The following is a 144,179-nucleotide window of genomic DNA, read 5'->3' as shown; positions in this document are numbered from 1 at the left end:
AGAAAAAAAACTTCATTTTTATATGCTGCAATGCTATGTAGCTTTTCTTAGTACAATATTTTATACTCTTACTAGCTTCTGCCCATGACTTCGTCTACGTGGACTTCAGAATTGGGTCAAGAGAGAAATGAAAATCGTGTGAATAATAAAGAAATGTCACCCGTCATATTGCTTGTGCTGTAATAGAAATAGCTGCAGTTTTGCATTTAAGTCATTAAGTGTTTGATATGGTAATCACAAAATTTATATTGTTTTGGTTTTTTTTTGGACACACGTATGTTAAGTTAATATACTTCTATAGATGACATTGTATGAACAAACTGCTCCAATTGTCTCGGGTTTGAAGGGTCCCTTTTCCAGACGGCATGTTTCAGCTCCTTCCAAAGATGCTCAATAGGATTTAGGTCAGGGCTCAAAGAAGGCCACTTCAGAATAGTCCAATGTTTTCCTCTTAGCCACTCTTGGGTGTTTTTAGCTGTGTGTTTTGGGTCATTATCCTGTTGCAAGACCCATTACCTGCAACTGAGACCAAGCTTTCTGACACTGGGCCGTACATTTCGCTCTAAAATCCCTTGATAGTCTTGAGATTTCATTGTACCCTGCACAGATTCAAGAAACCCTGTGCCAGATGCAGCAAAGCAGCCCCAGAACATAACAGAGCCTCCTCCATGTTTCACAGTAGGGACAGTGTTCTTTTCAAGATATGCTTCATTTTTCCATCTGTGAACATAGAGCTGATGTGCCTTGCCAAAAAGTTCGATTTTTGTCTCATCTGTCCATAAGACATTCTCCAAGAAGCTTTGTGGCTTGTCAACATGTACTTTGGTTATTATTACTTTTGTCAGAATCAAGTTATTTCTGTGACCATTGTGGGTTTTTCTTTCATTAATCAAGGGTACAACCCAGCAGCACTCATCTCTGCTATTCTCTCCTATGTGTGTGTGCAAACAGGAAGCAGGAAGTCATCAGCGGCAACCTGTGCTGTGCACATACATAGGAAGGAATAGCAGAGGGTGCACGATGAGACTTCTGGGGTGCACCTAGAGGCGAATTAGCATATGAATAAAAATGGGCTCATTCAAAATCCACTGAGGCGATTTACATACAAAAGGTAGGTGTGGAATAGCCTTTCTAAAGGCTATGCATGTATGTGCTTATCTAAAAATGACTTTTCCCAATGATAGAGCCCCTTTAACTTTTCATTGAATCAAATCCTAATTTTCCATCTAAGTCATTATTCATGCTTGGCGGTGCAGGGAACACTCGCCACCTCTATGCTCAAACTGTATTATTTGATATAGCTCAAAATGGTGACATTTGTCTTGCAATTATTTAAATGGCAAGAACCTGTGATAATTAGGTACAGTTCTATCATTTCTCTCTTCTTACAGAAAGGACAAGGTTAGTGCAGAAAAGATTAAGGTCAACAATGTTTCTGTTTTTAGAAAGTTTTGTTCAGTCGTTTTGGCTACGCACAAAGGGCGCTGGAGATCCAGAAGATAGGCGGCTCAGTTTCACAGTATATGCAATAAAGATTAATTAGCTGTCTCTAAAAAGAATGGCAATAATAAAAGAGTATTAGAGACGCCTAAATTCTGGGTTTTAGTCTTTTGAGCATTGTCAATTATAATGTCTTCCAATTGCATTTTAAGGCAAATAAAATAGAGACAAGGCACAAATACTAGACACAACAATTAGAATAAAGCTTTGCAATAAATTCAGGTTATGGCTCAGACAATTAGTTGCTGCACTCGAAGTATAGAGAATTTATAAAAATGAAATAAATAAAAAATTATTTCAATAATCTAAGGGTTTAGGTCATGAGATTCTAGTTTATCTTTCATATATTATATATATTTGTTCATCCCTTGTTAGAAGCCGGAACAGAATAAAGATTAGCCTGAAGGTAAAATATATCAAAAGTAGAATGAAGAGACAAAGGAAAGAACCAGAGGTTGGCAGCTGATATCTGGCACATATGGACAACCTTTTTATATCTTGGATAAACAAGCTGAATATACGATATAAGTATATATTCAGAGAGAAAGAAAGTAAGGGACCCAGAGACAGACTCAGTAAACAACTCGGAACAAATCTGTAGCAACAAAATAAGAGGCAAAAGTTTTGTCTGAAAAGTTAGAGACAGGCCGTGAAGATTTTGACAGTGTTCTGTATCAGTAAAGGAATAGCTCTTTACTCTTTAATGTGAGGAAACATCATTTCTTAAGTTCTTTCGTTTCCCCAGATACAGCCAGGAGCTTAGATGTCAAGTTGCTATTTAAGATCTTTCTCCCAAAGTCTTAGATATACAGTAGATCCCCAAAGCTTCTTACTACTAGTATTAACCTATTCATTACATATATACATATATAAGGGGAGAGAGAGAGATTTGTTAACAGGCAACAACATATTTCTATAAAGTTTAAAAATTTTGTTTTTCCATCGACTCAAGTTTGTATGTGTTGTATAATGCAGATGTGCGCCCCATGGCCCCGAATCTATTCTAGTCTATATTCAACTAGAATAACTTTCAAATAATGGTTACAATTTTCAGCTTATTTAATATTTTCATGGCCCGAATCCAAAAGCAACATGTTGAGTCAACAATTGGCCTCTCATATGGTCCCAAGGTTTTGTCACCCAGGCCAAATTCCCCACCCATGGCAGTTTCCCTAAAGAGGTGAGTCTTGCAAAGGTCCTAACTAGCAAAGGGTTGGAACTAAATAAATTCTCCCTTTCAAGGGCGCCGTAGAACATACTATATACCTCTAAAGAATGCTATTGGTCAGCAATGAATAACAGTTGTTTAGCAGGTGAAGTCAAAAGCTAGAAACATGATTGTAGGTGATTGAGATCTGTCGGAGAAGAATGGTAGGCAAATATATACGTATATGTTGGCCATGTAGGCTGACAACTACGGATTGATAATTATTGGCTAAATATTCTGAATGTCAGTTATCCTGTGTCAGCTCTTGGCCCCTGCACACAGTATTATGACCCATTGTGGATACCCGTGAACAATAATAATAATCAGAGACCCGGTGGGAGGGGGGGTTATAGACACAAAAAAAAACACTGTTACTTACCTCTCCCTGGCTCCGCTGCACTCCCCACTTATATCGGCCATCTTCAATGACGTATGGGATGTCACATGACCCGGGGCCTGCGTTGCGACGCATAAGGACGCAGGCCCTGGTCATGGAACCGGTCAGGGACGTCACACAAGTAGGCCCAAAGCCTGCTCGGAGCCAGGAGAGGCAAGTAAATAGGGCCCTTTATCGGCTGGAATAATGGCCTACTGAAAAAGAAAAGAATGCAGTGGTAGTGGCTGTCGTTGGGCCCTAATGTCCTGGGCCCTGTGGTAGACACTACCGTTGCTAACCCAGTAGTTATGCCACTGAGTCTGTATGTTCTCCCCATGAGCGTGTAGCAATCATCAAATCCACAATGCTCCATGCACTCCACTTTGAACCCCTTGTTTGAGAAAAACACATTCAATATGAAGCTCACTCATACATGTTACAGCAAAGTTGAATGAGCCCAACACTACATTATAGAACTTTCCCTTTTATGGCTCACAGTCTAAATTCCTTATCAGTATGTTCTGGGAGGAAATGCAGCACAAACACAGGGAGAACATACTACCAATACCATACCAATAAGCCATCATGCTGCCCCATGTATGATGGTCTCCTGACTGCCCTAACAGATGATTTGGGGAGAAAGTCAGATGGGAGATTTCTGGCAGCAATTTACGTTCCTCTCTCCACTAACAACATAGGCACACTGGTCTGAACTGAGTATGCGTGTGTATGAAGGGGCTTCGGAGAAATAGCTGTCAGGTGAATAAGTGTTTTGATCTTGCTTTTGCTTTTTCTTTGTAACTTGCTCTGAAAAACAATGAACACAGCCATCTGTAATTTTCCACACTATTGTGGTTATTAATCTCTTAAAGGCATGGCGCCTTAACATTACAAGTCACAATGGGGAGTAGAAGGACACACATAATGAGTAGTAGAAAGACACATGCAGTAAGATAGAATACATCGGAGAGTGAGTATTAGGTAAAGATTAGAGATGAGCAAACACCGTTCGATTGAATAGGTATTCGATCGAATATCAGGCCGTTCGATGTATTCGTTCCCAATCGAATACCATGCGGCATACGCATTAAAAATTCGTATCCCCTCCCATCTTCCCTGGTGCGTTTTTTGCACCAATAACTGTGCAGAGGAGGTGGGATAGGAACTACGACAATGGAGGCAGTGAAAAAAATTGAGAAAACCCATTGGTTGCCGAAAACATGTTACCTCCCATTCATAAGAACGGCCATATTCATGTCATTTCGCGGTGAGAGATAGAGAGAGAGACATATCTACAGAGGGCTAGAGAGGCATTAGCTTGAGAAAGGCAGGGAAAAACCGAAGAACAACAACAGCTCTTCTCAGAGCTATACACTGCAGGGAGAGGAGTGGAGCTTTCCACGGACGGTGGAAAACAGGGATACAGAACAGTTACTTGTTGCTATATACGTGCACACCAGCTTTTGTTAGGGGTGTCCCCACACAAAATAACAGGAATCCACGGCAGTTACTTCTTGCTATATACATGCAAACCAGCTTTTCTTTGGGGTGTCCCCCCACACAAATTTGCAGGAATACAGAGCAGTTACCTTCTGCTATATACGTGCAAACCAACTTTTATTAGGGGTGTCCCCCACAAAATAGCAGGAATCCACAACAGTTACTTCTTGCTATATACGTTCAAACCAGCTTTTCTTTGGGGTGCCCCCCCCCCCAAATTTGCAGGAATACAGAGCAGTTATCCCCTGCTATATACGTGCAAACCAGCTTTTATTAGGGGTGTCCCCCACAAAATAGCAGGAATCCACAGCAGTTACTTCTTGCTATATGCGTGCAAATCAGCTTTTCTTTGGGGTTCACCACCACCACCACAAATTTGCAGGAATACAGAGCAGTTACTTCTTGCTATATACGTGCAAACCAGCTTTTATTTGGGGTGTCCCTCACAAAATAGCAGGAATCCACAGCAGTTACTTCTTGCTATATACGTTCAAACCAGCTTTTCAAGCAGTGTGTAACCCCAAAACAGGGATACAGATTAGGTCCGGCTATGTACGCTAAATCCAGATATCCAGGGTGTGCACCCCCAAAACCTACCTGGGAGACACAGAAGTTCAGTCAGGCTATGTACGCTGAATCCAATTTTTAAGGGTCTACCCCCAAAGCTAAGTGGGGGACATAGCAATTCAATCAGGCTATATCAGCTCAATCCAATTTTTAAGGGTCTACCCCCCGAAGCTAAGTGGGAGACAGCCGTTCATTCAGTCAGGCCATGTATGGTCAATCCAATTTTTAAGGGTCTACCCCCCAAAGCTAAGTGGGAGACAGCCGTTCATTCAGTCAGGCCGTGTATGGTCAATCCAATTTTTAAGGGTCTACCCCGGAGCTAAGTGGGAGACAGCCATTCATTCAGTCAGGTCATGTATGGTCAATCCAATTTTTAAGAGTCTACCCCCCAAAAGCTAAGTGTGATACACAGCAATTCAGTCATGCTATATCAGCTCAATCCAATTTTTTGTTCAATCCAGTATTGTTTGCTCTTCATGATGGGAACTATGCCTTTGTCTCTTGAAAAGCAACCCAACATGAAGTCAGCCATGTGTGCCAGTGTGTTACTTGGCATGACTTCTCTGCCCCCAACTGTAAGGGTCACTCTCCATTTCCTCCATTTTACACTCCCTTCACACCATCCGTGCTGAAACAATGGTATGCACTGAACTTCACCCTCAAGCCTCGTGTGGGACAGTGACATGAAATGCCACTTCATCCCCCTCGTCTTCCACCGCCAGCCAACTGTGCGAAGATGACAGGAGTGTGCTCTGAATGTTTTCAGCCTAGCAGAGGCTACTTTTCACATACAAAAATGGCCGCAATGGTGTAGGTTTCAAAGAACCTTTGCACAAACAAGTTGAAAACGTGGGCCATGTGTGGACCGTGTTTGAGTCTGGCAAGCTCCAGATCTGCTACCAGGTTCCGGCCATTATCACATACGCCAACCTGCACCTGGGCCCAGGTGCAGCGGGGCAAAAAACATTGCCATCTCATCCAGGATGGCATCCCTGACCTCGGAGGCAGTGTGCTGTCTGTCCCCCAAGCTGATGAGCTTCAGCATGGCCTGCTGACATCTCCCCACGCCAGTGTTGCAGCGTTTCCAGCTCGTAGCTGGAGCTCGGAGGAGGAGGAGGGTGTTTCAGCAAGGCTGGCTGCCATAGTTTGCGACCCGGTCCCAGCCTCAACTACATTCAGCCAGTGTGCCGCAATTGAGATGCAGCGTCCCTGGCCGCATGCACTTATCCACACGTCGGTGGTCAAGTGGAACTTTGTGCAACTTAACGCAGAACTTAAGGCCCGCCTGATGTTACGGGACACGTGCTGGTGCAAAGCTCAACTCACCCTAAGGGCCAAAAACACTGCTGGTGAATTTTGTTCAGTTCCAAAGGACTCTGTGTTTAGATTTGGCTCAGTTGCAGCTCCAGGACATGCCTTGGAAGGCAAGGTTTCCTTTAGCGGCTCCATCTCAGCAGGATGATGGTGAAGCTTGGTTAAATCTGGTGTCAGAAGGGAAAGTGATTTGTGATCTACATCTAAAGTACTGGAGCATGTTGTTTGGACTATTAACACCTGATCAGAACCCTGTAGAGGTAATGTAGAGTCCGATATTAGAAGACCATTACCGGTAGTAGTAGTTGCAGCCAATTCTCCAACTTTGCGGTCCTCTAAATAAAAGTTACCCCCAGGACTTGATGTCAAAATGTTATCAATTTCCCAATCAAAATCAAGGTCAATGTCTGGGTCCTCAGTCCTATCCACTGCATCAATCCCACACAATGAGAGTGATGATTCTGGAACCACCGTTTTAGGGGCTAAGAATTTTAAAGGGGCTAACACTCTGCCGGTGCAAGGCTCAACTCACCCAAAGGGCAAAAAACTCTGTTGGTGCAAGGCTGAACTAAGTTAAAGGGCCTAAAACTCTGCTGGTAAAAGGCTGAAGTCACCTAAAGGGCCTCAATCTCTGCTGGTAGCTCAGCTTAAGGGCCTCTAACTTAATTTAGAAGGGCTCACGTTAAGGGCCATAAAAGTGAATTTTGGAAGGTCTTACCACATCACACACACACACACACACACACACACACATCCACAATGACAGTTAAGGGTGGGGGCTTTTGGATTTCCCATTGCCTATTCCATCTGTGGTTGTCATGGGCAACGTGATTTAAAGGGGTGCTTGTTAATGTTTATTTAGCTTAAATTTGGGTTTCTGTCCATCCACTTGGGGAACAAAGAAGGTTTCTAGGTATTTTCCCAGTTTGTTAGAGGTTTTTTTGAGTGTGGAAAGTGTGTAGTTGATAGGCTGTGATGGTGGGGTAAAACTGTGACTTGGGCTTCTTAGATGCTCCCAGACATGCTTCCCCTGCTGTCCCAGTTGCATTTTAGAGGTGTTGGCATCATTTGCTGAGGTGTCATAGTGGACTTGGTGACCCTCCTGAGTCGAATAGTGGGTTCCCCTAAAACAAAGTATTTTTCCCCATATAATGGGGTTCGATATTCGATCGAATAGTCGAATATTGAGCGGCTATTCGAAACGAGTAACGAATATCGAATATTTTACTGTTCGCTCATCTCTAGTAAAGATTAATATTGAAGAAGTCATTTTAATTATTCATAAAGCAGGCGCTGAATGCTTTTCAAGGTAAGTGTTTAGAATCTAATCCTTCTTTCGGGAGGGAGGGGGAGCCTCGGACGGAGTTACATGAATCACTGCTAATTGCATTTTTATTCATGAGGCTCCTAAAGAACAGGTGACCTGTTGGAGACACAAGAAGGAATCAAGCTGACACCATTACAGATTACTTTGGTAATAAATACCTCATTTGGGAGCCTGTGATCCATATCACAACATGTGAGACGACTACCCTTATAATATATAATATTTGGACTCCTAGTAGCCAATATATTTGCTTATGTGTAAAATATGTGACATTTTCCATAAATACTAGAACCAAAAGCCATGGTCAGAACCTCCTGGAGGTCCAGTACCTGAGGATCCCTGGACAAAAACAGACCAGAGACATTGCCCTCTCTGCTAAACTGGCCCTGGTTGTGATTCCTTACATTAAGGAAGGACCAATTGTGCTTGTTATTACATGTGTTAGAGTCAAATCCTCCATCTTTGTATTTTGTCAGTCATCTTGTAACCTTTCACACATAAACTGTGTAAGTAAGTCGCAGCTGGCTATTTGTATATCTTATCTTCATGGTATATGGAGGTCACTGAGACTCATTTAGCACCAACATGACATCTTATCTCTGTTTACATGATATATGCATATAGACATAGTGTGAGCTGCTAGTTCACACATAAGTGTTTTTGAAGCTTTCTTTGTTTAAGGACAAAGTACAAAGTCCATTAAGCTGTAATGATATGCAAAATACATAAGGCCTCAGCCAATAGTCATGTGCCAGGTTTATCTTATAACCAATTATTTTATGCCAACTATGTTAGAATAGTCCAACCTGCTCTTGTCTGTATTGTATTTAAACCACCTTTGTGCACCATTAAATTAGAACTCACTTGATACACCATCAGTTGTGTGTGTGTGGCTTCTCCAGACCTGATAATGGGCGTAATTACTTCAGGCCTGATATTTAATTTGGAACTCAGCAACATACTCTATCATGGGGACCCCTTAATGTCCCTAACAGAACCTGACGCCCATCGTGGGGCATCGATAATCGTTTAATGTGCAGCCGATAGTGTACTGATCCACTCACCAACCGATTTGGAGACGGGCCCGGAGGACCTCAGATGAATAAAACGGCGCTGTAACGGTAAGTCCTTTTCTTGCCAAATAACTAATCTGAGTTCCTACGTGTCCCGGATCCTGTGTGTCGGTGAGTGAAGATTAGTGCTGCATATGTTATAACAATCGATGCCATATTATATAGTGTGCAAGAACCTGAATAGTATGTTGTCTGTAGTGGGGTGGGAAATGTTATACCTCATTCTTTGTCTACTGTCCATGCTGTCATTTGGTTGTTACATCTGTTATAGAGTGTAAAAAGCGGCGCAGAAGGGAGAGTTATTCTCCATCCTTAATCCCTAGAGTGGAAGTACTGAGTGATTGAAAAGTCCTTGTTTTGGACACTAAGGACTGAGTAGAATCTGAGTAAGTACATGCAATGATTCAGGGGTGTTCGATAGAGGGACACAGACAAAGTGGAGTCTGTGGAAACCAAATGAGGGTTTTGCCCTGAGCACTAAGCCAGAACATGCACATTAGAGATTAGTTCAATGAAAACAGAGTGACTGTTTGGGAGGTCCCACTAGGTGAGTCAAAAGTGACCCTCTATTGTCTTAATTGCCCTAGAGGAGTGGGATGCTCACGGCTGACTGGCCATCAGCTATTATGGGGGAGGGACCCTCTGAGGTAGGGTATACCCCCATATGAACTAATAGGAATGGGAGAGAGAGAAGAAGATGCCGCTCAAGAAAAAAAAAAAAAAAAAAAAAAAAGAGCAGGAGTTACCAATGGAGAATAGGCAGGACAGATACAGGGATAGAGGGTAACCAGGAAGTGTTTTAATTGTGGAAACCAGGGACACTTGGCTAGAGATTGCTGGTGTCCTAAGCGAAGGACAAAGGCTTTGAGTGTAAGGAAATGTATAGTGAGCATCCATTGACAGTCCAGCTAAAGGGTTAATGTGCTCGGCACTTAGCATTGTGTTGTTAGTTTGTTGGTTAGTGGAAAGTGGAAACATGATATGTTTTGTGGTGAGGATACTGCAGGTTAAGTGTAGGTATGTGTATACACATATGTGTGTATATAGGCTTGGGGGTGGACATTAAGTTATTTCTAGAATGTCTATAGTGTCCTTTTATTCAGGAAAGGTTTCCCATTTTGAGAATGCTCCTCTCATGGTAATGTTTTTAAAATTGGATAAATGGCATAAATATGAGATCAACATTATTATGTTTATTTTATAGTAATATGCAAATTGGTAAGAAGATGAAGGCAACTATTTACATGTTTTGGTTTGTTTTCTCCTCAATATTTAGCTGTGCGGGAATTATAACTAACTCTGTGCCTATTTGTAGGAATAAGATTTGGCCGTCCCAAGAGAATAAGTGATATCACGGTACAAAATATATGAAAATTTTTATTTTAGTTCAGACAAGTTCTTTTTGATTTAATTGACATTTGTTTTGTTCTGTCTGGAGCTCCAGTGTGACGTTGCATGTTTGTATGGAAGGTTCAGAAAAGTGAATGGGCCCATATATGTGTGTCAGTTATATGTACATGTTACATGTGTCTGCTATGTGTACATGTTCTGTTTGTCCATGTCTGTATTGTTACATTTTCAGTCTCCACAGCAAGCAGATATTGAATGCTGATAACCACAGAGGGTGGTGACAAGTAGATATGAGAGGGAGGCATAAAAGTTCTTTCCATTGTTGAATACATATATGTGTGTTCTGGTGTAAATGAGATGTACTTGATATACCATGTACATGTATTATGTACTCAGTGTTTATTGGTGCGTATGTGTATCAATTATATCAGATGGGCTTTACACTTGTAACATAAATATTTGTTATGGGTTTATACTATAAATCCATGAATGTTAACAATCGGGATTTATTGTGTGAAAAAGTTATTCAGATGTTCCTTCTGATATGGGATTAGGCCCCATAGGGGTAGGCAATACATGTGAACTATCTTGCCACAAGGGGCACAGAACGCCCCTAACATGTACACGCAGGTAAAGATAAATTGCAGTTCTACAAAATTAAAGTGGTGTTTCTGGGTCATTGTTTGCTACAAGGTGTTAGATAGCTGTGTAAGTAGATCAGAAGTCACTCGCATATCTGCTCTGTAATTTAAGGCTTCCGCCTTCTCTGCTGATATATGTTGAGTATTTACTTACCTTAATGAATTTTTGGAGTGTTTAGAAGTTTTAAAGAACTGAATTTACTTGGGATTGTATAAATAAGTCTGCTGGGATATGTAGTACTACAGCTATGACAAGTGTGGGGAGAGCCAGCGCAGCTGCTTCCATGATAAGACAAAGGGGTAATAAATCTTTCATTGGAAACAAAGATGACAATGGCTGGATATCTCAGGCTGCAGTGTGTCTTATCTATGTCTTCTAAATGTAAGCTTTGCATTCTGTGCTGCACTACAAGTCCCTTCTAACCTGTTAACAATAGTTTCAGGGGAGGAGTAAGGAGAGTCAGATAACTTAAAATTAATTTTACTTTTGCTGATTTGGTTATGTAAATGATGAATCTATTGTTAACTCTGATGAGAATTCTTTTATTTTAGATGATTCTCGATTTGGGAATGATGGTGGATTCTGCACCAGATATGTCATGGTCACTGAATATGAGGTAAACCAAGGGTAAAACCAAGCACAAAGTAGAACCATTATGGAACTGTATGGGTCTCAGCTCATGAAGCTGAACTAGAAGCCATCACTGAGACAGGGTACAATGTCTGAGGGTAGGTGTTTGATATAGTGGGACTATGGTCCAATCTGGAGAGCGAGAGCTTTCTGTAGGGTTAATGTTAAGCCTAAAAGGATTTCCAGGCTGTTCAGGTAGTGATGCTGCCACCTCCACACAGGTGGGTATAGTCAAAAGTCAGGACACACACTAAGGCTGATACGAAGGAAAGTAGAGGTAACTTGTGGGCAGACACTGCCACTAACCCAGCTGCAGAGGCCTAGGGGATATGCCTTACTGATAATTGGTCACTATACTCGACCCAAACCCCCCTTTTAGCTCTCTTTTCAGGTTTTACAACACTGAGGCACCAAAAATGGTCCAGGACTACAGTAAAAGAGGATGTACAAGTCCTGATCTCCGGTGGTAAGAGAATATATTTACTGAGTGCATTGTCCCCACTGATGGCATAAAGCAGTGTTTAGAAGTAGCCATGTGTGACCTGGTGAGCAGAGGATGGGCGGCTGCAGGATTTAACATCACTACAGACACTGCATGGCATGTGTTAAATGCAAAGTAGGCCAAAAAGTGAAAAGTTTCTCAGAGCCAGGCCCAGAGCCCTTGTACCTGTTCCAGAGATTGCAGGTTAACTATATGCAGTTACTAAAGGTGAGACGGTATAAGTACGTGCTTGTGTGTATAGTTATCTATCTTCAGAAAAGTCTGAGGCATATCTGGTGAAGAAAGCCATCACAAACGGGGCTGCAGATAGACGGCTACTGAAGAAATAGTGTGTCACTTGTATTGGTATTTTCTGTAAGGTACCCTCCTAAGAGAAGAATTGGCTTTAGCCCATGTCAAACTTTCTTTGAGGGTTGTATTCTTGGCAACTCCTACAGATGTGGTATGGTGTACTGACTGACTATGTGATGTATTGGCAAAAACATTTGACTAATGTATAGTTTTGAGTTTTCTCTCCTTCTCAGATTTTAAGTTAGTGGGCGGGACCTATTCATTTGAGCCAAGAGATTGATGGTGATGAAGAGACACGTGAGAAAAACCTTGGAGCCAAGATTTGATGGTCCTTCCAAATGCTGCTGATAACCAGTCCTTCTGTGAAATTTGAAGGAGAGCCTAATTGTATCCATGCTTCATATTGCAAGAAAGTATCTAACATAAAGCGATGAAGATTCTCCTGATAATGCTGTTACAGATGGTCCTGACGATAAGCCTGCATAGAACATTTAACAATGAAGTGGGACAATAAGTTTCTTAAACATCATATGATTTTGATCGAAGATCTGAATGTGTCAGATTGTAGGATATGTCCTCATAACCCCATATTAGCCTAAGTCATGTCATATATAGCTGTTTCTTTGACGCAACAGGAAATGTTTGAAGTATATAGTTAAGAAAATACCACCTCATATTTTAGGAACGATACATAGTATAAACAAGTAAATATCAGCAAGTTGTAGTAAAAATCTTATGTTCATTTTGTTTGTTTAATACAAAACATATACAAAAGGATGAGCAGACCAAGATATAAAAGGCCAGAACTATGATTGAGATTAGGTTAGAATACAGGAACATATGAGGGGAATCTGGTAAAGTCCGGCAGTAGACATTAGGTCACTGAAGTACCTAAATATAAATTCCTGTATTCAGCCATCTCAAAATGGGGTAATGTTAGAGTCAAATCCTCCATCTTTGTATTTTGTCAGTCATCTTGTAACCTTTCACACATAAACTGTGTAAGTAAGTCGCAGCTGGCTATTTGTATATCTTATCTTCATGGTATATGGAGGTCACTGAGACTCATTTAGCACCAACATGACATCTTATCTCTGTTTACATGATATATGCATATAGACATAGTGTGAGCTGCTAGTTCACACATAAGTGTTTTTGAAGCTTTCTTTGTTTAAGGACAAAGTACAAAGTCCATTAAGCTGTAATGATATGCAAAATACATAAGGCCTCAGCCAATAGTCATGTGCCAGGTTTATCTTATAACCAATTATTTTATGCCAACTATGTTAGAATAGTCCAACCTGCTCTTGTCTGTATTGTATTTAAACCACCTTTGTGCACCATTAAATTAGAACTCACTTGATACACCATCAGTTGTGTGTGTGTGGCTTCTCCAGACCTGATAATGGGCGTAATTACTTCAGGCCTGATATTTAATTTGGAACTCAGCAACATACTCTATCATGGGGACCCCTTAATGTCCCTAACACATGATAGCAGCAGGGACCTGATTTGGGTATTCTGAGATAACACTGGAGAATGCTTTCAAGAGGAGGTTTCACCCATTCCAACCCTTTGCATCCTTTAAAATGTGCTGCTTAGATATAGGCAAACCTCATGAGTTTCAATGAATATTGATGAGATTTGAGACTTTGTTTTGGGACAAACACAAACCTGAAGTGCTATTATTATATACTGGGGTCTTCTCAAACCCAGTGTATAATAATGCCACAGCCCAGATGGAGGGAACTGGATGATGAGCGTAGTAGTAGCGGTGACAGCGTCACCAGGTATTCGAGTGCCCTCAACCAATCTCCCCACTACACCTTCTTGGCTGGACACCGATGAAGGGGGCCTGCGTGCTACTGGATGGTGGTGGTAGTAGTTCCCCTGGGGTGCTTCCATTTGGAGAGGGGTCCTCTCTTAACCTGAACCATTGTAATTGTATTTGGAAGAGCCCTGATAGCAAAGCAGGAACAAGTCAGGAGACAGTGATACAGTGAAATAGGTTCAACTTTACTGCAACAACTGTAACTGTAAACCTAGCAATGTCCCCACTCTTCAGTAAGCCTAGACTTGGTAGTGAGGGATGTCCAGATCTGAAAAGGCTTTAATTGCCATGTACTCCACTCCAGCAACTCTTTCTTGAAGCCACAGCCAACAAGTAGTTCAGGTTCTGGTTCTCTTCTTGACGTCATGCGCCCTAGGGTCACCACTGAGGCCTGTGATTGGACCTCAGCAATCATGTGAAATTTTCCAATAGCAGGAGACAAGAGGTTGGAAGAGGCGTGAAGAACAACCAATGAATGCCCAGGAGAAGTGAGGAAAGGTAAGTATAACTATATTTTATTGTTACTCAGCTCAGAGTATATCATAGGGTTTCATTGGTGACAAACCCAAAACTTTTAGAAAATCTGGGTCGAACATAGTTCAGTCTTAAATGGTTCATTATCCCTAGCACAGTTTTACATTTTTACTTCCTGCTTCCATCATTCTTGAGTAGTCAGTGCTCTTACTTTCAGCATCCAATATGGCAATAAGGCTTTTACTGTCAGGTGGGCTGCGCCAACTCAGGACTGCCCACTTGACAAATAACAGTACTTTTCAGTGAATACAAAGAGTTGTAACCATTGTGAGGTGGTGAAAGGTCCTCCATAATGGATCATACAGTCATTGGCTACAAAGATTGCCTCTCACTCTATAGGACCAAACATATCCAGACATTACATAGACATGTCATTCATTGTCAAGTACAGCATGTAATATATCATTGCCTTTGTAGGGGTGCTGCAGAGAATGGAGACACTTTACTGGAGTTCCCAGCAACACAATGCATTAAACATATTTTTGGGTGACCTTTCTAGTATAAAAGATTAGATTTAATAGGTTTATGATGACCATGAAACAATATGGGCTACGTCAAAGTAAATTACATCGCTAACAAATAATATACAGGTAGTCCTCGGGTTACGACGGTCTCGGGTTACGACGTTTCGTCGTTACGACAGCTCCCTTGTAACAGAAAACTGCCAGCACTCCCAGCTAGCAAGGACTAGCCTGCGGAAAATCAATGCTGGCAGCTTGCTGTTACAAGTGAGCTTGTAAAATAAAACCCTGAAACAGAATGTGAAACTTACCGTACGGTGCAGGGTGGGCGGGCGGGCATTCAGGCCTCCTCTTTCTCCGATGTTCCGTCCTCCTCCGGCGCTCGCAAGCTGATAATGGCCAGGGCACATGCGCAGTATCATGATGCTTCTATTACGGCTACTGCGCATGCGCCCAGGCCATTATCAGCTTGCGAGCGCCGGAGGAGGACGGAACATCGGAGGAAGAGGAGGCCTGAATGATCCGTTGATCCGTTCCTACGCGGCGTCGGTATGGTAGGTTCCGACTTACGTCGAAATTCGGTTTACGACGACGCGCAAGAACGGATCAACGTCATAAGTCGAGGACTACCTGTATATCAATTCTGTCCAATTATTGGTATAAAGAGAATTATAAATTGTAAGAATCGACAACATTTCCCATCCATGTGAGTGTGGTCTCTTTTCCAGCTCATAAGCCTCCCAGGTTCTTACAACTGACTAAAATACAGGAAAACGGTTATTTTGTTAATTCTTTATTTTTTGGTTCTTATGCAGAGCCTGGATATAAAACTATAATAGTAATCTGTATTACGGGAGGTTACTATATACTGCTTCAGAAAATACACTAGTTATAAGTAACATCCACCTGTACCGGTTTTCTTCTATGAAACCCTGGTGCTCCTTGGAATCTGGATTGGGAGTTATGTCCCCAGAGGACAACAATAGCAAAGCAAATTGGTGTGGTTTGGCTTGTCTGCAGGTGCTCATTTTATGTAAATGTAACTGTGTGAGATTTGGAGCTACATAGTGCTGAATGCCAAGCATGATATTAGTAAAATGTAACTCTAAGCTATGCATATCAATGTGACTTGACTGTATAATGGCTTTTCATGAGTATTATTGCTTCAGCTCACATCTGAATTTGCATGTTTATGTTCTATATAGAAGCAGCATGTTTGTCACATAACCTTTCCCATTGCTAAACATGAGCTATAAACTCCCTGTATAATAACGCCTTCTCTTCATCCATTACTCCTAACAGCCCATTCACTAATTGAATACATGACTGATCAATAGGGACATTGTTACAGGCTTAGGCAGTCAATATGTTTAAAAGGTTGGTTACAATTAGTACATCATAGAAAGGCGTTCCCATGTCACACATTAATGGCAAGTCCACAAGACATGAGACTCCCATAGAAGTGAATGAAGAGAGATGGAGAGGAATCTGTTCTGGAGATAGTTGTGTGTCACAGAGGTGGGACTTGCATTTATCAGACATTTATTAAAGGGGCTCTATCATTGGGAAAACTGATTTTTAACTAATGATATATTTTCATAAGTTTTAGAAAGGCTATTCCAGACATATCTTTTGAATGTTATTCCCCTCAGTTGTTTCTGAATTAGCCCGCTTTTATTGATATGCTAATTAGCCAGCAACCAGCAATGGAAGTTCAATGAGCACTGTGTGATCTGTGTAAACATGGGGAGGTGAGAGCAGGGAGGCTGCTGCTGCTGACTCATCATCCTCCCTGCTCTCACCTCCCCCTGTGTACACACAGCAAAAAGTGCTCATTGAGACTTCTGGTGCTCGTTGCTGGCTAATTAGCATATGAATAAAATTGGGCTAATTCAAAAATAACTCAGGGGATTAACAAACAAAAGGTATGTGTGGAATAGCCTTTCTAAAGTCTATGCAAATATATTCTTAGTTAAAAATTAGTTTTCCCAATGACAGAGTCCCTTTAACAGTATTGCTTAAGACCTTGATAGGTTAAAGGGCAACTAAACCCAGAATCCAAACAAATGAAAAAGAATAAATAATTCCCTATATGGCATGTCCTTATCTTTCTTATTCTTCTTTTGTCCTATATCATAATTATAGACACAGATGAGGTGACAGTGCCAATAGTACCAGCAGCAACTGTGCCAGCATTAATAGCAATAGTACCAGCAGTAATGGTGCCAGCAGTAGCACTAATAGTACCCACAGCAACTGTGCCAGCAGTAGTACCAATAGTACCAGCAGTAACTGTGCCAGCAGAAGTACCAATAGTACCAGCAATAACTGTGGCACCAGTAGTACCAATAGTACCAGCAGCAACTGTGGCACCAGTAGTACCAATAGTACCAGAAGTAAAAGTTGCAGCAGTAGTACCAATAGTACCAGCAACAACTGTGGCAGCAGTAGTACCAATAGTACCAGCAGTAACTGTGCCAGCAGAAGTACCAATAGTACCAGCAATAACTGTGGCACCAGTAGTACCAATAGTACCAGAAGTAAAAGTTGCAGCAGTAGTACCAATACAGTAGTACCAGCAGTAACTGTGGCACCAGTAGTACCAATAGTACCAGAAGTAACAGTCACAGCAGTAGTGCCAATTGTACCAACAGTAACACATTGAAATTAATGATTATATATGGCACCAGCGAAAAACACAGACGGCACACGTACGTGATATGCAGATGTGTGAATAAGGCCTTACATAACTTTTCTGTATATAATGATTAAACTCATTAAAAAAATAAACTTTTGTAATGTAAAAAATTTGGACTTGTGGAAGTCTGGACTAGATTTTTCAGTATCGATAAAATCCAAGGGAGAGAAATGTTACAGCTTTAACGACCATTTCTTTCATTTGTTGAGATGAACAAATTCTAATTATTTTCTATACTTTTCGGACACCTTTTCTTCCTTAGAACAGATCAAGTAACATTTTGTCATGCACCATCTGGAGTAACATAATTTGTTGATGCAATAAGGATTGTCTGAAAGTGTCAGAAACTGCCAAACATCATGTTCTAACAAGCTGCTCGGTGAGTCAAATGTCACTTGGACCAAGGACATGGAAATCTATGATAAAGAAGCAGTGATCCCTCAACCATTTTAGACAGCATTTGTGGACATATTTTTACTCTTGGAAGTAGCTGCTGCTCAGTGGTCAACAGGACTTACCCGCTGTAAAGCTGTAACATAATAAATAGAGATGAGTGAGTACTGTTCGGATCAGCCGATCCGAACAGCACGCTCCATAGAAATGAATGGATGCACCTGGTACTTCCGCTTTGACGGCGGCCGGCCGCTTAACCCCCCGCGTGCCGGCTACGTCCATTCATTTCTATGCGAGCGTGCTGTTCGGATCGGCTGATCCGAACAGTACTCTCTCATCTCTAATAATAAATACTATATACTCACCCAATGGATTCAGTGGAGAGTCTACACCCCGGTCTTGGGTTATATTCTGCTGCATGCAAGCATGTCAGCCAATCAGAGACTGAGAACCAAACAGAATATTTCTGCTCAGCCAATGACTGGTTGACTCGCTCCCATGCTGGCCGAGGGTCAGCAGGAGCAGGGGCCCAAATTGAAACTCTCCGCTGGATTCCTGACTGAATGGACAGGTGAAAACATGATGTTTATTATAAACGTTTGCAAGGGGTAAATAGAGACTTGGAATAAGATAAGATAATCTTAATAATAGTCCCACCATGGGGAAATTCAGTACCCTTTTAAACATGTTGTGGCATCATTCAGAACATAACATACAGTAGGTTGAATGAAGGTAAAGTCCATGAAGTCAGACCAATAATTCTATTCTATTAATCCAAAGAAAGACAGAAACCTCCATGATTCCAAATCCCCCATATTATAGATAGTAATTCTCTTCTGGCTTCAAATAAAGCAATCTGAATAAATCCCTGGATCAATGTCCCATCCTAAAAATCTTCCCCATAGGTTGTGGTATTTTTAGTATTGTGAGTACTTTCAAGACCCTCACAATACCCTTTAGCAGTGCGTTTCTTATTCTCACAGCTCTAGTTGTAATGAATTTCCATCCTTGATGATGGTGAAGTTCACATTCTTCTAGACGTAAAAAGAATGTCCACTTTTCCTAAGTGCAAAGAAATCATTAGTTTCTGCACTGTCCACTTATAATTGTACATTGTAATAAGGTGGGAGACAGAATTTTTACAATGCACCTTGTCTCAAAAATTCAGCTTTATTAATCTGCCCTTAGGTTTGATTCACACAAATATTAAGAACGGTCTTGTGTCTTCCATTTCTGTAATGGCTGTTTTTAAGGCTCATTGATTTCAATGAGACAGACTTATCGTCTGTTTTCACAGATTCTTCCATAGACTCAGGGGCCTTGGACAAACAATAATGCCCCCCAGTGGCTTCAGACAACTAACAATGCTCCCCACATTTGATAAGTCCTGTGTAGTTCAGTTTGACAGGCTAACCATGCCCATATTTCTACTCCGCTGTAAAATGTAAGATATTACAAATGTTTTTACAAACATTGTAAAACCCTATAAGGCTAAGACCCTTTGAGACTTTTTGAATCCAGAATTCTAGACTGCAGGATTTGATAAATTACATTCATGGCTTTGTATATATGCCAGTGATCAGTCTGCTTATTTGTCACCGTGTTGCATCATTAGTGCCAGCATAAAAATCACCAGTTCTTGGCAGCTCTTGGCCTCGGGCAAACTAGAATGTGCTGCTGACAATAATAAAACTGTAAGGACGGCACTAATGATCATTTGATCACATAATTGCTCCATTAAAATGGCGGCTGATCGACTTGCAATATCGACAATATACAGTACAGAGCAAAAGTTTGAACACACCTTCTCATTCAAAGAGTTTTCTGTATTTTCATGACTATGAAAATTGTAGATTCACACGGAAGGCACCAAAACTATGAAGTAACACATGTGGAATTATATAGTTAGCAAAAAAGTGTGAAACAACTGAAAATATGTCTTATATTCTAGGTTCTTCAAAGTAGCCACCTTTTGCTTTGATTACTGCTTTGCACCCTTTTGGCATTCTCTTGATGGTAGTCACCAGGAATGATTTTCACTTCACAGGTGTGCAATGTCAGGTTTAAAGGGATTCTACCACTAAAACACTTTTTTTTCTAGTTACCACGTTGGAATAGCCTTTAAAAAGGCTATTCGTCTCTTACCTGTAGAAGTGCTCTCCGCCGCGCCGTTCGTTCAAAATACCGGTTTGTACCGGTATGCTAATGAGTTCTCTCGCAGCGATGGGGGCGTCCCCATCGCAGGAGCAGCGATGGGGGCGTCCCCATTGCAGCTCGAAAACTCACAGCAGCGCCGCCTCTCCGGTCTTCGGTGTCCTCCCCTTGCCTCTTCAGCGTCTGTCGGACGCCTGCGCAGTATGCTCTCTGTTCGGCGAAGATTGCCGAACGTACTGCCCATGCGCGAAAGTTCGGTGCCCGCACTATGGCTGGGATCGCAATTTCGCGCATGCGCAGTACGTTCGGCAATCTTCGTTGAACAGAGCGTACTGCGCAGGCGTCCGACAGTACGCTGAAGAAGCAAAGGGAGGACACCGAAGACCAGAGAGGCGGCGCTGCGCTCAGTTTTCGAGCTGCAATGGGGACGCCCCCATCGCTGCTCCTGCGATGGGGACGCCCCCATCGCTGCGAGAGAACTCATTAGCATACCGGTACAAACCGGTATTTTGAACGAACGGCGCGGCGGAGAGCACTTCTACAGGTAAGAGACGAATAGCCTTTTTAAAGGCTATTCCGACGTGGTAACTAGAAAAAAAAGTGTTTTAGTGGTAGAATCCCTTTAATAAGTGGGATTTCTTGCCTTATAAATGGGGTTGGGACCATCAATTGTGTTGTGCAGAAGTCAGGTGGATACACAGCTGATAGTCCTACTGAATAGACTGTTAGAATTTGTATTATGGCAAGAAAAAAGCAGCTAAGTAAAGAAAAACGAGTGGCCATCATTACTTTATGGTCAGAGAACTAAAGGAGTGTACTGCACATACTCGCGTAATCGGCCACAAACAAATGGCCGCCTGCATGTGAAATCAGCCAACTTGCGCATGCGTTGAATTTTGACCCACTGCGCGCCGGAAGAAGAAGGTGAAGAGGCTGCTGCTGACGAAGATGGAGGTGGCGCTGGAGAGAGTTCTCTCACAGCACTGGGGACGTCCCCAGTTCAGTTCAGGCGAACGGCGGCGCGGAGAAGACAATGAAATGTAGGAGAAGAATGGCCTTTCTTAAGGATATTCCAACATTTTACTGAGAAAAAAATACGTTTGAATGACAGGATCCCTTTAAGTACCGTATTTTTCGGACTATAACCTAGCACCTAGGTTTTAGAGGAGAAAAATAGGGAAAAAACATTTTCAAGCAAAAAATGGTAATTTAATGTATGGGAGTTGTAGTTTTGCAACGTCTGCAAGGCCACATTGACAGGTGACCCTGCTGCTGTATGGGGAAGTATATGGCGTTTTTTTTTGTGGGGCCAGATGTACTTTTTAGTTATACCATTTTGGGAAATGTCTATTGCTTAGATCACCTTTTATTTAAATCAGAGGCAAAACGATGAGAAAAACCCAGCGGTTTAGCACTTTTGATTTTGACGTTCACTGTACGTACAGGAAAAATAACAGTAGACCAGGCATTTTCGGACACAGGGATATCTCATGTATATATGTTTCACAGTAATATAATACTTTTATATGTATTCTAGGGAAAGAAGGTGAACTTTTATTTTTCATTTTTTATTATATTTTTTTTTAAGTTTTTTCTTTTTTTACTATTTTATTAGCGCCCCTTAGGGGGCTTGAGCCTGCAATCATTTGATTGCAAGTCCCATAGACGGCAATACAAGTGTATTGCCATCTATGGGAGATTCTATACATTACTATTACCAGCCGCAATAGTAATATAGTGATGACAGGCCTGGGAGCCTTCAGTAGGCTCCCGGCTGTCACCGGAACAGGTCGGCTCCTGCAAGCTCGCAGCGCAGGCGTTGGCCTGCAACTTTAAAGGTATGGGGCCGGTGTGGACCGGCCCCAGGGCTAACTTTAAACTTTTTTTGGGGGGGGAAGAGGACATCTCCAGTGGGCATCTCTGCTGTAATTTTTACAGCGGAGTTGTCAGAGCTCGTGCCTGCGATCTCTGATTGCAGGCATAAACTTCGGTATTTGATTGGGGGGGGGACTTTGATGCCTGGGATCAGAGATCGCAGGCACGAGCTCCGGACCCGGCATCCGCTATAATAGAATGGCGGATGCCAGGGAGTGTGTTAGCCACCGGCACAGGGCCTGCAGTATTGCCACGCTCCTGCCACTGCAGAAAACCAGTGGTGGCAATACACATTCGGACTATAAGACGCACCCTCATTTTCCTCTGAAATTTGGAGGAAAAAAAGTGCATCATATAGTCTGAAAAATTCGGAATATAATTCCACATGTGTTAATTCATAGTTTTGATACCTTCAGTGTGAATCTACTCTTTGAATGAGAAGGTGTGTCCAAACTTTTGGTCTGTACTGTACACTCTCTGGTAGCAGAAGTGTTGCCAGTGTTATCGGACCCTGAAACAGGTACTTCCAAGATAAATAGAAAACTTCAAAGTACCCCCAATATAAAGAGATGACTTCAAGGAACCCCCAAGGCTTCGATAATATGCTTAGCCTTAAGCTAGATGGAGGACATGTTATTTTGTCTGTTAAGAATCCTAGAGGACATTTCACTGTCAAAATAGAAAGGTTATCTTTGCTGCAAAAATCCAGGGATATCTATAATTTGCATTGTCAATTACAAGGATTAGTTTCAGTTTAACTCACAGGGTGCGACATGTCTGACGTGTCTATAAAGCAGATGAATGCAATTCCTGTCTCTACCATGCCTTGCATAATAAACATGATTGTAGCTGTGGAAATAGAGCAACATGTCTGTTCTGATAACCATCAATTGGACAGAAAATAAAGGGTGATGAAGTGGTATCTTGCAGCTGAGATAAGTGCTCTGTGACGTGAATTGAGCCTTGGCATCGACCATTAATCCGCATAATGATGATTATACAAGTGTGGACATTCCTCTAAAGAGAGGTCAGAAACTCTTGGATAATATAATACATAGCAGCAGATCTCCTTTAATTGTATGGACGTTTTTTTGAGCCATGTTTTTACTAAAAGAAAAAACACAATGTCCTAAAGGCACAATTGTCTAAGCTCCTAAATTCTGCACCCACTGGGGGCCACTCAGTGAAAATGGAGCAGACAGTATTTGCAAGTGGTGCAGAAAAGTGTGCCATATTAAAATAACATATGGACAACACCTTTTTTCTCCTCTGTGATTAAAGGGTTATTCCCATCTCCGCTTTGAAGCCATGTCTCCACTTCTCTGAGGTGGATGGGAGGTAAAGAGACAGGAGAACACGTCTGTTCCAAGCTGCTTCACTAACTCCTAAGAGGTCAATAGGAGCTACAAAAACAGCATCGCACTGTGATATGTGCGGTTCTCTTAACTTTGGGAGTTACAGAAATAACATGGCTCATTGTAACTCTTATTAAATCTCTATGGGAGTTGCAGAAACAGCATAGGTGTTTGCTGTTTCTATATCTCCCAACCTGATAATGATTCCCCACCTTGTGGTTTGGAGAACAAGCCAAGATTGGACAAGATAGGAATTAATTTTTCTTTTGCAGACAAGGATGAAAGTGATTTACATGTGTAACTCTTGAGAAGAGCTCTGTTTATACCTCACTTTTTGGTTATGACAGGAAATGTTGCTTATATCTACACTGAACATATGTCCTTTATGCACACAACAGTGCAGTACGTCAAAGAGTCATATGTCTCCCAATTAATCCCAAAGTCTGTACCCACCAAATTCACAGAGGTGAAGGACTGCAAGGGTTATTGATCAGCCGATCACTGACGTTCTGACTACCAGCAGTGTCAAGTGCTCATTTCTCTAGAAACAGTCACTAAGGCCTGGTTCACATCTGTGTTCAGTATTCCATTTGAGGAGTCCGCTTGGGCTCCCCCAAACGGAATACCGAACGCATTGACAAGCGGTGAGCTTATGAAAGCACACGGAGCCCATAGACTATAAAAGGGTCCAAGGATAAAGGATTCCAAGTGAAGAACCCCTCTAAAACATACATGTGCCTTAATTGGGTATATGGAATGGGATTGTCAAGATGAAACAACCTGTTCTGTTCAGTTTTATAACTGCATTTTAATATAAATGTGGCCAAATCTATACATGTATTTATTTGTCAGACTGGAAATAGTAGTCCCCGAATTGGCCTAGCCTCAGCAGGATGCAGAGATCAATGATATCCGTTCAATAAAAAATAGATTTCACAAGGTCACTGTGACATATTCACAAGAACTTAAAGGGGTTGTCCCATCTCAAGGATCCTATCTATAATGCTAGCTTATGTGGATTCAAGACTTTTCCTAAATACATTGCTTCAGTAAAACTGCTTTGTTTGGCCATTATCTGAGATTACTCACTTCATTGTTTACACTGTGTTTCCATGACCACGGACCTGGGGATGATCTTATCTCTCCGCCCAGGACAAGAGACGTAGCTCCCTGCTCTCAGGAGGGGGGGAGCTGAGTACTCAGAGTAACTTGTATTTCTGAGCCGTTTATCTCCCAGTTATCAGCTCTGCTAATTGAATTTTGCTGATAAGGGCTGAGACAGGGAGTCTGTCACCTCTGCATGTAAACACAGACCTAAAATTTAGTTTATTGCAAGCTGACTCTTCGTCCTGTAGCATGGAAGTTTGGCATTCTCATCATCTATCAAATCCAGCTCTGCTACATCAGCTTCATATTGTTCATCTTCCAGTGATAATGTTCTAATTTATTTACAAGAATCCATTATTACTGACTGCAAACATGTACTCCTATGAAGAGAGATAACAAATCTGGCTTTGCCACCGCCTAAACACACACTATCAGCAAGAAATTCAGGCTTTGCTTGTGAGACAGCAAATTAAACCCCGCCCCCCAATTTACTGAGAAAACCAGGAAGTGAACAGAGCATACAGCCTGCAAGTTGGTGAACAGGCAAGTTGTGAATACCCCTTTAAGAATAAGGTTTAGAAGACATGACATTTGTCTATCACTCCCAGTGGACTGCTGTGCTCTATCTTGTCCTACTACAAATGGATGTGTTTATAATCCCTGTGACTTGTGTATATATTTTGGCATCATTTTTACTAATATTATATTTACCTGATGATGTAAAAATACAGACGCGATATTACATTGTTGGATATGCCGCTGCTCTTTTTAGCTTAGGAGATCTAAAACAGATGAAATGACATTTCTTACATTATTATTTGTACTTTTGTTGCTGATATTGTTGTCTTCAAGATGTAGCTTTTTGTAGGCTAAGTATTATGCAGAAAGCCAGAAAGTTCAGTTATGAAGAAATAGATTTTAATTTCACAAGGTCATTGTGACATTTTCACAATAGCTAAGAGTCCAATTTATAAGATAAAATAGCTCGAACACTCACAATCTCTCTTTCAGAATTCATGACTTTTCAAGTGCTAACCATAAAGAATATATTTAATATAAAGTTGTTTTCTTCTCCAATCTCTATACTATTGTGTTTTGTGTAGAGTAGCCTAGACTTTTGTCAGATCTAAACACAATGCTATATCCTAGTTCTATGACTCTGTAACCTCAATGACTTCTCTTTGCTACCTTCGCTTCAGGAAGAGCATTGTTAGGTGATGTGAAAGAGAAGAGATGCAGTAGCAATAGATGGCTAGAATATGGAGAGATACTCGTTATTATGAAAGACTTATTCACAATGAATAATAGGTTCATATTTCTTTGCTTTCTTTGTTATTTAACCCTGTAGAAATTCTTCTTGACAAGGGCAGGCATATTCAGCTTAGGCCTGGTTCACATCTACGTTCGGGCCATTCCGTTCTCCTTTCCACATAAAAAATGCACAGAGAAAAGTACCACAAGCAGCACTTTTCTCTCCGCATTTTACATGCGGAAACCACACAGACCCCATTATAGTCTTATGGTAGTGATGGCGAACCTATGACACGCGTGCCACAGGTGGCCCTCTCTGTGGGCACCCGTCTGTGGAACAGATTATACTGTGTGGGGACGACCGTGGAGCAAATTCTACTGTGTGGGAGCCAGGGTTGGGCAGATTGTACTGTATGGGGTCCCTTCACTATTTTTATTTTTTTTTGTAGATTGTGAGCTCCACATAGAGCTCACAATGTACATTTTTTTCCCCTATCAGTATGTCTTTTTTTGAAAATGGGATGGAAATCCATGCAAACACGGGGAGAACATACAAACTCCTTGCAGATGGTTTTATGCCCTTGGCGGGATTTGAACACCAGGACTCCAGCGCTTCAAGGCTGCAGTGCTAACCACTGAGCCACCGTGTGGCCCCCGGGGTCCCTTCACTATTTTTATCACACAGTATCAATGTCCAAAGACAATAATAAAGTGCATATAATGCTCACCTAATCTGTACCAATCCAAAAAAAAAGCAACCAGGAACTAAAACTTAACCTTTAATAATTAAGGTAAAATCACTTAAATATATATATAAGACATAAAAAGTCACACATTTAGGGTATTGACTAGAGATGAGCGAACACCATTCGATCAAATACATATTCGATCAAATATCAGGCCGTTCGAGGTATTCGATTCCAATCGAATACCACGAGGCAAACGCATTAAAAATTCATATCCCCTCCCACCTTCCTTGGCGCGTTTTTTTGCACCAATAACTGCGCAGGGAAGGTGGGACAGGAACTACGACAACAGAGGCATCGAAAAAAAATCAGAAAAAGGAATTGGCAGCCGAAAAAGGTGACTTCCAATTTAGACGAATGGTTGATTTAACATTCGATTAACTTGGGACTGTGAACTATGTGACTGTGAGACAGGAACAGATCTACAGGCAGGGTTAGCTAGGGATTACCTTTACTTAGGGGGGAATGTTACTCACCCAGCTCTTTGGGGCTCTATCTGGTCGGGATCCCTGTCAGCTTGCGATGTGCACGAGCTGACTTTTTCCCATAGAAATGCATTGACCAGAGTACAGCATTCGACCAATCAACGCTGGTTCTGCCGGAGGAGGCAGAGTCTAAGATCTGTCCACAGCAGTTTCCACTGTGGTCTGATCTCAGATGTAGCAGTGCTGAAACAGCACTGCTAAACGGAGAAGCGGCAGAGCTCAGCACGCACAGAGACGCAGCAGAGCTGAGTGTGCAGCATGGTTCAACACAAACTCAGCACTGCTACATCAGATGCAGCAGAGCAGAGTGTGCAGCAGGTTCAGCTGAACCCTGCTGCACACTCAGCTCTACTGCATTGGACTGCTACATCAGACACTGCTACATTGCCCAGCACTGCTACATCGGGCCGTGTGCTCAGCTTGGCTACTCCGGAGTAGCCGAGCTCAGCCAACAGCCAGCTCTGCTTCATCTCTGATGTAGCAGTGCTAGCCGATGTAGCAGTGTTCGATGTAGCAGTCCGATGCAGCAGAGCTGAGTGTGCAGCAGGTTCAGCTGAACCCTGCTAGACACTCAGCTCTGCTATATCGGACACTGCTACATTGGCCAGCACTGCTACATCAGGCCATGCGCTCAGCTTGGCTACCCCGGAGTAGATGAGCGCAGCCAACAGCCAGCTCTGCTTCATCTCCAATGTAGAAGTGCTGGGCATGTGCTCTGCTTGGCTGCATCTCCGGAGTAGCCCAGCTGAGCGCACGGCCCGATGTAGCAGTGCTGGCTGATGTAGCAGTGTCCAATGTAGCAGTCCGATGCAGCAGAGCTGAGTGTGCAGCAGGATCAGCGCACACTCAGCTCTGCTAAATCTCCGGTGTAGCAGTGCCCGTACTGCTACATCTCGGCATAGGAATGTATTGACCAGCGTTGATTGGCCGAATGCTATAGCATTTGACCAATCAACGCTGGTTCTGCCAGTGGAGGTGGAGTCTAAGAGCGGTCCACAGCAGTCTCCATTCTGGTCCGATCTTAGACTCCCCCTCCTCACAGACGAACCTCCGGCAGAACCAGCATTGATTGGCCGAAGCCTTCAGTGGGGAAACGCGCGTCAGGCGCACCAGTATCTTGCAGGTAGGCATACAAATCTCATTAACAATATTGGTAATCTATGTACTGTCTTTTACACTTGGACACTTTGTTACTTTGTTTACTTGAATTGCTTTTCACTTATTTATTTGTGTTTCACCACTGCACAAGCTTCATTGTATCAAGTAATTGATGTAGCACTATTTGGTTATTGCACAATACTAATATTCAGCACACTGGTTGGCATTTATTATTATGTAATATTGTTCAACCATACCTCTGCATACTGGTTAATTATTGTCAGCATTGGTTCTCTTCATTTTATATACTTTTTTAAATCTAGGTAATATTTTATATTATATTTTTGATCAATAAATATCTATTTTATGGTGATCCTGTCGTCTTGACAATTTTTTCTTCTGTATTTCTGGATATTCACCACCCACTAAGCCTTTTTGCAATTGTTGTTGTATATATTTTTCCTGTCTTCACAGTATTATGTAGGCTGTCATTTTGCCCCCTCGTGTTTGATTGTATTAACCCTTTTTTGACATAGTTTAAACACCGTTATATTACATCTTCATACCCAGATGCATCACAATGGTTTTCTGGTATCATTTTGGACTTCATTGTCCTTTGTGTCCCCTGTATTGTATTGTCATTTAAGTCTTATATGTTTTTTATGGAATATTAATAAAATGTATTTATACTTTTTTATGAAGATAGTTTTCTGGATTTTTTTTGTTGTATGTATGATTAACCCTTTCCTCATAAAAATTTTGTTATATGCCTCCAGGATTTATGGAACGGTTTGTTCCCATTCTATTCTGCGTTCATATGCTTCATATTTAAAACAGTTATTATTTATTATTACTATAAATATACTTGTAATATAATTTAAAGGACTCTTGAAGAGACAACTTTTGTTAGTTGTTTAAAATTCCTAAAAATATATGAGATTCGTCCTTGAAAGGATATCCATTTATTAGATTAACAGAAAATATCCACAAGTGATTTATGTCCTGTGAATGTACATATATTTTAACATGTTTGTCAGTACATATATTGTGAGCAGAATCATTAGGTAATTGCAAACTGTTTCATCAGCTCATGACCTTGAGATGTCCTTGGCCGAGGATAGCGTGTTGTACAACCTGATCAATGACAAATACAATGTCATATCTTGTGACACTTTGTACCTTTCTTTTATTCCACAACTTAACATTTTCCAGTTTTAAATGCTACATTAAAATTACTACTAATAAAATTGAAAACACATGTGCCCACCTGAGTAATTTCCTAAGATCGCCCTAAAAATTAGGATAACCACCCTATAAAGTTTAATCCAACATTGTATTAAGATAATATAATATGGAAGACTGATGAGTGGGTCTAACACCCTGGCCCCCCATTGATCAGCTGCTTGAGCTAGTATTTTGACTTCTTCACTGTTTACATTTTATGCCGTCTATCTTATAGTGGCTAAGTGACGTAATTACAATTTAGCTCCGTAGAAGTAAATGGGACAAGGCTGTAATTACATTGCTTGGCCACTATAAAACAGTTGGCATGCAAAGTAAACAGTAATGCAATAACTGATCAGCAGGGATCCAAAATGTTGGACTCCAACTGATCTCTTATTGATGACCTATGAATTGTTGGAACCTATCTATCCAATTTCTATCTTTCTAAAGCAAACACAGCTGAAGCTATGTCAAAGTGAAAGTGACATGTATATCTATGGTATAACAAATAGTAAACGGTGAATGCTAATTGCTTTTACACATTTTACCATTTAAAATGCTCCACAAATTACCCTTTTTTGGGGGGAAAGATATTTACCTTTGGTTTTTTTAGACACACATGGTGGTTATACTTCAAAAAGCAATGGTTTTATAGAAGAATTGGTCTGTTTTGATGACTTCTTTGTGGCTGAGTGCCAAGTTGAAAAGTGAGGAAGAAGTGGCTTATCAAAAGAAAAAGCCACCAAAAGTTATCCCTTTATGGGAGCAGAATGGTGTGGATGCTGCCTGTCTACAAAGATGATCATGGGGAGAAGGAATAGAACAGTCTTGCTCACTTGATCGATTTTAACAAATGAGCATGTGATGCCATTTCATGTGCGTATGAAAAGACCTAGTTCCTACTCGTGTGCCTGCACACCCATGACTAAGATGCTGTCAGGTAATGTCAGGGGATGCTAAGATGTGACAGGCTTGTGTCTCTTCTCTATTTTCACGCCACATTACTTGTGATAGTTTGTCCAAGATGAATCAAAAAGTATTCATCTTCATTACAACCCAAAACAATTTGGGATATTCAATTCAAATCTGGATGGCAGGCTGTGTGCATCTTCTATTCTCCTCCTGTATCCCAATGGGAGAGGTGGCTCTACCACCTCTGATATCATCAGACAGAGGTTACAGTTCCATCTTGTACTTGGCCAGGGAAGTTACGGGAAAGACAAAGCAGATGCCGATGATTATTTTACATGTACTTTCTCATCTGTATGATTTAATTTTCATGAGCAATGGGAAACTCAGGCAACAGCTAGAATGTCATGTATGAAAAAAAAAATGCCATAATTCACACACCTATGATATTTTGACATTTTTTTTAAATTCAATATATAAAAATGGCCATTGACATGCAGGGGATAACCAGAATATATAGTTGGATCATTCACCCAAAAGTGGTCAGAAATCAAATTCAACATAGCTAGGGTTGAGCCGATTTTGAAATTTCAGGATCGTTTTTAAAATCCAATTTCCGATCATCTTCCATTCAATCCCTATCCCAATTCCGATCCCAATGCAAGTCAATGGGATTTTTTAAATAATCGGAGATCGGATTTTTAAAACGATCCTATTCACTACACAGCATGCAGTCCAAAAATTGTTTCAATTTTTGGACCCCATGCTGTGTAGTGATTAACCTCTCCCCCCCACCAGTGTCCGAGTCATTACAAAGAAAGTGAACTTTTTAAAGGTTTATTCATGTTATTGTTAATGAATATGGCTTACAGCCAAGGAAAACCCAAAAGTCATTATCTCAGAAAATTAGAATAATTAACTCAAAACAGTTGCAAAGGCTTCCTAAGCATTTAAAAAGGTCTCTTAGTCTGGTTCAGTAAGCAACACAATCATGGGGAAGACTACTGACTTGACAGATATCCAGAAGGCAGTCATTGACACTCCACAAGGAGGGTAAGCCACAAAAGGTAATTACTAAAGAAGCTGACCGTTCACAGAGTGCTATATCAAAGCATAGTAGGGGAATAGTTGACATTTACATAATGTAACCTTATATTTAGAGTAACCTTATAAATCAGGTGTTAAATGAAACATAGACTTAAATATAATAAATTATGTGTTATCATGTGGATACTAAATGTATGACTTACCAAGTGCAATGCTGATATACTGGAGACTAGAGATGATCGAGTAGTACTCGATCAAGTAGGTATTTGATTGAATACTACGGTATTCAAAATACTCGTACTCGATCAAGTACCACTCGCTATTCGATTGTAAAAGTTCGATGCAGAACCAGCATTGATTGGACGAATGCTATACAGTCGGCCAATCAACGCTGGTTCTTCTCCTACCTTTAGAAGTCTTCTCCTTGCAGCTTCCCCACGGTGTCTTCCGGCTCTTGATTCACTCTGCCAGGCATCAGGCCTGGGCAGAGCCGACTGCGCATGTCCACTTGTAGTACGGGCATGCGCATGGTTCACGAGCCACTATCATACTATGGTCTCTCAACAGTTCTCAGTTTGGCCTAAAATGAATCTTTATTGTATAGATATTCCCACTACTCTATCCAATGCATTAATGTAGAAATTTACTGAAAACAGCATTTATCATCCAGGCAGTAGATATAAATAGTATTCACAATGAGTAATATCACCAAACGTTTGGGTCAGTTTGACATTTATCATGGGCATTTTATTAAATCCGGTGATTCCGATTGTAGACGTTCTCTTTCCTCATCTTCTCTATTCGGTGCAGACTGCCATAACCTCTTTCTCCAGCCCAAGTCAGTTCTGCATCTGTAGTTTAATATACTCCCCCGAACCACTTAAGATGAAACAAATCTTCAGAGATTCTGATATCTACTTTTCTCTGAAAACCTTACCGTATAACAAACTCATTAACCAGTACAAAGAGAACATCCCTATGATCTGGAGTTCCTTCCCTCACAGTTAAAGGGAGTATCCCTGTCTTCAGGAGTTTGTCCCCACAAGTAAAATTGGAAAAACCAAAATTACAAACAACATCCATACGTCAAGCAGTTGTAATAGCCCAAACTTACTTCACAATAGAACTGATCAAAGTTTCAGAGGTCCAGTGGTTGTAGCCATTATACTGTATGACGGCTGACGTATGTACAGTGAATCTGATGGAAACTATTATTTGATATCTTCACCATACAGATCAACATTCTGAAACATCACTTTTATTAGTCATTGAGGAGCACTACTATATACAATATTGAAAAATATATAAAACATCATTTTAGAAGCAGCATTTAATGGGAACCTGTAACAAGAAAATGCAGCTCACAGCACCATAACAAACACAGAAAAGCACAGATCTGTTCTCACTGTTGTGGCTGTGGCAGATGATTCAACCTAATCATAATTTACTAGACCAGATTACATAGTTGTGCTTCTAGCTCTGCCATCTGTGTTGGTGTTAACGTCCTATTGATCTGATATAAAGACTCCATTAATATCTCCATCAATATTTAATCAATACCTTTAGCTAAGAAAACTAAGCAATTGTCTGGAGTGAATGGGGTAGATTTACTAAAACTGTCTATAAGTCACACAGTGCAAACTTAGATTAGACAGTCTAACTTTGTTTCTTACTCTCTTTGAGAAAGCTGTTGTTTTCCTAGATAGTCTGGTCTAACTTTACACCTCCTATTAGTTAGCTTAGTTCATCGTAATAAAATGCACCAAAATGTTTATCACGTTTTTGATGCAACTTAGGCCACACTCATTTGGCATGAACCCGCACTCCTTTCCAGTAACCCAACTCGCTGACATATCCTCACTCCAGGATTCAGATGCCACTGCTGCCTTCTATAATACAACCATTACCTCAGCCCTTGACTCTGTGGCCTTCCTCACAAAAACCAGAGCCCGACCAATCAATAGACAACCCTGACACACTGACCTGACTAAAAAACTGAGACATGCCTCGTGGGTTGCAGAAAGCCTCTGGAAGTAAAGCCACTCCCAGGAAGACTTCCTCAGTTATAAAGAAGTAGTACTCGCATTCAAGAACGCACTTACCTCTGCAAAGCAGATCTACCCATTGCCCAACGAATTGAGTTCAGGCTACTAACGTTAACATACAAAGCCATCCACAACCTGTCCTCTCCATATATCTCTGACCTCATCTCCCACTACCTGCCCACACGTAACCTCAGATCCTCCAAAGACCTCTTACTTCGCTCTGCTCTCATCCACTCCTCACACAACAGTCTCCAAGAATTCTCCCGTGCATCCCCCATACTCTGGAACCCCTTAAAAATACACATAAGACTGACCCCCACAATCACAGGCTTCAAGAAGGCCCTAAAGACTCACCTATTTAGGAGGTCCTATAACCTACAATAACACTACTGTCACCGCACCGCCATCTGAACAGTCTCCCCCCTCACCTTCTGTCTCTATCCCCCTTCTCTCATAGATTGTAAGCCCTCGCGGGCAGGGCCCTCTACCCCACTGTGCCAGTCGGTCACTGTTAGTATTATATATACCTGTATATTCTGTGTATTGTATGTAACCCCAAATGTAAAGCACCATGGAATTAATGGTGCTATATAAATAAACAATTATTATTATTATTATTATTATTATAATAACCCATATCCTGTTACTGTGCAAGTCCTAAAAGTGTCAAAAACACTTGAAAATTATGGAGCAAGACATGTTAGACAGCTTTTTTTTCTGCACATTACGCCAGAATTCTGTCCCATTTTGCTTGATCTCTCAATATTTCCATTCACAGAGAGCAAAAAGAGATCTTGAAAATGGCAAAGAACTGAAACAATTAGAAACTTTTATTTTATACTGATCTGAAGTAACTTAGACAAAAGTGTTACATCTCCTTTACATAGATACAATAGATAATTTAGTTCATCGCATTCAGAACTTTTATAGCCAGAAACCATAGACTGTAATGCATCTTATTTATTTATTTGTTTGATTGTTTCCTTCCTTCCCTTTTGTGTTAAAGTAGCCATGTCCTGACACCTTCAGAATAATAGACTATTAACACATAGGGCATCCATTAAACATTGCAAATAATACTTACACTTTGAAGCTAAGCTAGCTAATACCAGAGAGAATTCAATAACCTTCCACTGAAATAGAACACTATAATGCCTCCGCTAACCTCTTGTTTATGGCTGTTTTTTTCAGTTTTAACCCCTTAGCGACCCTTGACGTAACTGTACGTCATGGGTCGCATGGGGATGTATGGAGCGAGCTCACACGCTGAGCTCGCTCCATACACGGCAGATGCCAGCTGTATCATACAGCCAGGACCTGCCAATAACAGCAGCGGTCGGTGCCCGAGCCGATCGCTGCTGTTAACCCTTTACACACTGCGGTCAAACGCGACCGCAGCGTGTAAACAGCGCAGGCGGCATGGGCGCCGCCATGTTTCCCCAATCGCCGCCCTCCTGAACGTCACATGAGGGCGGTGATCGGTTGCTATGACAGCCGGAAGCCTATTGAAGGCTTCCAGGCTTGTCTCTGCCCGAGATCTATTAGACGATGCCAGAGGCATCGTCTAATAGAAGTGCTGCGATTCTGCTATTCACTGCAATACTGTAGTATTGCAGTGAATAGTATGGGCGATCAGACCCCCTAGGTTTCAAGGTACCTAAGGGGTCTGATCATAAATGTAACAGAAGAAAAAAAAAAGTTTTTAAAAGTGTTAAAAAAATAAAAATAATATAAAAGTTCAAATCACCCCCCTTTCCCTAGATTAGCTATAAAAGTAATTAAAGAACATTAAACATAAACATATTAGGTATCCCCGCGCTCCAAAATGCCCGAACTATTAGAATATTAAAACATTTATCCCGTACTGCGAACAACGTAGCAGCAAAAAAAATAAAAACAGCCAAAAAGCGTTTTTTTCAACACTTTGCCTCTTATAAAAAATTGAATAAAAAGTGATCAAACCATCAGATCTTTCCCCAAATGGTATCAATAGAAACATCATCTTGTCCCGCATAAAAAGACACCACAACCAGCTCCATACATGGAAATATGAAAAAGTTACAGGTGTTAGAACATGATGACACAAATTTTTTTTTCTATTTTGCAAAGTTTATCATTTTTTTAAAAGTATCAAAACATTTCAAATACTATATAAATTTGGTATCACCGCGTTCATACTGACACGTAGAACACAGGTAACATGTCATTTGTACCAAACAGTGAACGCTGTAAAAATTAAACCCATAAGAAAATGGCGCAAATGCATTTTTTCTCCAATTGCACCTCATTCTGAATTTTTTTCCAGCTTCCCAGTACATTGCACAGCATATTGAATGGTGCCATTACAAAGTAAAATTTGTCCCGCAAACAATAAGCCATCATGTGACTCTGTGAACTGAAAAATTAAAAAGTTATGGCTCTTGAAATGTGAGGAGGGAAAAACGAAAATGCGAAACCAAAAAATGGCCTGGTCCTTAAGGGGTTAAATCACAGCTCAAAATAAAAATATATTAATATTCTTTGCACATTGTAATGTATTCTAAAGAATGTCTATATACTGGAACCAAGGTTATAGTCATTTCATTTTTAGAACTTATTAAAGGGAGAATATCAGGTCCAAAATGCCTCTCAATCCATTAACAGTATTGTGCAGGGCCCTTTAACAGGAGCAGAAATATACCTTTATGGCAACAAATTAATGAAGCAATGCAGAGATAAGCATCTTTTTATGAATATACAGATCAGCCTGCAAGTGCACTGGGGGCGGGGCCAGTTTGCCTATAGACAGCTGTGACACAGGCAGAAACAGAAAATGTGATGTACAACTAAAGGAACAGCATTGTAAAACAGGAGAAGCGGAGCACTTATTCACCACCTTCTGGTCCTTAGCTGTGCCATGTCTCCAGCAAAAATACTCTTCATCCAACACATCTTATGTAATATCTTAAGAAACAGCAAAACCACATGGGCAGTAATTAAGTCCAGCTGAAAGGTTGGTGCTTTCACTTAGAGACATGTGGGGCCCGGGGCCCGCAGGCAGCTATATCCACATCCGGGTACCTCAATGATCTACAATATGTTTGTTACAGGCCCCGTCAACAAAAGGGGCAACATCACTTTTATAGCTCTCCTGTCTACATCCATATATGAGAGATACAATAAACAAGAAGTCCTAAGACGAGAACTGAGCTAACGATAAAAGGATAATGACTATAAATAAGGTTTTGTTTCCCAATAAACATATATATCCATTGGAAGACTATTTTTATATTTCGCCTTTTATCTTTTGCTAAAAAAAAAAGATAAACTAAAGTATTACTGAGATAGCAAGGCAGGTTCTTGCATCTTCAGTACACGGAGTGCTGTTAAGTATCATTATATAACTTGTTGGGTCAAGATGACTGGATTTGAAACACTTGGGAGAAGAGGTTATCTTGTCACATCTGGAAAAAGCTAGTCCTATTCTGTCATATTTCTGAGTACATGAGCACTATCATTAACACTTCTTGTACTGTATATCCAAATAATCATAAGATGTGTAATTACAAAAAAACATAAAAATGAACTAGCTATAGACTGGGCGTTCCCAAATTACCCCCATTTATAGGACTTAAAGGGCCTCATTAAATTTTCGGGTTTTGAGATATTCAGGTGCTGCTAATCGTTTTTAAAAAGACCCCCCCCCCCCCGTTTTTGTTAATTACTGTTGAAATTGATATGCAAATCAGTCTCTCCATGCACGGTGGGCGTTCCTTGCATCCCCCAGCATCATACCACCATACCTTATGGACACCCACCGCTCTTGCTTATGCTGCAAAAATCCTCCTCCTCCTTATTCACCACTTCCAGCGTTGTCCTTCTGGTGGTTTCAATTGAAATTTCACGACACCCTCCGGAGCGCTACTGCGCATGCTCCAGCGCCATTTTCCTGTAGAGAACATTGTGAGCTGGCGCTGGAGCGTGCCCAGTAGCGCTTGACCTTCCTGGCGGTTTCTATTGAAATTTTGCGGGTGCGCAGTATCGCTCCCTCTGGAGAGCTACTGCGCACGCTCCAGCACCATTTTCCTGTAGAGAACATTGCGAGTTGGTGCTGGAGTGTGTGCAAATTCCTTGTAGACAACCATATTTGATTTCCCACCTTGTATTCAGGACTAGAGATGAGCAAGTAGTATTCGATCAAGTAGGTATTCGATAGAATACTACGGTATTCGAAATACTCGTACTCGTTCAAATACTACTCCTATTCACAGTAAAGATGCGATTCAGAACCAGCATTGATTGGCCGAATGCTATACAGTGTACAGTATTCGGGCAAATCAACGCTGGTTCTGCAGCAGGCTCTTCTTTTCTAGTCGGGAGAGCTAGCAGCTTTCGGTTATGTGGGAGCTGACTTTTTCTCATAGGAATACATTGACCAGCGTTGATTGGCCGAATGCTATACAGTGTACAGCATTCGGGCCAATCAACGCTGGTTCTTCCAGAAGCTCGTCTGTGAGGAGGCGGAGTCCAAGATCAGACCACAGCAGTCTCCATTGTGGTCCGTGACTTGGTGACTCTCCTTTAGTCGAATAGTGGTTTCCCCTGAAACGAGCATTTTTTCCCATAGAATGTAATGGGATTCGTAATTTGATCGAGTAGTCGAATATTGAGACTTTACTCAAAACGAATATTGAATATTTCACTAGTCGCTCATCTCTATTCAGGACCAGTTAAGCGTCTTTTCTTTTCTGGCGTTTTTGATACTCCTGGGCTTTTACCAGGCTCAACAGACCCTTGGAGTCTAATTGGTCTGATTGGTACCTTTCTTTGTGAGATCCTTCAATGGCTTATCTATGGTAGAGAGATTTTAAATATATTTTTGATAATAATTGGAAAAACCTAAGAAACATTGTAGGGCCTCAAGATTGGAGGGGCGTTCTGAAACCTTGATTGTATCCATGCAAAGAGAGTCGGGAGTAATGACATAACTGAGGAAGGTGACTCTTTGGACTCCAAACAGGCACTTAGACAGTTTTGCAAAGAGACAGTTTTGACGCAAACATAGCAAAACACTCCTAACATATTCAATATGCATGGCTCAATTTGGAGAGAAAACCAGGATGTCATTCACATAGACAACAACATAATGGCCAAGCAGGTCTCTAAAAATATCATTAACAAAATGGTGAAAAACTGTGGGTGCATTTCACAACTCGAAAGGCATTATCAAATATTCAAAGTGGCCCTGCAGGGTGTTAAACGCAGTCTTCTATTCGTCTCCTTCTCTAATCTGGATCACATTGTAGGCCCTGTGAGGTCAATTTAAGAAAACTAAAGGACACCCACTCTCTGATTAAAAAGGTCAGGGACCAGAGGAGGAGGGGGTATTGATTTTTTACTGTAATTTTATTTAATTCCCGATAGTCAATACATGGATGCAAATCGCCATCTTTTTTTAGCAAGAAAAAAAACAGCCCCCACGGGGGATTTAGATGGATGAATATGGCCCCTGAGAAGACAATCCTGAACGTATTCCTGCATAGCCTCACATTCTAGAACAGAAACATTGAAGATCCTTCCCTTAGGGTACTTAGAATTAGGAAGGAGTTCAAGCTCACAATCGTAAGGTTTATGCGGAAGCAAACCCTCCGCAGATTTTTGATCAAATGCATGGTGAAAATTAGACAGAAAATCAGGTAAGATAGTTTCCTCAATACATTGAGAAGAGCACTGATTCCCCCATTTCACCAACTCTCTTTTGGGCCAATGAAAAATAGTGTTATAGAGGTCTAATCAGGGAAGTCCTAAAATAATATCATTATACAGATCCTCCATAACAAAAAAAAAAAAACCTATGACCTCAGAATGTATGGAGCCCACTTGCAAAGAGATTAATGGGGGTCAGATTTCACCTCTGACCAGAAGAGTAAAATCTGCTCAAGTAACCAACTGAGTAGAATCTATTGGCACAAGTTCAATGCATGAAAAATTATCTGGGAGTAACAATTTAACCCAGGGAAGGGAAAAAAAAATAGCAGGGGGTGACGCAGCAGCCTCAGCTTGGTTTTGGGTAATGGTATGAATGTAGTTGTCCAGCTCAGTCAAACCTTCCATCCGAGTTGCAAAGTCCTGAAGAGAAGCCAAGCTAATTCGGAAGAAAGAAATGAAAGAAGGTAATTTGGCTTGCTATTCTGTTAGGGAATTGTCTGTTAAGCAATACCCTAATAGATACTGCTAACCTTGAAGGAAAAGGAAAGATGGAGACAGTGAGCCCTGATGCTACCCCCCCCCCCCCAAGTCACTACCTACTTGCCTCAACTACCTTAAGCGGTAGAAAATAACTGGGCGACGGTCCCTTCCTATAATAAGTGAACACTTAACGCAGACAAGACAAACAACAAATGGCGCAGAAGTCCAAACGGACAAAGCTGTTACAGATCATAGGCTTTACGGATACAAAAAAAATGATGCTAGAAATGGATGGAAACTGATGAACATTGTTAAATAAAAAATGGATCACTTTCTGTAGGACGGTAAAGTAGAAGATACCACAGTCTTGTGTCTCACTAAAAAAAGACATGGTAATGAATTCAAAACACTACAAAGGAGAAGTTTCAATTTTCTTTTAATTGTAACCAATGATTAGACATAGATCCATGCAGAGCAAATGTTTTTGGCTCAATAGCTTTCATTAGACTCTGCTGAACAAGTCATTTACAACGTCAGTAAGTGCGTCACACATTCATATACCTATATTAATATATAAACAGAGGTATTTACAGAATCTAGTATTACAGTATGTATACATTGAGCGTACAAAAAGTATCTATATTCATCCGTACAGGTAGTATACAGAACATAGTAAGTATTCATTAGACTTCATTAAGATTCAACATTAATTTCACATAAACAAATGGTAATCTGTATCCATTTTCATCTGGTAAATCCAATTAACATCAGTTTCATTTCATTTTTAGCATCTTTTTTTTGTATCTATAAATTATACTGATGCTCAAAATGTAATGTGAATGGCCCTTACAGATCAATATACAAAAATGGTGCGTGTGAGCTGACACACACCATTTTTGTATATTTTCAAGTTACAGTGAGAGCGACCCTTCATAATTTTCTTGAGTTTTGTATTACCCTTACAGATCAAGCCTGATCTGTGAACTGAATTAATAACATGTCTAGGGGCCCAAGCAGTTGAGGCCCCTTGACATACTACTATATGAAGTTGATTGAGTAAGGACTGACTGAAGCCCAACTGCCTGGATCGGAGAAAAATCTGTTCCTGGAACTTGAGTGATTCAGCACCGCTATCTAGAAGATATGGCAGAGAATTGGACTAGGAGAGAGCATAGCACTGTAACATGCAGGAACTGATTGATAGACACAGACAAGGACAACCAGATATGCTTCATGGTGTACTTTACTGTCAATGGATAATAAAATACAGGGAATAAAGAAACAGAATAAGTTGAAGGGATTCTGTCATTAGAATTCCCTTTTTAAACTAAATACATGTAGAAATAGCCTTAATAAAGGTTATTCTTCTCTTACCTTTATTATTCTAACGCTGGGTTCACACTAGTGCCCGGAGTCCATTCTGAGCATGTAGAAGACGGAAAGCTGTCAGACCTGGTCCGGCTGTGAGCGCCGGTGAGCGTTTTATGCTCTCCGCCGCGAAACCGTTTTTTTTAAACCGGACACAGAGTACTGCATGTCCGACTCTGTGTCCGGTTTTAAAAAAAACGGTTTTGCAGCGGAGAGCATAAAACGTTCACCAGTGCTCACGGCCGGACAAATGAATGGGTTTGAAAGAGTCCTGCAGCTTTCCGTCTCCTGCTCTGTTTTGTGCAGGAAATGGAAACCTGTATGAACGGAGACCGGGCGCAGATGTGAATGAGCCCTAATCCGCACCGCCGTTCCTGAGAAATATCTTCTTTCTTCCTTATGCAAATGAGTTTTCAGACAGCACTGGGAGCGTTTCCCTGCGCTGTCTAAAAACTCTCCAGCCTGTTTTCTTCTCCAGACTTGCGCTTCCATTGTGTCTTCGTCCAAAAGCGCCAACTGGGTGTGTCCGTCGGCCATTTTCCTGTGGCCTCTCCCGTTTGGCCACAAAAAAATGGCTGACTGCGCATGTCCTTTGGCCATTTTCTTGTGGCCTCTCCCATTAATCAGTCTGGAGAAGAAGATAGAGACGTCGCTGGAGAGTTTTCAGACAGCACAGGGGACGCCCCCAGTGCTGTTTGAGTGCAAGGGATCTCCCCCAGTGCTGTGAGAAAACTCATTTACATAAGGAAGAAAGAAGATATTTCTCAGGAACGGCGGCGAGAATCAGAATAATAAAGGTAAGAGAAGAACAGCCTTTCTTAAGCCTATTCCTACGTGTATTTAGCTTAAAAATGGTATTCTAATGATAGACTCCCTTTAACAAGCAATTTGCAATGCTTTATGCAGTCTCTAGAAGCAAGTACATCGCCTGCGGTTCTCCTTCTCCTGCAGGTCTCTCCCTCCTGCCCTGCCTCTTTGGAAACTCTCCTGCTGTCTTCCTAGCTTTGTGCCCACTCCCATGCATGATATCTGGTGGATCTGATATAACATCTGCTGACTCATCAGCATTGATATGGCTAGCACCACTTGGTGGGCTAGAAGTCAGCTATAATAAGAAATAAAATCAAATCTACATTAAAATATACATATGTATGGTATTAAAAATGGTTCAAGTAAAACCTAAAAATTGTCTTGCAAAAACAAGAGATTGCTATCATGGTACAGAAGTAAAAAATGCATTTAGAAAATTGTCTGTGGTCATAAAGACCAAGGGTTTGATCTTAAGACATTAACTACAGTATATGCCAAGTGAATACAAAGATGTGTGTAAGAATCATTATGTACTCATACCAGTCTAAACAAATTACTTTATTTAACAGCTCAGAAAGCAGTTCTTCACATATAATTACTGTTAGATTATGGGTCACTTAGGATAGCAGTTGTAATTTGTAGACTGTCATTACAATTGGCAGTTACTTGAGGTCTGTACTTTCTTGTAGATAAGCACAGTTACTGGTGTCGCTGACATCATTCCTTAGCTACCTTTCAAACAAGAAATAGTGAATTCTTGGATTTTATGGTGTAACACCAAGCAATCCTACCACTGCAAATGAAAACAATCTCAAAGGTGTTGAGGGTCAGTATATCTATCACAGACATTATTGTAACGGAAAATACATTATACTTCGTGTATATTGACTATTTATGTAGCCTAGTAGCATAAATAGCCCTGTTTTATGGGACAAACATCATTAGCCATCATCTACTGAATATATAGATATAGCAGGAGAAGTGAGTAAGAGCCCACAGAGAAAGGGGGAGAAACAAATACAGAGACTGCAGCGCACGTACAAGTCAGTACTTCTCTGTAATGGGTTCTGTGCCCCTTCTGGTGTTTTATCTCACTCAAAAGCAGATTCTCCTCTACTTTCTCTGTGCTGTTAGTAGCTAGTCTCCATCCACCAACTCAAGGAGAACGGAAAATGAAGCTGGTATCTACAAATAGGAAAGATGAAAAAAACACAGAATACAAGTCATATAATGCTGTCAATGGCAGACATCATAAAAGCTAGTCTCCATCCACCAGCTCAAGGAGAACTGAAAATGAAGAATAGAGCATACAAAGAATATATAATAAAAAAAAAACAACAGAGAATACAAGTCCTATAATGACCAGAGAAAGTGTTATTCCTCAGTATATTCACTATTAGTGTTGAGTGAGTAGTATTTGATGGAATACCTCGCCGGCATAGGAATGCGTGTAATCGGCCGAACACCAAGGGGTTAAACGCGTTGAGTATTCCACTGTGGGGTCTTTTAGAATACTCTAAAAAACTGAAAAAGGTGATCTCCGGCCTATCTGATGGAGCCAAAGGCCTAAGCAGCCTCATACCAGCAAGCCCAAGGACAGGGACTTTTTATATGCTTCCAAAACTGCACAAACCTGGGAACCCAGGGAGACCGATCATCTCATGTGTTGGGACTCTCACTGAACAGATCTCTGGATGGGTGGAGGGTACTCTTAAACCCTTAGTGAAGGATACAGCCAGCTACCTTCAGGACACCACAGACCTATTAAACTATCCACTATAGGTCCCCTTCCAGATGGAACTATCCTGGCCACTATGGATGTAGAATCCCTGTACTCCAACATCCCACACCAGGACGGTATAAATGCCTGCCAGTTTTTCATGGAAAAGCGAGGTATGAACGCTGAATCAGTGGTGAAACTCACAAAATTCATCCTCACTCACAATTACTTCTCCTTTGGTGACTGCATCTATTTACAACAGACCGGCACCGCAATGGGGAGCAAAATGGCGCCACAGTACGCTAATCTCTTCATGGCCAAGCTGGAGAGTGACTTCCTCTCCACCTGCACCATCAGACCTCTGGCCTACTATCGTTTCATTGATGATATCCTAATCATTTGGACCGGATCCGAGGAACAGCTGAAAACCTTCCATGAACAATTCAACCAGTTCCACCCCACCATCAACCTGACGCTCAATCACTCCTTCTCCGAAATAAACTTCCTGGACGCAGTCATCAAGATACAGGACAACAAAATTGAGACATCGCTGTATCGGAAACCAATTGACCGCCCTACCTACCTAAGATGGGATAGCTTTCATCCTAAACACATAAAGAACTCTATTGTATACAGCCAGGCCATCAGATACCATCGCATATGCTCAGATCCGGTTGACAGAGACAAGCACCTTGGGGGCCTCAAAAACACATTCTTAAGGCAGGGTTACCATCCAAGATCAGTTGATAACCAAATCACCAGGGCCACCAGAATACCAAGATCGGAGTTATTAAAATACAATATCAAACAGGAGAACACTCGGGTACCCCTGGTTGTCACATATAACCCCCACCTGGAGACGCTGAGAGGAATCACACAGAGGAAACTACATCCACTACTACAAAAAGACAACCGTCTAAAATCCATATTTCCGGACCCCCCTCTCCTGTGCTACAGACAGCCACCAAACCTCAGGAATATGATCATTAGCAGCTCTCTGTCACCTCCAAATAACAAAGGAACATTCCCATGTGGACAGAAGAGGTGCAAGACCTGCCTGCACATACTGACCACTGACAGGATAGAGATACCAAACTCTAACAGGGAATATAAAATCCCAGGTACCTTCATCTGTAACACACCTAATGTGGTGTATTTGATCATTTGCACCAAATGTTCCACTGAAAATCTGTATGTTGGAGAGACTGGACAGAAACTCAGAATGAGAATTAATTCACATCGCCATACAATCAAACAACAGAGAACTGATCTTCCCGTGCCAAAACACTTCTGCCAGGAAGACCACAGCATCATCAATGACATGAAAATCTTGATCTTAAAAGGGAACTTTAAATCAAGGAAACAGCGACTGATTTATGAGTACAAGGCCATGACCCTATTCCAGACGCTGGACAATGGAATTAACATCTCACGTGGGTTTATGTCTTTTTATCATTAAGACAGCCATTAAGATAACCTGGGATCTGGCAATTGATTGTTTGTTGTTATAAGTATATAGTAATAAGCCTCTTCCCCCCTCCCTCCTGTAATCCTATCCCTATGTGTCCTGTTGTACATAAATATGCAGCCTCTAGAAAGTGTTTTTTAGTTATATCTGAAGAAGAAGCTCAGAGGAAGCTTCGAAACGTCATATTCTGTCATCATTATGAGTTAGCCATTAAAAAAGTTATCACCTACTGAAGACTTAAAAAGTTTTTTTGTTTTTTTTCATATTTCATAACCACTGGCTAACACGGTACCAAAACAAACATTTTCCTTTTACCATTCTGCACTGAACATTTCTACTGAATAGGACACTGCAAGATTGTCCCAGATGATAATATGAACAACCCCAGGTGTGTTATAAATTAATTAGTCTCAAATAATTAGATTTTTTGGATTGCCAGATCGGTGTGCCTATATAGATGTATTTTTGGATCTTTTCCACTGCTCAGCTGAAATTGAAGCCTGCCAAGGAAGCAAAGCACAATGAATGTCATAAAATATAAACATCCTCTATTCTAATCAAAGGGGGTCTGACTGGTAAGACCCCACCGATCCCGAGAAAGAGGGTTTTCACCCCTGCAAGAAGTGACCAGGTAGATGGCGACACACCCTACTTCCAATCATTTTTATGGGATAAATAGGAGATTTCCAGGATTATAATTAGTCTATCAAGGGGAGCAGCACATCCGTGAAATACGATCCGTGTGTCAGCCATATTTACCGGCTTGAACTTCGTGCTGAGAGCCGGACTCCTTGCAGTATAATGATACCAAAACGCGTCAGTCTGAACGCTCCTCCACACCATGTGAGTTAATTGTTTGTTCATAGCATATTTCTTTGGAATCTGAAAATGTGCATTTATGTATACTTTTTAAAGAAGCATTTTTGTAAATAAAGTAGAAGTGATTTTTTCATACAATGGAGATTGCTGGTCCTCTTCTTGGAAGAATTGTATAATGATATGATGTCCCTATCAGTGGTGTAACTAGGAATGGCAGGGCCCCGTGGCGAACTTTTGACATGGCCCCCCCCCCCAACCAACACCGACGCCGAAGACCTCGACCGACCCCCTTCTCCGCACTCTATTATGTCCCTTAGTAAGCCCTGCACACAGTATTATGTCCCTTAGTGGCCCCTGCATACAGTATTATGTCCCATAGTGGCCCCTGCACACAGTATTATGTCCCATAGTGGCCCCTGCACACAGTATTATGTCCCTTAGTGGCCCCTGCACACAGTATTATCCCCCATAGTAGCCCCTGCACACAGTATTATAGCCCATAGTGGTCCCTGCACACAGTATTATGTCCCTTAGTGGCCCCTGCACTCAGTATTATGCCCCATAGTGGCCCCTGCACACAGTATTATAGCCCATAGTGGACACCCTTAAACAATTATTATACTCAGGGGTCTTTTCAGACCCCAAAGTATAATAATCGGAGACCCGGGGGAATAAAAACATAAAAAACTACTGTTTCTTACCTGTCCCCGGCTCCTATGCTGTCTTCTCCACTGCCGTCCTTGTTCTATGACGTCGGACGTCACATGACCCGGGAAGCAGGCCGGGTTCATGTGACGTCAGAGACATCAGACAAGAAGGAAGGAGGCCTGGCAGGATCGTGGAGAGGTAAGTAACTGTGTTTGTTACATTCCCTTACCTCTTCCGGTCCGCCGATCATTATACTCGGAGGTCTGCAAAGACCCCCGAGTATAATGATAGCAGCGGTAGCGGCTGTCACCGGGCCCCTAATGTCCCGGGCCCTGTGGCAGCTGCCTCCGCTGCTATGGCGGTAGTTACACCCCTGGTCCCTATGATGATAGGAATCTCTGCCTCCCAGTGACATTCTGCCCCATATCAATTAGAGTGCAGGACAGTATGTTACTGGGAGCGTTTTTCTTTGCAGATTTTCTGTCCTTATTTTGCCTGTATGGAAAACACCAGGTACAGTTGATATGTTGTGATTCTCAATAATGCAGGTGTTTTTGAAAACACATCTATTCCACTACAAACTTTCTTCTGCAAAGTGCAGATAGATTAGCCATAATCCAATTTACTGAGTTTTCACAACATGGGGCGTCAGCCTAAATTGGCTGTTTTTCACAATTTCGGATGGCAGGCCCAATTTTCAACAATAACAGACATAGTTGCAGGTTCATATCCACAGCTCAAAGCACTTTGCTTTCTTGCAGTTTTCTTCTACTTCTTGTCATAAATCCAGCCATGATTTCTTCATAGTAGCCAAACTTGTCTTCTCATGCATAAACTGTCCCTACCTGCTCTTGTGTCCTTCTACTAGAAGATAACCCAGACACAATAAGAAGACCATACAAAAGAAACTTGCTGCATTCATGTTTGTATCTAATGGCAACCCATAAAGACAAAAGACAGTCACTGAAATGATGGTTAGAGAAAAACTTTAGTCTGCAAATTGTTTCGTTATTTATATTTGCAAAAAAGTTTAACTTTTAATTGTCTACAAGTTTAAATATGGTTATGTTCATGGGAAAACCCTTTAACAGCTATCAAAATCCTAGTCGGAGACACTTCGATAGACTAAGGCCCAACACAACAATTTGCTGCAAAAAACAGAAAAGTATTGCTTTTTTTCTGAAAATTCAGCAGAATTTTCCTCTGAGGACTTTATGCCTCTATTATACCTATACAGAAAATGCCAGAATTTCCATAGGTATAATTGACATGCTGCCATTTTTGAAATTTCAATATTCCCGCTGCAGATTTTTTTCTGTAACTTGTAGATGGGATTAGCCAGAATCCTACATTGCAGATTTTGCTGCGTTTTTTTAAAGTTAGGAGTGGATTGAGCAGAAGGGAGAAGTATAACAACTTTCTATATACACTGTCTAGATACAAAGGTAGGAGGGGAATTTGTGTACACTTAAAATGTAACATTTATTATTAATTTAAAAGATAGAGGTGTATAAATAAAGGAAACATTCAATTGAAATGCAGTGTGTGCGTCATTTACATTAGTACTAGCACTGTACACACATAATCTGCACCTGATTTCAGCAAATACATTGTTGTAGTATTTAAGTGCACCATAGACCACCTCAGACTGCTAACCTATTCAGACCCAGTACTGGATATTCTAACTGAAGTCAGCTAGTCTGGATAAATCACTTGTGCTACAGACTACAACTATGAATGAAAATAGCTAGAGATGAGCAAATACCGTTCGATCGAGTAGGTATTCAATCGAATATCAGGCTATTCGACATATTCGATATCGAAAGAATACCACGCGGTAAACGCAGTAAAAATTTGTATCAACCCCCCCACCTTCCCTGGCGCTCTTTTTGCACCAATAACTGTGCAGGGGAGATGGGACAGGAAAAAGGAAAACGTAGGCATTGAAAAAAAAAAGAAGGAAAAAGTCATTGGCTGGCGAAACCAGGCGACCTCATATCTATAAGAATAGTGGCAGCCATATTCATGTCTTTTGCGGCTGGGATAGATAGGGAGAGACATCGTGCTGAGGGTCAGAGAGAAATTTTAGCTTCTGCTAGGCAGGAAAGAGTCTAAAAACAGCAACACTGCTTGATGAGTCTACAAACACCATCAGCTTTTTAGGGCTGAAATTCCGTAGCACTGGTATACAGTATATACCTGGGATGAAGCAACAGAATGAGGCTGAGACTGTAAACACTACTGCGGCAAGTCACAATTGAAAAAACGGGTGAAAGAATGACTATTGGGGCTGGTAGGGCTGAATTGGCACAAAGGCGCACAAAAAAGAACACTGCTTATGGGCTGAAGTCACAGAATGGGGCATAAATTTGAAATGCGGGTGCACAAATCTAAGTAGAACTTAAATGAAGGCATAAACAGGTTATATTATGAAGTTACAAGTAGAAGAGTGGCTCAGCAAGTGACAATTGGGGTTCATTGTGTACACTCTATGCCACCAAAAAGACTAACTGGGGGGCCTACTTACACCTACTCACCAAACTCACCCAAACCTCAGCTGGGGGAAGCCTCCACTCACCCCAAGGGCCTAAAACCCTGCATGTACAAGGCAAAACAATGACCCCAAGGGCCTGACACTATGCTGGTGTTAGGCTCCAGTCACAGAATGGGGCATAAACTTGAAATGCAGGTGCACAAATCTAAGTAGAACTGAAAAGAAAGCATAGGCACACAGGTTCTATCATGAAGTTACAAGTAGAAAAGTGGCTCAGCAAGTGAGGTGCCGCAGGTGCTATCAGGCCTGAGTCTCCACAAGCAGAAACACCAACATCTCCAGGACCAGCAGTTTTGAGATGTGGCCTTTTAAGGCTTGGCATGTGGGTGGGTTGCGCTGTACTTCTGCCTGCGATCAAACACCTGGGAGATGGAGATTTGCTGGGAAGAGGCACATGATGGTGCAGAGGCAGGAAAAGTGGAGGATGAGGGTGAAGTCCCCAAAGTGTCAGAGGCAGATGTGGAGGTTTCCTGGCTGGTGGTCTGGACTGCAGAGCCAACACTGGAAACAGCTGAAGAGTCAGTGTCGGCAACACTGACCGATGATTGTCCTGCATTTGCTCTCTGACACTGAGCCCAGTGCTTGCCTTACAAATGACGGCGCATGCCAGCGGTGGTAAGGTTGCTTTTCTCAGAGACCCTATTCAGTTTTGAGTTGCACAGTGTGCAAATTGCCTAATTGGCTAGTACAGGGAACATCTTCGACCTTGCTTCCTCTGGCCTGGCTTCTGTGAAGCAGCTGTCCTGTGCCTCTGGACAGGCGTCTGCCTCTAGCCACCTTTTTTAGTGCTGCGCTTGCCAGGGGTGAACCTGGCCTATTCGCCACCCGAGGCGGTCGGCAGAAAGCGCCCGATGGCGCAGCGAAGGGGGCGTGACAGTGTGAAGGGGGCGTGGCTTAGTGGCGTTCGCAGGCATAGAGCAGGCAGGGAGAGGACCTGCTCTCTGCCTGAGCGTGAGGGGAGGCCACTGGAGCAGCGTTGCTCCAGCGGCCTCCCCAATCCCCAGCTTGTCCTGGACTGGCTTAGGTAAGCAAAAATGCCGCCCTCCCTGGGGCCCTGGCATAGCGCCGCCTGAAGCGATCGCTTCAGGTCGCCTCATGGGAGGTGCGGCGCTGGCGCTTGCCTCCACATCTACACTGCTTTCCACGCTACACATCACCCCTGTCCAGGTTGGGTCGGTGGCCTCATCGTCCACCACCTCCTCTTCCAATTGCTCACTCTTCTCTTCCTGCAAACCGCACTTAACCACAGCCTGCCTTGATAGCAATTGTGTCTCTTCATAATCACTGAGGCCGAGAAACGCTGGTTGCAGGTCCACAACCACAAAATCACCAGGAGATGGCGGATGCTCCAATGTTTGGGCATCAGGACAGAGCAATTCGTATGTTAGCTCCTTGGATTCGTGAAGTGCTTGAACAGAGTTGAAGAGTGGAAAAGGACCTAAAAATAGCTCCTGGGAGGGGGCAAGGGTGGGATGACTCTGCTGGGAAGATTGGGCATGTTGGGAGGAAGGAGAGGCAGACTCTTGGGTATAAACACGACTGGAGGTAGTGGCTGACTGGCTGGTGGAAAAGCCGCTGGAAGCATTATCGCTAGCCATTGTAACACCTGTTCCTGGTGCTTGGGCCTGGTCTGCGTTGTACCCTGCACCCTGCTTAACGCAGCTGTCAAGTCAGGAATTGTGATGAGCGCATGCTAATGTTTCTTTAGCTTTAAATTTGTGTTTCTGTCCATACTATTGTGGAGGGAAGAAGGTTTCCAAGTATTTTTCAACTTTCATAGAGGTTCTATTGAGATTGGAAAGTGTCTAGTTAATAGGCTGTGATAGTGGGGTAATCCTGTGACTTGGGCTTGTTAGATGCCCCCAGACATGCTTCCCCTGCTGCCCCAGTTGGATTCCAGAGGAGTTGGCATCATTTCCTGGGGTGTCATTGTGGGCTTGGTGACTCTCCTTAGTCGAATTGTGGTTTCCCCTGAAACGAGTATTTTTTCCCCATAAACTATAATGGGATTCGATATTCGGTCGAATAGTCGAATATTGTGGGGCTACTCGAAATGAATATCGAATATCGAATATTTCACTACTCGCTCACACAACTGAGACTGAGGTACGCTAACTATAGAGATTCATCTAGCTCAGTTTGATCTAGCTCGATTTGAATTGTATACTACAGCTCGTTACACACAGCAGTCAATGGGACTGAGGTATGTTAACCAGAGAGATTCATCTAGCTCAGTTTGTTCTATCTCAGTTTGAATTTTATACTGCAGCTAATAACACACAGCAGTCATTGTTCATTCAGAATGTTCGTCTGAGACTCGGGCTAGCTAACTCGGGGAATTTTTCTGACTTATATCGGTGCGATTCTGCAGCTAATACACAGAAGTTAATACACACACACTTTAGAGCAGACGGCATGTCACCATCAACACACATACTGCCTGATGCGTTTCTGCTAAATAATAGCTCATCAGAGACAAATCTAAAGTTAGAACATAGTAAACGTGCGCAGTCACAGGCCTGGTCAATTTCGAACGCCCGGTCAGCTTTAGTGTTCAGCTGTAGAGATGAGCCAACACTGTTCGGATCAGCCGATCCGAACAGCACGCTCCCATAGAAATGAATGGAAGCACCTGTGACGCTGACTTTGCCGGCAGCCGGCCGGCGTCACAGGTGCTTCCATTCATTTCTATGGGAGCGTGCTATTCGGATCGGCTGATCCGAACAGTGTTCGCTCATCTCTATTCAGCTGCTATATACACTGTCTACCAATAAGTATTTGGATACCGGTGGTAGAATAGAAAAACAAATTTTATTCCTATCCAATGGTTGGTAGAACCCAGCAGATGTGCTTCCTTACGGATAGTACTGATTGACACAATACTCCCGGATGCCTGCGTTTAGCTGCATTTGGTACGTGGGGCCGTAGCCTTTATTTATTTTTTTCCCGTTGTAAGAAATCATGTAAAGGAAACATATTGCACCTTAACTGAGATATGTGACCCTAGTCCAAATATAGTGAAGTCTGATGTTATTCTGAATCACATAAAAGAAATCAATACACAAAATATGCTACCTGGTCACTTATCGGAGCGCAGGCACTTCTGCAGATGAGGAGAGATAACCACATTGACAATTCAGTCAGTATGACCAATGATAAGCACTTGTACTGATAACCAGAACATCAATAGCCACCTTTATGTATGCTTTATGCATGCTAGTGTGTACATGACAGACGCTACAAACTGCTTTAAAACTGTTAGTAAAGGTGATCATATACCTTACAGTCATACAACAATTCCTCCTCAACCTATATACCCAACACAACCATGGCTACAGTGAGTATGCATGAGATTTTAATAGAGGGAGAGAAACTGTCCTCTGTCAGACACCTTGGAGGAGCATTGGGATACACATCAGATCCTCCTGTCTCACCGAAATCGGAAAATTTGGCTTAGTTAATCTCAGTTGTAGTCTGTATATAACCACCTTAATTCTTATCTTTAAAAAACAAAGCCCTGCGTACATAGATCATACAGTAGCAAGTAGTATGTAGTTCTGACCAGTATTACATTAAATATGAGATCATGGAGGAGAACATAATAAAATACAATAAAATGAGTTCTTTCGTAAGAAAGTTAAACTGACTGTTGTACATTCTGCACATTTGCACTTGCCACTTTACCAGTCATAGACAATGCTGCCTAAATACTTTCTGAGAAATCAATAAATTCTCATTTTTCAAAACAGTTTGAGCGTCTGTAGATATAATTTTCGCTTACTGGATTTGACAGCTTAAAAATAAGTAATCTTTACCTTCTCAGTGTCTGTGTTCCTTCATGCTCAGGGTAAAATATGCCAGCAAAGTAGTCTTAAACTACACTTTGAATCTTAAAGGGATCCTATCATTAAAATGTAATTTTTTGTCACTAACACGTAGGAATAGCCTTAAGAAGGGCTATTCTTCTCCTACCTTTAGATGTCTTCTCCGTGCCGCTGTTCGGTAGAAATCCCGGTTTTCTTCGCTATGCAAATGAGTTCTTTGGCAGCACTGAGGGTGGACCCCAGCGCTCAAACAGCACTGGAGGCGTCCCCAATGCTGCGAGAAAATTCTCCAGCGACACCTCTATCTTCTTCTGGAATGGCCTCTTCATGTGTCTGGTGATGCGGATGAAGCTTCTACGCATGTGCAAATCCATCCTGCCGTCGGGCCTTGGGCAGAGCCGACTGCACATGCCCGCCTGGTGTAAGCCGCCATTTTCTTGTGGCCGCTTACACAGTAAGTGGGGTAATCAGCCACAAGAAAATGGCAGCTTACACCAGGCAGGCATACGCAGTCGGCTATGCCCGAGGCCCGACGGCAGGGCCGACTTGCGTATGCGTAGAAGTAAGTGGGGTAAACGGCCACAAGAAAATGGTGGCTTACACCAGGCGGGCATGCGCAGTCAGCTCTGCCCGAGGCCCGACGGCAGGGCCGACTTGCTCATGCGTAGAAGTTTCACCCCCATCACCGGAAGAAGACGCGTGAAGAGGCTGTTCCAGTAGAAGATGGAGGCGTCGCTGGAGAGTTCTCATACAGAGGATTTTGGACTCTACATATCTTGCCCATCTCCTGTTATATACCTGTTTTGAGCTCAGTATATACTTCTAACATACAGAGGTATTTGGGCGCTATATACCTTGCCCATCTCCAGTTATATACGTATACATCTGTGGTTGTCATTGCAACGTGAATTAAAAGGGTGCATGCTAATGTTTCTTTAGCTTAGGATTTGTCTTTCTGTCCATACTAATGTAGAGGAAAGAAGGTTTCCAAGTATTTTTCCACTTTCCATAGAGGTTATATTGAATTTGAAGTGTGTAGTTGATAGGCTGTGATAGTGGGGTAATACTTGATTTGGGTGTGTTAGATGCCCCCAGACATGCTTCCCCTGCTGTCCCAGTTGCATTCCAGAGGTGTTGGCATCATTTCCTGATGTGTCATTGCAGACTTGGTGACTCCAATTAGTCGAATTTTGGTTTCCCTGAAACGAGCATTTTTTTTTTCCATAGACTATAATGGGATTCGATACTCAATTAAATAGTTGAATATTGAGAATCGAATATGGAATTTTTCACTACTCACTCATCTCTAGTCACAATGTATTACGGATGGTCACTAATAAATAATAGCAACAACAAAAAGATATTATAAAACAGCACAGATTAAACCATAAGAATAACCCAGTCCTTTAGGTGTGTTAGCTGTCATCGGGGGGAAAAATCATAGGATCATAAAATATAGGTAAGATACCATAAGTCTATTTGTCCATGGGGGGATGCTGATGGCGACCATCTATCCATTTATTTCGAGCATCCCTGTAAAGTTTTATTCAAGTCAGATAATGTATAAGTTACCATCCAAGATATTTTCCTTGTATATATTTGGATTGTGCGTAAGTAACATATCTTCATTCCATGTAAATACTGAAGTGAGACATTTGCTGGCCCAGTTTCTCTAAGGTGACCTGTGTGTGTATCAGCAGCCATTGGACTAGATACGTCTATATAAACATTCACTGTAGTGAAATAACAATTTGTATGAAATGAAATCTTTGCTTTCTCTTCCCTACTGAATCCGCCTGGAGAAGATTGCTTTGTAGATAAAATATTAGGAGGCTGTTCAGAATGATTGTATAGCCTGTGAGAAGCCCCGAGGATCAGTCCCATATGGAAAGTCTGAAAAGAAGCTCAAAGGTTTCATTTCAGAGGAAAAAAAAGAAATCATTCCTCTTAACTATACAAATGGATTATATGGAGTAAAATAAGAAGTCACCTAGAACGTGACACTAGAAATTTCAGGTTCATAAATATTCACAATAGCATTCTCTGTAGTAATAAGATGGCTGAAACATCAAGCAATAACTATATAATATGCCTTTTGCCAGAACTGTAGGTAAAGACTAAAGACATAATGATATTTCTTGCTGTATAAGGGAAAAATACTGTACAAGAAAGCCCCAGTAGTCGAGGTGTGAGCTATACAATATTATATAATATTACCAACCTTTAAGCCGAAGTGGTTCAGTATATCCAACACATACACTGGTTGTCACTAGCTGGGAAATGCTACAGTATGGGGCAAAGGAAGAACAACCTGGCAAACTGATTGTGGTTCAGAAACATCCGGAAACTGTACACGGTGGTAGAATGTAAAAGCACCTATAAAAGAAGAACAGAAAAAGTAATGGTAGCTTATCAAGTGATCTATTGTAATATATCACACACAACACATATAAAATACTGTCGTGGGTTACTTAAAGGAGTACTTCAGTGATGGCAAGTTTTTTTCTATCTCCTGGGAGAATAGCTGCTAGAGTGGTGTGGGTCAACATGCTGGGACTACCATCAATCATATGAATGGGGGTTCCCGGGTTCCCTAATTGATTCTGACATTCATTTCAGCTCATTGGCTACAGACACTGGGGGAAATTTATAAAGACTGGTGTATTGCACACCAGTTTTCACATTCCTGACAGCGGCCAAACAGCTTTGCGACCATGATTAAGTCTATGCCAGCTTGTAGCTGATCATTGGAGTGAGTAGACTGACACTAAAGATAATAAAATGTATCGCAGCTTCCAAGACACTTTCACGAAAACCTGAGATCTGCAACTTTTTAAGGCCAAGAATCTAGCATAAACTTGTTAATAAATCTGTCTCATTGACATATAAATCTGGTAAATATGGGAAGACATATAGGATATAGTTAGTATGCAATAAGTATTAGGACATGAAATTCAAGATTGTTGGAAGGACATGAATGAGATAAAAACAGAACACACAAGAAAATTACATTCTTGTTTACAAAGTAGATAGGTAAATACAAATATTTATCCAAATATGTGAACGCAGATATAGACAAACATGGGAAGAAGACTGGATCCCGCCAGCAAACATGGGAAGAATACTAAGACTGCACAGGTGGGGGGATGGGAAGTAGAAGAAAAATAACATGAAATCATAGGCACAAAGATGTGTAATGCACAACACCAGTTCAGATGAAATATTAGGGCAATAAACTAAAACTGACACCATTAGAAATTGAAGAGACTGAGCAGCGGCAGTAAAATGAATAAGACATAGTGTAATTTACTGGATTACCTGATCATGTATATTATAGAAAGAGATAGAAATTAGCTTGTAAATTACCGCAGAAAGATCTTTTGTTGTTTTTATTCCTTACATAGATTTATAATAGTTGATCCCTCTTCAGGAGTAATGCCGCATAATCTAATGTACAATGAATGAGCTAAAAGTAACAATCACTAATTGTTACATCCAGAGTAATATCCTTATTAACAGTCAATAGATGAAATAGTATGGATGAAAGGACAAAATGTAGGAATTATCTGATAATTTGCAATATACGTGTGTAGTCTTGGCCAACTAATGTTATAAACCATTCACAGGAAGAACATACTGTATTTATAGACCAGAGGAGTAAGCTTGAGAAGTCTCACTTGCTTTCACAGAGAAAAACAAGGTGGGACGTCTGTCTCCCAGATCCAGGAGAGAGTAGAAAGACTTACCTGTACACGATAGCAGGACGGGATCTTCGTCCATCTGAAGGATGTCAATTAGAAGTTATGTGCTCCAATAAATAAAGGATACCTACAGATTTTCCTTCTGGCAGAACATCTAATGAAGGTTCTGAACAAGTAAGTGCAACAATATAATATACATAAGACCTATATACATAACAACACACAAGAATTCTTCATGTCCCAAACTGTAAAGGTATGTTCACACGGCGGAAAATGGATTCTGCGTGGCTAGCTGTGACGGAATGTCCATGCAGTGCACCGGCATTACGTCGCGGCATTCTGCTCTGGATTAGGCCCGAATGAATGGCAGTCACAGCCGGACACTGTCTGTCGGGTTTCCGTCTTCTGTCTGCAGAAGACGGAAACCCGAGAGACGGAGATCGGGCGCAGATGTGAATGAGCCCCTAATTGACAAAAATAAACTACTAACACTTCTATTTTACTATCATTCTTACTTTGCACGTCTGCCCACACAGAAAACCCTTTTAAAATATATGTAATCTATATATATATAAAACTCATTCTGTAGTAGTCTGCTCTATACAAATCCACCGTTCTTGACCAATTTGGGTGAAATTTGGCACGCCCTCTCTCCACCCACAGGAGCAGAATACTGCGCACGTTACATCTCGCTGGCGTCCCCCCATCATGAGATTTGGGCCTCTGAAGTTAGGCCCTATACATATAATGGGGAAATGTTAAAGTGAAAGCGCTGAAGGGAAAACAACAGTTGTGACTGACAGGAACGGATTAAAGCGATGGCGCCAAAGAGTCACTGCTAAAGGGGCCGCACCTCAACACACAAACATCTCACAAACACCATATAAACATCACACAGACAAAAACACATACACCAACCCACAAGTACAACACCACTGTCAGGATACGGAGTCGCCGCGGTCTCCTTGCTGCGCGGCGTCTCCCTGGGAGACGTGCTAGGAGTTCTATTGGGTGTGCTTAGGTCATTAAGGATTAATCTTTTCCTTGCCTTCAGTTTCCATGTCATTAGCCATCAGGTGTGTTCTCTGCTGCTATTTAAACCCCACCCAGGCATGGATCCTTGCCAGCCATTCACTTGGGTTTCCTGGTCCCCCTGCTCAGTCTGATTCCCTGTCTGTTTGTATTCGGTCTGTTCCTTGGTTATATACCCGGCTTGTATTTTTGACTATCCCTTGTCTTTTGATTCGGTACCTTTATTATATCTCCTGGCTCGACCTCTTGCTCGTCTGACCTCGCCTTCTCTTCTGTGTCTTGCTGGGACTTGTGGTCCTCCCTGGTTCCATGCTGTTTAGTCTTTTGTTTTGCATTGCAGTTACACTGTGCTTTCTGTTTAGGTGTGACCCCCGTGACTCCAGTCCCTAGGACTTTCAGGGCTTCCTCTCCCCTTATCCTAGCCGCCGGATAGAAGTGTCAGGAGCCTTGGTAGGCGCACTTCAATTAGGAAGTGCATGGGTCTGCCTCATCTCAATTATTACAGCATAGTTATAGCTGCAGGGCCTGCAACCCCTTTTGTCATTAGTTGCACAGTGTTGCTTTCCCAGCTGTGTCACTTTGCACTGCCTGCCCCTGACTCCAATCCTTACAACCACACAAATGCCACAACACAGCAGACAAACACAAGTCCACCCTAGATACAAACAACACAAACACCACCTGATAAATACCACATGCACACCACCTACACGCACGCACACATGCACGCAAACACACTTGGATGGGTGCATACTATACACACGGATGAAAAGAGCACATACAACTGCTGCACGCATAGACACTTGCACTGCACATGCACAAACACATGGATCACACGCGCACATACATGCATACATATACGTGAACCACACACGTGCATGCACACACGCATACATACCCTTAGATCACACGCATGCACAGACACACACACGGACCACACATGTGCACACACACATACACATGCACGCACTGACAAAACAGGTCTGGTCTCCTTAGTGGCTGCTTACACACTAAAGCATACCTCCCAACTTTTGAAGAACTGAAAGAGGGACAAAATGTGAGGCGCACTAAGCGCGCCGTGGAAAATTTAACCCCACCCAGTTTGTGTTGACTCCGCCCACTCGTTAATTTTTCATGTGCCCGCACACAGTATAATCCTCCTACAGTCACCCGTAAATTATATGTCCCCCCTCTATCTCTCCCCCAGTTTCATATACACCCTTCATCTGCCCCCAGTTTCATGTCCCCCTTCCATCTCTGCCCCCAGATTCATGTCCCCTCCATCTCTGCCCCCAGATTCATGTCCTCTCCATCTCTGCCCCCAGTGTCATGCCGTCCTCTCCATCTCTGCCCCCAGTGTCATGCCGTCCTCTCCATCTCTGTCCCCAGTGTCATGCCGTCCTCTCCATCTCTGTCCCCAGTGTCATGCCGTCCTCTCCATCTCTGTCCCCAGTGTCATGCCGTCCTCTCCATCTCTGCCCCCAGTGTCATGCCGTCCTCTCCTTCATCTGCCCCCAGTTTCACGTTCCACCTCCACATTAAACTTACCTTTTCCTCCGCTCCCTCGCCGCTCTCTGCGCGCCTCTCTCGCTGACACATATGCGGCTGAAGCGAGGAGATGACCTGTGTCAGCTCCTCGTTTCGCCGCTGCCGCCGGTCTCGCTGACACATATGCGGCTGAAGCACAGGTCAGGTCAGGTCAGCTCTTCGCTTCAGCCGCATATGTGTCAGGGAGAGAGGCGCGCAGTGGCGAAGCTTCAGCCGCATATGTGTTCAACTCAGATCTGCGTCCTCTGGACGCAGATCTGAGTGGAAATCGGGACATACCTCCCTCCAACCGGGACCGCGGGACATGTCATCCAAATCGTGACTGTCCCGTGGAAATCGGGACGGTTGGGAGGTATGCTAAAGTATTTTTCATGGGCCTCTAGGCCATGGATTTGGTGGTTGCATAGACTTCTTTGTGCACTAAGCTGTGAATTTTACAGCTCTATAGAAGTCTATGGAGCTGTAGAATCCACAGCCCAGAGACCCGTGAAAAATACTGTAGTGTGCAAGCAGCCTTACTGAGTAGCAATATTGGTCAGGCGAAAACTGCCTGATAGTAAGATTGTCATTATTGCTTACTATACATGGAGCTTTCATCACTGAAGCTGCTGAGGTAAAGTGAAAGCTGAGCTCTGATTGGTTGCTATGGGCAACTACACAAGTCTGCCTGTGAGGCGGTTTTCATTACTTAGATGTGAACTCCTTCAGGTCATAGTATGGGTCACACGGAGAAAAATGGTGAGGAATTTGGTGTGGAATTTCAGCGCTGAACTAGAACTGCTAGAACTGAGTTTTTTTGGTGAGGATTTTGGCGAGGAAAAAAATCCGCTTCAGAAATTAAGAAATGGTTTTTTAAATGGTTTTTGGTGCATTTTTTGAGTCTTTTTTTTGTTTTTTTCCTTCAGCACAATGCATGGACCCTGCCGCTGCCGTTTTTTTCCGTGCGTTTTTTTTTGCCAATTCTGCACCCAAATCAATGGGAGGCTTTTTTTTCAACTCTGAAAATTCTGTACCAAATAGAGCGTCATTTTCCTCCGTGTGGACCCTAAGGGTGAGTTCACACAGAGTAAAGTGCCGCATGATGTGGCACGTATATGCCGCATGAGATTTTGCGGGCCGTATACGCGCCCATTGATTTCAATGGGAGCCGGGATCATATACGCGGCGCTATTTTGCAGCCGTTAATTAAAGAAAAAGTTATTGTTCACATCAATGTCACGACAAATTAGTAAAATGACAACATAAAAACTTAAGTGCAAAATAAGATTTATTGTAGCGTTCTGAAAATGTCAATTACAGTGTCACACTAAAAATTTTACTTTAGAATAACCAACAATTTAACATATTTTACACGAGCGAAGCCGCGGGTATTCTACTAGTATCTTTATACAGCACATTTACAGCGTCTACCTGCTTTTCCCTTTGTCTGTTTGCCCAGTAGGTACATGAGATGATCCTGGCATGTATCCCAGGACACAATTATGGCAATAGATACAGCTACAGCACAAAATAACAATGAGGAACAGATCATGAGGTTCTGCATTTCATTACCATGTCGTAGATTTATGTGGTGACTTCATCTAGTGGACTTGAGTGGTATTTACACACTAATCTCATGTACTGTATACTCTAGATCTGATGAATGGCAGAAATATTCTGGTCTATTGGATGATTGGATTGTACATTCAGCCTGTCAGTAGAGCTTTCATGTGCTCTTACAGAGAGGTATAGCTTAGGTAGGTATCATCTGGTGACTTAGGGCTCGTTCACACGTGAACAAAGGGGCTTCAAAATCCACCCCTTTACAATGGTGGTCTATGCAGACCGCCGGGCTTCTTTTTTCCATTAGCGGCGGGCTGCTGCTAGCGGAGAAAAGAAGCGATATGTCCTATCTTCAGGCGGAAGCCGCAACGCGCTGGACCGCGGCTTCCGCCTAGCGGCAGCACCCTCCTATGTCGGCTCATTCATTTGAGCCGACATAGGAGGGGAAAGCCGCGACCGCGATGGTCGTGGCAGGCTGGTTTTGATCAGAGAGAGATGCGGCTCGCCGCGTCTCTCTCTGTGTCAAAACCCGCGCGGGCGCCCCATGCCTGAACTAGCCCTTAAAGATTTCATCTTCAATGTAGTAAAATTAGTTAAAAGATATTATTATAAATTGTGAATTTAAACCAAAGCCCAGTGGGTGTGTGCACATTGCAGAGATTGTGTATATTTCAGCTGTGAATATATCCTTACACGCAGAACTACCTGTGTCAGACTGTGTAGGGACTTGACCCTTTACAAGGACAATGGTAACACCCAGTTGAAAATTTATCCATAAATTTAGAGGGATATTATGGATGGTGCAGAGGAACAGCACATCATATAACAAGTTATAAGGAAAGATGCTCCAGAGTTGTTACTTCATGGGAAATGCAAGTATATTCTAAAACAGACATGTCAGTCACTGTTGTACGTGACCGTTGAGCATGCTCGCTATAACCCACCTAGTTCCTCTCGGGCCCTTCGCTGTCAGGATTTCTGTATGTACAATTACTTATACGTTGTAATTGCTTCTGGACTCCCTTCCAGTGAGAAGTCACCATCTTGTTAACAAACTTTGCAATAGCCTAACAAAAAGTGCCTGTGTCTTTAAGCCTTTTCCAACATCCTCCATACTATTACGGTGGATGTCACGTATTTAAATATGGTGGTCGCTCAGGAGCTGAACGGCCACCATAGCCACCAGGTCTCCACTGAAATATAAATTGATTTCAGGCATTAACCCCACCAATGCCTCATTTAAGGATGACGGAGACACCATTTTCCCAGTGCCGCCAAGGGCGCTGCCATTTTAGTTTGGTTTGCCAGCCTGGGACTGAGATTTGCAGCCAGTAATCCGTTAATATGGCAGCCAGGTTAAGCCCAAGGCTTGTCATTAGCTTAGTTCTATTACATGCTGGGCTAGGCAGCCTGTAATGGAAGTCTAGGCATTTTTCAATACATTGGAATATATTAGCATTGCAGTGTATTGATCTAGTGATCAGACCCCCTTGGGATTCAAGAATAAAAGTCTAAAACAAGAAAAAGTTTAAAAAAAAATATAGGAAGGATAGAAACTGCAAGTTCAGAAGGTGATGGCTTTCAGAATTATGACAATGGAGGTATCCAGGACAAAAGTGACAGAAAAGAGTGCTAATATTTAAACGAGACATTTTTTGTTGACATGTGGTTGGTTATTGCAAATCTAGAACATGTTACATGCAAGGCCTAATGTCCATTAAAGGGATTCTATCATTAAAATGATATGTTTTGCCCCTAACACGTAGGGCTATTCTTCTCCTACCTTTAGATGTCTTCTCCACACCGCATTTTGGTAGAAATCCCGCTTTTCTTCGGTATGCCAATGAATGGCTGCGGGCATGTGCAGTCAGCTCTGTCCGAGGCCCGATGGCAGAGCCAACTGCTCATGCATAGAAGCATTGAATCCAGCGCCGGAAGAAGACACAAAGAGAGGCCGTTCCAGACGAAGATAAAGGCAGCGCTGGAGAGTTCTCTCGCAGCTTTGGGTCACCCCAGTGCTGTTTGAGCGCTGGGGACCGTCCCCAGTGCTGCAAGAGAACTCATTTGCACACCGAAGAAAACTGGGATTGCTACCGAACGGCGGCGTGGAGAAGACATCTAAAGGTAGGAGAAGAATAGCCTTTCTTAAGGCTATTCCTACGTGTTAGGGTAATTTGAATGATAGAATCACAGGTGCAGGCTGTGTTATCTTTGGGTCAGTCATAACTGGCATATTAGATGAATGGAATACAGAAATAAACGTTACCTATTAGCTACATTGCATCTATTGTATGGAGCAAATATACCGGACTAGAACATCACAGGCCTGCTCACAATTACAGTGGTCCATTTAACATTTCATAAAAGCTCAAATGACTAGACTTACAAAGCCTGAAAGTCAATATGTCTCAGTGAAGGGAATATCTGACAGGCGCATGAGATGTATTATACAAGTCAATACATCCATTGAGAAGATAGCATAGATTTTCACCTAGGTGCAAGAACTCCTGGACAATGTGATTAAGACAAGGCACCGCTTCAAACTCCGCAGGTGCAGGACACCTTATGCAGATTATGAAATCCCTCATTGATTATGACTATGATTGTTGTGGTGAAACACAGTTTGCAATGCAAACACAGCAACATTTGCAGACAATGTTTTGCTACAGATTTGCTACATATGAGCTCTACTTTTTACATACTACCACTCAGGGGTGTAACTAGCAAAGACTGGGCATCATGGCAAACTTCTGAATTACCCCCCCCCCCCCCTCCTCTCCCCTCCACAGTATGCCACCTCCTTTCCTAGCCACAAAGAAAGAACATAAAAATGGGAAGCAGATGTACCAGTATTCTTCCTATAGAAGTTTATGTGACATTACCGAGTATACAGGAAATTGGCGTTGAATTTGAAGTGTCCTGCTCATTCTTCAGGCAGATTCCACCTGGATTGTTCTTTAGCTTTACCCCAACACAATTGCAGCCCATATGACTGCAAGCTGTAGTTTTGTTCTTCTTGAATCTTTATATATCTTCTATGTTATTTGTTATTGGCATGTATAATTGTTTTTACAGGTCATGAGATGCAATAATACCCAGTGCCGATATTACCCATTTGCCCAAAGTGACCAAGTCTAGATATGTTATTATTGAATCTCTACTACCACCTACAGATATTCTTGGGAATTGCAGATGTCACACAATAAATCGGTTATTCTATGTTACCCTAGCTTGCTTTTTATATGATGTAAATTACCATTAAGATTATATCTTTAAATGTAAAAGAGCTTTATCAGACAGCAAAGAGACCTTCCTTATGGTCATAAGTATGCTCTAGCAAAGCAGATATTCTCTGCATTAAAGAGACATATAATTTAGATAGATGTTGGTTTAATGAGAAATCATACATTTCCACATATTTTTCAATCTCATGCTTGTAAAAAAAAAAAAAAAGATCAGGAGTTATGGTGGCTATAAGAGACACTGTCAGTTCCAAATGTCTGGATTCTAAGATCGATGATAAGGATTTCATGTACTATTGGCATGCAAAATGAATAATCTATAAGATATGCAGAGTTTATACCCCTAACACTAGACAAGTCTCGCACCTTAATGAGATAACCAAAAAGATACAGAAATACAAAATGGATATATGCTAAATATTTTATCCGACCCTTCTGGTAATCCTTCTTTTTTACATAATAGAAATGTACCCACTCACACCAACAATAACTTGCTTGATGTATGCATGTGGAGATGTTATCATGCAAACGAAAGAGAATATACATTTTATTCCATACCTCACCAAACTCATTCAAGAATCATTGTTTCACAGATAACTGGACACTACAAGTATGTAAGGACACGTATTGGCCACATAACATGATCAGACCATGCACTATTTCATATTACTATACTAGAAACCTAACATAACGTCTAAAGAATATATATGGAAAATGTATATGTTAGCCAAACCAGAAGTACAAAGATCCACTACAAGGGCACAGTTAGACTACTGTGAGTGTAATGATACCGCCAATATTGATAGATTTACATTGTAGAGTGCCCATAAAGCCACCATAAAAAGGTAATTTGATTAAAATTAATTCACTTTGTAAGAAAAAATAGACAGAAGTATATGCAAAGTTACGCTAGGTCCACATTAGTCCTGGCTCGCCATCATTCAGATCTGTCTGGAGACTTGAACAATGGAGAGGCAGACCACTAAAAGAGCGATTACACACGGGGCCTGGCACATCCCATTGTTTTTAAGCTGAAAGTGGCAAAGTAAAAAGTCCTCTGTGCAGGGGCAGGACTTTTTCCTCCATTAATTTTCGCCAGACTGCGACAGATGCACCAATTCCTGACTATTCTCTCCCTCCTCTTTCCTCTTTCTGACAGCAGCTGGAATAGTAAATCTGCAGGGTTTTGCTCCATTGTGTGATGCTGCCACCTACTGGAAAAATTAAGTATGTTTCCTCTAAAGCAAAATAAATCACCAAGGCCACATGGCATACAAATCTGAGTCTTAAACAGGCTCTATCAGCAAAATCATGCTGATAAACCCCCACATATGCGTGAATAGCCTTTAAAAAGGCTATTCAGGCACCGTAAAAGTTATATTAAACTCCGCTCTCTCACTCCACTGACATAGTTGTAGGCCCGATGTGACGTCATCACATCGCGCCAACACACGCCGAAGCACAACGGTAAGGCAGGAGCTGAGCTGTGACTGCTCCTGCTTTACTTGTTTATAAACACAAGCGGTACCCAGCACCAACGCGTTGTTTTTTCTTAAAACTTAGCCTTTATTTTCAATGGTTAAAAACCATACATCATGGAGAAGTTTAAATTTTTATGATCACATCAAGAGATGATAACTGACGCGTTTCGAGGACATATGATCCTCTTAGTCGTAGCCTGATATAGTATAGCATATGCCCCTTATATAAAAGCCTCAGGCCCTCCGAATGAATTCGGAACACCTGAGGTCGAACATTTGCAGGTGACCTAAGCAATCCCCTACATTTAAAACAAAGATTGTATCAAGTACAAAATCGTATGGTAATAAAAACAAAAAAATTACAAGTTAAAAACATTCTTTCACCTGTGTAAATAACTCCAAGAATTAAACATTATTGTATGTACAGTTCATTCAATACTCAAGAAGTTAAACATACTGATTGCAGAGAGGTCTTACGTGCAAGAAGACATGAAAAGGTTAAACACCTTACTTATGTGACAGACGCAAGTCCACAAATATAAGTTTAATACTAGCACCAAACTTATACACACTAGTCTCACTCCAAAGCCAAAAGCACTTGTAGGGATAAACACTTGATATCCGATAATGCATCATATGCTAAAATACCTGGGAATCCGATGATATAAAATAAGCCGAACACATAAGCCGAGAGCCTTCGTGCCCTCAACAAAGATGGTTCCTACCCAAGCATAAAGCGTACACGCATGCGCGAAAAATTCAACTCAAGATACCACCGGCCCTCATCAAAGATGACTCCTACACATTCGCAAGCCATGTCACGCATGCGCTTGCGTGTCTCACAAGCCGAGGTATGTAATGATAGAATTATATAAATAGTGCTTACTAGATACATTATTAAGGTCACGCTAGTGGCTGATATTACCCATGTGTCGGTTGTCAAGCTAATATGTACATATATATAAATATCAGATATCATACGGTATATGGAAAACGTACACATTATGAGTAGGCAAATACCCTCATAAATAGAGCAAAAAATAGATGTCACAACACATCAATTCAAAGGGCCATATGGTACAAACCAATTATATATATATGAAACCATATTAGGAAAGGCCCACGTTACATTAGAAGAATTAATAAATGTATGCCAGATCATTTCTCTGGTTCAAACCCCCTGGTATTCTGGTTCCCAACTTAAAAATCCAAAAGGCCTCCCTGACCCTTAATTTATGGTCCCAATCACCCCCTCTAATGGGTTTAAGTACCTTTTCAATAATTTTAAATACCAATGAAGTGCAATCCCGTTGGTGTTCCTGTATAAATTTGTGTTTGTACAATCACTCACACCGTTGGAGTTTTTGGAGCCGGGCATCCGCGATTGTTTGTGGACACTGCACCTTATGAAGTCTATGGGACATTTTCATCTGAATTGAGTGAGTGGGCTGTGATTTCCCTTTCCCTGTACCCTTTCCAGTTGTTACTTGTTTATATGTTCAACTCATCGGAGGACACCAATGAGTTGAAATCGGGACATACCTCTCGCCGACCGGGACCGCGGGACAGGACACCGAATTCGTGAATGTCGGAAATCGGGACGGTTGGGAGGTATGCATTAGGCCAAGAGGTCAAGAGTATGGGGGTTTCTGAGTGTCTACATATGGTAAACTTTGAGCCATTCGGGAGCCGAAATAGCCGGTTCTTTAAAGTCAGTGCATCCAAAGGTGCTGGACATCGCCTCAGATGTTTGTAAAGTATTTTATACTGTGCCACATAAAGGGTTGGTAGAAATAATGAGAATGCCCACACTAGGATAAAATATCTGCAATGGATAAGCAATGATACAAAACAGAGGGTGGTTATTAATGGCATATGCTGGCTCACTGTTACTAGTGAGTTTCCACAGGGGATAGTAGTAGAGGGTGTCACTGTTACTAGTGGGGTGCCACAGGGGATAGTAATAGAGGCTGTCACTGTTACTAGTGGGGTGTCATAGGGGACAATAATAGAGGATGTCACTGTTACCAGTAGGGTGCCACAGGGGACAGTAATAGAGGGTGTCACTGTTACTAGTGGAATGCCACAGGGGACAATAATAGAGGATGCCACTGTTACTAGTGGAGTGTCACGGGACAATAATAGAGGATGTCACTGTTACTAGTGGGGTGTCACAGGGAACAGTAATAGAGGATGTCACTGTTACTAGTGGGGTGTCACAGGGGACAATAATAGAGGATGCCACTGTTACTAGTGGAGTGTCACAGGGGACAATAATAGAGGATGTCACTGTTACTAGTGGGGTGTCACAGGGGACAGTAATAGAGGGTGTCACTGTTACTAGTGGGGTGCCACAGGGAACAGTAATAGAGGATGTCACTGTTACTAGTGGGGTGCCACAGGGAACAGTAATAGAGGATGTCACTGTTACTAGTGGGGTGTCACAGGGGACAATAATAGAGGATGCCACTGTTACTAGTGGAGTGTCACAGGGGACAATAATAGAGGATGTCACTGTTACTAGTGGAGTGTCACAGGGGACAATAATAGAGGATGTCACTGTTACTAGTGGGGTGCCACAGGGGACAGTAATAGAGGATGTCACTGTTACTAGTGGGGTGTCACAGGGAACAGTAATAGAGGATGTCACTGTTACTAGTGGGGTGCCACAGGGGACAGTAATAGAGGGTATCACTGTTACTAGTGGGGTGTCACAGGGGACAATAATAGAGGATGTCACTGTTACTAGTGGGGTGTCACAGGGGGCAGTAATAGAGGATGTCACTGTTACTAGTGGGGTGCCACAGGGGACAGTAAAAGAGGGTATCACTGTTACTAGTGGGGTGTCACAGGGGACAGTAATAGAGGATGTCACTTACTAGTGGGGTGTCACAGGGGACAATAATAGAGGATGTCACTGTTACTAGTGGGGTGCCACAGGGGACAGTAATAGAGGATGTCACTGTTACTAGTGGGGTGTCACAGGGAACAGTAATAGAGGGTGTCACTGTTACTAGTGGGGTGTCACAGGGGACAATAATAGAGGATGTCACTGTTACTAGTGGGGTGTCACAGGGGACAGTAATATAGGATGTCACTGTTACTAGTGGGGTGCCACAGGGGACAGTAATAGAGGGTATCACTGTTACTAGTGGGGTGTCACAGGGGACAGTAATATAGGATGTCACTGTTACTAGTGGGGTGTCACAGGGGACAATAATAGAGGGTGCCACTGTTACTAGTGGGGTGTCACAGGGGACAGTAATAGAGGGTGTCACTGTTACTAGTGGGGTTCACAGGGAACAGTAATAGAGGATGTCACTGTCGCTAGTGGGGTGTCACAGGGGACAGTAATAGAGGGTGTCACTGTTACTAGTGGGGTGTTACAGGGGACAGTAATAGAGGGTATCACTGTTACTAGTGGGGTGCCACAGGGGACAGTAATAGAGGGTGTCACTGTTACTAGTGGGGTGCTACAGGGGAGAGAATAGAGGGTGTCACTGTTACTAGTGGGGTGCCACAGGGGACAGTAATAGAGGGTGTCACTGTTACTAGTGGGGTGCCACAGGGGACAGTAATAGAGGGTGTCACTGTTACTAGTGGGGTGCTACAGGGGAGAGAATAGAGGGTGTCACTGTTACTAGTGGGATTCAACAGGGAACAGTATTGTTATTATTATTTATATTTCGAACACCATTCATTCCATGGGGCTGTACATTTGATGGTTTTATATACAAAACACAAAATTCACAAAAACAAATACTACACTAACAGTGACCAACTGGTACAGTGGGTTAGAGGGCTTACAATCTATGAGGCAAGATAGATCAAGACTGTAGGTGAGGGTAGGAACTGTTCATATGGTGGAGTGGTAGCATTAGGGTTACTGAGTGTTGTAGGCTTTCCTGAAGTCTTCAACGTCCTCTTTAAGGTTTAAAGGTCATGCAGGTAGGGGACAGTGTTATACATCATTTCAGAGTTTAGAGGAAGCACAGGAGAAGCCTTGAATGCAGCTGTGTGAACGGCAGAGCAAAGGAGGTCTTGAAAGAATCGAATATTATGTGCACAAGATTAGGTCAGAGATATATGGAGCGGACAGATTGCAGATGACCTTGTTTGTCAGCGTTAGCATTTTAAAGGGGCTCTATCACTAGGAAAAGTCATTTTTAACTAATCACATCTTTGCATAGACTTTAGAAAGTCTATTCCACACCTACCTTTAGTATATAGATTGCCTCAGTGGTTTCTGAATAAGTCCGTTTTTATTCATATGCTAATTAGACTGTTGCACGATAGATCGTGCACCTCCTCTGCCTATTGTTTCCTATGGGAGACTGCTGCTGCTGATGATGATGACTCAGCTTCCTGTTTGCCTCACACACATAGGAGAGAGGAGGCTGCTGGGAACTTCCTGAGCTGGCTGAAAGCTCATTAGCATATGAATAAAAATGGACTTATTCAGAAACCACTGAGGCAATCTACATACTAAAGGTAAGTGTGAAATAGCATTTCTAAAGCCTAAAAATGACTTTTCCCAGTCATAGAGCCCCTTTAAACTTTATTTTCTGGATAATGGATATCCAATGGAGCAGCGGGGAGCAGCGGATTGAAAACAAGGGGAGAAGTGAATTATGCAAGCTTAAAGGTAAGGGTGGACTGGAGGGGAGCAAGAGCATTTAATGGGAGGCCATATAGAAGCTTAGAATCTTATCATAATACCCCTACTCCCCACAAAGTACAACCAAGTAAATCTAATAGTAAGTTAGCTTGCAAGCAAAATCAGTGTGAAATTACACAAAATGTCGCTTCTAGACTTCCTTAGAAGTTCCTTTCTGAGAGTTATAACTCTGTAGAATCCTCTGAGGCCTAGTCCTTACTACGGGATTGGTAGATTATTCACCAGTAGTACAGCCTGTGATGATGATTATACCTAACTAATGTAACTACAGGCCCTTTCTCAGTCCCAAGCAATTTGGTGCCAAACTTGCAATGTGTTGCGTGCACAGTTACTTCTGTTGGGTACCTTGTAGCCTTTGTTTGGAAGAGTTGAAAGAGGGGCTCATCCAGACAGCATGCGATCTCACTGACAGTGCCACTGGATTAATGACCATTAGCAAATTCACTGGATTTGAACTGATGAGATTTGTGGCATAATTTGTGCCTAAAAGGTGTCTGTCATGCTGTGCACCACAGTGTTTTTGACACTTATTAGAAGCTATTAGTAAATCTGGCCCACTGATTTATTCAAATACACTTGAGGCTGATGAATAACTTAGTGCTGTGGACTATTTTTTAGCAGTGAATGTTTTTGTAACCGCATGGTCCCTGTGTAGACACGGACTGATCTACATGGGAGCTGGTGAATTTCCAGGTGAGCCCCTAAACTATTAAATTACTGCAACAGTAATACAATAATTGGTGGTGGTCTGACCACTGAGACCCCCACTAATCCTAAATATATCAGACAGGACCCATATACATTTCACTCTTTAGATCAATGTTTCACACTTCAGCTATGGTTACATATTCATTTCTTCTTTAAACAGGGTCTACGTGTTGCACATTGCTGTACATATTGTTGTGAGCTGTATCATTCTCTTAACTCAGTTTTATTGAAAGCCAAAAAAATGTATTAGTATATAAAACCCTTTACAAACCAGGATTTTGTTACATCATACATGTGAAATATAGGACTTGGGAATTTCCACATTTCCATGATAATCTTCTCTTTGCAAGGTGTGTAGTTGCCTAGCCCCACTTCTCCCTTGACCCATACAATACCAATGCCCTCGTCTCCAATTCTTCTGAACTATTTCTATTACAAAAGTTTAGTAAACGTTTAGTAGTTTATATATAAAGCAGTATATAATTTAGGTTAGCAGTGTACATCTAGGTTTTAAAGCAGTGTATAAAATATATTAATGTAAATTATGAATTTTATTATTATAAAATGATGTTTGTGTTAGGGTGCATTCACACGATGTATTTTGGCTCGTAATCTGGCATGTCTACGCCACGGGAGCTTTTGCGGGCCGTATACGCTCCCATTGATTTCAATGAGAGCCGGGATCGTATACGCGGCGCTATTTTGCGGCCGTGATTTTGCCAGAGCTATGTTAATGGATATTTTAACTGTAGTGTCAATCATTTGAGACCAGTCAGATAGCTTGAATGTCCAGGTCCTCCTCCCATTTGACTCAAATGGAGTGGGAGGAGCCACAGTGGGGTCCACTTCCATCCCTCTCAAGGCATCATATGATATCGGTGGCGGTTGAAATTGGAAATATTCCAATGGCAGAAGATTTTGTGTTAGATTTGACCTCATTCCAGCCAATGAAGTTACCTATTCATATAAGTCTTTTACTCTACCATAACTAGAATGCCAGTATGGTAATGCCAGGACAAAGCCCGAGTTGCCCAAAATCAGGGCTGACAATTTATGTAGGGAATTCCAGTGAGAAGCATGTCCATTATCTATCTCAGAGGGCCGACTAGGAGAAATGGTTGGGCATAAACTGCTCTCCATCTTCAGGAAATCCATGGGACTCAGTCAATAGGCATGGGGTTAACCACAGATTCCTCAATAGTCACCCACTGTGGGGAATTATATCCCATATGGACACTCCCATTTACCTCCCTTTTTCCCCAAAGAACAAAAAAAAGATCAGACACAGGGATGTTGATGGTAATATATTCATCTTTGCAGAGTCTATCCTACACAGCGAAGAAACTGACAGATTAGCCCATTTCCTTAGGGCTAGTTCACACGGGGACATGGACGCTGATTTTGACAGCGGATTTCGCGGCCAAATCAGCGTCCATACAATGTATCCCTATGTGAACTGCTCGCTTTTTTTTTCTGCTAGCTCGCTAGCAGAAAAAGAAGCGACATGACCTATCTTTCGGGCGGAAGCCGCTCGCGATGAACCGCGGCTTCCGCCCAGCCGCAGCGCCCTCCATGTCGGCTCATTCATTTGAGCCGACAGCGGAGGTGAAAGCCGCGACCGCGATGGTCGCGGCGGGAGCAGTTCACATAGTGTGGACATTGTATGGAGGCTGATTTGGCCGCAAAATCTGCTGTCAAAATCAGCGTCCATGTCCCCGTGTGAACTAGCCCTTAGGTCTTCTGAAATCAGGCAGAGCAGTGGTAGAAAAATGGCTGCATAAAGGGAGGGCACTAAGGAGATTAAATATATACTTAAGTAGGGAAGCTTGAACTACTTCCACCACCAGGTGATAACTTAATACTAAGGACATCTGACTTACGCTAGGTTCACACTAGCGTTCGGCACTCCGTTCTGTGGTTTCCGTCTTCTGCATCCAAGAAGACCTTAACCACAGACCGGGTCCGGCGGTGAGCGTTTTATGCTCTCCACCGCGAAACCGTTTTTTTAAAATCGGACACAGAGTACTGCATGTCCGACTCTGTGTCCGGTTTAAAAAAAACGGTTTCGCGGTGGAGAGCATAAAACGCTCACTGGCGTTCACGGCCGGACATCTTTCAAACCCATTCAAATGAATGGGCATGAAGGAGTCCTACAGGTTTGCGTCTCCTGCCTCTGTTTTGTGCAGGAAACGGAAACCTGCAGAACGGAGACCGGGCGCAGATGTGAACGATCCCTTAGCAGTGTTAAAGCCCTACTGATTTTGCCTGGGACGCCTCAACTAGCCAGTCATTTAGTCTGCAGTCATTGGGAATATTTTCTCATGTATTTCACCCAATTGTTGTACTCAAAGTATAGTAAAGTCAGGTAATGAGAGCGTTGTATGACGTTACTTTCAAACATGGACCATTCTCAAGTCATTTCTGGAGTGCAGGTAAAAGGAAGTACAGCTTGGTGTAGTGAAAATGACTCCAGAGGATATATCTATGGACACCCATGTGCAGGACTGTTTACAATTACAGTATGGCATCAGTGCCGCAACCCAGAGGAAGAGACTGGAGGATGGGAATAGTAGTGGCATAGGCTGTGCCACCTGCTGGATCGAGGACACTTCTCACACACTCCAATCCCACTCCAGGGCTTGACACAGTTGAGGGGGGTCCTGCAGCTCTACTGGATGGTGGTGGTAGTAGCAGGGCCGCCGATAGGCCAGTACTACTGCTACTGGCGTCAGGGGCCCGGACAAATTTTAAAATGGGGGGGCCCGGGCCCCCTGGTGCCGGCAGCAGTCATTATATGTCCTGTTTCAACTCAGATCTGCGTCCAGAGGACGCAGATCTGAGTTGAGCACATAACGCGGCTGAAGCGAGGAGCTGACCTGTGTCAGCTCCTCGCTTCGCCGCTGCCGCCTGTCTCGCTGACACATATGCGGCTGAAGCGAGGAGCTGACCTGTGTCAGCTCCTCACTTCGCCGCTGCCGCCTCTCTCGGTGACACATATGAGGCTGAGCCGGAACCCGGCTCAGCCGCATATGTGTCAGCGAGAGAGGCGGCAGCGGCGAAGTGAGGAGCTGACACAGGTCAGCTCCTCGCTTCAGCCGCATACATGTCAGCGAGAGAGGCGGCAGCGGCGAAGCGAGGAGCTGACACAGGTCAGCTCCTCGCTTCAGCCGCATATGTGTCAGCGAGAGAGACACCCAGCGGCGAAGCGTGGAGCTGACCCGTGTCAGCTCCTTCCTTCAGCCACATGTGTCAGCGAGAGAGACGCGCAGAGAGCGGCAAGGGAGCGGAGGAGAAGGTAAGTTTAATGTGGAGGTGGAACGTGAAACTGGGGGCAGATGAAAGAGAGGACGGCATGACACTGTGGGGACATGAATCTGGGGGCAGATGAAAGAGAGGACGGAATGACACTGGGGCAGATGAAGGAGGGGATGGCATGACACTGTGGGGACATGAATCTGGGGGCAGAGATGGAGAGGACATGAATCTGGGGGCAGAGATGTGGGGACATGAATCTGGGGCCAGAGATGGAGAGGACATGAATCTGGGGGCAGAGATGGAGGGACATGAATCTGGGGGCAGAGATGGAGGGGGGACATGAATCTGGGGGGGACATGAATCTGGGGGCAGAGATGGAGGGACATGAATCTGTGGGCAGAAATGTGGGGACATGAATCTGGGGGCAGAGATGGAGGGGACATGAATCTGGGGGCAGAGATGGAGGGGACATGAATCTGGGGGCAGATGAAGGGTGTATATGAAGCTAGGGGAGAGACGGAGGGGGACATATAATTTACGGGTGACTGTAGGAGGATTATACAGTGTGCGGGCAAATGGAAAATTAATGAGTGGGCGGAGTCAACATAACAGTGGGTGGGGCTAAATTTCCCGCGGCGCACAAAGCAAAAATGGCAGGGGAGGGGGGGGGGCCCAGACACTTAGGCTGTATGGGGCCCCAAAATTCCTGATGGCGGCCCTGGGTAGTAGTAGTATTCCCCCAGAGCTCTTCTAGTGGGTGAGGGGACCTCTCCTCTCTGAGCCGATGTGATGGTGTTCAGAAGGGCCCTGATGATGAAGCAGTCACGACTCAGTAGTACAGATGGTGCAAAGAAAACCAGGTAACTGTTTATTAACTCAGGTAAACGACAAATCAGCAGCTTGCAGATGGGGGTAGTAATACACAGTCCAATCCCTCTGCCTTGGTCATAGGAGGCTGCCCAGAGGTGTTACAGACTCAGTGATGAAAGTCCACAACTACTCCTCTTCTCATGCTCATGCCACCCACCACCAAGGATATTGGAGGAATTAGTGGAGTAAGAAGTCCTGACAGGGATCTGGTTACCGGGATACTAAATGAGTTTCTTCTCAGAATCCTTCGTTGCTCCTCCTGGCACGGCTAGCAAATGCTCCCTCAGAGATGCACAGAATTATTCTTTGACTCAGGGCTGTCTCTGGATGAGCCTGGAGTGTGAATATTCCTCCTAGAGGCTGTACTGGTGGCCGTTCAGTTCCAGTCTGGGTCTTCCTCCTGCACAGCCCAGTATGAACTGTGCAGGGTGACTGCTAGCACTAGACTGACTTTCAACGGTCACTGCGGAGACTGCAGTCTTTCTACAACCCCGCTCAGTAGCCTGTGATTGGCCAGGGCTGAACCAAGGCATGAGTTTTGAACTGTAAAGGGGGAAAAGTAATAGGGAAAAGTTGCAAATAATTACATATAACACAGAACATACCAGACAGGACAACAGACAAACACCTAAAATAACAGTACTCCAGGATGCTGCATCAGAGCTGTGTCTTCTAAGAAGATGTACACACTTGTGTTTCCATGACATGACCAGGACAGGTTTTAATCTACTGGAATTATACAATGCAGCTTTATAATGACTCAGAAACCTGAGGAATGAATACAGAATGCATCAAAAACTGGAATACCCCTTTAATTAACATTTTGTGACCCATTTGATCTATCTGCTGTAAATTAAATCTAAAAACTTGAAGAATAGGTTGATAAAGCCAAAGTTTTCTAATAATTTTTCTACTTTCGACTATGACAAAACATTTTCCACAAGGGGGCAATATTTACTAAAATAATGTGGGTACTAAAGGAACAGAGAATAATCCTTATAGAGATTCTCTCTTCAGTGCTCTTTGAATCCCCGAGTCATGTACTGCCCCCTATTAGTTCTGTCCTTACCATTGCAGTATAACTTGGATTATTAAATATATTAAATGCTAAAATCATTGAATCCTTTTAACTAGAACAATAAGTTTCCTTGTATGAGAATCACTTGTTTATGTTTTCATCTTAGCTTATATGGACAATGTAGAAGAAGATTAAAAGGGAGAGGTGGGAGGGAGGAAGGTTGGCCCACTCTCTTCACTCCCAGATTCCTCTTGGACTCACCAATAGTAGCATTTCTAGGGTTGTATTAAGTTACAGACAAGTACAAGTACATATATACTTTAATAGACCGATCATAGCTTAGATTATATCTAAGGTGATCGGATATATATATATAGTTTTCTGATATAAGGATATGGTTTTAGTTAGCTGTCTCCATAGGGCCTATGGATCCTATGGGTAGTCCTAGTAACTAAGCATTGCTGTATGTGCACACACACTGGGAAGGCTGTCAATCATTTATATAACCTAATACTCCAAGTATTTAAAATAAGATAATCCTTTAATAGTCCAACCATAGGGAAATTCAGTGTGTTATAGCAGCATGGATAATACAGTAATATATTACAAGAAAGAACACATACAACCTCAGAATAGCAGATAGAAAAAGATACTAGGAGTCATAACAAGAAAAAGAAAGACTTCAGAATCATTTAGTTCTCTGTGCTTAGCCTGATGTTTATTATACAGCTTGACCACGGTTGAGAGGAAGGATCTCCAATAGCGTTCCTTCTCACACTTACATTGGTAAATTAAATGATACTGAATTTTTCACAACAAAATTATATATCTACATACATCAAAGGGGTTGCAGCATGAAAAGTATTGGTAGCAAGTCTGGAGATCTTACCATTTTGGCCTCATGGGATCTCTAGGACAAAAGTGGCAGCAGCAATAGGAAAGCTCAGGGTCATTGATCTCCTGTTAGTTCTTTTAGGCTAAGGAATTGCCGCCGCAGTTTTTCCCACAGCACTTTTCACAGATAGTCTGCAGTGGTTTCCTCTGCGGACTTTCTTCTTCCATTATACCTCTAGGGAAACTGCTAGGTATATGTTTACGCCACGTGAGGCATTAAACTTTTTGAAGGAGACACATGTATAGCTCTATAGGCCAGCTGTACACAGGCTTTTACATGCAGAAATTATGGCCCCATATTTCCTGGACTGCATTCTCTGGAGATACGCAGGGTTATTATGTGTCATAGCATCACTTTGGCACTCCGTCCTGTACTGTAAGGGCTAGTTCACACGTGAACAAAAGGGCGGATTTTGACAGCGGATTTCACTTCAAAATCTGCCCCTTTACAATGGTGGTCTATGTAGACCACTGGGCTTTTTTTTTCCGCTAGCGGCGGGCTGCCGCTAGCGGAGAAAAGAAAGGACATGTCCTTTCTTCAGGCGGAAGCCGCGCAGGCTCAGCCGCGCGGCTTCCGCCCCCGGCAGCTCCCTCCTATGTCGGCTCATTCATTTGAGCCGACAGCAGAGGGTTAAGCCGCGACAGCGATGGTCGCGGCAGGCGGGTTTTGACAAGAGAGAGACGCGGCTCACCGCGTCTATCTCCGTGTCAAAACCCGCGCGGACAGTTCACGTGTGAACTGACCCTAATCACGATCATAAAAGCCTGTGTGCAGTTATCCTTTTAGTCAACAACCATCCATACAGCCAACCAGGGAAGCCAAACACAAGGCATGGTTGCATGGCTCTTTCCAGAGATCAGGCATTGGTAGCATATTCTAGTGAGAGATCACCAATTCCTTTGAGGAGATTCTCCCACATCATTGATTCATATTTAAAAAGGGCTATCTGATGAAGACTACCTCTGCCCATACACCCTATTAGGGCCATGGATGTCATTTAGGAAGGTCCCCAACTTGAGCCGCCGGCAGATTTGTGCATCATCTGAATAGCTACCAGTAATAATTTTCTATGCAGTGAAGGAATTACTTCCAAAAATTGTTCCACACCTGTTGCACTTGAAATTGATGCTTAGCACTGGGCATAAACCATGGAGAGGTGTGGAGCTGTTTCTGCTCTTGTAATAGTACTTTTTGCAAAAAGTATACTTTACATACAGAAGGGGGTGCCTGTGATGTAATTTATATTGAGGGATAAGTAAAATGATTGGTCAAAAAAATCCAACATGGATGTTTTTACTGATACCAGTATGGTTGGAAAATATTACATTGCTTGGCTGAATTCAGTAGGATGTGCAGACCTCAATCCTAGAGCTTACTGCCTTAAGCAAGCCATTCACAGTCATACCTATTATCCTCCCCATAAACCTTAGTGTCAGACATAACCTTATTGAAGTCCAACATACATGATGCAGGGTTTCCCCTTAAGGGAGCAATTAGGAGCCCTTGTATACATTAGGTAGAGGGGAGAATGCTTGCTTTATGATTTCTTAAAGGGTTTATCTGGGCTTATCAATTGATGACCTATTCTTTCGGATTCCCGGCACCCATGTAGATGAACTGTTCGAGCAGTATTTCATTGACAATGTGGCGTCATGCTCATCAGTCACATGGCCTGGTTGCATCTCAGTGAATGGACAGAGCTGGGGTTTTATGTGAAGATGCTGCAATGCTAGGGATAGGCCATCGATTTATTTGCCCAGAAAACCCCTTTATGCTGAGGCTACATGTTACATATGACGCTAGGTTCATACTAGCGTTGCCTCTCCATTGTTCAGGTACAATGCCTGTACAATGGAGAGAGGGACCACTAAAACAGCAGTAAGAAACAGAGAGTCCAACAGACCCCATTCACTATAACAGTATCCATCATTTTTAAAGTAAAAAAGGTGGAGGACAAAGTCCAAAGTAAACTCCAGTGAAGATGTCAACATATCCTAAGTTCCATTTTTTTGCCAATTTTTTTAGGCCAAAGCCAAGAGCGTTCACAAAAGGAATGGAAAATATAAAGGAATCACTTATATTTCATCTACTGCTTCATAAAATGGTGAGCTGCATTTTCAGAGTGTTTTCAGGTTCATTTTAAGCTGGTCATACACAGCTGACTTGACTTCCCCATAAACATGCACACTAAGCTTGAACAAATTCCTATAAAACTTCTGACCGCAGTCAAACCCACCTTCCTGATGAAGTGGGAAACTGATCTGCATACCGTGTTCTCAAACTCCCAATGCTCCAGGATTCTTGAATTTGCTCACAAGAGTTCCATTGTGAGTAGATACCAAGAAGCAGGTTACAAATTCCTAACTAGATGCTATCATGTCCCATCTGAACTGCATAAGATTTTCCCGAGATGCTGGCGATGTGGTACAGAGGAGGGGACACTGCTACACATCTGGGAGTGGGTGGGGCTGAGGGACTTTTGGGATGGGGTGCACCGGACTATCAGTAAGGTCTTTGAGGTTACTCCCCTTAACACGCCTGCCTTCTACCTGCTTCACCACTCTGACTTCTCACGCCAAGCTTTTCGTAAGTCTTCTTTGAAGCATATGGTTAATGCGGCTCAAGTCCTTCATTGCAGCCTGGACACCATGGATCCTTTTCCATTGTTCACAGGATTACAGGAACCTGCTGTGTTGAATTGGAATCTGTGAGCGCTACTTCCTGTGGCGGGCCCCATCTCCCTTTCTTCCCCACCTCACCCCCTTTTTTTTTTTTTTTTTTTCATTTTTCCTTTCTTCTCCCTCTCCATCCTTTCCTTCATTTCTCTTTTGCCAATCTTGCATTATTCTCCCCTCTTTGATCTACTGCCTTCTTTCCTTCCTCCCCTCCCTCTGGTTTTGTGTATGCTTTTCTTTATTTTAAAAAAAACTTCCGACAGCCGCTTATTTTCAGTACAATGGATCATGAAGGTTGTAATCCAACATACTTTAACCTGGTTTCCCCCAATGTCTATCATTAGGGACTAGTCAGGATCTCCCACATTTCTTTAGATTAGTTCAGGAGGATCTTCTGACCTTTATTTTGTGTGTATGTTAATATTATGTATATGGGTAGTTTTCAAGCTGGCATATGGGCAAGCTGTCCCATGGTTTAAAGTATATCTATTCTACCTGGGCCTCCAAAGTCCATACAGAAGACACGCTCTCATCCTATTCAGCTGTTTTATAACTTGGGATGACGTTGAAGAAAATTGTTGTTTAACATAAGTGAAATGAGAAGGGTCTTTGGAACGTCCTTCATCAGAGTCATTCACTTTGCCTCCTCCTCGGGGCCTGTAACTAAACCCCTTTACAATCTCCCAGAGAGATCGTAACTAAACACAACAGAAGTGAAGTTGTTCCAAGAAGACATCGCACTTTTATCTGGATCTAAATATAAACCGTGATTAATGGTAGGAAATAAAAAAATATCTGTGGAGGAATGTAGAATTCTGTGAAAAGTACAACGGGCAGAAAGAAAAATATCCAGAGGAAATACCTAACTGAAGGAAAGTCTACACAAAGCGCAGGATAGGGTTTAGCTGGTTTTAGAATTACTGCAACGAATAAGGAGTCAGATCCTAAAAATCTTGAGATTAGCAGTCTGGCACAGGCTGTTCAGTGCAAAGTGTTCTGCACCACTTCTACATATCTTCTGTTTATTTGACGGATAGAAAAATTGTACATGGCGCAGTGCTGAGAACCCATTGTTTGTAAAGCCACTGGATTTTATGAACTGTGTTGAGCTTGATGTGTCCCAAGATTTACAGATATAATCTAGACCATTTGTTAATGCAAAAGAAAAAATGTACCTTTATGAAAATAGCCAATTTATTTTACCTTTCCACTTTTAGCTGTTCAATGTAAATGTTAAATGCAAACGCAGCTCTTTTTGTTGCAGATGTTGTTGAGTTTTTTGAGCCAAGGCCAAGAGCGGATTAAGCAAAAGTGGAAAAGTATAAGATCTTGCTATCTGTTTCCCATTCCTTTTGTAGCCATTCTTGGCTTTGGCTCAAAAAAACGCAACAAAATCTTCAACAAAATAAAGCAACGTGGGGCCTTAGCTTAAAGATGTATTCCCTCTTTAAGATTTATGGCACATCCATAAGATATGTTCAGATTGTTCAACACATCCATAGACTTTGACAGAAAGGGCCCAATGCTCCAACCTTTCTATTGAATTCTGCAAGACCAGCCAGCATGAACCTACAAATGGGGATCACAGAATCATGATACTTCTGATATGTGAGAGGTCAGTCACATATTGGATACCTTGTGGATATGTCTTAAATGATGATGCTGGGAATAGCCCTATATATGACAACAAAAGTACCAATGTAGCTAGGTGCATTTTTACAATAGAGTATAAGTGTAGTCGGGTCAGCTCAACTCAGGCGGTTCACGCCATCATCATATAGCATCTTGCACATGGCAAACACAGTCCAGGAGTGTTACTAAGTGTACAAATGTAGATTTCACAATATCCATGTATATTCACCAAAACTGGAAATCCTGCAATGATCTCTGCCTCCCATTGTTTTCAATGGCACTGATTTTAGGGAGGAATTCACCTCAAAGTCAGTGGCATTTTCCACCGTGTGAAAGGGGCATAAAGCAGAGATGGCAACTGAACATTCTTTGTTCATTGGTAGACTCCCTTTAAGCATCACGTTGGAACCTATTTCTATTGGCTTCTACAAGATTGCTGCAAGATCGATCAGAATGATAATCTTTTCAGGGTCCTGCTATGATCTTTGCCTCCCATTGTTTTCTGCTGATTTTGGGGTGGAATCCTCTTCAAAACCAGTGGCAGATTCTGCCATGTGAACGGGACATAAAACAGAGGTGGCAGCTGCATATTCTTCTGGAGTTGGTACGCTCCCTTCTTTAAGCATTACGCTAGGAACCTTAATAGATATTACCCACTTTCCCTTTTCTAGGGATCATTGTTCTGTATTCACATTATAGTTATTATAATTTAGAATTATTTTCAGTATTTCCTTCCATTGGATTAGATTGTTTTGTTAAATAGGCATCTTGTCTACAATGCGCCTGATGGTACAAATTAACTGTCCTGATGTACATGTCATAAATCAAAAAGCCGGAACTACACATGAGAAATGAAAAAAGCACTTTCTGTATCCCCAGAAGGGTTAGTACATGCTAAATAAAGAATGGGAATCTGAAGAAATGTTGCTATGTTTACACATCAATTTCATGATCTTGTCACCAAAAAAACTGATTTATTCACGCTGTCTGTGCAAAAATACCATGCCAGAATGAAAGGAGAGTCTAAATCTTGTCAGAGAGCACGTATTGATATAATGCAATAAGGTATATATGCTAGTTTTGTCACACGTGGCATTTATATTGTTTGATGATTTCCCATAAATATACATTCCAAAAACACAAAAGCAAATTAGTATGTTAAAAATTAGAGGAAACGTCACAAAGTGTCCTGTTCCCTGCAGTGGTAGCATGGCTTCAAGAACAATGTCATCTATCATTAACTCTACCCAAAATGATAGGGTTAGGGAAAGTCCTGGAGGCACTCCGACATTAAAGTCATTTTTACATATGTTAGGGGTTGAGCTGAATTTTGACAAGGTCTGTTTTGACACCCCTGTACAGGAAATTGGTGGGAGAAAACCTGGATCTACAGTTGGCACTTCCCAAGACAGCATGTGTGTGAACTCCAATATTTTTGATTTCCCATGTCTATGCTTCTCACAATTTACGTGGTTATCCCAGAGTTTTACAAATGAAACTAGTTACAGAAAATAAAGAATAAAAAAATACATTACTCATCTATTAAAGGGGTTGTCCAAGGGTTAATATTGATGGTGTACTGTTAGGATAAGTCATCCTACACATGGCAGCACCATCAATCAGAGTATTCTTTACTGTGGCCACTCCAATCTGCAATAAAATGGTCACTGAACAGTGTACAGAGCTATCTGCTTCCAGCTCCATTCATTGTGTTCTAAAGAGGTGAGTGAATGGCATGTAGAATAGACGCCTGAAAACCAATGTCAACTGCTCAGCCATATCAATTTATATTAGCATTGTCATCAGTTCAACCTCAGATAAAAAAAAGAAGGTAGTGTGAATAGAACCTTACTATACAGATTGAAGATATAACTAAGGTGGAAATTTCACTAATTGACTGATATCAATTCATAGGAATAGGTAAAAATCACACATACAATTGACTGATATCATATACACATTTAACTAAGGTTGAAATCATTCATAAATCTGTGCAATTCAGTTTTTGTGTGAAGTTATAAAATGCTTATTTGCTGCAGTGAAAGTAATGGCTTTAAAGAAGTTGTCCCATCTCAAGGATCCTATCTATTCTGGTAGCTTATGTAAATTGAAGACGTTTCCTAAATATATAGCTTTAGAAATGCTGCTTTGTTTGCCTGCAATGTGACCTTATTCCTCCTATTGTTTACATAGCGTTGCTATAACCACAGACCTATAAGACAAGTGACATCACTTACTCAGTGGCGGCAGGACAATCTGTTCAGCCAATTGCAGTTTAAAGCCAAGTCTGTCATCTCTCTATGTAAACACACAGATAACACAGTCCATTCTGTACAAGAATCTGCATATTATCTGATCTGCAGAAGTGTTGTGAGACTTCTCCGGCCCGTTTACCAAGAGGGAGGGGAGGGAGGAGAAATACAGGAAGTGAGATGAAATGACTGCAGCCAGACTGCTGAAACACTGAGATGTCCATAGCCACTTTGTCCATAGACACTTTGGAGATGTCCGTAGACACTTTGGACAATTTGTTTTAGTTACAGTATTCACCTGACAATAAGTTAACAATGGGGAATCCTTACACTGGGATCTCTAGAATAGATTGTAACCTATCATTTAAATCAAGTGGCAAATTTGCACAACATCAGGAGTATATTAAAAGCATATCACAATTTCCATTACAATTAAGGAGCTGTTCATGCAATGCATGGACATGCTGGACCCTCCAGAAACAGAGATGCTCTTAGGAGCTGGTTTCTGCTCTTGCTAACAGATGAGTTCTTTAAATGTGAAAAATAGGGTATTGTAGAATAGTTTTGTAAGTCAGACCATTTACAATACTATATTTGATCATTATGATGTACAGCAATAGGGAAAGTATGATTGCCATCATACTGCACCGAATCTGCATATAATACAGACATGTCCGATAGCCTTCTATGTGTGAAAACTAAATGGGACTTGATTTGACTTGATGTCAGGGGTCATGGTCTGCAACAAGTTTCATCAACCACCCATTAACAAGTAATGGAAGATTATGTAGATAATCTGTTTTCCCTTAGCCCAAACAGCAGCACAAGATGGGGTATTCCTGCCCCTGTGTACTGTTAGGACAGGTGGAACTTTTAATAAACTAACTAGTTACCCTCCCATAAAAGGTCCAGGAGACCTCCCCCTCCCTGTGTTAGTCTCCAAGTACCATACCGACTATAATAATTTATCCTTTAACAAGAAAGGGAGGGAGCTTTGTGCTGCTGTTTGGGCTAAGGGAAAACAGATTATCTACATAATCTTCCATTCCCCCTACGCCCAAACAGCAGCACAAGATGGGGACTTAACAAGTAATATCCCTTCTAGGGAGGGCGATCCTGACAAGCAGAGGTCAGGATAGAATAACCAAAAGATTTTGCCCTGGAAACATGCCAGTCTAACCTATAGTGTCTGGCGAACGTCAAGTGGGAAGACCAAGATGCAGCCGCACAGATTTGGTCTACTGAGAGGGATTGCCTCTCTGCCCATGATGCAGCCACCGACCTGGTAGCGTGGGCTCGCAAAAATTCCGGAACCTGCAGCCCTTGTGACTGTAAGGCCACTGAGATGGCTTCTCTGATCCACCTCGACAGAGTGGGTTTGGATGCCTTGACACCTCTGTTGTGACCAAAAAAATTGATGAGCAGGTTTTCTGACTTACGGAATGGGCCTGTTCGGTCCAGGTATACTTGCAATGTTCGCACCAGATCCAGACTATGCATCCTCTCCTCCCACTCCGAGGAGGGAGAGGGGAAAAAAGTGGGCAAGGTTATAGTCTGGTTTATATTTTCCACTGACGGAACCTTGGGCAGAAAACCTTGAACAAACCTAAGCTGGACTCTGTCTGGAAAAAAGACTGTGTATGGCTCTGATGCCGCCAAGGCCTGGAGCTCACCCACTCGCTTGGCCGATGTGATTGCCAGCAAAAAGGTCACCTTCCAAGAGAGGTACTTGAAGTCCACTTCAGCTAAAGGTTCAAATGGAGGGCCACATAGCCCTTGCAGGACCGCAGCTAAGTCCCATTGGGGAGCCGGGGGCCGAACCGGGGGTCGGAGCCTGGAGGCCCCTTTCTGGAATTGCCTTATAAGAGGATTCTGAGACAGTCTAGTCCCCAATAGAGCGGATAACGCCGAGATATGTACTCTCAAGGTGACTGGGGACAATCCTTTGTCCAACCCTTCCTGTAAAAACTCCAGGACTGATTCGATAGATGTTGTATCGCACTGCCTCCTGGCTCCCCAATCGTTAAATACTTGGGCGATCCTCTGGTAACTACGATTGGTTGAGTCCGCTCTAGAGTGGGCCAGTGTTCTTAAAACGGCCTGGGACAATCCTCTGTCTCCACGTACGGTGCGGTCAACCTCCAGGCAGTGAGGTTGAACCTGTCCAGATCCTGGCAGAGCTGACTGTTTAGAGTTACCAGGTTTTGGACACACGGAAGCCTCCAGTAGGTCCCTCGACTCATTAACATGAGGTGGGTAAACCATGCCCTTTTCGGCCAGAACGGCATGATGACAATGGCCGATGTCTGGTCCTGCCTGAGTTTTGCCAACACCCTGGGAATCATTGGAATGGGAGGAAAAACGTATACTAGTTTGAAGCTCCAGGGTATTGACAGGGCATCGATCGCCAAGGGATTGCCGTCCCGGTACAGGGAGCAAAACCGTCCCACCTTGGCGTTGTGTTGGGTGGCCATCAGATCCACCTCGGGGAGACCCCATATCCTGGTAAGCTGTTGGAAAATTTCCGGGGACAGGGACCATTCGGCTGTTGTCACTAGTCCCCTGCTTAGTTGATCTGCCAGGACGTTGAGGTGGCCTTTGATATGTACCGCTGACAGCCGGGACAAATTCTTCTCCGCCCATGAAAATATCAGATCGGTCACCCGCATCAAGGAGGGGGACCTGGTGCCCCCTTGTTTGTTGATATATTGGACGGCTGTAGAATTGTCTGTTCTTACTCTGACAGCCTTCCCTTGGAGATGGGGAGTCAGAGTCCGTAGTGCCAGAAAAACTGCCGTAAGTTCTCGCCAATTGGAGGAGCGAGTTCTCTCCTGCGGGTTCCATGTTCCCCGTATTAGGGTCTCCCCCAGATGCGCTCCCCAGCCTGTTAGGGAGGCATCTGTGGTCAACAGGGTCCAGGAGGTCTGGACCGTGGACCTCCCGTCTTTGAGTTGGGACCACCATTGTAGTGATCGACGGGCACTGATGGAAAGCTGGATAGGCTTCTGAAGTCCCATGGGACTGTGGTTCCATACTCTCAGGATCTCGAGTTGTAACGGGCGCATGTGCCATAGAGCCCAGGGAACTGCCTCGATGGTCGCGGACATGAGACCTAGGACCTTCATCGCTGTCCTGATTGTAACCTCCCTGGTTCGGGATAGGTAGTGAACCGCTCGACCAATCTTCTCCTTTCGAGGAGAGGGCAGGGAGATCATCATACTGAGAGAATCCAGGTTGAACCCTAAGAATTGAATCCGGGTAGATGGAACCACTACTGACTTTTGCCAGTTTACTAGCCAGCCCAGTTCGCTTATAAATGCCACTGTGATGCTCAACTGCGTGGCGAGGAGCTCCCTTGACTGAGCTTTTATTAGCCAATCGTCTAGATATGGGACAATAAATATCCCCTGGAGGCGCAGGGCGGCTATGACCGGGGCCACTACCTTTGTAAAGGTGTGGGGGGCTGAGGTTATACCGAACGGGAGAGCTGTAAACTGGAAGTGATGTAATCTTCCGTTTAGATATGTGGCAATCCGTAAATATTTTCTGTGTGGAGGATAGATAGGAATATGGAGGTATGCGTCCCTCAAATCCAAGGTGACGAATAGATCTCCTGGCTGCAGAAAGGGGAGAACCGACCTTATGGTCTCCATCCGGAACCGGACCTTGCGGATAAATTGATTTACATACCTTAGGTCGATAATCATGCGCCACCCTCCGGTCGATTTTGGCACTAGAAACACGGGTGAGTAGACGCCTTGCCCTTGTTCGTTCAGGGGGACGGGTTCCAATGCAGCCTTGTCGATATACTCCAACACAGATCTTTGCAGATGAAGTTGTTTGGTGCCCTGAAGAGGGCGGGTCCTCCTGCATCTGTCTGGAGGAAGGGAAAGGAAGTTTATTTTGTAGCCTTCCCGTATAAGTTGGAGAACCCAAGGATCCTGGATCTGATGGTGCCAGGCGGTTAAATGTAAGGAGAGACGACCCCCCACCTTGGCCCTGCAGGCAAGGGGGTCGTGACAGTCAGAAGGTGGATCTTTTCTCACCACCACGGGAGGAACCTCGACCGCCTCTTGGGCCCGAGGGGCGCCTACGGAACTGGCCTCTAGACATGCCTCTGGAGGGGGCGTAGCCCCGAAAGGATCGTTGCCTGGATCCTGTAGACTGGGGCAGGTTCTTACCCTTTGAATCGGCCAGACCCTCCATTATCCGGTCGAGTTCGCTGCCAAATAGCCTGCCGGGCTCGAATGGCAAGGCGCATAAATTAAACTTGGAGGCATTATCTGCCCTCCAGGGCTTAAGCCAGAGGGGGCGCCTTGCGGCGGTGGACAATGCCATGGATCTTGCGGCCAGCTTGACCTGGTAGAAGGCCGCCTCCGAGAGATAGTCAGACATGAGGGAAATATTTGTCATGGCCGACAGCAAGTCATCCCGATGGACCCCGGAGTCAATATCTCTCTCCAGCTTAGAGATGTCTGACCGCAGTTTAGCGACCACCTCGCTAGCCGCAATGCCCACTGAGGCCTGTGCCGAGGAAGAGGCGTATACACGCCTCAGGGACCCCTCCGCCCTGCGATCCATCACATCTTGGAGGTTAGAGCCATCCTCCGCTGGTACCACCGTGCGCTTTGACAGTTTGGAGACGGCTATGTCAACCTTGGGCGGAGGGCCCCAGGAGCTGGATTGTGCCTCGGATAGGGGAAAAAGAGACCTAAAGCGTCTAGACGCAATGAATGGGCGTTCAGGGAACCGCCTTTCAGCCTCCAGCCTTTTTACCAAGTCTGGGTCCGCCCTGAAGGCTCTGAGAGAGGTAGATGGAGCCTCCTCAGCCGCCTCCTCCAACTCCTTAGCCCGAACCACTCTTAGCAGTTTGGGCATCCTCTCCACCGAGAATACCGGCTTAGATGGGTCCAGGTTGTCCTCCGCCGAGGATACCTCGTCCAAGATCTGGAGACCCTCCATCGGTGGGAGAGAAGGAGGCGAATCCAGCCGTGGTCTCTTGGCCAATTGAGAGATAGAGAATTTCATCTCTTTCATCGACTCCTCGACGAATTCCCTTACCCAACCGACCATGTCACGGACAGAAGTGTCTTCTGAGGGGGGACCCCGACACCCGCGACAACATTGGTAAGCGTAGCCATCAGGTAAGGGGACTTCGCATTTGGCGCAGGCAAGGTGGCGACGCTTACTGGAAGCCTTCCTTTTAGGGTTATCCGCCACTGAAGAGGAGGATGACATCTAAGGAAAAACATCTTACTCATTATTTCCCTTACCTTTGCAGCCTCTACCCTGAGGGCCCACCAGGGGGCATACATCACCTTTTGAAAGGAATTTCAGCACCTGTGGTGTCAGGAAATTTTCTTCTACTTTCTGGTTGCCCAGGGAGAGTAGGAACCTGCAAGCTAAGCAGACAGGCAACCTACTCTGGGCAGACCAGGAAGAAATAGGGAGAAACGGGGGCGGGGCGAACCTTAGCTCCACCCCCTTCCAGCGCCTCGGCTAGAGCCAGGCTTGGGGGCACCATTTTATTGCTAGCCTAAGATGGCTAGGAGGATGGAGTGGAGGGGGACACTATCCCTTTAAATCCAGCACAAAAAGCGGGGTGGGAGCGCTGCTCAAGCGCTCCCAAAGTCCGGCCGAGCGGGGACGACGGTCCGCGCATGCGCGAACCGGATTCCCGCGCATGCGCGGGAAGAGAGGAAGTCCGCGGAGCACCAGCAAATAGTGCCCGCGGCGAAACAAGGAACCGCATCTACAGTTCCCCCCGGCAGCCGGACGAATGGCGCCGCAGCGCCGAGAACAGATACGCTGCCTCACCATCCCCCCCCATCCGCTGCAGCACAGATGGGGCCGCGCCAGACCGGAGAAGGCAGGAGGCGCCGTCAGGGAGGCAAAGAAAGCCCCAAACCCCCGGTAAGACTCTGATAGCAGCAGCACAAGATGGGGGGAGGGGGGGGCTAGAAAAGGGAGATTTCCTCCAAAAAAGAGAGAAAATGTGTGGGAGAGGAGGAGACCTCTCCCTCCACCTGTCCTGGTAACAGGACAGAAAAAAACACAGGGAGGGGGAGGTCTCCTGGACCTTTTATGGGAGGGTAACTAGTTAGTTTATTAAAAGTTCCACCTGTCCTAACAGTACACAGGGGCAGGAATACCCCATCTTGTGCTGCTGTTTGGGCGTAGGGGGAATAAAATAATGCTGTCATCTAAAAATGGGGAAAAAAATAACAAAAAACATATATTTTAGTAGCAGCATGCCAACAAGTCTCAGCAGCTGAGAATTGAATATGCAGCATGTGACAGCAGCACAATGCAATAGAACAATATTACAATGGACAAATAATATGCATAATATAATATCTTATTATTACAACACAGGGAATAAATGCATACAATAAATGGCACACGCCTGTTTACATTGGGGGCTCTTATAAGTCCCACACTTAAAGCACAAATGTGGAAGCGGTGGCTTCTACCATACACAAACCTGATCCAATTCTACATTCTGCCAAATTATCCAATAATCATGGATTGCTGACATTTGTTTTACAATTTCATTATAATTCCATAATTAATGATAAAGATAATAAGTGATATATGTTCATAGCTCATATACAAATACACATTAGGGTAGAAGAAGAAGGTAGGGGGATTAGAAAAGACACTAAAAAAATTGCTGCTGTTACACTCTGCTGCTCCTTGCTTTTTAACACTGCTAAAGTGTAGATAAGAAGATGTGAGAGCCCAAAATGAGACAATAAATCAATTAACCATCCGGCAGGAGACTCACACTCCCCCCTTCTCCCCCCATGTGTTAGGCTGAATATGGAGATGGATATAATGTAAAAAAAAAAAAAGCAGCCAGACTGAAGAAAAGGAGCAGGAGAACAGCATAATAAGTGGAGAAAAAAAATAAAAAAACATTTAATAAATAATAAGATTTATTACAAATTTTCTTATTTTCACCTGCACTATTCATTCATGAAAGTTGTTTATAACTGGAGGTATTCTTTAAATAAATATTTCTTGACATATATAGATCAGAGATGTAATTGAATAAATTACAAGTCAGGACGGGTTCACATCTGCGCCCCAGTCTTTGCTTTCAGGTTTCTGTCTTCTGCCCAAAAAACTGGACAGGAGATGGAAAGCGGCAGTCACTTTTCAAACCCATTTAATGTCGGACATGCAGGACTTTGAGTCTGGTTAAAAAAAAACTGTTTCGCCGCCGAGACCACAAAACACTTACGGCGCTCACTGCGTACACTGTCTGCTGGGTTTCCGTCTCCTGTCGGCAGAAGAAGGAAACCTGAAAGCGGAGACCGGGGTGCAGATGTGAACCCGCATTTAGGCCAGTTGCACCAGTGCCGACCATGGACCAGCCATGCTTCCGAGGCCCCTACCATTCAATCAATAGGAGCCATGGAAGCACAGTTACAAAACTGGGCAGGAATAGGATATTTCCTAAGGTTTGCGGTGCAGACGGTCGACCCACACATGTGACCGTGTATTTCACGGTCATGTATGTGAGCTGACAGACATGAACGCTAGTGTGCTATCCGAGAAAAACTAGGATGGCACACTGCACCACGCCACAGTGTCTGCAAGGGGCCTTATGCTTAAACTCTTCCCACAAGACACTACCTATAAGTTAGTGTCCAAGGACTGTTAAAGGGTTGGACACCAACTTATAATTAGCTACCTCCAATAGGTGATAGCAAAGAGACAGCTTTCATCCTATTGGATGAGACCTAATTCGTATACCCCTTTCCTGTAAAACTATACCAGCTCGTTCCATAAAACATCCTACACCATATGATGCTCACCACAAGGAAAAATAGTATCTCCCTAGAACTCTCAGTGAATCATGCCACCACTTACATTTAGCCTCATATAGAATACCTATAAACCAATATACCAATATAAACAGTCTAAAGAATAAAGGTATTTGATACAAATGATACCACATTCACGCTACAAGGAGAAATACAAGGAGTCTATTGCAGAGTCCATAAGTCCATAACTAATTCGGAGAAGTAAATTGCCTACCTGAAACCACCAACCCACATGAAAATTTCGTTCAGAATTCACTTTGCTCAGCGTGACTGCTCTTTCTCCCATTAAAAATTGTTCTCTATCTGCGTCATTCTTCTTTTAAGCTTGAGATTTTATCGAAAAGGCTTCTTACGGTCAGTATAAATAGCTGCACAATAGTCCGTGATTTAGGGTCCATTTATTGCTGGAGTTATTTTTACATCTATTGAAATCTATTACCCTGCAGTATTTTTATCTTTTCATCTTCTCCTCATAAATAGGCCTAGACTGGAAGATTTATGACAATTTTGTTTTCACAAACAGAAGGGGAGTTCTGTTGCAAATTAAAGCAAGGTGACTGTCTGATGCAGTTATCTATGGTTTCATCCGTACGCTGAGGCTGGCAGTCCTTTACATACTTAATGGATATCAGATGTTTCACAAAGACATGGAATGGAATATTATTCACTGCAACCAAGTGGCAAATTATCAAACAGAATATAATAGGTCGCTGATGTATCACTAATTCCCATGTGGTTATCGTGGAAAAAAATATATACATAGAGTTGAAGACACATAAGCAAGCTGTTCAGAGTTCCCTAAGTTGAGAGAGTATTACTACAATGTATCGTCTAGAATATGATAGATGTTTCTTTGGGGAGAGACATAAAATTTCCATTGATTCTTCTTTATATAACTTCTATCTCTGCTTTTGTATTTAAAATTCTTCATAGTCAACTATTATTATTGTGTTAGTCTTTATTTTTTTTTTTTTACTAAAGGGGTTATCTACTAGTTAACATTTCTCCCCAAAAACAGGATCAAAGGATATATGGCAGCTAGGACCCAGTGGTGTTCCCCCACCGCTATACATGGGGAGGTGACTAAAATTAACAAATACTTATACTCACCTCTCTTGAGCTACTGACTATTCCCGGCATCCTTTCCAGGACTCTTCCAGTCTTGGAATGAAGTCACATGAACCAGACATCACTACTGGGCTTGTATTGATGTTATCGCGTACCAAGTGACCGTTGAGGCGCAATCACAGGCTGCAACAGCAACGTCTTGAGCACATTTACTTCAGTCACAGAGAAGAGAGATGGACGGAGCCCAGGAGAGGTGAGGTAAGGTGAGTATAGAGTCTTTATTTTTGATCACTTCCCCTGGGCCTCTACTCTGAAGACTCCAGAGTCTTCATAATAATAACACTGGCTGTAGGAGGAGGGGGCTCTTGGAAGCATATTTTACTGTTCGGGGTCAATGTGGAGCAAATAATACTGTGGGGGGGGCCACTGTGTAGCTTATTATACGGTGTGGGGCCATTGTTGAGCATATTATACTGTGTGGGGCCCCTTCACTATTCACATCACATGTCATCTGTTTTATGGCAGCCGTGTACTAATATTACAGGCTGTAGTAACATTGCACGGTCATAAAACAGATATGGAGCAATATAAATAGTGAAGCAATCACAGTGCTTACAAAAGCACCACAATATCTTCAAAGAGTTGATCAGCAGGGACCCTGAGTGTTAGACCCCCACTGATCTCATACATCTCTTAAACTGTTAGGACCCTGCAGATTAGCTGTTTCCCACAGCATGCAGCTCCCAGTACTTATTACATCCCGGATGCTGCGCTTCTCACTGTATTCTTGATAACTGCAGTTGTAGGTACTGAAGCTGGCTCCCTTTCAAGTATCTGCGATACCATTGCAGCACCTGTAACTGTTACTATCAAGAATTCGTAGGGAAGGAGTAGGGGTCCCAGACAAAAGTCTGCACTGGGGCCCACAAGACTTAAGTTATGCCACTGCTAGTACCACTAACAATTTAGCAGTAATCTCCAGGGAAAAGTGGCAGCAAGTGTTCAGTACATATGGAAGGGTTGCCATTAGGCATTATTCGGTGGGCTTTACTTGTTATGCACAGAAAGACTAAGTCTCCTAAAGAAAGATATTTTAATAGTTTTATATATTATGCTTTGGCAAGTTAAAGGAGGCCTTGAATGAAGGACCCCTCTATATAAAATTAAAATACCTTAATTATTTTATCAAACCAACAAGTAGCATCTCCCCTTTATAAAAGTGGATAACTTAAAATATGTTGTAATACATTACAGTGGCGGCCAAAAAAAAATGCACCACCAGTGGATTTTGTCAAATGTATATGGTGCGTATAAATTGAGTCCCTGCAGATGATATGTATACCTCCTACTACGACATTGACTGAAAAATGTCATGTGACATGTACAAAATTGTCAAATACTCGTCATCCAGGAGAGAAGAGGATAGAAATAGAAAAAAGTCAAGAAATCATTTTCGCTACAATCATTACATTTTGTGAAATGGTGCGGGTTTTTTGTCCACCACTGTATATTTCAGCTGTTAACCCCTTTCCCCCACAGCCAGTTTTCAATTTTCATTTTTGACTTTGTGCCTTCTAGGAGCCATAACCTTTTTTATTTTTCTGCTCAGAGCCACATGAGCATATGTGTTTTGTTGGACAAGTAGTACTTTGTAATGGTACCTTATAATATTCCGTACAATGTACTGGGAGTCTTTAAAAAAAAATCAAAATTAGAGAGAAACTGTGTTTGTACAACTTCTTACAGACTTCCTTGTCATGGTGTTTGCTGTACACCCAAAGTGACATGTCACCTGTATTCTGTGGATCAGGATGAGTTTGTTTTGTCTTAAAAAGAATCCAAAACTTAGCAAAAAAATTTCTTGGAGTTTTCTGACATGCAAAACTTTTTTATGTTTATGGGTTCTGGGCAGCGTAAAGCAGATGCGGGACCTGATGTAATTTTTATTTACACCATTTTGGGAAAGGTCTGATGTTTTGATCGTTTTTTTAGAACATTTGTATGGGAGGTGAAACAATAAAGGGTCCCACGAAAGACATTTATCATCCTTCCCTAGGGTTCCATCACTGATCTCTAGATAACTTGAATTGGGGTCCCAACCTCCCCTCTTCCTTTAATGATCTAAGCAGGGCATACTATGTAGTAGTGCTAAAATTATAGAATATAGTAGCTTCCAGGATAAGGAAGACATGACATACAATGTTACTTTCCCATCTATCACCCTGAGATGAAGCAGATTGAGGAAGACATAAATGTCTGTTTCCATGGTCCCTGCTGCGCTACAAATGAAGAATCAATAAATGTTTTAAACAACAGACCTCTTGAGGCGAAGTTTGTCAGCGGTATGGTTTAATACGATCTAAGCTAGTGGCAGATGCAGTTTCATTACATCCAACTATTAACCAATGTTTGTAGACAGATTTACTATAATTCACGCCAGAAACTTGCCTACAATTATAGCGTAAAATCTATACCCATTCATACCTGATGTAGATTTGCTGTTTAGGTACACAGACCGCCATATGGTGCACCAACTTTATTAAGAAGGATATGCCTTTTAATAAATTTGGTGCACCCTACACCAACACTCCTGTATTAAAATGCTGCAAAAGGGAATGTGCCGCCAGGAAATGATCATTTTTAAAATCACATTATTACGTTAAAAATATTTTTAAATAAATTTTGGTGATGTTGCTTTTAATCTTCTAGGTTAATAATAGGTTACTAATCTATATTATAGAAAAAAAATTCCTAAAAATGTTGCAATTCCAACTCTTTCCAATAAATCTAAAATAATCAGTGACTTCTTGTCTCTTGGAGATGGAACATGGTCCATAACCAAAATAGTCTTAAGCAGATTCTATTCAGAGAGTTTTCTAGGCATGCTCTGTGACCTAAGTAGAGGTCAATGTGTAGAGAGGAGTACATAAGTTCTGAAATCACCTACTGTGAATGATGGATGCTGTGTCTTATTTACATACAGTATATATGATAGCTGTGATCAATAGTGTGCTGATAAGTGTGGTGGCTGCTGCAATGAAAGAGGACCTTTCACCTCCTCGGGCATATTCGGTTTTATATATCGCTAGAAAACCGACAGGGCACTGAATTCAGCGCACTATCGGCTTTCCCGTTATATTTCCCGGAGAAGAGACAGGGTGCTTTTACCAATATTTCTTCACTGTCAAAAGTGTGTTCTGTCCGTAGTGCTATAATGTCAGAGGGGGCATTCCTTACTGCCCAGCCATGACACTGAGCGGTGAGAAACGCCTCTGACCTCTCAATTGTACTCTTCCATAGACTAGTACTGGGTGGGCGTTCCTTACCACTCAGACTCATGGCTGGGCGGTAAAGAACGCCCTCACAGTATAGCGCTACACACAGTACTGTCAGGAGGGGCGCTCCCAGCTAGACTGTCTTGAATGCCCTTCTGATAATGAAGAGCTCTCGGTAAATGCACCGATAGGTCTTTTCCCGGGGCACATAACGGGAAAGCCAATAGTGCGCTGAATTCAGCACACTGTCAGTTTTCTAGTGGTATATAAAACTGCATGTGCCCGAGGACATGAAAGGTCCTCTTTAAATCTCCTATTGAAAACAGGAAGACTCAGCTTATTCATTGGCTTAAGTGACCAAAAACAGAACTGCAGGACTTTTTTGATTTTTTTTTTATGCAGATAATAATATGTTTTTGTTTTTTTTAAATCATCATCACCAAAATTATACAAAAATATATTTAATTTAAAACTTGAGTAACAAAATAGGTTATTTTCCAGTGACACATTCCCTTTTGAAAAATTAAAATCCAACTGAAAAATGGGGTAACCCTTATAATTGGAGATGAGCGAACAGTGAAATGTTCGATATTCGATTCGAGTAGCCCCTCAAAACTCGACTGTTTGAACGAATATCGAACCCCGTTATAGTCTATGGGGAAAAAATACTCGTTTAGTGGGAAACCAATATTCGACTCAGGAGGGTCACCAAGTCCACAATGACACCTCAAGAAATGATGACAACACCTCTGCAATGCAACTGGGGCACCAGGGGAAGCATGCCTGGGGCATCTAACATGCCAAAGTCCCTGTATTACCCCACTATCACAGCCTATCAACTAGACACTTTCCAAACTCAGTAGAACCACTATGAAAGTGGAAAAATACTTGGAAACCTTCTTTCCTCCACAATAGTATGGACAGAAACACAAATTTAAAGCTTTGCACCAGCAGTGTTTGTGGCCCTTGGGGTGAGTAGAGCCTCTAACCAGCAGAGTTTGGGGGAATCAGGGTGGATTGAACCTCTAACCAGCAGAGTTTGGGGGAATCAGAGTGGATTGAGACTCAAAACAGCAGAGTTTGGGGGAGTCAGGGTGGATTGAGCCTCTAACCAGCAGAGTTTGGGGAAATCAGGGTGGATTGAGCCTCTAACCAGCAGAATTTGGGGGAATCAGGGTGAATTCAGCCTCTAATCAGCAGAGTTTGGGGAAATCAGGGTGGATTGAGCCTAGAAGGATGAGAATTGTGCAACGCAGATGGTGGAGTATGAGGAGGAATTGAAGAGATTGAGCGCAGACATGACAATTCATGTTGGGGTGCTTGACACTGGTGTGCACGAAAATGATGGGTCTATCCAGTGGCTGTTTATTTTGATGAAAGTCAGCCGGTCGGCACTCTCAGCTGACAGCCAGCTGCGCTTATCCGTGGTGATGCCACCGGCTGCGCTGAAGACCCTTTCATATAGCATGCTGGCGGCAGGACAGCACCTCCAAGGCGTATAGGGCAAGTTCAAGCCACAGGACCAACTTCGACACCCAGTACGTGTAGGGTGCAGAGGGATCGGAGAGGACAGGGCTGTGGTCGGACAGGTATTCCCTCAACATGCGCCTATACTTCTCACGCCTGGTGACACTAGGCCCCTCAGTGGCGGGAGTTTGGCGAGGGGGTGCCATTAATGTGTCCCAGAGCTTAGACAGTGTGCCCCTGCCGGGTGTGGACCGGACGGCACTTGTGCGCCTCATGGAGGATCTGTCCTCTCTGCCGCCATCGACGCTTGATGGAAACATCTCCATCATGTTCTGCACCAATTGCTTGTGGCAATCATTAATGCAATTGGCCCTCGCCTCTACCAGAATAAAAGACGAGATGTTATTTTTATACCAGGGTTCAAGGATTGCAAATATTCAGTATTGGTTGCTCTCCATTATTTTGACTACACTCTTGTCACTTGAATAGCACCCCAACATGAAGTCAGCCGTGTTACTTGGCATGACTTTGCTGCCCCCACCAGAAAGGTCACTCTCCATTTCCTCCTCTTCCTCCTCCTCCTCCTCCCTTTCGCCCCATCCGCGCTGCAAGAATGGGATGCATTGAACTTCCCCGGTAGCCTCCTGTGTCACAATCATATCATCTGCCACATATTCATCGTCCTCCTCCGTCATTAAACACTGTTAAGCGGACATATGTGTGGAACTACTCTCCTGCTGTGACGGTTCTGCTGCTATCCCTGACTCCTCTGTGTGATCTACGTTATCCTTGATGGCAATGAGGGATTCTTGCATCACACATAAGAGCGGGATTGTTACGCTCACTAGTGCGTCGTCACAGCTGACCCTCTTGGTGGACTCCTCAAACACCCATAGGATTTCACATAGGTCTCCCATCCATGGCCACTCATGGTTGAGAAACTGAGGGAGCTGACTTTGTGGCACCCTAGGGTTTTGGAGATGGTACTCCATCAAAGGTCTCTGCTGCTCAACCACTCTGCTCAACATATGATATGTTGAGTTCCAGCATGTGGGGACGTCGCACAACAGCCGGTGTTCGGGCAGATGTAGGCATTGCTGGAGTGTTTTGAGGCTAGCACTGGCTACTGTAGACTTGCAAAAGTGGGCGCACAAGCGCTGCACTTTCACCAGTAGCTCGTGCACATTTGGGTATGTCTTTAAAAAATGTTGCACCACTAGGTTAAAGATGTGGGCCAGGCATGGAACATGTTGGAGGCTGGCAAGCTCCAGAGCTGCTACCAGGTTCCTGCCATTATCAGATATGACCATGCCTGGGCCCAGGTACAGCGGCTAAAACCATATTGCCGTCTCATCGAGGAGGGCATTCCTCACCTCGGAGGCAGTGTGCTGTCTGTCCCCCAAGCTGATGAGCTTCAGTCTACCCACGCCAGTGCTGCAACGTTTCCAGCTCGTAGCTGGGGACGTTTTAACGGCGGAGGAGGAGGAGGGTGCTGTTTCAGAGCCCCTGCCAGGAATGATAGGCGGGGGGAGACGAGGTACACCGGCCCAGTTTGTGACCCAGTCCCAGCCTCAACTACATTCACCCAGTGTGCCATCAGTGAAATGTAGCATCCCTGTCCGCATGCACTTGTCCACGCGTCGGTCAAGTGGACCTTTGTGCAAAGCGTGGAACTTAGAGCCCACCTGATGTTGCGTGACACATGCTGATGCAAGGTGGGGACGGCACACCGGGAGAAGTAGTGACGGCTAGGGATGGCATAGCGAGGTGCCACAATTGCCATCAGGTCACGGAAGGCCTGAGTTTACACAAGACAGAACAGCAACATCTCCTGGGCCAGGAGCTTGGAGATGTGCTCATTTAAGGCTTGTGCATGTGGGTGGGTACCGCTGTACTTTTGCCTGCGCTCAAATGTCTGAGAGATGGTGGGTTGCTGGGTGGAGGCGCATGATGGTGCAGGAGAAGGATCTGAGACAGGAACAGGGGAGTATGAGGGAGAAGTCCCCAAAGTGACGGAGCCAGATGTTGCGGTGTCCTGGCTGATGCTCTGGACTGCAGCGCCAGCACTGGCAACAGTGGGAGAGGCAGTGGCGGCAACACCGGACGACGATTGTCCTGCATTTGCTCTCTCCCACTGAGTCCAGTGCTTGCATTCCAAATGACGGTGCATGGAAGTGGTCGAAACGTTGCTCTTTTCAGAGCCCCTACTCAGTTTCGAGTGGCAAATTGTGCAAACTGCACTATATTTGTCCTCCGCGCATTCCTTGAAAAATCTCCACACCATCGAGGAACGTGCCCTCGATCAGGGAGTTTTTCCGGGCTGGCTATGATAAGGAACATCTTGGGCCATTCTGGGTGTGGCCTGGCTTCAGCAAAGCAGCTGACCTCTGCCTCTGGACATGCCTCTGTCTCTAGCTACCCTCTTTGGTGCTGCACCTCCCTCCACATCGACACTGCTTTCCCCGCTTGACATCCCCCCTGTCCAGGTGGGGTCACTATCCTCGTCGTCCACCAACTCCTCTTCCAATTCCTCTTTCGCCTCCTCCTCCTGCACACCGCACATGGCAACAGGCTGCCCTGATGGCAACTGTGTCTCGTCATCGTCACTGAGGGTGGGTTGCTGGTCAAAATCAACAGGAGATGGAGGAGGCTCCAGTGTTTGGGCATCTGGACACAGAAACTCGTCTGGTAGCTCCGTGGAATCGGGAAATGGAGGGATAGGGAGAGGGACAGTTAAAGAACCGGAAAACAGCTCCTGAGAGGTGGGAAAGGTGGGATTACTCTGCTGGGAAGAATGGGCATTTTGGGAGGAAGACAGACCAGAATGTTGTGTAGGAGGAGGAGTTGAGGTAGAGGCTGACTGTTCCTGGTGCTCGGGCCTAGTTAGATTTGTGCCCTGCACCCTGCTTAATGTGGCCATCAAGCCGGGGACTATGGAGAAGCGCAATGCTTGTTGCCCCTGAGGAGTAGGCACGGGATGCGCTGTGGCTTCCCTGCGATCTTGCTCCCCAGCTGCATTTCCACGCCCCCGGCCTCGTCCACTTCCCTTACCGGTAGCCTTGAGCATTTTTTGATGGTTTTGATGGTTTGGTGGGTACACACCATTACAACCTGGATAAAGTGTATATAGCCTGCAAATTAGAATTAGTTTGGGGGGGGGCTACACACTGTTACAACCTGGATTAAGCGTATATAGGGCACTAGCTGTTACCCGCGACTTCGTCTGCGGTGATTGTAGAAGTGGGTATATACAGGCGTGGGTAAGGTTTTCGTAGTGTGTATAAGGTATGGGATATGAAATGTAACTTTGTATCTTGTTTTTGCTGTAATTCAGAGAATACGTGAGACGTTTGTGTTGAAGTTAATTTGTATTTGAGCTGCTATATATACGGTGTTGTGAGAAACTTTACATAGTGACTTTGGGACAGAAGTATTTGAAGTTAACCCTTTCCCGCCGATGGCATTTTTTGATTTTCGTTTTTGACTCCCCTCCTTCTAAACCCCATAACTTTTTTATTTCTCCGCTCCCAGAGCCATATGAGGTCTTAATTTTTCCTGGGACAAATTTTTCTTCATGATGCCACCATTATTTATTCTATACTAGCTTTTACCCGCGACTTCGTCTGCGGTGATTTGAGAATTGGGCGGACACAGACGTGTGAAACTGTAAAAGTGCTTTAAAAAGTTTGGTGGGCTAGCAAATGTGATGTGATGTGTTATATTGTGTATGTAGTGATACAGACAATGTGATGTGTTGTATTGTGTATGTCGTGATACAGACAATGTGATGTGTTGTATTGTGTATGTCATGATACAGACAATGTGATGTGTTGTATTGTGTATGTCGTGATACAGACAATGTGATGTGTTGTATTGTGTATGTAGTGATACAGACAATGTGATGTGTTATATAGTGGAAAGCTATATGTAAATGTGAGTGAGGGCTACTCCTGAGGTGACAGTAAGAAGTGTGCAGGCAGGTTGAGGCAGGAAATGCCAGGCAGTGTGTGTGAGTCTATAGCTGGGGCTAGGAGTCCTGCTTTTGTGAGTCTCCTGCTAGGAAGCCATGTTGTTTAGTGTCACCAAAAGTAGCCTGTGACTCAATCCTAAGGGAAAACTATGTTTGTGGAAAATTGCACGCAAATCCGTCCAGGCGTTTTAGCGTGATTGAGGAACAAACATCCAAACTCACAAACATCCAAACACACAAACTTTCACACTTATAATATTAGTAGGATATAAACTGACAATTCAAGTGTATCCCACTTAGTTCTGGGGGAGGTACACACCGTTACAACCTGGATTAAGCGTATATAGGATATATAAACTGACAATTCAAGTGTATCCCACTTAGTTTTGGGGGGTACACACCGTTACAACCTGGATTAAGCATATATAGGGTATATAGGCTAACAATTTAAGTGTAACCCACTTAGTTTTGGTGGGGTACACACTGTTGAAACCTGGATTAAGCATATATAGGGTATATAGGCTGACAATTTAAGTGTATCCCACTTAGTTTTCGGGGGGTACACACCGTTACAACCTGGATTAAGCGTATAAAGCCTGAAAATTATAATGCATAACCCACTGATTTTTGGTGGGTACATACCGTTACAACCTGGATTAAGTGTATATAGCCTGAAAATTAGAATGTATATCCCACTTAGTTTTCGGTGGGGGGGGGGGGGGTACACACAGGTGAAACCTGGATTAAGCGTATATAGGGTATATAGGCTGACAATTTCAGTGTATCCCCCTTAGTTTATTCCACACCGTGGAAAGCTGGGTTGAGCGGATATAGCCTGGCTTAATTGCTGTGTATCCCACTTTGGCGTTTGTGGGTACCCAAAGCTGGATTGAGCATCTCCCTTTAGTGTAGCTCTTAAAAGAGCTGTTGTTCTTCTTCTTCTTTTGATTTCCTGCTTAGCAGAATCTAAAACCTAACTAGCCCTCAGCAGATGTCTGTCTCTAACTAAGTGCAAGCCGCAAATGAATCGGAGCTGATGCCGCCTGTTCTTTTGAGTCAGAGGTCACATGTCCTCGGCAGCCAATGGCTTTTTCCTAGTTTTTTTCATGGCCTCCGGTGTCGTAGTTCCTGTCCTACCTCCCCTGCGCTGTTATTGGTGCAGAAAAAGCGCCAGGGAAGGTGAGAGGGGAATCAAATTTTAAGTGCATTTGCCACGCGGTGTTCGTATCGAATCGAACATGGCGAACAGCGTGATGTCCGATCGGACATCTACTTGATCTACGCTGTTCGCTCATCTCTACTTATAATTCTTGATAGGAATTTTATAATGAATCATGAGAACTTAAATTTATAGCAACCAATGGTCTGTCTCAATAAATTATCTGTTTCTAAGTATTAAGAAAAAGCAAAGGAATCTTCTTCAAAATGTCATACCGTTGACCATTAATGTATTATACAACAACATACTGGGAATATATTCATTACATTGTCTTCTCCCTTGTACTAAAAGTCACTAAAACCCTCACAGTTCTAAACGCTTAACTCTATGCATAGTTTTAAAAATGTAAAAAAAATGGCAATATAGAAAAAATGATGGTCTGATGTCTTCCAGCCCTTCATTACTATTATTTACCTAAGTGCAAGCTGTTTACAGATTTACAGATTTGAGTAGTCTGACAGGCTGGTTGCTTGGAAAGTGCCGCATAGCAACACTATTACAAATGCAGAAGTTATTAAGCAACATATCCCTAACAACCAATCTAAATAGAGGTATATACAGTATAATAGAGCTATCATAGACTAGTCAAATTTTAATTCTAAAGTCTAAAACCATATCTTTGCCAAATAAAGAACTAAACTGGAACACTGTTTAATATCCATTTAGTTTTAGTGATGCAATTTATGACATCTAACATCAGGAATGAAACATGATAAGTTATGTGTCTCCTTTCTAAGAAATTCAAGCAGCATTGTTACTTGTATTTACAAGTCTTAGTTCAATGCGCCACAAAGTCTTGTTATGAGGATGGCACAAACACTTCAGAGTATTTATATATCCATTATTAGCAAAGTAAAATAGGCCTACAGCCCCCCAGCAGTGTCTGAATCTGCAGTAGGCCTGTGCACTGCATACCACTGGAAAGTCTATATTGCCAAGGAAACACTGGACACCCTAGAAGCAACAATGCTTATCAACAACACATTAGAGGTAGCACATGAATGCCTCCCAACCGTCCCGGATTCTGTGGGACATTCCAGGATTCGGGGTTCTGTCCCGCAGTCCTGGTCGGTGGGAAGAATGTCCCTTTTTCAACCCATCTGCGTCTGGAGGACGAAAGTAGGACACCCCCCGAAAGTAAGGCATGCGGGGGGTTTCTGTTGAATTGCCTAATATAAGGCACCCCCCGAAAATAAGGCATGCCCAAAAATCTTTGCAGCCGACTGAACACTGTGCGATTTGCTCGATGTGCACAGGAAATCCGGCTGCTGCCTCTGCTGTTGTGTCCACTGTCCCTGCTGCTGTAGGATGAGCTCTCCCAACTCATCCCAGAGGCAGATGCAGCAGCCGGCATACAGAAGAGGCAGTGTCAGTGAAGTGAGGATCGCTAAGCTCGCCCACGAAGGCCCGCTAAGTCACGCCCACCACTGCCGGGACAAACAGCAGCACCAGCGCTGCTATGAAGATGGGAAAGGTAAGTATGATACCTTCCCCCCCTCCCCTACACTACCTACAACCGGCAGTCATGCTGACGCTCCGCTAAGGAAGTGCCGGCATGACTGCCGGTTGTCATAAGACGTCCCCCGAAAATAAGACAGGTCCTATATTTAGGACGACAATTTAATATAAGACACTGTCTTATTTTTGGGGAAACACGGTAGGTATAACAGTAACCTGACATCCTGATCTTATATTTCTACCATTATAACCAATGACATCTGTCCTGCCTTCTATTTCCATCCATTAAGAAGTCATAGTCTGTCTTCATTTAGCACATGTGGTAGGAAATGCTCTCAGCACATGCACCAAATATGGGGGACAGATAAAGCATGGCTTCCATATACTTGTAGTCAGTTTATAGACAGTACAGTCATGGCCAAAAGTTTTGAGAATGAGACAAATCTTATATTTTCCCATGATCTGCTGGCCTCTGGTTTTTATGTGTGTTTGTCAGATGTTTTTATCACATACAGAAATATAATTGCAATCATATTATGAGTAACAAAAGCTTATATTGACAGTTAGAATGAGTTAATGCAGCAAGTCAATATTTGCAGCGTTGACCCTTCTTCTTCAGGACCTCTGCAATTCTCCCTGGCATGCTCTCAATCAACTTCTGGACCAAATCCTGACTGATAGCAGTCCATTCTTGCACAATCAATGCTTGCATTTTGTTAGAATTTGTAGGTTTTTGTTTGTTCACCCGTCTCTTGATGATTGACTACAAGTTCTCAATGGGATTAAGATCTGGGGAGTTTCCAGGCCATGGACCCAAAATCTCTGTTTCGTTCCCTGAGCCATTTAGTTATCACCTTTGCTTTATGGCAAGGTGCTCCATCATGCTGGAAAAGGCATTGTTGATGGCCAAACTGCTCTTGGACGGTTGGGAGAAGTTGATCTTGGAGGACATTCTGGTACCATTCTTTATTCATGGCTGTGTTTTTAGGCAAGACTGTGAGAGAGCCGATTCCCTTGGCTGAGAAGCAACCCCACACATGAATGGTTTCAGGATGCTTTACAGTTGGCATGAGACAAGACTGGTGGTAGCGCTCACCTCGTCTTCTCCGAATAAGCTGTTTTCCAGATGTCCCAAACAATCGAAAAGGGGATTCATCAGAGAAAATGACTTTACCCCAGTCCTCAGCAGTCCACTCCCTGTACCTTTTGCAGAATATCAGTCTGTCCCTGATGTTTTTTCTGGAGAGAAGTGGCTTCTTCGCTGCCCTACTTGAGACCAGGCCTTGCTCCAAGAGTCTCCGCCTCACAGTGCGTGCAGATGCACTCACACCTGCCTGCTGCCATTCATGAGCAAGCTCTGCACTTCTGGTAGCCCGATCCCGCAGCTGAAACACTTTTAAGAGACGGTCCTGGCGCTTGCTGGTCTTTCTTGGGCACCTTGGAGCCTTTTTTCCAACAATGGAACCTCTCTCCTTGAAGTTCTTGATGATGCGATAGATTGTTGACTGAGGTGCAATCTTTCTAGCTGCGATACTCTTCCCTGTTAGGCCATTTTTGTGCAGTGCAATGATGACTGCACATGTTTCTTTAGAGATAACCATGGTTAACAGAAGAGAAACAATGATGCCAAGCACCAGCCTCCTTTTAAAGTGTCCAGTGGTGTCATTCTTACTTAATCATGACAGATTGATCTCCAGCCCTGTCCTCATCAACACCCACACCTGTGTTAATGGAGCAATCACTGAAACGATGTTAGCTGGTCCTTTTAAGGCAGGGCTGCAATGATGTTGAAATGTGTTTTGGGAGATAAAGTTAATTTTCTAGGCAAATATTGACTTTGCAAGTAATTGCTGTTAAGCTGATCACTCTTTATAACATTCTGGAGTATATGCAAATTGGCATTAGAACAACTGAAGCAGTAGACTTTGTAAAAATTAATATTTGTATCATTTTCAAAACTTTTGGCCATGACTGTAGAATTATTTCCGCTGTGCAGCCAGCAGGTACTATGTACACTATGTCATATAGATTTTTACAATGGTGGCTGATGGGTGATATATGCACCTGTGGGACACTCAGTTACAAGGGTGAGAGACACTAGATGTTTATATTAGAAGTATTTCCAGACGTGTCACACAAATGCCACAAATGTAATGTGAACAGAGCCTTACCACTAGTCGCATGGTGCACATTTATAGCTTTTCTCCCTGTATGTGAATTATTACTTCTATCATAGACTTTGTAGCTGACTTACATGGTTTTATCTTTGTAGCGACAGAGGACAAAGAACAAAAAATGCATCAGAAGAATCCAGGCAGTATATATGTAATATCTGTGTAAGTGGTGTCCAGTTTTGTATCAGGTATGTATATAAAAAGTATATGCATGGTATATACAGGTATATTATATATTAATACACACTAACACACATATGCAATAGCAAACAGTTCATTATGAATTTTCCAAAAAAATTTCAGGTTTGGAGGAAGTTTACATTTTGGAGGATTGCTTTCCACAAACCACTATTATACTCAGGGGTCAGAATAGACCCCAGAGTACAAGTGGAGGCCCAGGGGAGGTATATAAACATAACAAACAGTCTTATTCACCTCTCCTGGGCTCCGTCACAGCATCTGGAGGTCATTTGACATTTTCTTGAGGAATGACAACAGTGGCATTTGGGGTGCAACAACATCATGATGCTTGCATCTAAGCATCACGATGTCGGTGTGCCCCACTTGCCCCAATCACAGGCCTCAGTGGTCCCTAGGGCTGATGATATTATTTCGAAGGCCACAGTAGGCCCAAACAGGATGCCAAGGGTCAACCCAGAGAGGTGAATAAGACTTTATAAGTTTGTCATGTTTATGCACCCCCCTGGGTCTCTGCTTATTATACTCTGGGGTCTAAAGAGACCACACACTATAATAACAGCAGTTGTGGATTAGACCAAAGAGTTTCGGCACAAAATGATATTGCTGGGTGAGCCTTGTGAATATTTGTTAGATGAATATATCAAGCTTTACCCAACACTAGTATTCACGTATATCTGTATCTACAGTATATATATATAAGAAGAAATATGTGTAAGGGGGCATTCACACTTTAGCCCCTGTGCGGCCTGTGTCAGTCCACTGGGTTTCCATCCTATTCCCCAGAGAAACTGCATAGGGGATGGCTTCCTAGTGGTCAGTTTCAAAACCTTTTCTCCATTCCTCTCGTCTATGCAATGGAGAGGAGTTGTCGATGGAGAGGAGTCATTGATGGAATGGAGTGGAATCATCAATGGAATGGAGAGGAGTTGTTGATGGAATGGAGTTGTCGAAGGAGAGGAGTCGTCGATGGAGATGAGTCGTCGATGGAGAGTTGTCAATGGAATCGTGAGGAGTAGTCGATGGAATGGAGAGGAGTCATTGATGGAATAGAGAGGAGTTGTCGATGGAGAGGAGTTGTCGATGGAATGGAGAGGAGTCATTGATGGAATGGAATGGAGTCATCGATGGAGAGGAGTTGTCGATGGAGAGGAGTCGTCAATGGAGAGGAGTCGTCGATGGAGAGGAGTGATCAATGGAATGGAGAAGACTCGTCAATGGAATGGAGAGGAGTTGAGGATGAAGAGGAGTCCTCGATGGAGAGGTGTTGTCGATGGAGAGAAGTCGTCAATGGAATGGAATGGAGTTGATGATGGAAAGGAGAGGAGTCGTTGATGGAGAGGAGTCATTGATGGAGAGGAGTCATCGATGGAATGTAGTCGTCGATGGGCGGCTTTATTACTATTACACTATAGTATATTACTATGTTTTAGCCAAAGTCATGTTATAACAAAAAAATTTGCATGACATGTTTGACCCCATCAGCTGATTTTGTGGCCTTGTTAAGATGGGTTCCTACACTTAGGGGGCGTTCACACTACCATTGGTGTCCGACAGCTAGTGTCCGCTGCTAATGTCTGTTCAAAATCTTGTGCAGACATTAGCAACGGACACTAGCTGTGTCTGTGACATTTTACATTCATTTAAATGGACATCGGGTGTGTTCTTTTACAGTCCGTGCCTGTCCTTAACTGTCCATTCCCAAAGATGTCCGACTTTTCAAGCGGACAGCAAAACCCAACATGTAGGGCAGGAGATAAACTTCTTAAAGACGCACTGTTACAGTACAGTTTCTAAGAACTTGATTTCAGAGGGCTTTTCTATAGGCGGAGGGTCAGCAATTCTTCTTCCAGTAAAGTCTTAGTGTAGAGACCCATCTGAATGAGGTCGTCGTGACGTGGCAGATGGGCTCGCACAATTGACCAAACTGTGCGCCAAGAACATCACATTTATAAATATAAGTTAGCAAATAGAGTTTACAAAATTCACACGAGGAGGGGAAAGGTATGCTATGGAGTTTCATTGCAATGCAACTTTGAATGTGACCTCTTCTAGTTGTGTAGCTCTATGTAAAACTAGCATCAACAACCCAATACAAGTAATAATGTAGTGCTGGTAAATTCTGAACATTCATAGACTGATAAAAGAACCAAACACCAGTTCCACTTATTTCTAGCTATAATATGACTGTCTACATAATATGTCACTTATACTTCTCTGTTTCTCCATAAAGATAAAGTTTTAACACAGTTACAAAATAAAGTCCTGGATTCAAATGACAGGAGCACCACACAAGCCGCAGGGACAGTTTGAGACAAAGTGTTTCTCTTGGCAAAATTAAAGTGCCTCTAGTGTGCTTACATCTTATGATCTGGAGTGCCTAGGAGTCATTCCTGGAGATTAGGGTACAGAGAAACAGATGGAGCTGTGGCTCCAGCTGGGCGGGTCAGAAATGTTGCAAAGCTCCCTATTGCTGGCTAGCTGAGTCATGACATCACTAGTCATGCGGTGACAACCATACTGACTGGCTGTCTCCATGTGTGTGCTTAATGAATGATCACTAGACATAGAGAGACACAAATACAGTTGGGTGCAATTGATATTGTTGTATAATGGGACCATGAATCTCCAGCCAGGGAAGAAGCTAACCTTTCTGCCATAGAAGCAAGCTCAAGTAACAAACATATAAGTAATTATATCTATATATAGATGCCCTTAATGACCCAACTCTCCATATAATGCTCCTAAGTGTCCCCATCCACCTCTGTCATGCTCCTTAATGCCCCCATCCACTGTGTAATGCTCTTTAATGCTGCCACCAAGATCGATTTAACCGGGCTCTTGCACCGGGCCCTATGGTAGTGGGGGCCCTCTTGGGACAATAGGACAGTCCTACATTTGCTGTCCTGCCGTTCCAGGCTGCCGCACAGGCGGGCTGCTTCACCATTCCTCCCCTCTCTTCCCAGTCACTTACATTATGCCTGAAGCTCCCTGAAGACTCCAGACCAGAACAAAAGGGGAGTGTGGGCGAGGAAAGGAGAGTATTAGGCCCTGTTCACAATTGCATTTGGGATTCTGTTCGGGGAGTCCTCTTGTGGAGTCCCCAAATGGAAACCTATACCCATAGAAAAGCAGTAACCTGGGAAAACACGCAGACCCCAAAGAATATAATGGGCCCATGTGGTTTCCGCACTGTTTTTGTGATTATGTGCTGCTAGAATTACTACCGTAAGTAAAATTATAAGTTTGACAATACTTATTGCCATACACTGGAAGAATGCACTTACCTACAGTGCCTGCATTGATAGCTCCGATGAAAGATGTCAGCAGTCTTGAATTTTTGACTGCCTCCCTTATTAACATGGTGGAGGCCTTCGATTCTATCTGGTCTCAATGGGACACCTACTATACCTTGGGTCTCTCATGCTTACGCTCCCCCCCCCCACCTACCCCCTTTTCCCTTCTTTTATGTTGTGTCCCCCCCCCCCCCCCCCCCGAGTCCTTTGTGTTACCTGTTAATCCTCTTTTACATTGCCTCCTATCTATACTGTTTTTTTCAATGGCACCTGTTATGCTGTTGTACCCTATGTTTTGGGATGCTTTTATTTTGTAATTTCTCTTTATTTGAAAAATTCACCAACAAAAAATACAGTTAAAAAAATACAAAAGTAAATGCAATACAGCAGGACAGATACAGTAGACCCTTTATCAATGGAAATCAGACACACCAGAAAGAACTGCACCCCCCAAAAGAATCCTGACTTTGACTTTAAAGGGAGCTATATGTACAAGATGGCACTAGTGAGATAGCTCTCCACAGCAATAAAGGTTGACTACCGATAGTGCCAGGCTCTAACACGCAAATCAGGTAGTCCTGCTGGCATCACTCTGTTGATACTGCTTCCAGTCACCAGGGGGAGCCAACTGCTGCACTTGGCATCGCAGTTGCAATGGCAAGAGACCTGACAGTGACACACCTTTGACAGTAGTGACGCAGATCTGAGTGTGACCGTCCATCTACCATTGGCACTTGCAGACTCTAATTGTTTTGAATCAAAGGGGGTTTGTTGAGTAAATTGTTGTTCATGGATAATAATAAGATACCCCCTAAAATAAGTCCTAACCCATAGCTCCCAACAGTCCCAATTTTACATGGCTGTCCCGTTGTCCCAGATGACTTACCGCATGTCCCACTAGGACCCTGAAGAGTTTTGCTTATTAAAAAACGTTTTCCCTGATCGCCACCCGCTCTTATTTCAGGTAAAGGCCAAATACTGCACTCAGAAGGACCGTTCTGACATCAGAGGGTCACATGACTAGGTAGGTGTGTCCTTGCTTGTAAGAAGAGAAGTTGTATTGTGGAGTAATATGTAGAGATGTGGGTGTAAGGTACTGTGGGGGGGAGCTGTGGGGTGCAGGGTGGACTGTGTCTGTGGGAAATGGGGTGCAGGGTGGACTGTGGGGTGATAAATGTGGGGTGTATGGTGTACCATGGGGGGAGAGATGTGGGGTGTAGGGTGTACTGTGGGGGGAGAGATGTGGGGTGTAGGGTGTACTGTGGGGGGAGAGATGTGGGGTGTATGGTGTACCGTGGGGGGAGAAATGTGGGGTGTAGGGTGTACTGTGGGGGGAGAGAGTGGGGTGTAGGGTGTACTGTGGGGGGAGAGATGTGGGTTACAACTGTGGGGGGAGAGATGTGGGGTGTATGGGTGTAGTGTGGGTGGGAGAGAAATGGATGGAAATCGGCAGAGTCAATTTAGATATTGGTGGAGCTAAATTTCCCACACCCACATTTTGTCCTTCTCTCTGTCCTTTAAAAGTTGGGAGGTATGCACATGTATCCGTGTTATTGTGATGGCGGTAAACTTTTATTGGAAAGCTCAGCAAATAATGACTTAATAACAAAATAAAAGGGGGAAACCAAAATAAAAGCGCCAACATAGCTGGAAGCAGACAAAGATTTCTGAGAATGCAAAGGCAAACAAACGTTTACAGTTCTTGTAGAGGACTAAAGTTAAGTAAACATGGCATGTTGTCTTTAAAGAGGAGAAATAAAATCCCTGAGATATCATTTTTATGTTCCTGGAATGGGACCAGTTACTTTATTCCAATTCTTCACCTTAAACCTTGCAATTGAATCAGAGAAACAACACCAATAAGCACCACAAAATTTTACCCATGACTATTGATACATGCAAACCATGGAGTATTGAAACCTAAGAGTGACTATACACATAGATGATACATGTACACTTATATGAACATCAGCCAGATCTGCTTATTTCAGCAGGACCACCCAAGTATCTAATGTGCCCACTTTCCCTGGCTGCAGATGTTAGGGAAAAGAAGAATGGGGAGATGAGCTGCTGCCAGGGGTTTATTTCCCTCTTCCCATTGAGAACACAAGTATGCTCGCCTAAACATGCATGTATATGGAAGGCTCGGGAGGGATAGTTGTTCGCCGACAGTTTGCTAACAGTTAACGCAAACAAAAACATGGAAATTCAAGTGTGACAACAGCTGACCCTTAAAACCCCTCATTTCCTGGGATCACATTCACAGTGTCCAAGAAGTTAAACTTCTGTATAGGCAGTTGTTTGCTGAAGTCTCCACATCTTATTCCTGTTTTAGCATTCTCTATGTCTGCCAGTGACATAGTAGGAACAATACATTCCCATTTAGGTATAGGATTTGGTTAGTTTAAATTTGCTGCCTCCTTTTCCTATCATTTATTACATGAACCAGAGGCCACATTTGACCTGGAACCTCTCTCCCTCCAGGTACTCAATACTCGTTGTAGCATGATGTCATCAGGAATGCTTGCATAGGCCTGAGCAGGCCTGTGGATAGTCACCCTGACATTGAGTGCACTTGTTATATGGTACTTTTATGGTATCTTTTGGGTGACTCCTTATATAGCACTATGTTTGGGAGAAGCGTATGCATGATATTATTTTTAAGAGGCACTATGTGCATAAGGCTATCTTTGGGGGCATTGTATGTATAGCAGCACTTTTCAGGGGCACCACAAGGATAGCACTATTGGGGAACTGTTTGTGAGGTAAATTAATGGTCGTTTATTTAATGGGATTCTATCTATTTTTAACTAAGCATATATTTACATAGCCCTTAGAAAGGCTATTCCACACATACCTTTTATTTGTTAATCTTCTCAGCTGTTTTTTAATAGCCTGCTTTTATTGATATGCTAATTAGCGAGCACGATGCACTCCAGAAGTTCACTGAGCACCGTGTGCTGTGTGTAAACAGGGGGAGGTGAGAGTAGGATGGCTGCTGTTGATAATGATGATGATGATGACTTATCAGCCTTCCTGCTCTTCCCCCCCCCCCCCCCTTCCCATTTACACACATCACACAAGTGCTCAGTGAACTTCCTGGTGCTCCGTCAGAGATAATTAGCAAATCAATAAAAGCAGGCTAATTCAAAAACGGCTGGGGGGGATTAACCAATAAAAGGTATGTTGGGAATAGCCTTTCTAAAGGCTATGCAAATATATGTTTAGTAAAAATGTGTTTTCCCAATTAAAGAATCCCTTTAAATTAATTGGAGTAGAAATGATTTATCTACGCCAAAAATATATGTCATCCAAATAGGAATTATCGTGTGAGGACCCAAGCAAGCAACTCTTCATATCTAGTTTCTATACATCTGCAGACTACATTAAAATTTTCTGCCTCTGAATTAGGCCTTAAAGGGAATCTATGAGGTCCACCATAGCTACCAAACCAATAATGGTGCCATGTAGGGGCCTTTAATAAGAACAGAAACATATCACTGTGACGACAAAGCACTGAGACAATGAGAGATAATTATCAGTCTGTAGACTTAGATTGTAACACAAGCCCCATCCCTGGTGTACTTGCATACTGATTTCCATATCCATATAAAGATTATTACCTCTGTACTGCTCTATAAGTTTGTGACCATATAGATATGTTTCTGCTCCTATTAAAGGCCTCTATATGGCACTATTATTGGTTTGGGAGGCATATTACACCAGATAGACTCCCTTTAAAGAAAGTTTCTGGGTAGTTTCTACTCTTTAATTTGTTTTCCCAAGTCAAAATTTGCTTCATGTTCTGAACAAGTTATCTGAATGTTTAGTTAAATAGGTAATAAAGATATGATATATTACGCTCAGTTATGACTCAGAGATTTACATAACACATTGAGATGACTAATTGTCTTCTCATAAACAAAGAAAAAGATCTTTCAATGTTCCAAGAACTTTATATCTCACAAAAAGCTCCTCTTCATCCCTCACTCCAAGAACAGGAAGTCCAGTTAACTCCTACAAGTGACTGAAGACTTACTGACAGTAATGTGAGTGACCTTAGATCGGGTCTTCCTTGCTCCCAGGCCTGCAAAGTTTTGTCATATTCTCATAGGAATTTTGCATCATGACAGCTAACATGAACTCAAAAAATAAGGAACACAGTGGACACGTTGCCTACAAAATTTTCCATTGTAATCATAAGTCATCACAAGCAACTGCCTTATATAATTATAATATTTTTAGTACTTTTATTGTTTCCCTTGTGACAAAGAAAAGAACAGATTTCAACAATGATCTTAAAGGGGATGTTCCTGTACAGAACCCCTTTGAAAAGAAGCTGGTGCTGCAATGGTGGGCTTAGAGTCCCTAACATCTGGCCGTCTGGCGTAATAATGGGGAGAAGCCACACTTGGCGTTACATTTCCCTAGCAATATATACCGTGTTTATTTCCTGCATTTTAAAACCATATAAAAACTGAAAGAAAAGCTTAGAAAAGCAAAAACACTGTTAAGGGTGCATTCACACGGAGTAACGTGCCGCGTGATGTGGCACGTATACGGCGTTTGAGACTTTGAGCGCCATAAACGCTCCCATTGTTTTCAATGGGAGTTAGGATCGTATACACCGCGTTATTTTGCGGCCGCAAAATCATGGCCGCAAAATAACGCGGCGTATACGATCCAGGCCCAAATCAATAATAATGATATGCAAGAGCCATTAATAGGAGCAAAAGTATACCATTGGGGTCAGAAACCGATAAACCAATGCAGAAATAATAATCTTTTTAAAGATATGCAAGTACAACAATAACAGGTCTGAATTGACAGATTTACCAACATAACACTGTGACATAGGCAGAGAGTAAAAATGTCATTCACTGCTACAGGGGCAATGTTAGAGGTCATACAGAGTACCTGCTGCTGTCTGTAGGCAACTCTGGCAAATCAGACACACTGCCATTGAACTTTCAGGCTGCTTTACATATCCATAAAAAGAGGATTATATCTGCATTGGTTCATTGGTTTGTGACCACAATGATATATTTCTGGCCTTATTAAAGGCCCCTATACATCATTATTATTGGTTAGGAGGATTTTTAGTCCTGATAGATTTCCTTTTACTTATGTATCAAGACATTCAATGAGATTAAAACAGCCAGTATGTGCATCCTTATCTGTCTAAAGTTGAATGGTCAAGTTTAAGGGGCTGTCTACTTTAGACATACCCTTTACTTAGTCTCCCGATATAGATGCTTATTGCATACCTCCCAACTTTTGAAGAACTGAAAGAGGGACAAAATGTGCGTCGCACGTAGCGCGGTGCAGAAAAATTAGCCCTGCCCACTTTTGTGTTGACTCCGCCCATTCGTTAATTTTTCATGTGCCAGCACACAGTATAATCCTCCTACAGTCACCCGTAAATTATATGTCCCCCCTCTATCTCTCCCCCAGTTTCATATACACCCTTCATCTGCCCCGTTTCATGTCCCCCTTCCATCTCTGCCCCCAGATTCATGTCCCCTCCATCTCTGTCCCCAGATTCATGTCCCCTCCATCTCTGCCCCCAGATTCATGTCCCCACATCTCTGCCCCCAGTGTCATGCCGTCCTCTCCATCTCTGCCCCCAGTGTCATGCCGTCCTCTCCTTCATCTGCCCCCAGTTTCACGTTCCACCTCCACATTAAACTTACCTTCTCCTCCGCTCCCTCGCCGCTCTCTGCGCGCCTCTCTCGCTGACACATACAGTCCTATGAAAAAGTTTGGGCACCCCTATTAATCTTAATCATTTTTAGTTCTAAATATTTTGGTATTTGCAACAGCCATTTCAGTATGATATATCTAATAACTGATGGACACAGTAATATTTCAGGATTGAAATGAGGTTTATTGTACTAGCAGAAAATGTGCAATATGCATTAAACCAAAATTTGACCGGTGCAAAAGTATGGGCACCTCAACAGAAAAGTGACATTAATATTTAGTAGATCCTCCTTTTGCAAAGATAACAGCCTCTAGTCACTTCCTGTAGCTTTTAATCAGTTCCTGGATCCTGGATAAAGGTATTTTGGACAAACAATTCAAGTTCAGTTAAGTTAGATGGTCGCCGAGCATGGACAGCCCGCTTCAAATCATCCCACAGATGTTCAATGATATTCAGGTCTGGGGACTGGGATGGCCATTCCAGAACATTGTAATTGTTCCTCTGCATGAATGCCTGAGGATTTGGAGCGGTGTTTTGGATCATTGTCTTGCTGAAATATCCATCCCCGGCGTAACTTCAACTTCGTCACTGATTCTTGAACATTATTCTCAAGAATCTGCTGATACTGAGTGGAATCCATGCGACTCTCAACTTTAACAAGATTCCCGATGCCGGCATTGGCCACACAGCCCCAAAGCATGATGGAACCTCCACCAAATTTTACAGTGGGTAGCATGTGTTTTTCTTGGAATGCTGTTTCTTTTTGGACGCCATGCATAACGCCTTTTTTTATAACCAAACAACTCAATTTTTGTTTCCAAAATGAAGCTGCCTTGTCCAAATGTGCTTTTGCATACCTCAGGCAACTCTATTTGTGGCGTACGTGCAGAAACGGCTTCTTTCTCATCACTCTCCCATACAGCTTCTATTTGTGCAAAGTGCGCTGTATAGTTGACCGATGCACAGTGACACCATCTGCAGCAAGATGATGCTGCAGCTCTTTGGAGGTGGTCTGTGGATTGTCCTTGACTGTTCGCACCATTCTTCTTCTCTGCCTTTCTGATATTTTTCTTGGCCTGCCACTTCTGGGCTTAACAAGAACTGTCCCTGTGGTCTTCCATTTCCTTACTATGTTCCTCACAGTGGAAACTGACAGGTTAAATCTCTGAGACAACGTTTTGTATCCTTCCCCTGAACAACTATGTTGAACAATCTTTGTTTTCAGATCATTTGAGAGCGGGCTGTCCATGTTCGGCGACCATCAAACTTAACTGAACTTGAATTGTTTTGTAGAAAGAAATGGTCCAAAATACCTTCATCCAGGATCCAGGAACTGATTAAAAGCTACAGGAAGCGACTAGAGGCTGTTATCTTTGCAAAAGGAGGATGTACTAAATATTAATGTCACTTTTCTGTTGAGGTGCCCATATTTTTGCACCGGTCAAATTTTGGTTTAATGCATATTGCGCATTTTCTGTTAGTACAATAAACCTCATTTCAATCCTGAAATATTACTGTGTCCATCAGTTATTAGATATATCAAACTGAAATGGCTGTTGCAAACACCAAAATATTTAGAACTAAAAATGATTAAGATTAATAGGGGTGCCCAAACTTTTTCATAGGACTGTATGCGGCTGAAGTGAGGAGCTGACACAGGTCAGCTCCACGCTTCGCCGCTGCCGCCGGTCTCGCTGGCACATATGCGGCTGAAGCAAGGAGCTGACCTGTCAGCTCCTCGCTTCAGCCGCATATGTATCAGCGAGACCGGCGGCAGCGGCGAAGCGAGGAGCTGACACAGGTCAGCTCCTTGCTTCAGCCGCATATGTGTCAGGGAGAGAGGCGCGCAGCGGCGAAGCGAGGAGCTGACCTGTGTCAGCTCCTTGCTTCAGCCGCATATGTGTTCAACTCAGATCTGCGTCCTCTGGATGCAGATCTGAGTTGAAATCGGGACATACCTCCCTCCAACCGGGACCGCGGGACATGACACCCAAATCGTGACTGTCCCGCGGAAATCGGGACGGTTGGGAGGTATGTTATTGTGAGCCCCAAACTAGAGATCTCACCTTATTATCTGTGAGCTTCTAATTCTTTAGTACACTTTTGGGCCTAAAGACATAGTCCGGCCAGAGAAAGACCTTATCACTGCAATCTGTAGAGGAAATTCAGCAGGACATTTTAAGTTCCCCTGCATCACCACTATAGGCTAAATGGTGTATTACACTGTTAATCCTACTAATATTATAAATGTGAAAGTTTGTATGTTTGTGTGTTTGGATGTTTCTTCTGCAATCACACAAAAACGGCTGAACGGATTTGAATGAAATTTGGAACATAGATAGTTTGTAACCTCGATTAAAACATAAGCCAACTTTTTAATCCCGGTAAATGACACGGCTTCACAACTGTTATGAATTTATGTTCACATACTATATTACACTGCTCTTATCCCAGCATCTGAGAAAGCCAGGGCTGTTATCTCTCTACGCTAACCCTCAGTGGATTGTGTACACATATTTGTATATTATCTGATCTGCTCCAGGCAACATGCTGACAAACTGACATGGGCAAACACCTTTAATCCAAATTGGCAGTTTGCCAATTTTAAACATGCCGGGAAAAAGAAAGTCTAATTTGTTGCAAACAACGAGAGCTATGAAGGATCCAGAAGTCAACAGAGTTCTCCTCAAGCGGAGCTGAGTGTGATCATCGATGCCAACAACACACTCATTATATGGCGTCACTGCTGAAATGCCAGAACAATCACATGCACAGCGTGAGGAACAAGTTCAGCAGCAGGCCAGCTTGACAGTTGCCAAAATGCCAGAGCAAGCGGATCATCAACACCAACAACATGCTCATTATATGGCGTCCCAGTGAGCTGCTGAGATACCGGAGCAATCATGGGCACAGCGTGAGGAAAGAGTTCTGCAGCAGGGCAGCTTGACAGCTGTCAAAATACCTGAGCAGGCGGATCATCGACGGCAGCAATTTGCTGAATATAGGCGGATCATTGACGCCAACAACCCGCAGACGAAGTCGCGGGCAGAGGCTAGTATAGATATATGTTATGTGCTCCAGAAGGGGATGTTCTCTTTGTAGCCACTTTCCATTCTCTGTGATAGACAAGGGTCCTAAATGGGACACTCTGAATTTCCTAATAGGGTATTAGAAGTCGCAAAGGTACATCCTACATGTGTACTTGTAATGTTTCGTTTGCAAGCTGTACTCTACTGTGAGAACCTCCAGAAAACATTTTGTACAAATCTGTAAATGACATTTGTAGCTCTTCTAATAAACTGTACTTTTATTTGCTCTGTAAATTTACAGTAGCTTTAGTGGTTCTTTACACTGATCTTCACAAAGTGATCTTTTATTAGACGCATTAGTAACTAGAGAGGCATGGACTGTTTAACTAGGTCGGTGCAGATTGGGATGACTGAAGTACAAATGTTCGGAAAGATTTTTTTCTTAAAGAGGACCTTTCACCATATCCGGGCACATGCAGTGTTATATACTGCCGGAAAGCTGACAGTGCGCTGAGTTCAGCACACTGTCGGCTTTCCCGATCTGTGCCCGGTGTGAAGAGCTTACGGTCCGGTACCGTAGCTCTTCTATGGTCAGAAGGGCGTTTCTGACCATTAGCCAGAGACGCCCTTCTGCCCAGCAGCGCCAATCGCGCTGTACTGTGGAGCGGGGAGGAACGCCCCCTCCCTCTGCTCACAGCGCTCGTCCATAGACGAGCATTATCAGGAGAGGGAGGCGGCGTTCCTCCCCGCTCCACAGCACAGCGCGATAGGTGCCGCGAGGCAGAAGGACGTCTCTGGCTAATGGTCAGAAACGCCCTTCTGACCATAGAAGAGCTACGGTACCGGACCGTAAGCTCTTCACACCGGGCACAGATCGGGAAAGCCGACAGTGCGCTGAATTCAGCGCACTGTCGGCTTTCCGGCAGTATATAACACTGCATATGCCCAGATATGGTGAAAGGTCCTCTTTAACACAGTGTGGGTTTGGGAACAAAGTGTGAAAAAACATGTAGTTCTAGGTGGGATAGGGGAACCAGACACATTTCTATGAAAAAAAAAAACAGATATTGTGGTGATATTGGTAGCCAGTGTATATAAATATAGTACTGTATCTTATCCATGAAGTCGTTCTATAATCACAGACGTAGGCAGAGAAAACCAATGATAACATCTACCAATAAGATTTTGCAGCATTATCTCACATTAATACAAGAGCCACTGTGTGATGAAGCCAAAGATTATATATTCTGCATTTGGTACATATGGTTATGTTTGTGTAGTCTTTCTAGGGGCGCATAAATATATCATAAAGGGCTTCATAGGAACCTGTAGATAGTAGAAGGCTAAGCATACACAGAATTTGATGCCTGATAGTTTTTCATGGACCTGTCACAGTCAGAAGTTTTCTATAGGCGTCACAAAGAACAAATCCCAGGCCAGCCAATTGGATAGTGATGGAATAAGCAATTTATACATTATCATTGGAAAGTACTTTGGATTTTCTTTTTTTACCCATTTGCAAAATCAGTGTATTTTTTTTCCCTATCTGAAATTTTTTTTGTGTTTTTTTTTGTCCCTGTGTTTTCTGACTGCTCAACACTGAGTCCGACTATTCGCTGGCCACGTGATCACTGTATAATTTGGAAGTCAGTGTTCAGTGGCACGCCTGACTTATTGTAAACAACAGTGACCTATCTTTACTGCTGGAATCTCCCTGGTCTCCCCCACATAGCATCTCAGCACATCTAAGTACTACACCTTGGTTACTCGAATCCTAATTTTAAGAGAAAATTTACGCTGGGTTAATCTCATCTAATCTCCGTTTTCTGCCAACAGAAGACGGAAACCTGGCAGACCCTGTCCGGCTGTGAGCGCTGGTGAGCATTTTGTGCTCTCCGTGGCGAAACCGTTTTTTTTTTTAACCGGACACAAAGTCCTGCATGTCCGACTTTGTGCCCGGTTAAAAAAAAAAACAGTTTAGCCGCGGAGAGCACAAAACGCTCACCGGCACTCACGGCCGGACACTTTCCAAACCCATTAAAGTGAATGGGTTTGAAAAATGACTGCAGGTTTCCGTCTCCTATCCAATTTCGGGCAGGAAATGGAAAACTGCTTAACAGAGACCGGGGCGCAGATGTGAACGAGCCCTTAGACAGTGCTGGATTTAGTTTCAAATGTTCCCTTTTGTCCTTCCATATAAAACTAATAAGGATACACACTCTTTTCTGAAATCTAATACAACTTTTGCAATGGGATTTTCTCACCAAAGAAACCCTTTTTATATGATAGCTCTTCCAGGACGTGTTGCTACTGCAGGTGAAACGTATTACATGGCAGCCATTCATATACATGGCTATCTATGTAAATCATGAACGCTTTGGCTGGTTCCTCAAGCATGGAACCCCCACTTTCTTTTATTATATACATATGCCTAGTAGGCCACAAACAAACACTTTAAGGGTTTATTGAGCTATGTCCACATTCACTTGGTTTCTCTTCAATGGATCCTGAAATCTTCATTTGTGGCTTTCCATTAAGGACAAAGTATTAAATTCTCTCAATAAGGATTGAAAATTCTGTAAAGTACATGCATAGTACGGTATGTTTTTAGTACAGGAAGATCATTTGAGGGGATAAGAAGATGCAGCTGCAGGTCCAGGAGCCTTAGGAAGCCCATAAGTTTTCTTTTTCCAATATTAGAAAACTAGTACAATAAATTAAACATTATAGTTGGGGGGGGTCGATACAGATTTTGCATTGGGGCCCAATTAATTCGCTTCACTACATGCAATAATTTAATAATCTCTTTGGATCTGTGGTTGTTTCTCATGTAATGGTGAATATTCTGTGATATTCATGGAATGTCACATTTCTTCAAAAAGTTATGGAAATTTTCAAAGAATTCTGATTTTAGCAGAATACTTTGTAGTCAATAGACTCACATTACGCGATTGAGCTAATTATCCAATAAAACTCACTTGGCTTGGCAAGGACAATAAAAATAAATAAGAGCAGGCTAGCTTTCTTGATAAAGAAGAAAGAAAATGTTGGCTCAATGCATTATATAAAAACTAAGAACATGTGTGGTGTGTCAGGATTAACCACTCGTGTTTCTTGTATTCAGCTCTATAAATTGCTCTTGTTACAAATTTGGTTGGACAAACTTACAGTCCTATGAAAAAGTTTGGGCACCCCTATTAATCTTAATCATTTTTAGTTCTAAATATTTTGGTATTTGCAACAGCCATTTCAGTTTGATATATCTAATAACTGATGGGCACAGTAATATTTCAGGATTGAAATGAGGTTTATTGTACTAACAGAAAATGTGCAATATGCATTAAACCAAAATTTGACCGGTGCAAAAGTATGGGCACCTCAACAGAAAAGTGACATTAATATTTAGTAGATCCTCCTTTTGCAAAGATAACAGCCTCTAGTCGCTTCCTGTAGCTTTTAATCAGTTCCTGGATCCTGGATAAAGGTATTTTGGACAAACAATTCAAGTTCAGTTAAGTTAGATGGTCGCCGAGCATGGACAGCCCGCTTCAAATCATCCCACAGATGTTCAATGATATTCAGGTCTGGGGACTGGGATGGCCATTCCAGAACATTGTAATTGTTCCTCTGCATGAATGCCTGAGGATTTGGAGTGGTGTTTTGGATCATTGTCTTGCTGAAATATCCATCCCCGGCGTAACTTCAACTTCGTCACTGATTCTTGAACATTATTCTCAAGAATCTGCTGATACTGAGTGGAATCCATGCGACTCTCAACTTTAACAAGATTCCCGATGCCGGCATTGGCCACACAGCCCCAAAGCATGATGGAACCTCCACCAAATTTTACAGTGGGTAGCATGTGTTTTTCTTGGAATGCTGTTTCTTTTTGGACGCCATGCATAACGCCTTTTTTTATAACCAAACAACTCAATTTTTGTTTCCAAAATGAAGCTGCCTTGTCCAAATGTGCTTTTTCATACCTCAGGCAACTCTATTTGTGGCGTACGTTCAGAAACGGCTTCTTTCTCATCACTCTCCCATACAGCTTCTATTTGTGCAAAGTGCGCTGTATAGTTGACCGATGCACAGTGACACCATCTGCAGCAAGATGATGCTGCAGCTCTTTGGAGGTGGTCTGTGGATTGTCCTTGACTGTTCTCACCATTCTTCTTCTCTGCCTTTCTGATATTTTTCTTGGCCTGCCACTTCTGGGCTTAACAAGAACTGTCCCTGTGGTCTTCCATTTCCTTACTATGTTCCTCACAGTGGAAACTGACAGGTTAAATCTCTGAGACAACGTTTTGTATCCTTCCCCTGAACAACTATGTTGAACAATCTTTGTTTTCAGATCATTTGAGAGCGGGCTGTCCATGTTCGGCGACCATCAAACTTAACTGAACTTGAATTGTTTTGTAGAAAGAAATGGTCCAAAATACCTTCATCCAGGATCCAGGAACTGATTAAAAGCTACAGGAAGCGACTAGAGGCTGTTATCTTTGCAAAAGGAGGATGTACTAAATATTAATGTCACTTTTCTGTTGAGGTGCCCATATTTTTGCACCGGTCAAATTTTGGTTTAATGCATATTGCGCATTTTCTGTTAGTACAATAAACCTCATTTCAATCCTGAAATATTACTGTGTCCATCAGTTATTAGATATATCAAACTGAAATGGCTGTTGCAAACACCAAAATATTTAGAACTAAAAATGATTAAGATTAATAGGGGTGCCCAAACTTTTTCATAGGACTGTATATATATATATATACAGTATACAGATATATATATATATATATATATATATATATATATATATAGTCCAAGTATAATTCTTCTATAGTATGTAATAATCCCTTGACTATTCTATTATGAAGTCAAGTCAGAAGACAGACATAATAATCAGGTTATTAGTCTTTCAACTTTGCATTTCCCCCGATCACTAAATCAAGCTTTTAAGAGCCTACTGTCTATAAAGAGTGTTCAACTTAAACATGAATGTTATGATTTACCATGAAAAGCTCAACATTATATCATCTTTTACTGACACGCTAAACCTTTAGGTATTCATCCTCTGCACATTCTGAATAAGTCTGTTTATATCTAGTCCAATGTATGTTTTCCATGCAGATCTGTAGATATGAAATATTCCAGAAGGAAGTGTTTCTACAGACATGCCAGGGTAGTAACCAGACGCTCACAGAAAAATATATCAAAGTCTATTTTATATAACTAGCATACTCCATGCATGCAATCTCCTTCATTCCTGTGATTAAAGAAACTATTGTACTGGAAAAAAGAAAATTCTTATTTTTAATCTAAGGAAACAAAGAATACCATGTAAATGCCAGGCTCATTGGACTGGAATTACATTGCATTAAAAACTGATTTGTGAACTTGGAAATCTAAACAAGAATCAAAATTTTGGAAGAAACTTTGAAACATCTGTTCTCACTGCCAGAGCCTTATATAACAGAATACAGTTGCAAGTTGTTTCGAGTTTGTTACCTTGTATCTAGAGAAGTGTAGACAGACAAGAGATAACTGGAAAAAATCAACCAATGACAATTAAAATCTTTGTTTGTTCCACTTTTTCCTATTACTACCCATTTTTTTCAGACAAATCATGGTCTAATAACTGTAATTTCATTTCACTACCCTTCTCCTGGTTGCTTCTTAAGTAACCATAGCTGCCAATTGTCCCAAATTTGCTGAAACTGTCCTGAATTTTTGGAAATAATCCCTGTAAATTCAGTCATGTCCCGGGCTAAAAATGGGCATCATTTACTAAAATGCTGTGAAAAGTAGATGATCCTGGTTTGAGTTAATCTCTAGAGGTCCACGGCAAAACTTAAACTTCACTGTTTTACCAACCTAAATAGGAATGTTGTATTTCTACTCAGTTACAGTTGTCAATTTAGTGATACCCCTAGCATATGGGTTGCATAGAGGCAGTAGTTCCTGTTGAAAAACTGCATGTTGGCCCATGGCCAGATTACAGTTGGTGGAGGCCTCTGGACAAAATATTCCATAAGTGAAAAGAAAAAGAAAAGTAGGTCTTGTCTGGCATTTATTTCAGTCACATATAAAAGAGGTGTCTGTGCATGAGCAAGAAACTCTCTACTGAACTCTATGGAAGTTATGGAGACATTCAAGTCAATAACTCCCTTAAACTTCAAAAGAGATCTACATTCATGCATGAGCAGTTTTCTGTCTCTTCCAGCCTGGACAGTATCACTGAATAACCAGAAGGTAGGTGGTAGTGCCTTCCTTTTAATCCAGCCTTAGATCGGGGCCCCACGAGTCGGAAACTTTGTGATTTGCCCGCGGTGGAAACACTGCAGGAAAAATTGTGGCATTTTACAGTTTAGGCAAAGTGGATGGGATTCAAGAAAATCCCATGCCCACTTTGTGGTAAAAATCATCATGCAGACATGCTGCGATTTCCAAAGCCGGCGCGGTTTTTGAAATTGCAGCATGTCTTTTATATCTATGGAAACATTGGCGGTTTCTCCATAGATATAATTGTAACTGAAAGTCTGCGGCGGAAACCTCTATGAACTTTCTGTTTAAAGCGCTGCGGGATTAACTGCGATACATTGCCATCATGGTTCCCCCCCCCCCCCCCCCCCCGCAATGCTTTATTGCTGCACAGCGCCCCGTGGGGTCTTAGTCTTATGTGGGTTTCTTGAGCTCCAACATCTGACATAGCACTTCTGACAATTTCCTATAGAACCAGGGCAGCTAAAATTAGAGAACAGTCACTTTAACCTGGCTGTCTCTCAAACTGATTTTACCTTTAAACAAGATTGCAGAAAAAACACATATATATAAACAGTAGTTTATGATCAGGACAAAATACAGGTTATATTGCTTAGTGTCTATTGCTTTTAAATATGTTACTCTGTACTAGAAACTTGTACCTTGAAGGTGATGGGTCCCTGTGCAACTGAACACACCATAGAGACAGTATGACAGTATGTCTACCATTTGCTTGTTTTAGAGTCCACATTTATCAATATGTTTTCACCATTGTACTTGCACATTTTACTGTAAAATAAAGTGCTATATCTTGCTGTATCTTGTAATCATATGCACCAAACATAGGAGCCATTGTCTAGATAGGAGCGGTAAAAGTAAATGATATGATTGTAGAGTTCCTTCTCTTCATTTTAGATGCGTTGGCATGATACAAAAAGTTGGTTACATAGGTGCACATGGCTTTTAATTTCTTTGTCTGTCACTCTTTTCACTTTGTGCTAAGTATGAGTGTCCTTTGTCAACAGAATCTTTAAAGGTAATTAGATTATAGAGGTCTTAGAACCGTTATCTAAAGCACATTTTATATATCTACCGTATTTTTCAGACTATAAGACGCATTTTTTCCCCAAAATTTGGGGGGAAAAGAAGGGTGCGTCTTATAGTCTGAATGTGGCGCCTGGCATCCGCTGTAATAGAGAGGCGGATGTCGGCAAGGGATAGACGCCGGGGCCTGAGACATCGCTGCACTCCTCTGCCCTGCATGAAGCCAGCAGCGGCAGCAGCGGCGATGCTATTCCGCTCCTCCGTCCCCCCGCCGCTGGCTTCATGCAGGGCAGAGGAGCGCAGTGATGTCTCAGGCCCCGGCACCTGTGCCAGCGTCTATCCCTCGCCGGCATCCGCCTCTCTAGTACAGCGGATGCTGGGTCAGTATCGGTGGCCCCTTCTCCCCCGGGGCCGGTCCCCACCGGCCCCGTACCTGTGAAGTTGCAGGCCGGCTCCTGCGCGGCGATATCGCAGGAGCCGACCTGTTCGGGTGACAGCCGGGAGCCTAATGAGGCTCCCAGGTCTGTCACTGCTATATTAGTATTGTGGCTGAGTCTATGACCAGCCGCCGTAATACTAATATACAGAATGTCCCATAGACGGCAATACACTTGTATTGCCGTCTATGGGACTTGCAATCAAGTGACCGCAGGTTCAAGCCCCCAGGGGGGAATAAAATAGTAAAAAAAAAAAAAAAAAAAAAGCTTTAAAAATATATAATAAAAATATGAAATAAATAAAAGTTCTAAATCACCTCCTGTTTTTTTTTTCAATACATGGTGATCTAAGAAATAGACATGCCCCAAAATGGTATAACTAAAAAGTACTTCTGGCCCCGCAAAAAAAAAACACTCTATGCGTCCCCGTACAGCTGCAGGGTCACCTGTCAATGTGGCCTTGCAGCTGTTGCAAAACTACAACTCCCATATATTAAATATTTTACCAGTTTTTGCTTCAAAATTTTTTTTCCCTATTTTCCTCCTCTAAAACCTAGGTGCGTCTTATAGTACGGTATGTTGTTTTTTATAGTAATATAGCAAATGTTGCAATGTGACATTTTTCAGGTCGTCTTGTTACCTTTTCATGAATATAAATAAACCTGTCTTTATTCTGTGTGTTTGGTACATTTACAAGAATGGTGGTCTTATGTCTTCCATTTGAATAGAGAAGTGGTTACGCATGTGCACAGTTATAGAATGAAAATGTATGGGCTAGTAAAAATAGCTGTGTAAGGCTAAGGCTCCATGGGATGTCCTGCAGCCAAAAAGCGCTGCGGGAAAAAACCGCGGTGGAAACGCATCACAGTTCTTCCCGCAGCACTTTAGACAGAAACTTTGAGGAGTTTTCCTCCACGGACTTTCTGTTACAATTATACCTTTGGGGAAATCGCCGGCGTTTCTGAAGACTTAATTGACATGCTGCGATTTCCAAAACCAGGCCAGTCTTGGAAATTGCAGCGTGGTATTTACTGTAAAGTGGGCATGGGACTTGTAAGAATCCCATCCACTTTGCCCTGACTGCAAAATGCCACGATTAAGTCCCGCGGGTCCCTCAAGTACTTGGTTGTTTTGCAGCAGTCCTACAAACATTGAATGGAATGACACTGTGTATACCTGACTACCACTCCAGTCAGGTGAAGGGAACGTGAAGTGGGACAGGTGGGAAAAAGTGTTGTGCATATGCTGGAACTCGCAGCCATCAGATATGTATCACCTATCCTGTGGAGTGATGTCATTGATAAGAAGAACCTCTTTAATACTTCTAAATGCATAAGCTCTAATAATATACTTAAAAAAGAGAAATAGCTCTTTCTTTTGTTTATGATTTTTGGCTGCACTTGCTCATTTTTAGAACAAATCATCTAACATATATATACATGCAAAAAAGCCGAACAATTATCTAAAATCCAGCTGCCAGATTTTTTCCAAATTCATAAACACTTGGTGTGAGTGACTAGGATAAGGATTAGTGAGCTATTATGGAAGACTGTTTGGACTAAAATCAGGAGAAGAGATAATTATTTTGTAGGATACCCCCTACAAGTCTATGAAGGTGAGAAATTCTCCCCACAGAGCATATTGGAGCTATATATACACACCACTTCCTGACTGCTGGAAGCTTTTAGTACCACAATGTTTTTTTTTCCATTCTGATTTTTTTTCCAGCTTCCTAGTACATTGTACAGGATATTGAATGGTGTCATTACACAATACAGTACAATTTGTCCCGCAATCAATAAGCCATCATGTGACCCTATGAACTGAAGAATGAAAACATTATAGGTCTTGAAATGTGGGGAGGGAAAAAAAGAAATACAAAAATGAAAACTGGATGTGGTTTGAAGGGGTTAAATGCCTAATATACAGCAAGACAAACGTAACACAAGTCACCATATATGCAATACATCCCTATGTAATGGTTCATCCCTCTATATGGTTAATATATCTTTAGTTGACTAATAAACTCACATGGAATTGTACCACAAATAATCCAGGTTCAAGCAGAACTAATACCTATTCATTATACTACATTAATTTATTTTAATGATTGCTTACAAAGATTTCCTGGCTTAGAAAACCTTCCTTACAAAGAAAAAAAAAACAAGAATGTTGAATTAATAGAGAATGGGCCTTTATGTACAAGTGTATAAGCAGTGGCGTATCTAGGAATGGCTGGGCCCCATGGCGAACTTTTGACATGCCCCCCTCTGAAGACCCCAACCGACCCCTGCACATGATATTATGCCCCATAGTGGCCCCTGCACACAGTATTATTCCACTTAGTGGCCCCTGCACACATTATTATGCCCCCTAGTGGCTCCTGCACACAGTACTATGCCTGATAGTGGTCCCTGCACACAGTACTATGCCTGATAGTGGTCCCTGCACACAGTACTATGCCCAATAGTGGCTCCTGCACACAGTACTATGCCCCATAGTGGCCCCTGCACACAGTAGTATGCCTGATAGTGGCCCCTGCACACAGTACTGTGCCCCATAGTGGCCCCTGCACACAGTACTGTGCCCCATAGTGGTCCCTGAATACAGTACTATGTCTGATAGTGGCCCCTGCACACAGTAGTATGCCTGATAGTGGCCCCTGCACACAGTATTATGCCCCATAGTGGCCCCTGCACACAGTACTGTGCCCCATAGTGGTCCCTGAACACAGTACTATGTCTGATAGTGACCCCTGCACACAGTATTATTCCCCATAATGGCCCCTGCACACAGAATTGTGCCCCATTGTGGACAACCCATGAACAATTATTATAATCTGGGGTCTTTTCAGACCCCAGAGTATAATAATCGTAGACCCAGGGAAGGATACAAACATAAAAAACACTGTTGCTTACTTCTTCCTGGCTACAATGCACTCCCCGCTGATGTCGGCCATCTTCAAAGAGACGTCACTTGAGCCGGGGCTTGCGTCGCAACACATAAGGACGAAGGCCATGTAACATCTGTGACGTAAACCAAGTAGGCCCGAAAGCCTGCCAGAGCCAGGAGAGGTGAGTAACAGTGTTTGTGGGGTTTGCGGGCCCGTGGCCTCACTTACCGATCCTGGCTCCTGCTCACAGCCTCCGCAAAAGAAGAAGCACCGGCAGCCGTGAGGAGGAGCCAGGATCCGAAATTAAATAAGGCCCGTTACCTGCAGGAGTTACTCGGACTATTAAAAAAAATAAATAATTATGCATCGGTAGCAGCTGCCGCTGGGCACCCTCAGCGCCGCACCTCCCATGAGGTTACCTGAAGCGAGCGCTTCAGGCGGCGCTATGCCAGGGCCTCAGGGAGGGCGGCATTTTTGGTTACCTAAGCCAATCCAGGACAAGCTGTCCTGGACTGGCTTAGCACCGAGCGGTGGTTTGGGGAGGCCACTGGAGCAGCGCTGCTCCAGCAGCCTCCTCTCACGCTCAGGCAGAGAGCAGGTCGTCTCCGTGCCTGCTCTCTGCCGGCGAACGGCGCTAAGCCCCGCCCCCCTGCACTACGCCACGCCCCCTCCGCTCCGCCAGGACCCCTCTGCTCCGCCCCCTCCTCCCGGCAGGGGGGGCGGCTTTCTGTAGTTAGCGTCGGGCGGCGAAAGGGGCAGGTTCGCCCCTGGGCACCCTGATGTCCCGGGCCCTGTGGGAGCTGCTACCCCAGTAATTACGTCCATGTGTATAAGCCAAAGCAGAGTATGCCTCCAAACAACATCTCCTTCATCCTGCAAGACCTTAGACATACAAACCAATGAGTTTCAATAGTAAGTGTATAATGCTTCATTTTTCCAACACAGCAACGTGACCCTTTGTTCCAGAATAAAATGTCATAATAAATGCATAATCAAAATATGCAGCGACCACCTTTCTAATCTTTGTGGAAGAACTTCTCCAATTCCTGATCCATCTTCATTTTTGTAAAATGGTCACCAGCTGCTCAGATTACTCTACGTATACTAGGCTATGGTGGTCTGAAACATTCCCCCCTACTCTTGGATGGATGAAGCAGCAAAGAGTGTGGGGACTGTCTTAGCCTACCAAAGCAAAGTCTGCATATAGTGTAGTCTGAGAAGCTTATGGTCATTTTGTAGAAATGAAGAAGGATCTGGGAATTGGAGGAACTAGAAAGATTCAAATGGATGGCACTAGGTAGAGTAACTATGCATTATGTTTATATTGTGATTTTTTTTGTGTAAACCAGAGAGTCCTACAGATTACAGTTTACCACTGGGGGTGTCTGATCATTTTTCACAGCGAGACCCTTATATCAAAAGTCGATTGTTCCTAATGATCATCCCCTTTAATGACATTTTTCTTCACAATGCCCCTACTCCAGCTTGAAGAATCGACTCTTCTTTTTCTGTTTCAACATGTCACCAGTTGTTTGGATTGGATTAATGATGCTAGCACTGCATAAATAGTAGTATAATAAACTTTATGTGTCTGGCCTGCTTTGGATTTCTTTCATATAAATATTAAGGATACTGGACTTCAAATGGAGCCTGTAAAGCTCTTCACTTGTAGACGATTGGGAGGTTAATGGAAAGTTACCAGCTCTGCACCAGCTGTACATGTGCTCTCATTAAATGCCTGAACATTTGGTGAGAATAGCTCGGGCGTTTGTTTTCAGAGACACATCCGTGGAAGGGCAATGTTTTATATTCATGTTAAAAACACGTTCATTTGTTCAAAATGCCTTTTGAAAAGTGAAGAGAAAAGTGAGAAAAGTTCATCTGTTCAAAAACTCATATTAAAAAAAAAATCAGTGTTGAAAATATGGGATATTTTTTTTCTTATCCACCACTGTAATATTCATTTGCAGAAATTTCTGACAAGTAAATGAATAGACTAATGTACAATAGTAAACAACCAACGTTTACTAAGTGTAAGCCATTGTCCTAATGTTATTCAACATGTGTCATACAAAAGTTGTGCTCAGACCCAAGTTCCCAAGGGCCCTACTGCCACAGAAGACAACACATGTACACTATGGCACATGATAGTCTATGATCTTCCGACTAATACACTATGGCACATGATAGTCTATGATCGTGCGACTAATACACTATGGCACATAATAGTCTATGATTGTCTGACTAATACACTATGGCACATGATAGTCTATGATCGTCCGACTAATACACTATAGCACATGGCAGTCTATGATCGTCCGACTAATACACTACGGCACATGGCAGTCTATGATCTTCCGACTAATACACTATGGCACATGAGAGTCTATGATCGTGCGACTAATACACTATGGCACATAATAGTCTATGATTGTCTGACTAATACACTATGGCACATGATAGTCTATGATCTTCCGACTAATACACTATGGCACATGATAGTCTATGATCTTCCGACTAATACACTATGGCACATGATAGTCTATGATCGTGCGACTAATACACTATGGCACATAATAGTCTATGATTGTCTGACTAATACACTATGGCACATGATAGTCTATGATCGTCCGACTAATACACTATAGCACATGGCAGTCTATGATCGTCCGACTAATACACTACGGCACATAATAGTCTATGATTGTCCGACTAATACACTATGGCACATGAGAGTCTATGATCGTGCGACTAATACACTATGGCACATGATAGTCTATGATCGTCTGACTAATACACTATGGCACATGATAGTCTATGATCGTTCGACTAATACACTACGGCACATAATAGTCTATGATTGTCCGACTAATACACTATGGCACATGAGAGTCTATGATCTTCCGACTAATACACTATGGCACATAATAGTCTATGATCGTGCGACTAATACACTATGGCACATGAGAGTCTATGATCTTCCGACTAATACACTATGGCACATGGCAGTCTATGATCTTCTGACTAATACACTATGGCACATAATAGTCTATGATTGTCTGACTAATACACTATGGCACATGATAGTCTATGATCGTCCGACTAATACACTATAGCACATGGCAGTCTATGATCGTCCGACTAATACACTACGGCACATAATAGTCTATGATCGTCTGACTAATACACTACGGCACATGAGAGTCTATGATCGTCTGACTAATACACTATGGCACATGATAGTCTATGATCGTCTGACTAATACACTATGGCACATGATAGTCTATGATCGTTCGACTAATACACTATGGCACATGATAGTCTATGATCGTCCGACTAATACACTATGGCACATAATAGTCTATGATCGTCTGACTAATACATTATGACACATGGCTGTCTATGATCGTCCGACTAATACACTACGGCACATGATAGTCTATGATCGTCCGACTAATACACTATGGCACATGATAGTCAATGATCTTCCAACCAAGCATTATTGTCCTTAAAGTAAATGATGACCCCCTACTCTCTGATTCCTCAGTCAGCTTCAGCGGTGTTTGGCAGTCACTTTGAGTCATACTGTGTTCAACTGTGTACATTTCAATGGAATGTAAACCTCATACAATGGCCTCTGCTGAGCACCAAGTCTTGGAACACATGATATCATGTGGCTGAAAGTTTAGGGCAAGTGCCTTAGTAATGCTTTTTTTTTTTTTTTTTTTTTGGGGGGGGGCACTAAAATATTGCTGATCCATCTAAAAGACAGGTCACTAATATCAGATCATGTTCAATTAAGTCAGAAGCAATGTCATTAATTGACATCGGTACTTACAGACAGAAAACCATGTATAAGCTAATGGACATCAGATCCAATGCACAGCCCATGGTATACAAGCCTTACCCTTCGTTCACATCTGCGTTGGTATTATGTCCGGGGGAGTCCATATGGGACACCCCCCCCCCCCCGCCCGAACGGAATACCAAGCACAACTGCAAGAGCTGTGCAGTGAAAGCACACGGGCCCTATAGACTATAAAATGGAGTCCATGTGCTTGCCACGCGCTGCCCGCACGAATCATGCGGATAGGGAAGTAGATTCTGAACTACTTTCCTGTCCGCATGATCCCTGCGGAGATCTGATGGCAAGCACACAGACCCCATTATAGTCTATGGGATCTGTGTGCTTTCACTGGCACACTGCTTGTAGTTGTGTTCGGTATTCCGTTCGGGGAGGTCCTCATGCGGGCTCCCCTGGACGGAATACCAACGCTGATGTGAACAAGGCCTTGCAATGCTACTGCTATGCATACCAAGTGGGCATTCACACTACTCTTGGATTCTGTCAGAAGTGTCCGTGACTATTGTCTGTGTAAGATTTTAGCAATGGACACAAGCTGGTCCGTCTGAAATTTCCATTCATTTTAATAGGATTTTATCTTGTGTCTATTTACACCCATGTCTGTTTTTTCAAGTGGACAAAAAAAAAATCCTACATGCAGGACTTTTCTGTCCATTTGAAATCAGTTGCTGTCCGTTTGTGGTCATTATGATAGGTGTCCGTTTTTTGTTTTGTTTTTTAAACGGACACCTTCTGAACGGAATCCAACGGTAGTGTGAACCCTACCTAACACTGACAATATTTGATACAGTTCTTATCACTACACTACAGTATCATTTGGCTCATCTGTAATCTTACACATTACAGGCACTTGTTTCATTGTCTGGTTAATGCAGACAGTGTTTAATCATGTTCATGGAAAATAACTATATTACAGCTCATTGGCGTAACTAGGATTGGCAGGGCCCATGGCGAACCTTTGTCATGGGGTCCCCTCCGACCGACGTCGAAGACCAGGACCAACACCCCCCCCCCCCGCGCGCATTCCTGCGCGCACTATTATGCTTCATAGTTGCCCCTGCACACAGCATTATACCCCATAGTGGCCCCATCACCCAGTATTATCCCCCATAGTGGCCCCATCACTCAGTATTATGCCCGACAGTTGCCCCTACACACAGCATTATACCCCATAGTGGCCCCTACACACAGTATTATGCCCCATAGTTGCCCCTACACACAGCATTATACCCCATACTGGCCCCTTCACTCAGTATTATGCCCCATAGTGGCCCCATCACCCAGTATTATGCCCCATAGTGGCCCCATCACCCAGTACTATGCTCCATTGTGGACACCAATTAACAATTATTATACTTTGGGGTCTTTTCAGACCCCAGAGTATAATAATCGGAGACCGAGAGGGGGATACAAACATAAACACTGTTACTTACCTCTCCAGCAAAACATCTTCTTTGCACTGATGGCCTTATGCATATGGACATCATAGAGGGGTCCTCCACTTGGAACCCCTTTCTATGAGCCAGAGCTCCTTCTCTGGTGGAGCTAGAATATATACAAATCACGAAGGCACCATAGCCACCATATGACACTATATTTCCCGTGATCTGGCTAGGAATACTTTATTCACCCAAATCCATGTTACACTTCAGTTTGCCTTGTTGCCTGCTTTTTTGGATTAATTTGTTGGTTCCGTCTATCTATCTATCTATCTATCTATCTATCTATCTATCTATCTACATATATTTTTTTTGACCACTTACTCCAATCTATTTATTTAATCTATTTAATAACCATATTTATATATAATTGTATCTAATATTCTTTATCCCATTTCTTTGTAATATAAATTAGGAAATTTCCAATATAAACCTGCCTATTCATTAATAGCATGTACACCTAATAAACCAACCACAGGTTCATTATCTAGAGTGAGAACTTATAAAACCTACATCAGTTCCGCCTTTAATGAGATATTTTTACCTCCTATCAGGAAATCTTTCCTTCAGACTTCCTGATGTGTAAATCTCTTATTAATCAGAAAAGGCAAGTACACAATGTACTGACTATGAAGAAGTATATATGCTTTGCAAGTAGTTGCCTCTTACCGACATCCCAAATGTTATAGAATTGTCACATTGAATGGCTTCTGCTGTATTAGACTGAGGAAACAATAACAAAAATACTGCATTATCATAATCATGTTTAAAATGCAGTTCACCATTATAACTAATATTACAATGTATGGACGTGCAGCATTGACTAGCAAAGTGGTAACACCCAGTTGTCAATTTATTTATACATTTTTTATGAGGAATAACAGGAGAATTACCCACCACATCTCTATAAGAAAAGATGTTAGCTAATGTGGATAACGAGTATTTACTAAAACACGGAGGAGGGGTGACAGATTCTCTCAGGGGCGGATCCAGGGCCGGGCGAGCCGGGCAACCGCCCGGGGCCCCGCGCTTAGCGGGGCCCCGCGGCCCGGCCCTAACAAAATGGTCCCGGTCAGCTCAGCAGTCGGGCAAGTGCCGGGGCCCACAGAGCCTCTGGGGGCCCCCCGGCACTTGCCTGTCACGATTTCAGCTCATCGGCGTCCGTCCGCCGATGAGCTGGAATACATACGTGATCAGTGGCGTAACTACCACCATAGCAGCAGAGGCAGCTGCCACAGGGCCCGGGACATAAGGGGCCCAGTGACAGCTACCCCTGCTACCCCCACTCTTATCACAGACAAACTGTTTTAAAGAGGACCTTTCACCATATCCGGGCACAGGCAGTTCTATATACTGCCAGAAAGCTGACAGTGCGCTGAATTCAGCGCACTGTCGGCTTTCCCGATCTGTGCCCGGTGTGAAGAGCTTACGGCCCGGTACCGTAGCTCTTCTATGGTCAGAAGGGCGTTCCTCCCGGCTCCACAGTACAGCGCGATTGGCGCCGCGAGGCAGAAGGACGTCTCTGGCTAATGGTCAGAAACGCCCTTCTGACTGTAAAGCGCTACGGTACCGGGTTCTGGCAGTATATAACACTGCCTGTGCCCAGATATGGTGAAAGGTCCTCTTTAACTGTGCTAAGAGCGGGGGAAAGCTGAAAGGACCTTGTGTGACGTCATCCGTCACATGAGTGGGTGGGCGTGTCTATAGCCCGTACAGTCCTGGAAAGAGAAGGAGAGATCTGCTGCGAGGTAATGAAGGGGAGGGGGAAGGGAAGGGAGATGCAGGATGGAGAGTGTCTGTCTGTGTGTAAGTGTGTGTGAGTGTGTATGTGTGTGAGTGTGTATGTGTGTGTGGTGAGGAGCAACAGTAACCTAGGGGCAGAGATGGAGGAGAGGACATGAAAATGTGGGTAGAGATGAGGGGTGCATGAAACTGGGGGCAGATGGAGGGAGGGTATGAAATGTCATGTGACATCAGTGTGTTATTAAAGATGGCCAACACCACCAAAGGCTGCAGCGGAGCCGGAGACAGGTAAGTAACTTTTTTTTTTTATGTCTGTATCTCCCCTTGGTCTCCAATTATTATACTCCGGGGTCTGAAAATACCCCAGAGTATAATAATTGTTCGTGGGTGTTCATTATGGGACATAATCCCGTGTGCAGGGGCCACAGTGGGGTGTAATATTGTGTGCAGGGGCCACAATGGGGTATAATACTGTGTGCAGGAGCCACTATGGGACATAATTGAGCGTGCAGGAATGCAGCGTGTGTGTGTGGGGGGGTAGTTGGTCGAGATCTTCGGTGTCGGTCAGGAAGGGGGGGGGGGCCCATGTCAAAAGTTCGCCACAGGGCCCCGCCATTCCTAGTTACGCCACTGTACGCGATTAAAGCAGGAGCTGTGACCTCAGCTCCTGCTTTAAAGCTCCGGCCCGGCTTGCGTGTGTAGGCGCGATGACGTCATCACATCGCGCCTACACACGCAAGCCGGGCCGTAGCTAAGCAGGAGTTGAGGTCACAGCTCCTGCTTTAATCACGTATATGACTGGAGTGGGAGAGAGGAGAGAGGAGCGTCGGAGGAACGATGGAAGGTGAGTGATAGAAGGTGAGTGTAAGTGTTTGTTTTGTATTAAATATTAAGGTGGAACATAATGAAGGGGGCCCATGAAACTGGGGGGCAAATGAAGGGGAGGGGGGAACGGCATGACACTGGGGAAGATGAAGGGGGTGGGGAGAGAACGGCATGAAACTGGGGACAAAGATGGAGGGGGCCCAATGAAACTGGGGGGCAAATGAAGGGGAGGGGGGAACAGCATGACACTGGGGCAGAGACGGGGGACATTATACTGTGGGCAGATGAAGGGGGAGAACGTGATGAAACTGGGGACAGAGATGGAGGGGGGGACATGAAACTGGGGACAGAGGAAGGGTGTATATGAAACTGGGGGAGAGATGGAGGGGGGGCATATAATTTACGGGTGACTGTCGGAGGATTATACTGTGTGGGAGCACATGATAAATGAATGAGAATGGGTGGAATCAACATAAAAGTGGGTGGAGCCAAATTTGCCGCGGCACGCAGAGCGCGCCGCACATTTTACCCCTCTTTCTACTCATTAAAAATTAGGAGGTATGGCGTTGGTGATGCCACACTCCTGCATGACGTCACTCACTTCATCTGTGACGCACAGTGTCTCGACTCCCCCGCCTCCTTTACAAGGGGGCCCACTGAGGCTCTGTCGCCCAAGGGCCCATAAAAACCTGGAGCCGGCCCTGGGTCAGCATGTCCCGATTTCCTACGGACGCCGATGAGCTGAATACATAGGCGTCTAAAGCAGGAGGTGTCACAGCTCAGCTCCTGTTTTAACGCTGAGCTCCGGCATTTGTAGTCGCGATGTGATGATGTCACATCGCGCCTACAATATGTATATGAGGGAGAGAGCTGCGAGGGAACGAGGGAAGGTGAGTGTGTGTGAGAACAGTATGACGCTGGGGCAGATGAACGGAGGGAGAACGGCATGACACTGGGGCAGATAGAGGGGGGGAGAACAGCATGACACTGGGGCAGATGAAGGGGGGAGAACGGCATGACACTGGGGCAGAGACGGGGGGGACATGAAACTGTGGGCAGATAAAGGGGGAGAATGGCATGAAACTGGGGACAGAGATAGAGGGGGGGGACATGAAACTAGGGGTAGATGAAGGGTGTATATGAAAATGGGGAGAGATGGAGGGGGGGACATATAATTTACGGGTGACTGTAGGAGGATTATACTGTGTGGAATCACATGAAAAATGAATGAGAATGGGCGGAGTCAACATAAAAGTGGGCGGGGCCTAATTTGCTGCTGCGCGTAGGGCCCCGCCAAAGTCAATTGCCCAGGGCCCTGCAAACCCTGGATCCTCCACTGGATTCTCTTTAAGGCTAAGGCCACACGTTGCGGAAATGCAGCTTTTTTTTGTTGCAGATTTTGTTGCGTTTTTTTGAGCCAAACCCAAGAATGGCTATAAAAGGAATGGGAAATATATAGGTAGTACTTATACTTATATCTTCTACTCAATCCACTCCTGGATTTGGCTTAAAAAAAACCACAACAAAATCTGCAACAAAAAAAGCTGCATTTCCGCAAAGTGGGACTTCAGCCTAAAGGATCATATGTCAGATTCTGTGATCTTTAGTCCTCAACTGAATATCATCCTCATATCAGATTCCTTCATCTTCCTGAGTATGAGACCTGACTATGGGGCATATACATTATGATACTATTATTTTTTATTTTTCTTATTTGTATACAACATATCCAGCAGCGCTTTACAGACATTGGCACTCACTATCCCAGAGGGCTCACTATCTAAATCCCCTATCAGTATGCCTTTGGAGTGTGGGAGGAAACTGGAGTATCCAAAGAAAAACTGCAAACACATGGAGTACCTACAAACTCCTCGTAGTTGGGTTCAACAGTGCTAACCACTGAGCCACCATACTGTTTGCTACATAGTTCAATAAACACAGGTTAACCTGATATTGTGAATATTCAGAATTGACAATAGCTGATCATTAAGGGCCACGCAAATGACACCGATGAAAAAGAGATGTATGGCCTCAGCAGCCCAGTAGATTTACTAGCTGGCGTAGATTTGACTTTTTGGCTTATGGAGAGCTAGGCATGCGCCTATTTATTAAGAGGCATATCTTAATAAATTAAGATATCATCTCAACATCTTGCTGTGCAACCCAAAATGCAAATATAAGGTGGCAATCTAAAGGACTGGAAGTACTCACCAAAGGAGCAAAACCACTTGCTACTAGTCTGTTTCTTATGGACTGAGACAAAAAGCAACTTATTGGACCATTAGAATGTACGATGATAATAAAGTTTACATTGACTATAAAGGTGGAGTTCCATGTTTTTTAGATGCAGGATGTCCTCTTAGAATGTATTTATTATTAGAGATGAGCGAACACTAAAATGTTCGAGGTTCGAAATTCGATTCGAACAGCCTCTCACTGTTCGAATGTTCGAACGGGTTTCGAACCCCATTATAGTCTATGGGGAACATATACTCGTTAAGGGGGAAACCCAAATCTGTGTCTGGAGGGTCACCAAGTCCACTATGACACCCCAGGAAATGATACCAACACCCTGGAATGACACTGGGACAGCAGGGGAAGCATGTCTGGGGGCATAAAAGTCACTTTATTTCATGGAAATCCCTGTCAGCTTGCAATTTTCGCAAGCTAACTTTTCCCCATAGGAATACATTGTACAGCGCTGATTGGCCAGAGTACGGAATTCGACCAATCAGCGCTGGCTCTGCTGGAGGAGGCGGAGTCTAAGATCCACTCCACACCAGTCTCCATTCAGGTCCGACCTTAGACTCCGCCTCCTCCGGCAGAGCCAGCGCTGATTGGCCGAAGGCTGGCCAATGCATTCCTATGGGTATGCAGAGACTTAGCAGTGCTGAGCCAGTTCTGCTCAACTACACCGTGTGCCGGTCAGCCCATCTGATATAGCAGAGCCGAGTGTGCACACTCAGCTCTGCTACATCAGATGTAGCAGAGCCGAGGGTGCACTAGAACCCTTATGCACACTCGGCTCTGCTACATCAGATGTAGCAGAGCCGAGGGTGCACTGGAACCCCTGTGCAAACTCAGCTCACGGTAATAGAATGCATTGGCCAGCGCTGATTGGCCAATGCATTCTATTAGCCCGATGAAGTAGAGCTGAATGTGTGTGCTTAGCTCAACTACGTCGGTGGAGTAGTTGAGCTAAGCACACACATTCAGCTCTACTTCATCGGGCTAATAGAATGCATTGGCCAGCGCTGATTGGCCAGAGTACGGAATTCGACCAATCAGCGCTGGCTCTGCTGGAGGAGGCGGAGTCTAAGATCGCTCCACACCAGTCTCCATTCAGGTCTGACCTTAGACTCCGCCTCCTCCGGCAGAGCCAGCGCTGATTGGCCGAAGGCTGGCCAATGCATTCCTATGGGAATGCAGAGACTTAGCAGTGCTGAGCCAGTTCTGCTCAACTACACCGTGTGCCGGTCAGCCCATCAGATGTAGCAGAGCCGAGGGTGCACTAGAACCCTTATGCACACTCGGCTCTGCTACATCTGATGTAGCAGAGCCAGCGCTGATTGGCCGAAGGCTGGCCAATGCATTCCTATGGGTATGCAGGGACTTAGCAGTGCTGAGCCAGTTCTGCTCAACTACACCGTGTGCCGGTCAGCCCATCTGATATAGCAGAGCCGAGTGTGCACACTTGGCTCTGCTACATCAGATGTAGCAGAGCCGAGGGTGCACTAGAACCCTTATGCAAACTCAGCTCACGCTAATAGAATGTATTGGCCAGCGCTGATTGGCCAATGCATTCTATTGGCTGATTGGCCAATTGGCCAATGCAGAGCCGAGTGTGCATAAGGGTTCTAGTGCACCCTCGGCTCTGCTACATCTAATGGGCTGACCGGCACATGGTGTAGTTGAGCAGAACTGGCTCAGCACTGCTAAGTCTCTGCATTCCCATAGAAATGCATTGGCCAGCCGGTGCATTGGAACCCTTATGCACACTCGGCTCTGCTACATCAGATGTAGCAGAGCCGAGGGTGCACTGGAACCCCTGTGCAAACTCAGCTCACGGTAATAGAATGCATTGGCCAGCGCTGATTGGCCAATGCATTCTATTAGCCCGATGAAGTAGAGCTGAATGTGTGTGCTTAGCTCAACTACGTCGGTGGAGTAGTTGAGCTAAGCACACACATTCAGCTCTGTTTCATCGGGCTAATAGAATGCATTGGCCAATCAGCGCTGGCCAATGCATTCTATTAGCGTGAGCTGAGTTTGCACAGGGGTTCCAGTGCACCCTCGGCTCTGCTACATCTGATGTAGCAGAGTCGAGTGTGCATACTCGGCTCTGCTATATCAGATGGGCTGACCGGCACAGGGTGTAGTTGAGCAGAACTGGCTCAGCACTGCTAAGTCTCTGCATTCCCATAGGAATGCATTGGCCAGCCTTCGGCCAATCAGCGCTGGCTCTGCCGGAGGAGGCGGAGTCTAAGGTCGGACCTGAATGGAGACTGGTGTGGAGTGATCTTAGACTCCGCCTCCTCCAGCAGAGCCAGCGCTGATTGGTCGAATTCCGTACTCTGGCCAATCAGCGCTGTCCAATGCATTCCTATGGGAAAAAGTTTATGTCACAAAAATCACAATTACACACCCGATAGAGCCCCAAAAAGTTATTTTTAATAACATTCCTACCTAAATAAAGGTTATCCGTAGCTATCCCTGCCTGTACAGCTATCCCTGTCTCTTAGTCACAAAGTTCACATTCTCATATGACCCGGATTTGAAATCCACTATTCGTCTAAAATGGAGGTCACCTGATTTCGGCAGCCAATGACTTTTTCCGATTTTTTTTTATGCCTCCGGTGTAGTAGTTCCTGTCCCACCTCCCCTGCGCTGTTATTGGTGCAAAAAAAGCGCCAGGGAAGGTGGGAGGGGAATCAAATTTTTTTGGAGTTTGCCACGTGATGTTCGATTCGAATCGAACACATCGAACAGCCTGATATCCGATCGAACATGTGTTCGATAGAACACTGTTCGCTCATCTCTATTTATTATGTGATGGGCCCAAAGAACCCCAGTTCAACAATGGCAGTGTAAAGACACACATGCAGGATTTTTTGCCCACGAAAAATGACAGACATGGGAAACGGACATCAATGATCACTAACAGACACCAGATAAAATCCAATTGAAATCAATGAATTTTTTAAGCGATTTGTGATGGTTCTGCAAGTGTCCATTGCTAAAATCTTGTAACGGACACTAGCAACAGGCACTACTGACGGTTACCAGCAATAGTGTGAACGACCCCTAACATCACATGCATATCTGACCTTATTGTGAAGGTTTGCATTCTCAAGTACATAAACCTCTATCTGTTTAGTACACGTTTTATGTATTTTCTTTTTCTGTTTAATGTTTGTGCCTCGATTAGACACGGACACATTATTTGTTCCAGAGACGTGTTAGTTTTCAGAAGTTTAGACATGTTTTTGCATTTCATTTGAATACAAGTTTTGGGAATAAACTCAGAAGGGTGACCTTCCCAATCATATCACGTTGTAAAGCAGTTCAGCTGTCACGCACATAGAGGATGAGGCAGTGCATGCTGTGACAGGCATTGAACCAGCAGATTCCCTGTCACACATATCTGCAAGTGAAAGTGAAAAAAGGTTATTATAAAACAGCTGCTTGGAACTGACTTTTTTAACCTGACAATTTATGACTGCAAAATAATGCTAACAGAATGCACCTGGTCTGTAAGAAGGTATTAGTCCTACCACTTTAGTCTGAACATCCAAAATCCAATTTATCAATGTATTTTTACACCAGTTCAGACTGAACGCCATATTTATAAAATGCGTGCACCACTTCAGGGGCAAAAATTTTTGCGTTGCAATGAAGGTGACTAAACAATGAGGATTATGTATCAAATGTTTGGATTTCACAGTAAAATTGGACATAGACAAATAGAGAAGGCACTGTGTTTTATGGATATTGTTCATATTCTATGAGCATACTAGCATGTGCCCGCGACTTTGTCCGCGGGTTGGCAGGGGTGTTTTGGTGTTGGCCAAGGCAGACTCTATTCAACGCTGGGGCGGTGTCTTCCATTTCCCGCTGCTTATCCCATGTGCCCTTGTCCCACTGCCCTCTTACTTTCTGCTGGTTCTGGATTTTATGGTGGCCCTTGCACCCTTCTGAGGGGACCCCCTTTTGGGGGGCCCCCATGTTATGATTTTGCCTGTGCTCCTGCTCCAACCCTTTCCCTGTGCTCTTCCTGGGTCTGGTGCCTGGATCCCCTTTTGTAACCCCGAAACTGTGTCTTGTGTGCCATCCTCCCGCGTGCTACACAGGGTGAGAAACGCCGTGCCCGGAGGGGCCTTACACGCTCGGCACCCTACAGTCCCCCATGAGCTCCCCCCAGGCCCTACACACCTGGCCCCTGGCACGATGGTTTGTGCAATGTACCCGCACACTAGAGTGTTCCGGTGTACTTACCGAGCCGGTGGAGACGTCGGACGTGTTGCCCCTCGCAGAGTGCCGGAGCTTTCCAGAGGCCTGTCGCACATGCACCACCACCGTCGATATAGTAGTCGTTGCATGGAGAGCAGGCATTGCGGCTGTGGTGCTCTGGAGGCGCAAGTATCAGCCATGTTGGCCGGGTCGCTCAGCGGAGTCCGGCCCGCTCACAGTCTGCCCTGGACGTATGGGCCGGCGCCGCTTCTCCACCGGCCTGCCCAGAGGCTGGCGCGAACCAATGAGAGTGCCACTGGTAGAGCCGTGATGACGTCATCGCATGTCCTGCAGTGGAGCCGGAGTATCGTCCTGCTGGTCGCGGCCGGGCTTGTCGGGTGACTTGACGACTTGGGAAGTGGCCTATGTTTCTTTCCTGCAAAATATCTAGGTATGTGGAAAATCTCAGGCCAATCCGTTCAGGCGTTTGGCTGTGATAGTGGAACAAACATCCAAACACACAAACATCCAAACACACAAACATCCAAACACACAGACTTTCACAGTTATAATATTAGTAGGATATGCCATGCTTAAGACTGAATTTCTTCCATCAGTGATGCTTACTTTGCAATAATTAGATTGTATCATGGCAAAACTCTTGGGAAAATTTTTACCAATTGTTACTGAAAAAGGCTCCAGCATAAAAGAAGCAATATTAGGTATTGTGCCACATTATTTGGCTATCTCCAGCACTCCCATAGAGAATGAATGGAGCAGCAAGACGTTTTGGTGGGGGTTCTAGCGGTCTGATTCCCATCTTTCATGAAATTATTCTCTAGCTGTTGAGTGGGTACCATGTTTAAAGTGCTGGCATCCACTGTAATAGTACAGTGGATGTTGACAAAGGTTCGATTGTCGCTCTGATCCATTGTACTCATTCTAGCAATTCCTGGAGAAGTGTCGGTGTGACTATTGCCACACTGGCTTTGAGTTTATAGGCCACGGTGACTAAGGTAAAGTCTACAAACACTGTGGCTTGATGTTTTCTGTCTCGCTGGGATGGTAAAAACGCATTATATTAGGAGTTTTCTTGTGCCATTTGGGAGCTTTGTTTCAGGGCTTCGTGTG

The sequence above is a fragment of the Leptodactylus fuscus genome, chromosome 5 (genome assembly GCF_031893055.1).
Source record: "Leptodactylus fuscus isolate aLepFus1 chromosome 5, aLepFus1.hap2, whole genome shotgun sequence".
Classification (NCBI taxonomy): domain Eukaryota; kingdom Metazoa; phylum Chordata; class Amphibia; order Anura; family Leptodactylidae; genus Leptodactylus; species Leptodactylus fuscus.
This window is presented reverse-complemented; position numbering follows the sequence as displayed.